Source organism: Callorhinus ursinus, unplaced genomic scaffold, assembly GCF_003265705.2.
Source record: "Callorhinus ursinus isolate GAN/ISIS: 27379988/994484 unplaced genomic scaffold, GSC_fseal_2.0 scaffold23, whole genome shotgun sequence".
NCBI classification, from domain to species: domain Eukaryota; kingdom Metazoa; phylum Chordata; class Mammalia; order Carnivora; family Otariidae; genus Callorhinus; species Callorhinus ursinus.
Genome location: NW_027397085.1, coordinates 18,572,349 through 18,716,527, shown reverse-complemented (window position 1 = coordinate 18,716,527; position 144,179 = coordinate 18,572,349). Strand labels below are relative to the sequence as shown.

General features: G+C 38.5%; 2 protein-coding genes and 2 pseudogenes across 5 annotated transcripts; 2 read left to right on the top strand and 2 right to left on the bottom strand.

Moving 5' to 3' along the window:
• Positions 1-7,562: 7,562 nt before the first annotated feature.
• On the top strand, positions 7,563-7,790 carry LOC112839467 (small ribosomal subunit protein uS14-like; annotated as a pseudogene).
• Positions 7,791-55,210: 47,420 nt separating this feature from the next.
• Positions 55,211-56,921, bottom strand: LOC141374856 (uncharacterized). The gene is made up of 3 exons (XM_073905271.1): positions 56,588-56,921; positions 56,035-56,414; positions 55,211-55,576 (listed from the first exon to the last, which is right to left on the bottom strand). The coding sequence occupies exons 1-3, from the start codon at positions 56,919-56,921 to the stop codon at positions 55,400-55,402; spliced, it is 891 nt and encodes a 296-aa protein (XP_073761372.1). The 3' UTR covers positions 55,211-55,399.
• On the top strand, positions 56,735-125,970 carry GPBP1 (GC-rich promoter binding protein 1). 4 transcript variants are annotated; one of them, XM_025892319.2, is made up of 14 exons: positions 56,872-57,051; positions 58,304-59,266; positions 86,011-86,200; positions 86,664-86,783; positions 99,082-99,205; positions 99,332-99,558; positions 102,010-102,076; positions 103,120-103,179; positions 111,022-111,206; positions 111,799-111,939; positions 113,243-113,410; positions 113,855-114,042; positions 120,693-120,795; positions 125,012-125,970. In XM_025892319.2, exons 4-14 carry the CDS (start codon positions 86,721-86,723, stop codon positions 125,168-125,170), a joined length of 1,485 nt encoding a protein of 494 aa, XP_025748104.1. In that variant the 5' UTR covers positions 56,872-57,051; positions 58,304-59,266; positions 86,011-86,200; positions 86,664-86,720; the 3' UTR covers positions 125,171-125,970. The 4 variants fall into 4 exon arrangements, with proteins under 4 accessions (XP_025748103.1, XP_025748104.1, XP_025748102.1 ...); XM_025892318.2 differs by lacking the exons at positions 56,872-57,051; positions 86,011-86,200 and adding an exon at positions 56,735-56,754; XM_025892317.2 differs by lacking the exon at positions 86,011-86,200 and having other exon boundaries at positions 56,873-57,051.
• An 11,913-nt stretch (positions 125,971-137,883) lies between these two features.
• LOC112839439 (proteolipid protein 2 pseudogene) overlaps positions 137,884-144,179 on the bottom strand; it is a 17,505-nt pseudogene continuing 11,209 nt past the window's right edge.

Genomic DNA, 144,179 nt, shown 5'->3' with positions numbered 1-144,179 from the left:
TTTTTTCAACAATTGCAGAACCAGATTCATCACACCCTCTCACTTAGAGATCTTCAAGTTCTCTTGCAGTTATCTAGTTAGCCGATTCTAGTTAACCAATTGATACATAACCGTTATTTTATATTTACCTTTCTCCATTTCGTAAATCTGATACGCTTTCTCTCCTCCTACTAGACATGGACACAGAAACATTCATATGTTGGAATTTTTTCATTCTCCTTATTCATGTATTTTTTTTTTTACAATAATTGGGATAATGCCCATTACTTTGCAACTTGCATTTTTCACTTAATGTCTCATGGACAGCATTTCCAGGTCAGTATATATATAACTCTAACTAATTTTCTCAATAGCTGCGTAATATTCCATCATATGGACAGACTGTAATTTATTCAACCATTCTGTTGACGGATATAAAAGTCAAGTCCTAATTTTTTGCTACTACAAAAAAATGCTTCAATAAACATTCTTGTTCATATATCCTCTATACTAATACATTTGTTTCTATTTAAAAATCACTAACAGTAGGATTGCTGTGTCAAAGAATGAGGTATTTATATTTGTGTGACACCATGTATACTGAATTGAACTGCTCTTACTCCTCAGTTTATGACACTGTATCATGGATTCCCCTCTAGAGCCTCCAGAAAGAACACAGCCCAGTCAACGCCCTGATTTGTTTATTTATTTATCATTTTTTTTAAAGATTTTTATTTATTGAGAGAGAGAATATGGTAGAGAGAGAGCATGAGAGGGAAGAAGGTCAGAGGGAGAAGCAGACTCCCTGCTGAGCAGGAAGCCCGATGCGAGATTCGATCCCGGGACTCCAGGATCATGACCTGAGCCGAAGGCAGTTGCTTAACCAACTGAGCCACCCAGGCGCCCCTCAACGCCCTGATTTAATCCACGAGACCCATTTCAGATTTGTGACCTTCAGAACTACAAGATAATAGATCTGGTTGTTCTCAGCTGCTAGGTTTGTGGTATTTATTACAGGAGCAATAAGAAACTAACACATTGTTCTTATTAAATTTAGGTATTAATGTTATATATCTCATACTCACCTAATCCCACTACTTAATTTTTTTTCTGAGTCAATTTGATAAGATAGATGTTACTAGATTGTTGTCCAAAGTGTGAAATTCATGTTTCTCCAACAATGCGTGAAACCTTTTCCACTAATTCCCATAAGTAAGGGACACTATTGATTCTTTTATTTTTTATTTTATTTTATTTTTAAAGATTGTATTTATTTGACAGAGAGAGACACAGCGAGAGAGGGAACACAAGCAGGGGGAGTGGGAGAGGGAGAAGCAGGCTTCCCGCGGAGCAGGGAGCCCGATGCGGGGCTCGATCCCAGGACCCTGGGATCATGACCTGAGCCGAAGGCAGACGCTTAACGACTGAGCCACCCAGGCGCCCCTACAAAATGTTTTTATTATTATATGTTTACCTTTTCTGTTGCTGTTTTTGGGTTTCCAGGCTTGGTTAAAGTCCCTCATGCCTTTTGATGGTGCATGTAAACTCCTACAATTTCTTACAAGATTTTATCGTTTACAATTTTGCCTTTAATCCAACCAGAATTTATTTTTTAAAATATTATAAAATATAGAATTCATCCTAGTTTCTTCCTAATTACACCAACAGTATTTATTAAAAAATTCAGCCTTTCCTCAGTGAATTGAATTATCACCTTTCCCATATATTAAATTTTCATTTATACTGTATCTATTTCTAAATTTTTAAATTTTGTTCCTTCCCTGGTACAATTTGTATCTAATTTTATATTAGCTTTATAGTATATTCCAATATTGAGCAGGTGAGTTTTCCCACACGGTTGTTCTCTCTCTCTTCTAATGCTTTTCATGGCTATTTCCTTATATTTATTCTTCCATACAAATTTTATGATCCAATTAAAATAAAAAATTGTATTGAATTAAATTTACAAAATAATTTTAGGAAATTTGACATTTAACGATACATTATCTATTGAGGAAATCTTTTCATTTGTTTCATTATGTCTTATATTTTTAAAAATTGCCTTGCCAAATTTGATTTACGAGCATTTTATTTAAAATTTCTGAACCTATAAAATGAAATTACTCTATTGGTTTGCTTTTTTTTTAAGATTTTAATTATTTATTTGACAGAGAGAGAGAGAGCAAAAGCAGGGGGGTGGCAGGCAGAGGCAGAGGGAGAAGCAGGCTCCCCGCAGAGCAGGGGGAGCCCGATGTGGGGCTAGATCCCAGGACTCTGGGATCATGACCTGAGCTGAAGGCAGTCGCTTAACCAACTGAGCCACCCAGGCGCCCTATTGGTTTGCTTTTTTGTATTTGTATAACTATGCTGGATTTGTAAAACCATTGTGAAGAGTTTCATGTTTTTATGTATTTTGGAATAGTTTGGTAAGCATAGGGATTATCTGTGATTTGAAGGTTAGAGAGAATTTAGTTGTAACATTGTCCAGACTTGTTGCTTTTTTCATTATTTGAAAACAATTTTATTATGAAAAATATCAAATATATACAAAAGTAGAGAAAATAGTATACTGAATCCCATGTACCTACCACCTAGCTTTGACAATTATCACAAGAATTTTCCATTCTTGTTTCATCCATATTTCCACTTTTATTTTGCTGGAATATTTTGAAGCAAATCTCAGGGGAGGAGGTGGCCATGTGGTTAAGGCGATGGATTGCTAAAGCAAATCTCAGATTTCTTATCAGGTCATCTGTAAGTAGCTCACTCTGTTTCTCTAACAGATAAGGTCCATTTTTTTTTTTTTTAAACAGCCACCTCATCATACCTAAAAAAAAATTTCCTGATTGTTTAAAAAATATCCTTTTGTGGGGCGCCTGAGTGGCTCAGTTGGTTAAGCGACTGCCTTCGGCTCAGGTCATGATCCTGGAGTCCCGGGATCGAGTCCCGCATTGGGCTCCCTGCTCAGCGGGGAGTCTGCTTCTCCCTCTGACCCTCCCCCCTCTCATGTGCTCTCTCTCTCTCTCTCTCTCATTCTCTCTCTCAAATAAATAAATAAAATCTTTAAAAAATATATCCTTTTGGGGCACCTGGGTGGCTCAGTTAGTTAAGCATATGCCTTCGACTCAGGTCATGATCCCAGGATCCTGGGATCGAGCCCCACGTCAGGCTCCCTGTTCAGCAGGGAGTCTGCTTCTTCCTCTCTCTCTGCCACTCCCTCTGTTCATTCTCTCTCTCTCTTTCTCTCCCTCCTCCCCGTGAGAGCATGTGCACGTGCATGCGTGCACTCTCAAATAAATAAATAAAATCTTAAAAGATATCCTTTTACTTTTGGTTTGTTTGAATCAGAATCCAAAAGACATTTAGTGCATTGCATTTTTGTTGTTCTGTCTCCTGATTCTCTCTTAATTTAGAAAAGTTCTCTCTTATCTCCTCCCACTCTGCCCTCCCTGTGCCATTTATTTGTTGAAAAATCAGGTTGGGGCGCCTGGGTGGCTCAGTTGGTTAAGCGACTGCCTTCGGCTCAGGTCATGATCCTGGAGTCCCTGGATCGAGTCCCGCATCGGCTCCCCGCTCAGCGGGGAGTCTGCTTCTCCCTCTGATCCTCCCCCCTCTCCTGTGCTCTCTCTCTCTCATTCTCTCTGTCTCAAATAAATAAATAAAATCTTTAAAAAAAAAAAAAAGAAAGAAAAATCAGGTTGTTTGTCTTACAGTATATTCCAGATCTGGATTTGGTTAATTGTTTCCTTGTAGTGTTACTTAACTTGTTCCTCTTTTTTTTTCCTTTTTTTTTTTTTTGTAGACTGAAAGTTAAAAATCTTGATTATGTTTAAGTTAAATTATTTTGGGGGCGCCTGAGTGGCTCAGTCGGTTAAGCGTCTGACTCTTGGTTGTCCACGCAGGTTGTGATCTGGTGGTCTTGAGATAGAGCCCCTTGTTGGGCTCCACACTCAGGAGGGAGTCTGCTTGAGATTCTCTCTCCCTCTCCCTCTGCCCCTCCTGCTCATGTTCTCTCTCGCTCAAAATAAATAAATAAATCCTTAAAAAAATAAGTTAAATTACTTTTTTGTTGAGGATTCTTCATAAATGGTGTGGTATACTTCATACCGTACCACGTCATGATTGCCCTTAAGGTCTGATTGTCCCATTTATAATGATACTGAGATTGATGGTTGAATTCAGGTATTACCAGGCTAATAATCCATTCATTATAAAGTTCACCATCAGACTTTCACCTAATAATTTTAGCAGCCATTAATAAACTTTCCTTACATCATTGTTTCATTAGGATTTAATAAAATGGGTGATTTTTTTTTCTACCATTCTTTCTGCCTGTTAGCTGAAATTCCTCAACGAAGAAGAATCTTGCCTTATCAGCTATGTAGTTACACTGACATACAGCTCATATAGAAAGGGCAGGCTGCTGTCCTTTTATAAATAGTAGATTTAACTTCCCCAATGAGTTTTAAAAAACTTTTAGTCATTTGTATTTTGTTAGAAAAAATTTCTTCCCTCTAGATTTTCACCTGTTTACCATAGAATGCACAAAGCATTCTTGTACAATTCTTTTGACATCTATCATATCTCCTTTTCCTTTTTTTAATTTTTTATTTATTTTTATATTTTTTAAAGATTTTATTTTTATTTATTTGACAGAGACAGAGAATGCAAGAGAGGGAACACAAGCAGGGGGAGTGGGAGAGGGAGAAGCAGGCTTCCTGCGGAGCAGGGAGCCCGACACGGGGCTCGATCCCAGGACCCCGGGATCACGACCTGGGCCGAAGGCAGACGCTGAATGACTGAGCCACCCAGGCGCCCCATTCTTTTTTAAATTTTTTAAAGATTTTATTTATTTATTTGACAGAGAGAGAGAGGGGGAGAGAGAGTACAAGCAGGGGGAGCAGGAGAGAGAGAAGCAGGCTCCCCGCTGAGCAGGAAGCCCAAGGCAGAGGCTCAATCCAGGACCCTGAGATCATGACCTGAGCCGAAGTGAGACACTTAACCAACTGAGCACCCAGGTGCCCCTCATATCTCCTTTTTCAAACCTAAAACGGCGTGTGTGTGTGTGTGTGTGTGTGTGTACCTATGTCTGTGTATTACCTACAGTGTTTGTATATTATTTATATTTACAAACAACCAGTTTTAGGTTTTATTTATCCTTCTGACTTTCTCTTCTATGAGTCACTTCCTAAGTGAGTCCAAGTACTCACACCTGTTTCACATTTAGAGAGGGTCTGGGGTTGGGGGGTAGTTTCTTCAGTAATATATAATTCCAAATTACCTTATTGTTCTATTTCTCCAGTTAACACAAATTTAATCTCTGGTGCTTCATTTTACTACAAAGAAGCAAGTTAGAATTCATCAGGAAAAAATTCCTCCATTTTTTACTTCTTTTGTCAACCTACAAATTCATTTGCATTCTTGCCTTTTTATTTTATTTTATTTTTACCATATTCCCTCTCACCACAGTGAGAGAAGGTGATTACTCAACTTAGTACTGCATCTACCTCTCCCACATTCCTAGAGATTCCAATTCATCAATTAATGTTTCTCAAGTGTCTTGAAATTCTATCAACTGATTTTCTTCCCTAGTCTGAAAACGGGCTTAAGTGTCTCCCATCTCAGTTAAACGGACATATATTCCCTTTCAGTTACCTCTATGTCTGTTCTTTCCATTACAGCCAACCCCCTGAAATAGAAGCTACGGTCTCTACCCTCATTATTTCTCCAAATCTTCTCTTGCTGAAGTCAGCAGTGGCCTCTTGCTAAAAACCAAGGTGCTCACCACAGCATCTGATGCTCCTGACCTCCTTGGAATGCTTTCTTTTCTTAACTGTCTTGGATTTTCCCTCACCCTCGTCTCCTGATTCCTCTACTTCTCTGGCTATTCCTTCTTATTCTCCTCTGCAGGCTCCTTTTCTTTCTGAAACAGAGAAGACCTTCAAACATTAAACTTCCCACTGTTTTTCACTCTATTTTCCCTCTTAACCTGGAAGAAAATAGCATAAATTAATCTTTACAGAGTGATGTCTTCTGGAGCTGAACTCTCATCCAAAACATTCTTTTAGAATCTTCTCTGTCCCCATTGGATTTGCCTAGATGTCCTATTTGCCTTTGCCAAAAGGCAAAGTGTCTAAACTGAAACTCGTAATTTTTCCTCAGAACTTGTTTTTCCTCCCATACTTCCCTTTTGATGTATAGTACTGCTACATATCCAGTTATCCAAGCCAAAATCTGGCATGGTAGTGTGAGACAGTAAGATTACAAAACAGAAAAGGCACTGAATTTTTCAAGTAAAAAGATGCTTTATCATATGCTTAAGGATAATCTCATAAAAGGCAATTTTATATATATATAGGCTATATACATATAGGCTCTATGCAGGGCTTGAACTCCCGACCCCAAGATTAAGAGTCACATGCTTTACCGAGTGAGCCAACCAGGTGCCCAATAAAAGGCAATTATAAGAAATATAACCAGGGGTGCCTGGCTGGCTCAGTTGGTAGAACATGCAGCTCTTGATATCAGGATTGTGAGTTCAAACCCCACGTTGGGTGTAGAGATCACTTAAAAAAAATACAACTAGACCTCAAAGGAATCTCTCTCCTCAAACTCTCTATTTCCCAAGCTCATCTGAATCACTTTTCTTGACTTTTATCTATTTCTTCCCTCTGTGACTAGATGTTTCTGCTAATCTATGGCTCACTAAGACCACTATAACTCTGACCCAATCTGACTTTCAAGGCCAAGCCCACAATAGCATTTCTCTGAGGTCTCTGAATATCACAGTACATACCCAGGGAGAATCAGATTGCCCCAACTTAGCTGAGTCAAGTGGTGCAAACATGTCTGCTCGTGTCCTCTGTCTTAGCTAGATCTATAGATGGAAAGATTCTCTTTGAAGGAGTTGTGGGAAAGTTAGACTGTATACTGAGTGTCAATTCTTGACTTTTTACTCTTTACAAATCCTCATACCTAAAAAAGAGTGATTGGGTTGCCTGGCTGGCTCAGTGGGAAGAGCATGCGGCTCTTGATTTCGGGGATTTAAGTTCAAGCCCCACGTTGGGTGTTGCAATTACTTAAGTAAATAAACTTTAAAATTAATTAATTAATTAATTAATTAACAAACAAATAAGAGTGATCAGTTTCTATCAGTTCGACCTAATATTTCACAAATCGAACCACTTCTCTTCATTTCCCTCTCTCACTTCTGTAGTTAAATCACTGTTTTCTGGATCCTCCCAATGCATCCCTACCTTCACTTTTTCTTTCTTCTCATCCAACTTCTACACTGCAGCCAAAGTGACCTTTTTATTTTTTTAATTTTTAAAATTAAAAAAATTTTTTTAAAGATTTTATTTATTTATCTGACAGAGAGAGAGAGAGAGCACAAGCAGGAGGAGTGGCAGGAAGAGGCAGAGGGAGAAACAGACTCCCTGTTGAGCAGGGAGCCCGTCGCGGGGCTCGATCCCGGGACCCTGAGATCATGACCTCAGCCGAAGGCAGACGCTCAACCAGTTGAGCCACCCAGGTGCTCCAGAGTGACCTTTTTAAAGTACCAGTTCACCTTTTGCCTCGTTGCATCCGAGAGAGCAAGATGGGTCACCAGCAGCTGTAGTGGAGCCATCCGAGGAAATTTGGCCAGGGTTCTCGTTCTTGCCACATCTGCTCAAACCGGCACGGTCTGATCCGGAAATACGGCCTCAATATGTGCCGCCAGTGTTTCCGTCAGTACGCGAAGGATATAGGCTTCATCAAGTTGGATTAAGTGAACTTCCTTGAATTGGTCATCCAAGATAACCTACGTTAACTGCAGTTAACCAGAATACCTACTTTAATGTCAACTCACTGTACATAAAATAAAAAATACTCCAATTAAAGTACCAGTTTAATAATGTCACTTCTTTACTCAAATCTTTTCATAGGATATGTCAAGACTGACACCTGACTCGAAGATATCTATATGTCAGTTCAAACTTCTTAATATGATTGTATTAGTTTCACAGGCTGCTGTAAAAAATTACCACAAATTTGGTGGCTTAAAACAACAGAGACTTATTTTTTCACAGTTCTGGAGGCTAGAAGCCCCAAATCAAGATGTTAGCAGAACTATGCTCCCTCTGAAATCTCTAGGGAAGAATCCTGCCTTACTTTTTTCTAGAATCTGGTGACTCCTGGCTATCTGTGGCATTCCTTGGCTTGAACTGCATCTCTCCCAACTCTGCCTCCATCTTCACATGGCGTTTTTTCTGTGTGTCTCTTTGACTCCTTACAACAACAACAGTCACAGGATTTAGGGCCCACCCTCTATCCAGGATTACTTCATCCTGAGATCCTTAACATCTGCAGAGACCCTGCCTTCTGAGGTTTCAGGTAGACATGAATTCCAGGGGACTATGACTTAATCCATTACAATTGCCTACAGGCCTTTTATGATATGGTATCTCCTCACCTCTCCAGCCTCATCTCTGACCACTCTCCACCTCTCATTGTAATCTCCAGTTCATACTAAGCCCCTTGCAATTCTGGACCACAGGTTGCTCATCCTCACTTCTGCAAAAGCATCTTTGCATTTCCTGCCCACCTGTTTAGAATGTCCGCGAAGCCTCCCTTTGCCTGACTTACTATTTCTCAGATTCAGTTGCTCTAGGAAGTTTTCCTGAATCTCAGCCCTCATTTCCATATGCTCACCTCACCCCAGATGCCCACTGCACCTTTGGTCTACCTCGATCAGAGCATGTGCCCCACTATTTCATAATTTTAATTGCTACGCCATCTCTTCTCTACATTTCTATCCCCATTTCTTTGCCAGCCAAATAATCAATAAGGGACCAATCATTTCTTGTTTTGTTTTTATTTGCTTTTGTATTCTCAGAACCTAACACAGCGCCTAATAGGCACTCGACAAATGGTTATAGAATGAATGAATGAATGAATGACTGTCTTTGACAAGCTGTTCACATATGGTAAGAATTTCCAGGTGTTAAAATTGATATGCAGTAGCATCTGTGGTGGCTTCTTTATTCATGTTTGTCCTTTAAAGAGAATATTAACTTCATCTGGGGAAATTCAGAGAAGTACTCCATAAATATTAAATATTACATTAGGCAGTAGTAAATTACCCCATTTGGTTTTGGTGTTGCATGTGATAAAAACCCACTTTGATCTGACTGTAGCCCTATTCATTTTGATTATCTGTAGATCAAACAATGTAAGATACCCAATTACAGCCACAAATGTGAATGATGGGATTACCATATGAATGGGTTTGAATTCCATATTAATATTAACTTTAAAGAAAATTATGTAGTTTACCTTCTAAAGAGAAGAAAAGCTTCTACTGAAGTTGGAAACTGTGTATACTTACAAGTGAAAGAACCAGAAAAATAGCCTTAAAGAAAAAGTTAGAGTAGATAGTATTGATTATCTTCAGGCAACTCACCACTCCCATTATGAATAGAATTTAATTTATACAATCACCTTGAATAAAACGAGGACAGGCAAATATTATTAGGAAGATCACATTCCTTTTAGCTAATCGTTTCCGGAATAAAAGGCTCCCAGGATTCTCCAGTGTTTTCCTTTTTGGTTGACATAACATCAAGGATTATATAACTATGTAGCAGAACCTCACACTTGTCAGAAAGGTTAAAATCAACAACACAGGAAACAACAGGTGTTGGCTAGGCTGCAGAGAAAAAGGAACCCTCCTGCACTGTTGGTGGGAATGCAAATTGGTGCAGCCACTCTGGAAAACAGTATGGAGGTTCCTCAAAAAGTTAAAAATACAGCTACCCTACGACCCAGCAATTGCACTACTGGGTACTTACCCAAAGAATACAAAAACACAAATTCAAAGAGATACATGTACTCATATGTTTATAGCAGCATTATTTACAATAGCCGAGATATGGAAGCAGCCCAAGTGTCCATTGATAGATGAATGGATAAAGAAGATGTGGTGTATATATACAATGGAATATTATTCAGCTATAAAAAAAAGACTGAAATCTTGTCATTTGCAATGACATGGATGGAGCTAGAGAGTATAATGGTAAGCGAAATAAGTTAGAGAAAGACAAATACCATATGATTTCACTCATATGTGGAGTTTAAGAAATAAAACAAGTGAGCAAAAAGAAAAAAGGGAGAGAGATAAATCAAGAAACAGACTCAATTATAGAGAATGAACTGATAGTTACCAGTGGGGAGGTGGTTGGGGGTGTGTGTGAAATAGGTGATGGAGATTAAGGAGTGGTGATGTATGGAATTGTTGAGTCACTATATTGTGCACCTGAAACTAATATAATACTGTATGTCAACTAACTAGAATCAAAATAAATACTTAAAAAAAAAAAGTATGTAGCAGGCTAGCTGGGTTGCCTGAAAGAAAACAGCCTACAAGCTAATCATGGCTGAGGAACATCAACAAGTAGGACATCAGTGGTAGGGACAGTTCCCGGAGGCCCTTGGCTCCCGAGGTACAGTGTGGCCCAGTCATGGGGAAGCACTTGTAGCTTGTGTTTAAGGGAGTTATAAGGACCAGCCAAAGTCCACCTGGGGAGACCAGTGGTGGTGTGGCAAGGTTCTCTGGACTAACACAAACCCAAGTTTTCAACGGGCATCAAGAACAGAATAACTCGGGGCGCCTGGGTGGCTCAGTCAGTTAAGCGGCTGCCTTCAGGTCAGGTCATGATCCCAGGGTCCTGGGATCGAGCCCCACATCGGGCTCCTTGCTCAGTGGGGAGCCTGCTTCTCCCTCTCCCTCTGCCATTCCCCCTGCTTGTGTTTGCTCTCTGACTCTCTCTCTCGTTCTCTCTGTGTCAAATAAATAAAAAATCTTAAAAAAAAAAAAAGAACAGGGGTGCCTGGGTGGCTCAGTTGGTTAAGCGACTGCCTTCGGCTCAGGTCATGATCCTGGAGTCCCGGGATCGAGTCCCGCATCGGGCTCCCTGCTCGGCAGGGAGTCTGCTTCTCCCTCTGACCCTCTTCCCTCTCGTGCTCTCTATCTCTCATTCTCTCTCTCTCAAATAAATAAATAAAATCTTTAAAAAAAAAAAAAAGAACAGAATAACTCAAAGATGGAGGGACTGAGTTGTGATGAGTATGATAAAGGGGAGTTTCTGGTGTCTCCCTGGTCTTCAGATTGTACTCTGGGAACTAACTCAGCAAAATGGAAGAGGTTGACTAGTGGAGAAAAAGATTGCGCTTTTTCTTCACTTCTACCCTCCCTCTTCTCCTTCCTCTCATCTCTCTATCCTCTCTCTCCCTCTTCTCTCTCACACTTGCTGTCTGTCCTTCTTTGGATTATTGGAAAGTAGAAATAAAAGCAAGACAAATCCCTGTTATTCATATAATCTTTTCCTGCAGCCTACCTTTCTATGAGCAAAGGCCATAGCTGGAAAGAACCAGACATTCTCTTATAAGCCTCATTTCTGAAAATCTATTCATTGTTTTTTAATTCATTCATTTGTTCATCACTCATCATTCAACAAACATTTACTGAGTCTATAAAGTTCTGGGTATACAATTTATCTTCCAGATCAATGATTTTCAATTTTTTTTTTAAGCCATGCAAGACTTTTTTTTTTTTTTTAATAAAAAAGATCACTGATGCTCAATATGGAAAACACAAAAGCTGCACTGAGTGAATTGGAATGGGGACACAGAACCTGGCCAACAATTCCTACCCTGCCTTGTCTAGCAGCCCCTGAAAGATTCTGTGAAGCGTAGCAAACATACCACTGTTCTATATTGATTGCTTTTGGAGGATGCTAGTGAACTAACGCGTTAAGTTGAAAACTGAAAGAGAGCAAAGAATTAATCATTACTCCTGTATTTCCTATACACTGTACTCAGGATAACCAACTGTTTGATGAGCAAATTTCTCTTTATAGAATTACAGATAGAAAGAAGAAACAATATTGAATTCAAATATCACCATCTTGCAATCCCTAATGAATGAACCGATCTAGCCAGTGATCATCAATGGTTACTAACATCACAAAGAACAGCAACCAGACTTTCTGTGCCACCTAATAGAAGTGGCATCACTCATGAAGTTGTCTTGGGAAAAAAAATCCAGTGTAAATCTTGTTAATCATTAGATCCCATTTACAGAAAATATGAAGGACTTCTGTTCTCTGCTTTTTCTGGAAGCTGACACCCCACATCAATACCTCTGCCCGATTTCAGGTGTTCCAGCACTAGCTCATAGACTTGGGCAGATCAACTGAGGTATTAAGTGAACAATTTGTTTATCTTTGAATTTCCAGACAGAATTCTCTCTCTTCATCTTCAATTCCTCGTTCTCTATTTGATCCTCCTCATCAGCATTTAAATGTGCAATTAGTTCCCACTGAGTTGCAATCGGATGTGTGTCAATCTTCATCTTATTGGACTTCTCAGTTGCGTCTGTTATAGATCCTCTTTGAAGCTATTCTCTTCCACTGCTAGTATGATATTACACTCTCCTGCTGGTTTCCTAGTCTCCCTAATCGGGGCTTCTCCTTCTCTTCTGCCAAATCATCTTTACATGTTAGACATTTTTAAAGGTTAAGTTCTGCTTTCCCTTCCTCCTCATTCTGCTTTCTGTCTTTCTCTTTCTCTCTCTCTCTCTCTCTTTTTCTTCCTCCCATTTCATCATACCCCTACCTTCAATTATTCACACTTCTTCAATGATTTATATGCCGATGACTCCCAAATTTATATTTCCAGCCCAGGCCTCTCTGATTGTTTTAAAACATGTCTGTCAAACTTTGACAATCCTTCCATCAAAAATGGAGTCTAAATCTTCTTTGCTTAAATATGGTCTGGCCTTATGACTCTTGACAAAAACAATGCATGTAACGGAATACGTTTGTTGGCAGTGGCGCTGCACGCCCTCTGAGGCAATTAGAAGAGGTGATCCAGCTTCCTCCTGGTTCTCTCTCTCAGGATGCATACTCTAGAGCCCTGAACCATCATATAAGAATTCTGGTACCCTGAAGGTGCCTGGAGAGATAGCGCACAGATCACCTTGAGATAGAGACAGATGTCCGAGGAGCTTTAGCTATTCCAGACTCGAGAGTCTTCCCAACCCAGTGTCAAGCACGTGAGTGAAGTCTTCCAGATGACATCAATCCCGGCCATCATTTGACTGTGACCTCATGAGAGACCCAAGCCAGAACACTTCAGTCAACTCATTTCAGATTTCTGACCCATAGAAACAGTGAAAAGTAATAAATGACTATTATTGTATAAAGCCACTAAGTTTTGGGGGATTTGGTACATAGAAATAGATATTCAGAATATCCTCTGACTTCTACAAAGACATCTTCGAATTCAGGACACACCACCCCCAAATATGCCACTTTGGCAAATTGACTATTTTGAGCTAAAGGAACTGTAGATGCAGGAAGGGCCCTCTTACCTCCCTTTCCTACCTAAAAATAATCCGTAAAACCGCCCATGAGAAAGGTGCCCTCCTTGAACAGGAAGAAAAGAACATTCTTATCACCAGAAATTGGGAATTGATGCTGAAATAGATCTGTACAAATAAACTTACTAGAATAACCCTTGTCTTCCATTAGTCTCCCACCCCCATATCTCTTAGTCTCTTCTCCGTAATTTACTGCCCCTAGCGCAAAACCCTTTGTCTTCATCATTTCTTCTCAAATGTATTGTTTCTTTATCTAAAAGGTATAAAAACTTTTTGCTCTGATCACTTTTCTGGGTCATTTTCTTGTAAGATTTCCATGTACATGTAAAATTCTAATGAAACTTGTGTGCTTTTCTCCTATTGTTCTGCCTTAAGTCAATTTAATTCTCAGGCCCAGCCAGAGATCCTAAGACAGTAGAGGAGAAATTTTTCTTCCCCTCTGTCTGGCCCTATTGTTGTCCAACTTTTTCCTCTTGTTGAGTAGTTCATTATCTTCATACATAACCCAACTCCCATCTTTTCATATTTGTTATCCGCCTCGTTTTTCCTAGAATTCTTATTTGGTAGTATCCCAGGCATTTGTGCAATATTAAAAAAAAAAAAAATCCTGGGACGCCTGGGTGGCTCAGTCGGTTAAGCATCTGCCTTTGGCTCAGGTCATGACACCAAGGTCTTGGGATCAAGCCCAACATTGGGCTCTCTACTTAGTGGGCTCCTTGCTCCGCAGGGAGCCTGCTTTTCCCTCTGCCTCTGCCTCTCCCCCCTGCTCGTTCTCTCTCTCTCAAATAAATACAATCTTTAAAAAAAAATTCCCTAGGTGTAGCCAAGGCAGACAACCTATGAAAGAGATTGACTCTTACTCACATATGCATAAATTGGAACGCAAATCCAAGTGTTTCATGAAAATAGTTATCTGACTGAAGTAGAAGAACCATTAAGACCATTAAACTTAGACATGAGTTGTTAATGAAAGCAGTTATTTCCTTTCCTAGAAGACATTAAAAGAATTAGATTCACAACAAATTAGGCATCTAAGTAGTAAAGATACAGTCACTTCTAAAGCTAGGATAAAGGTCTAAAAGGTCAATGGTCTGTAGGGAACCTAATTTTAAAGGCTTATAATAGACTTGGATTAGAAATATTTGTGCCCAAAACAATGTTTCTGTATATATACTTTCTGTATATATACTTCTACCCTGCCTATTCCAACCAAGGGATAAATGATACTTTTTTTTCTGGACTTTGATGTCTCTTGGCCTTGATCTGCACTGGGAATGGAAAGAGTGGGATGAACCAAGAGAATCATTATGAAAGTAAAGAAAAGGGAGGAGCAGGAGAAGAGGGTCAGTAGGACTAGTAATGCCCAGGTCTGCCTCAAGAGGGGAGGAAATGAGACAGGATGACAGACAAGTTAAGAGAGGTTGTGCCCTAGATGGGTTCAAATGGAATTTCCTTTGGGGGGCTTCCATCAACATACTTCTGTCTCAGAAGGAAGAACGGTCTGCCTATTCTTGTGAGAAATGTTGGTCATGAATGTTAATAAATGGAAAAATGCCATTGATGTGTAACATCTAGCTATACAGCTTCATATACTCCAAACTATGATGTGTTAAATCAAAGAATAATTCTCTGACAGGAAAATACAATAATTGATGTTTTTTAGAGGGAGAGGGAGAGAAAGAGAGAGACATTCACAGAGAGAGAGAGAGAGAGAGAGGAAGTAATCCTTCATAAATTCCACAAGAAAAAATATTAATGGGGTGCCTGGCTGGCTGTCAGTAGGGCATGAGACTCGATCTCAGGGTTGTAAGTTCAAGCCCCATGTTGGGTGTGGAGATTACTTTAAAAAAAAAATTAATGAAATGAAAGACCAGGTTCAATGTCATCTATACTGCAACATATCAGAACATAAAATAAATCAGTAACTCAGTCCCCAGATATTTTAACACAATGAATAACTCACCAAAGCAATGCATATTTAATAGAAAAGGCCCAAAGTGAAGCACTACAGTAATCTAGAATGAACATGAACAGCTTCTGATACTAGACACATTAAGCGTGAGGTGTTTGGGGAAAACAGCTCTGTTTTTGACAAGTACACATCTGAGATAACATCTGAATAATTAATATGTTTCGCCGGGATAATACATTTCCAGAAGGAATGCGTTACTCTGGATACAAATTTTCAAACAGCAAACAGCACTTCTTATTGTCACCTCCCATTGTGTGTCTTTTCATCATCTATTTAGCCAGCTGTGCTGCTATGTAGGCAAAAGCAAACGTGTAACAGATGCTCGCTCCTAGAACTTAAACCATGCGGTGTTTTCCAAACAAGGCTAGCTACCTTGGTTAGAAATGAAAGGTGTCTGCACTGGAAAACAGATTAGTTTACCTATTAAGAGTAATAGATAATATAATAAAATTCATCACCTCCTAGCTCTGTGATCTTGGGCTAAGTCATTTAAACTTTCCAAGACTCAGTCTCCTCTTCTTCCTGCAATGGCTATGATGATTAAAGATAATCCACTGAACAACAAACATATCAGGCACAGAGTAAATGTTCAATAGATGTTAGCAATTCATTATTTCATTTTTATTGAATTGCATACGTAAGAGCTTTGGAGAGTAAGGAAATGGCTTGAAGTAAGCAAGTTGGTTTGGTGCAGTATTGCAGCTGAGGCTGCTGCTTAGTGACAAAAAAACAAACAAATAAAACAAAACAAAAAAACAACCGTATGAGTGGAGCTCCAAAACTCTCACCTAAGTGAAGTGGAGAAGTTCAACTTTTATCATCTACATATTGAAGTTCTGTGTAAAATTTCAATTAAAAAAATACTACTATTTCTTTTTTTAAATGATTTTATTTATTTATTCTAGAGAGAGAGCAGGAGGAGGAGCAGAGGGAGAGAGACAAGCAGACACTGAGCGCCAAATCCAACGTGGGGCTCGATCCTAGGACCCTGAGATCATGACCTGAGCCCAAACTAAATAAATACAGTAATTACAGGTGCCCCAATACTACTATTTCTTAAATAATTTACAATAATTGATAGTGGGTAGAGCCTCTAATTTCAAATCCATACATTACATGTCTATGATAAAACTCTTACAAAACTGGAGATAATAAAGAACTTACATAATAGGACAAATAGTATCTACAAAAAAAAATCTACAGCAACAATATACTTAATAGTAAAATGTTGACAGACTTCCCTCTAAGATAAAAATGAGAAAGGGTTGTCTGCTTTTCATTCAATATTGTACCAGCCAGTGCAATAAAGCAAGAAAAAGAAATCAAAGGTATAAAGATTGGAAATGAAAAATGTAAGTGTCATTAGCTTCAAGTAATACGATTTTAAATATACATATCCAAAATAGTCTACAGATAACTGTATTTAATGAGTTCATTAAAATTGATGGGTGCAAAGAAAATATATGAAACTCGGTTCTATTTCTTTTTTAAAAATATTTTGTCTATCTATTTAGGAAGAGAGAGTGCAAGCTGGGGAAGGGGATGGCAGGGGAGGGAGAGAATCCCCAGTAGACTCCATGCTGAGCGCAGATCCCATGAGCCTAAGATCATGACCTGAGCTGGAACCAAGAGTCCCACACTCAACCGACTGAGCCACCCAGGCACCCCACTCAATTCTATTTCTATGTCCCAGCAACAAATAGAAAATAAGTTTTTAAAAAGACACAATTTTCAATACTTTCAAAAATATCAAATACATGGTAGTAAATATAGCAAGCAAGATGTTAGTGGGATAAATTTTTAAAATCTGAAATACAGAGATACAACATGTTCTTAGATTGGAAAACTCAACGTTGAAAGGATGTCAATTCTTTCTAAATTGACTTCCAGGTCAGTGTGATCTCATTAAAAATCTCAACAGAAACCAACTGAAGGTTGCTGGAGTGGTGGGGGGGGTGGGAGGGGTGGGGTGGCTGGGTGACAGACATTGGGGAGGGTATGTGCTATGGCGAGTGCTGTGAATTGTGCAAGACTGTTGAATCACAGATCTGTACCTCTGAAACAAATAATGCAATGTATATTAAGAAAAAAAAAAGAAGAAGAAGAAGATAGCAGGAGGGGAAGATTGAAGGGGGGGAAATTGGAGGGGGAGACCAACCATGAGAGACGATGGACTCTGAAAAACAAACTGAGGGTTCTAGAGAGGAGGGGGGTGGGGGGATGGGTTAGCCTGGTGATGGGTATTAAAGAGGGCACGTTCTGCGTGGAGCACTGGGTGTTATGCACAAACAATGAATCATGGAACACTACATCCAAAACTAATGATGTAATGTATGGTGATTAACATAACAATAAAAAATTTTTTAAAGTCTCAACAGAAATTTTGTGAGTTGAGAAGGTGATAGTAAAATTTACATGAAAACACAAACAGCTAAGAATAATAAAAAACCATTGAAGAAGGATATAAAGTAGGAGGACTTGCGGTACTGATATCAAGGATTGTTATAATAACAAAGACTATAAGGTATCAGTGCAAGAATAGAAAATTGCAGAGTCCAAAAAAGACCCATACGCATTTTGGCACTTCCTTTACATTAAAGGTAGCAATGCACAGAAGTGAAGGAAAGACAGTTTTTCCAATGTTGGGTATCCTTATAGGAAAAAACAAAACTTGACCCCCACCTCACACAATACACAAAAATTAATTCCAGATAGATTTGGGCTCTAAATGTAAAAGGCAAAACAGTAAAGTTTCTAGATAGTAACTTAAGAAATTGTCTCTGTAATTCTTACATTATCCCTCCCAGATCCTATATAGGAAACCACCTCTAGGAGAAAAAATGATCAACTCATTTACATTAACATGTAAATTCCAGGGATTGGATGTACCATTTAGGGTTATTTGTTCCAGTTCCTCATCATGATGCATAAAAGGACTAACTGAAAACAGTTTGCATTCCCAGGCCCTTCAACTGGACTATTAGCTGTTAGCATTCCTAGGCCCTTCAACTGGACTATGGAGTAAATTTCCTACTATGGAAGTTAAGTGCCAGACTGCTAGGCTGAGGAGGACATTTCAGTCCCCTGCAATCATATCCCTGAGTTTGGGTCGTGCCTGAATTGTTTCACTTTGAAGGAGATATTTTGCTTGGAGCTTTGGGCCACGTAATAGTGGAGGATCCTAAATCCTCAGAAGTTGTTTTGAGGAGGGAGGGGATATGCCTCCTCACCTAGGGTAGGGTGACCAACTGTCTTGGTTTGCCTGGGACTGGGATGATGGTGTCAGGACAGTCCCACTTGACTCGGGACTGGAATCATCTAAAGGCTCACTTATTTATATGGCTGGTCAGTGATTCTGCCTACCGACTGGGAACTTAGCTGGAATTATCAACTGAAACACCTCTACATGAACTGTCCATATGGCTGCTGGGGAGTCCTCACCACGTGACAGCTGAGTTCCAAGAATCAACACCCCAAGAGAACCAGGCAGAAGTGTGTCACCTTTTATGGTCTAGCCTCAGGTGTCACATAGCATCACCCAGTCACCCAGATTCAAGGAGGAGAACCCTAAATACCACATCTCCGTGGGAAAACTATCAAAGGCACATAATCAGAAGAGTGGGTAGGATGAGGGATATTGTTGTGGCCATTTCTGGAAAATACAATCTGCCACAGTTTTATACAGAGCCCACTGAGATACCCCAAGGACTTGAGCATACAGGTGATGGGTAGGGACTGGTGGGGGGAGCAAAAAGAAAATCATCCTCTCAGGGGCTTCTCATGATCTCAAGCAACTCATGGGTCAAGTTCCATCCTGTGAGTTTTAGGTTTTAAAATGTGGGCTGGATTTCCATAAAATTATGGTAAAGAGTGAGAGCCATGTGGCTGGCAAGGCCATCTGTTCACAGTTCAGGTGTGCTTTATAACTTTGGTGACATTATATGAATGCAGACTGGGGGCTGGCCACTTGATGTGGTAAGAAGGCTATCCGCTTAGGGTTAGAAATTCTGTCTCTTTCCACTGGCATCTCCACTGTTTCATCTTATGACATTGGTCAAGTCACTTTTGTGTCTCAGGTGCCTCATTTTTGAAATAAGAGTGATAGCAATACTTGACCTATTCACTTGACATCTGTAGGAATCGAATAAGATAAGTTTGAGAGGGGCGCCTGGGTGGCTCAGTCAGTTAAGTGTTTGATTTCGGCTCAGGTCATGATCCCAGGGTCCTGGGATGGAGCCCCATGTCCGGCTCCCTGCTCAGCAGAGACTCTGTTTCTCCCTCTGCCTGCCGCTCCCCCTGCTCGTGCTCTCTCTCTCGCTCCCTCTCAAATAAATAAATAAAATCTTGAAAAAAATAGGTAAGTATGCGAAACTGCTGTGGAAGCATAAAGCTTCACAATATTATATAAATGCGTCAAGTTTAACATGTGCCATCTTCAAGAAGGCTAAGTATAGAAGCAAAGACAGGAAAAGCCTTGGATGGGAAGGCAGTGTAGATGACCTCTGAGGCCCTGTCAGAAGACCTTGAACCAACCTAATTACTTATACCTGACTTACTGAATTAAAAACATTTTTGACCAACTGAGGACCAACTAACAATTAAATGACAAAACTGTGTTTAATGCGTTGATACAGTAAATCTGTAGATCAACTGAGGTCCAATTATACTCATTATTTTTGGAAAATAATAGAGAAAAAGCATAGTTCCTATCATTTTTATAGATCCAGAGTTTAACAAACTTTTAAACTTATTCTCATTTTACTTAACCAATGTTCCATTCCACTGAACTTCATGATGCAGAAAATAGACCATATTGTAGAAAAGGCTATTGGGAAACTGAAAATTGAAAGTAATGATCACAAACCACTATGGAAAGTGGTTGTAAAAACCTGAATGAAAAATGAGTAACAGTACAAAGGAAGTTAAATTTCCTAAATTAATAATGAGTCTAGTAAAGAAGTCACAGACTGAAGGGGTGAGAATAACCACCTTGATGGAGAATGAATTTGACTGCATTTCTGTTTCTAAGACAGCAAGTTTATGAACAGCTCACAATGGGATGGAAAGTAATTTGAAATACACAGTAAGTTAATCAATGCTTGTTTTATGGCTGCTGAGCTAGGGAAATTGCTGGCCCAGAAAGAAAAATGCTCGGGGTCTCAGCTTCCAATAGAGGGTCTGAGGCCTTCTCAACTGGCTTTTCTTCTTGGGTTGCTTCAATCCCTCTCAAAGCTTCAAATGATCACTTTTACATGGGTGTGTGCCCTTCTATCACGAACTTCATCCACTCTCCTGAGCCCGGCTCACACCACTAATGGCCTACTAATTATAGGGCAACCTACTGTCCCATTTTATTAGGAATGAGGGCATTTCCAGGATGTAGACTTTCAGTGTTCTAACTGGGCAGGGCCCAAGCACACTGGGACAGGTTACACCTTACTACTGAGTAATTCTCCCTGAACACTCCTGAGGTGACTTACACGCAGCATATCCAGGGGGACCATCTTCCCCCTCAATACAGTTCCTCACAGTGTTCTCTCCAGCGATACCCAGCACCCTGTCTGTGCTGACTACTGTGTCAGAAAACTTGGAGTCATCACAGACCGTTCCTCCTCACCTATCTCCCACACAAAATTAATCAAGTCCTCCGAGTGCCTCTTCTGAAAGCGATGTCTCTTTAGTTGATTTAACTTCCTCGTCATCTTTTACATGGACTAATGCAAAGGCCTCCTGTTATAAAATGAAATGATATTTAAATATTCACCCCCTAACATATGTCCCATTACTTATACTATTTGGACTCTGTATTCAGTTTCTTTATTAAAAAAAAATTATTAGTATACCTTAGTGTCAATGAAAGACTGAGGAACTGCTTCAGAGCAATAGGACATGATAGAATCCTAGATTGGGGGGAGGAGTTGCTATAAAGGATGATATTGGGACAATCAGTGAAAACTGAATATGGAGTATATATTAGATAATAGTATTTTATCATTTTAAATTTCTTGAATTAGATCATCACTCAGTAGTTAGGTATCTGAATGTCTTTGTTCTTAAGATTTATATGCTATAGGGGTGACAAGCCATGATCTTGGCAACTTTCATATTTTCAGCAAACCATTCTTTTAAAAAAAAAAAGATTTTATTTATTTGACAGAGAGAAACACAGCGAGAGGGGGTACACAAGCAGGGGGAGTGGGAGAGGGAGAAGCAGGCTTCCCGCTGAGCAGGGAGCCCAATGCGGGGCTCCATCCAGGACTCCAGGATCATGACCTGAGCCGAAGGCAGACGCTTAATGATTGAGCCACCCAGGAGCCCCCTTTTTTACTTTTTATTTTATCCCCTTCTGATTTTTTAATTTTCTAAGAATGGTTTGCTGAGGGGCGCCTGGGTGGCTCAGTTGTTAAGTGTCTGCCTTCGGCTCAGGTCCCAGGGTACTGGGATCGAGCTCCGCATCGGGCTCTCTGCTCGGTGGAGAGCCTGCTTCTCCCTTCTCCCTCTCCCACTCCCCCTGCCTGTGTTCCCTCTCTCACTGTGCCTCTCTCTGTCAAGTAAATAAAAATAAAAATCTTAAAAAAAAAAAAGTAAAAAAGATATCTTAGGTGTGTGTAAGCACTTGGCAACATTATTGAAACAAAACATTAATCACAGGCTGGCCCACGTCAGGCTCTGAGTTCGGAGGTCCCATTTACAGCAGATGTGATGAAGATATCAGGTCTAATGTGAGGTCAACGTAAGTTGTAAAGGCAAGGCTTTCTGGAAGGCCATTTCTGGTCTCAAGAGGAGGTTAGGGGTTCCTGTGAGCCAAGGTTCTGTGGATAAACAATGGGATTTGCCAAGTAGGTGCTAACCAAAGTAAAGCTTGGAGGGATTCTAATAAAGACAGAGCAACAAATGTTGTCTACCACAACCCATCCTTCCACTTTCTGTTTTTTTTGTTTTTTTTTTTTTGCATCTCTGACATTAAAAAGTGAAGTCTTGAAAGCATAAATCTATAGTATTGGGTCAACTGGCTTATGTCTTAAAGAAACCAGATCAGACCTGACCTTGCTGATAATTCCACCTCTGAGTCATTGAACCAGTGACTAGAGATCAGGTAACAGTCAGGCAGTGAGGCTGGCCCCTGAGAAGAGCACCTGTTTTGTGAATCTGAAGCCTCTAACAGCTTCCTGCTCAGAGAGTCAGCTCCCAGTGTGTGGGTTGGGAATGACAATGTGTTGCCCTTATACTGCGTCTGAGTTTCCAAACCAGGGTGGTATTTCTCCAGAACGCAAATTCTCATCCTAAATGTTCTGCTGCCACACCCAGACCTTGAGCAACCTGGCCCTATACTTCTGTCCCACATCCGATTTCTATGCCTACTATTTCTGCAAACATGGCTTAATTTTCAGCTCTAAATCACCTGTTCAACCCTTAACCCATAATGCCCTCTTATGCCTCCATATCTTTGCTTATATGTTGCTTCTACTCAGATGACCCTTGCCCACTAGGCATGCAAGAAACCTCAACTTGCTTCAAGTTTATAACAAATGTCTGCTCTTTAAAATCTTTAGTGAGGGGTGCCAGGAGGGCTCAGTTGGTTGAACATCCAACTCTTGATTTCTGCTCAGTTCGTGATCTTGGGGTCTTGGGATTGAGCCCCACATCGGGCTCCTCACTCAGCGGAGAGTCTGCTTCTCTCCCTCTCCCTCTGCCCCTGCCCCCACTCTCTCTAAAATAAATAAATAGATCTTTAATGAATAAATAAAATCTTTAGTGAGATCTTTTCTAATTCCTCCCAGCAGAGGTTGGCTTTCTCACATAAGACTTTATACAGACTTCTACTATAATTTTTATTTTTAATTTTGTTTTATTGTTACTTTTTTATTTAGAAAGGGAGGGGAGAGGCCAGCTCACTGGCCATTGTACCAGGTGTCTGTGGTGCTTACTGTTGAGGTTGGTCTGAAACACGTATCTGTCTCCCTGTTTATCCCAGCAGATTGAATAGTTTGGGTGTGGGATGGAGTGCCTTGGTTAGATGAGGCTATAAACAAGGGCAAGAATGCAAACAGAAGTGGAGACAGGAGCGGGGCACCAGGGTAGCTCAGTCAGTTAAGCATCTGACAATTGATTTCAGCTCAGGTAATGATCGCAGGATTGTGGGATCAAGCCCCCATGGTGGGCTCTGCGCTCAGCTCTTTCTCTCTCTCAAATAAAGAAATTAATTAAATCTTTAAAAAAAAAAAGAAGCAATTGTTTTGTTAGGCATGGTAATGGCATTGGAGTTCGTTTTTAAAAAATTGACCTTATATATTAGTGATATATACCAAAGAATTTACAAATTAATTTATATGGTATCTGCGATTTGTTTTAAAACAATCCAGAGAAAAGAAAAAAAGGAGATTAGAATATCTGACAAAATGTTAGCAATCATTCAATCTGGGGTAGTGGGAGGTTTTATTATATTATATTCTTTCTACTCTTATACATTTGAAAATTGTCATAACAAAAAGATTTTTTAATGATAAGTTCTTTAAAAAAATAGATTAATGAAATTTGGAATTAAAGCTGACTAAATTTTTATAACTGAAAGTCACCATTAGGCTGTGAAATCTACCCAAGATAGCCCTGGAGGAGACAAAAGCAAGATTCAACATGACCACCACCACCAACAAAATTCAGTGACTGGAGAATAAAACAAGTTCCTTTTTACAGCCCTCCCTCCCTCCTCTCCTGTCTTCCCTGTCCCCTTCCCAAAAGAGTGGAGGTAGTAAAACAAGTTAAAATACTACTCCTGTCATCCAGTGAAGGAGCAGCCTGGACTGGGGAAGTGGCTGTGGAGATGGGTTAAGAAGGGTTTGGGTTTACTTACAAAGTGGATGTAGGGAAACCTGTAGGGATTGTGCAGTGATCTGGTGGCAGACTGGATGCCAGCTCCCTCAAGCATAGAGATTTGAGGAGAAGGAGCATAAACTGGAACCAAGAGGGAGAGTCATGTGGAGTTGGCCTGCTTGAGAGGCGAAGTGGCCTTCCGTGAGGAACGCAAGCCAGCATGAAGGCAGCTCACAGAGAGGGAGCTGGGGAGCTGACCTACACTTGTTCCTCTGTCCTCTGCAGAGATAACCAGGGCCCAGTGTAAGACAGGCACGTAGCCCTTGATACTGGGCCTTGAGTGGGGCAAAGCAGGGTGGAGAGTGAATTGTGAGGGGCAAACACAAAGTGTCTTGCACAGTCTTCAATTTTTGTGCATGACCTATGCTGGGAGGTTCACCATGATCTGAACACTGCCTACCTGTCTTGCCTCTTCTCTAGCCACACTCCTATAAAATGGAGGTATTAGGAGATAACAGTGTCCAATTCATAACCACTAACCATGTAAGAATCAAATGAGTGAACCTGTGAAGCATTTAATTGGCATAATGCTTGGCAATAGTAAGCCCTCAAAAATATTATGAGAAAGCCTTTCTGGACATAGTTCTCTCTCTCTCAATTTTTTCTTTTTTTCTTTTTTTTAAAGATTTTATTTATTTATTTGAGAGAGAGAGCACTCATGTGAGAGAGAGCACAAGCAGGGGGAGTAGGAGAGGGAGAAGCAGACTCCCCGCTGAACAGGGAGCCCGATGCGCGACTCTATCCCAGGACTCCAGGATCATGACCTGGGCTGAAAGCAGATGGTTAACCGACTGAGCCACCCAAGTGCCCTCGCTGAATGTTTTTTCTTCCCAGGTACTCTAGGAACCATGTCTTTTTTTTTTAAATTATTTTGTTATGTTTTTCTCTGGTTGCCTGAAAGAGTAGGTATTCAATAAACACTTGTTCAGTGACTTAACTCTCTTAGTAATTACTGTTTTGCCACTCTACACATTTTTCTTGCCCCCCCGTTTCTTCTTCTTTTTTTTAAGATTATTTATTTATTTATTTATTTGAGAGAGAGAATGAGGGAGAGAGAGAGAGAGAGAGCATGAGAGGGGGAGGGTCAGAGGGAGAAGCAGACTCCCTGCCGAGCAGGAAGCCCGATGCAGGACTCGATCCCGGGACTCCAGGATCATGACCTGAGCCGAAGGCAGTCGCTTAACCAACTGAGCCACCCAGGCGCCCCCCCCACCCCGGTTTATTCTTTCACTGAATTTATATATATATTTTAATTTTTTTCTGAGTACTCTCTATACCTATTGTGGGGCTTGAACTCACAACCCTGAGATCAAGAGTTGCGTACTCTACCAACTATGTCAGTCAGGGGACCCTCTCTGAATTTATATTACAAAATAAACACAGTTAATGTGAATTTGATCCTTGTGTTGTCTGTATGAACAGCCATAAATTTATAAGGAAAAATTAGTTAATTAATATGAAACCCTTTTCCAGATTGTGTTTCTTTTCTTTTTCTTTTTTTTACTTTAAATTCAATTAATTAACATACAATGTATTATTTGTTTCAGGGGTACAGATCTGTGACTCATCAGTCTTATATAATACCCAGTGCTCATTACAACACATGCTCTCACTATCTGTGCCAGCTGTTTTAACCTGCATCATCTCAACAACCTAATAAGGTTGCTGTAATCCCCATTTTACATATCATCCCCATTTTACGGATGAGTCTATTTGAGGCTCGGCAATCTTCCAACTTGCCCAAAGCAGACCAGAGATTCGGGACTGTTTTACTCTAAAACCCGTGTTCTTTGCCCTGTACCAGTGGCCTCATGCAAGAGGGAACTTTCTGCATGGAATGAAAACTGGCTGATGGAGTGTCACCCTGACATTCACTCCACTGTGAATCCCCAAAAATGGGTCTCTGCTACCAGGAACCAGGTGACCATATGACTCTTATCTGCCAATAGGCTTTTGGGTCATAGAGTCTCTGCCTGAATCAACTTTGTGTCCCCACAGGACACCCCATTTCTTGGGTGCTATTCAATGTCTGTTGACTTAATTAATACAATAAACAATAGGCCATCTTCTGCTCTTGCTGACCCTCCTTCCAATGCACTTTGGTTCCCCGTGGGGTTGGGTGGCTTAGCCTCCAACTCGTAGTCTAGAAGGGCTCTGCCTAACATTCATTAAGCAATTTCATTGCCAGGCTTTGTTCTAGATGCTTCACACATACTAAACCATTTACGCGTCGTGAGAAATCTATGGGATAGAAATTATCCTTATTTCTATTTTAAGTTTCAGGAAACTGAAGTTCAGAAGAGTTTAGTGAACTTGTTCAAGGTGACACAGCTAGAGAGAAAGCCAGGATTTTGAATCCAAGCAGTCTGATCCAGAACCTGTACCCTCATATATTAATAATGAAGAGCTTACACTGTTCCAAGTGACCACCCTGCCCTTTTCTGTTCTTCCCACCTCTCATAGTTTTGTGGCCTTTAGCACCTCCCTGCTCACCGTGAGCCTAAGGGGCACATTGTCTCCGCTGTTACAAGTGGCAGTTAAGGGCACCTGGGTGGCTCAGTTGGTTAGGCGACTGCCTTCGGCTCAGGTCATGATCCTGGAGTCCCGGGATCGAGTCCCGCATCGGGCTCCCTGCTCAGCGGGGAGTCTGCTTCTCCCTCTGACCCTCTTCCCTCTCGTGCTCTCTATCTCTCATTCTCTCTCTCTCAAATAAATAAAATCTTTTTTAAAAAAAAAAAAACAAGTGGCAGTTAAGAGCAAAACAAAGTGACAGCTTCTTTCCAGAATCTTTGCTGCCCACCTGCTTGACATAGATGAGTCTCACTTCCTTATCTTTGTCAGGCACATTTAGAGATGAAGCTGCTGAAAGGGAGTTCAGTTCAGCTTTTTATTTTTTATCTTTTCCCCCACAGAACACATTTGGCCTGAATGCTCCCAGTAACAAACCAAAACCCAAAACTTCATGGCAAAGAGCTGTTGACTAAAGAAGATTGAAGAGACACTGAGGGTTCTAGAGGGGAGGGGGGTGGGGGGATGGGTTAGCCTGGTGATGGGTATTAAAGAGGGCACGTTCTGCGTGGAGCACTGGGTGTTATACGCAAACAATGAATCGTGGAACACTACATCAAAAACTAATGATGTAATGTATGGTGATTAACATAACATAATAAAAAAAAGAAGATTGAAGAGAGAGATACAAAGCAAGCAGCACAAAAGCTAGAACGGTCTGCAAATCTCTGCTGGGCACAATGTTAATTTCATTGAAATAATTGCTAGTACAAGTTACTTAATGTGACCAAAATGGTAATAAACTCAATTTTAAATTCATTATACTAATTTATGTCCCTTTAAAATTTAGTAATTACTGTTTTCTCACTCTACACATTTTTCTTTCCCCCCTTTTAGTCTTTCACTGAATTTATATATATTTTTTTAAAATTTTTTCCAAAGTAATCTCTATACCCATTGTGGGGCTTGAACTCACAACCCTGAGATCAAGAGTTGCGTGCTCTACCAACTATGCCGGCCAGGGGACCCTCTCTGAATTTATATTACAAAATAAACACAGTTAATGTGAATTTGATACTTGTGTTGTCTGTATGAACAGCCATAAATTTATAAGAAAATATTAATTAATATGAAACCCTTTTCTAGATTGTGGTTTTTTTCTTTTCTTTTTTTTTTTTTTACTTTAAATTCAATTAATTAACATATAATGTATTATTTGTTTCAGGGGTACAGGTCTGTGACTCATCAGTCTTATATAATACCCAGTGCTCATTACAACACATACCCTCCCCAGTGTCCATCACCCAGTGACCCCACCCCTCACCCCCCCAGCAACCTTCAGTTTGTTTCCTGAGATTAAGAGTCTCTTATGGTTTGTCTCCCTCTCTGGTTTCGTTTTGTTTCATTTTTTCCAGATTGTGTTTCTTAGAAAAAGACTCTGTGACAGAAGTTAGCGTTCATTAGGGAATGAATGCTCTTAAGACCAACACCTGAGGAGAGGGGGGTGGAAGGCAGGATCAGGAAGTTGAGCTGAGAGGCAGGCCCAACAAAGGACTCAGCTAGCCTTACAAGGTTGTCCTGCAGACAGAGGACCCTTCAGAACTGTCCTGAGTTGAGGAAAGGGAACCGGGCCTTTATAGCCCCACATTTGTTAGTCATTGGCTGCAGGCCAGACCTGAAGAGACAGGTGATCTTAGGCAAGGAATTTTCTTGAAACCCAGGCAACTACCAAAGAGAGGGGACACCTGAGGACTGACTCCTCGAAGCCTCTCCTGGCAGTTGTGGGGACCAAGTCTTCATTCCTGAAAGGGGATGTAGGTGTTGTGTGACAATGTCCACCACAGAAACTGGTTAAATGCAACTCCCTGCTTGGTTTTCAAACTCTAAGAAAGTCACATCACTGAATCTCCTAAGCAAAAACACATTTCACCCGTCAAATGCAGTCAGTTGTCTTTTTTTTCAGCCTTATACTGAGGCCATGGCAGAAGCAAAGATCCTGAAAAGAGGCTCCATCAAGCAGTGGGAAACATATGTACAACTAAGTGTAGTACAAGAACACTCTGGGAAGAGCTACAGCACAGCACAGGCAAGGCCAAGTGCTTCTGAGAACACAAGGGGAAAGGTGGATTCTGACTAGAATTCTCACTACGATTCCAGGAGAGGGAACCAAGTAAGCAAAGCACAAGGGGAATATGAGGGCAAATAAAGGGAATGGATTATACTTCGGCACTTCTGGCTCTATCATTGAAGAACATGGAGAGATTAAGCTCAGTCAGCATGTGGTGGACTGAATTGGTGAAGAGGTTATAAGATAGGACATAGGCCTAATTACGGAAGTTGTAGATGCCTGTAACTGCGTCACAGGCATGAATCTCAGTCCATAGACTCATACCTAAAAGATACGTTGCAACCATTTACTTCTCATGAATGAGTTCAATTATTTCTTCGAGTCCCATCCTGCTGGGCTGATAAAAAATGAACCTCAGTCACTCTTTGAGTTTCCTCCCAGGATATGCCAAAGAGGAGGCTCGAACACAGTCAAAGAAGCAGGGGTGGGGTGGGGTCCTCTGGTCATGGCCAACTCTGCAGGCCCTGGTGGAGTTGGCCCTTGTTCCTGTCCATTTAACTCATTCCAGTCCGGTGGCTCTGGGCAGTCACGTCACACTTAAGACCTGGGACTTGTCGGATGTTTATATTTTGGTCCACAGAGTGGCATTCAGACATGTGAGTGAATTGCAACATGTAACATCAGGAGATTTATCCTACAACATCCAGATTTATTCGTTTTTTAAATTGAGGTCTACATTCTCCTCTGACATCTCTAAGCCAGAACTAAGTAACCTCCCTGGCTCTGAAGGTACTTGAATATGCAATCTCTGCCCTACACGTCCCATGTAGTTATTCCTCTTGGAAGGCTTGCTGCATTTTCTGAATACAATCCAGGAGCACCATGAGGCTCTCCACTGCTCAAAAATATCAGAGCTCTTCTATGGGATTAATTGAGCTTTTGGAGATAAAGACAGGAAGTCTGACAAGCTGCTGTTTCTTACACTGTTGCAGAGGCAAAGAACCGGCTACCTGCTTGAGTGAGGGAAGAACAAGTGGAAATAAAGCATAGAAATTTGAAACTAATATTTCAAAATATCATCAGCTGCATATATTAAAGAGTTTGGATATTTTTCTTTTGGAGATGATGGTTTCTGCTCATGATGGGCACTTTCCCAACTTTTTTGGATGATAAGAATGTTTAGAACTGTTTAGATGACCCCAATTTTGTTGGCAGCATCAAATCCCCATAGTCAGAGACCAGTTTAGTGTTTGCCTCCTGGGCTCCTTCAGGCCTGACCAGGGTGTTGACTTCAGCCACATCAACGTCATGCAGCTTTTTCAAAGAGTGCTTGATCTGAGGATTATTGGCCTTGGCGTCTATAGTAAAAACCAATGTGTTGTTCTCCATCTTCTTTAGGGTCAAGGAGAACTTGATGATGGTACTGTGGTCTAATTTATTCTGTGGTCCTTGGGTTTCCTTTGGAATCACAGTGCATAATACCATGGGAAGGCAGGTAACTATTGGGCCTTTTGGGAGCTGTGGCTGCCTTTCAGCATGGCCTTCTTAACCTTCAAAGCCTTCACTCTTGCTTTGCTATCATGAGGGGCATGGTTCTCCTTTGCCTACGATGTCATCTCTGTATAAAGGTCATACCTCATTTTCATTTCCATTCATGATGACTGACGATCCTTGTTATGGTGATAAGAAATGCCCAGTGAGGGGCCCCTGGGTGGTGCAGTCAGTTAACCATCCAACACTTGGTTTTGGCTCAGGTCACAATCTCAGGGTCTTGAGATCAAGCCCGGCGTCAGGCTCAGCGAGGAGTCTGCTCAAGTTTCTCTCTCCTCTCTTCCTCTTCCCCTCCCCTCCCCGCACTCACTCTCTCTTTCTTTCTCTCTCAAATAAATACATCTTTAAAAAAGAAACAAAAAATGCCTAGTGAGACAGAGACAAGCCACATGGAGAAAGGTGACAGAAAATAGCAGAACTTTGCTGTCTACCACAATCTAGAGCTGAGTCTTCAAGTTAAAAAAACTCCATCTTTTTAAAATATTCATTCATCTAGAGAATCAGCTTCTCATTGTCCAGGAAATCAACAAAAAGCTGAAACCAGCATCCCAAAGGTATTATTTTATGATGAAAAACGTAACTTCCAAATGGAGAAGCCATTACTATTGCCCAATACAGAGTATTCTGTATCCTGAAAAAATAAATACATGGGTAAAACCAGAAGGTAACTGGTTCATGTGGAATTAGGACAGGGGAAATTAGATAGTTTTAGTATCTATCTTCATCAAAATGACTGATACACCTATCTATGTAAGAAAGATACCCATATCTATGAAAGACAGACACACCTGTTGACACTATGGGGATCCTCTCTGTGGCTAGCTAATGTGCTCTCTTTGCTGCTAGATAGAGAGACATGTACCAACTTTAGTCTGTGGGAAAGCAGAATAATGGCCCCCCAGTGATGTCCACATCCTAATCCCTGGAACCTGTAAATATGTTATATTCTGTGGAAAGGGGGAATTAAAGATAACAGATGGAATTTGGTTGCTAATCAACTGACCTTAAAATACAGAGATTATCCTGGATTATCTCAGTGGGCCCCATGTTATTGTAATATACCACATTTTGTTTATCCATTCACCTGACGATGGACACTTGGCGGTAACCACCCTTTGGCTATTGTAAATAATGCTGCCATGAATATGTGTGTACAAATATCTTTCAAGTTCCTGCTTTCAATTCTTTTGGGTATATACCCAAAGTATAAGTAGAATCACATGGTAATTCTCTTTTTAATTTTTTGATGAACTACCACATTGTTTTCCATAGTGGCCATACTTTACATTCCCACAACAATGTACAAAAATTCCAATTTCTCTGCATCTTCACCAACACTTGTTTTCTGTTTTTCAGATAGAAGCCATCCTAAGGGGTGTGAAGTGATATTTCAATGTGGTTTTGGTTTGCATTTTCCTAACAATTAGTGATGCTAAGCATCTTTTCATGTGCTTGTTGGCCATTTATAGATCTTTGGAGAAATGTCTGTTCAAGTCCTTTACCCATTTTTAAATTTTTTTTGTTTTTTGTTATTGTTGAGCTGCAGAAGTTTTTTTTTTTTAATATATATATATTCTGGATATTAGTCTCTTACAGGATCTATGATTTGCAAATATTTTATCCCATCGCATAGGTTCCTGGGGGTTTTTGGTTTTTTGTTTGTTTGTTTTTAAGTTCAGCTTGATAGACATATTTATATCCTCTGCCTGGTCCCTATGGGCATTTGAATTTCTGACCCCAGCTGATACTTTCTTAGATGCAGCATTTAATATACCTCCCTGAAGTGAACACAAGCCTCCTTGACTAGATTTTAGATATTTTCCACATTCTTCAGTTAGTATTTGAAGACAATTTCTTTTGTTGTATCATTTGTACAAGCGGTTGAACTCATCTGTTAAATTTTGCATCTACCTGATTTCATTTCTCATTAACTTTAATTTGGGAAGGACCTTGCTGAGATCCCTATGCATATGTGATTTTAGCTTCATTGATCTTATTCTATCAGTCCTTTTTACAGATGAACCTTGAACAACATGGATTTGAACTGCACCAGTCTACTTACACAGGGATTTTTTTTCCATAAATACGGTACTGTAAATATATTTTCTCCTCTTTGTGATTTTCACAGTAACGTTTTCTTTTCTCTAGCTTAATACATATAACATATAACCAACTATGTTATCAGTAAGGCTTCTGGTCAGCAATAGGTTATTAATTGTTAAGTTTTGGGGAAGTCAAAGTTATACATGGATTTTTAACTGCATAGGGTGGAGAGAAGGGTATTGGTGCCTTTAACCTCTTCATTGTTCATGGTCAACTGGATTTTGTTCTAGTTTTTAACCACAGTACTTTCATTTTAATCTTTGTCTCCTAAAAGGAAAAGAGAGAGAGAGAGAATTTTGAAATTTGCAATTTCAGTAGTACCTGAAAACTACTTGGTTAAATGTATTACTTTTCCACATTTTAAATTTATAAGCAGTTACTTCTTCTGGAAGCAAAGTTAACTGCACAGTGGGAAACAGAGGCCATGAACTGTGAGATGTTCTTGATGCTATCATTTCTCCTTTGAAGACATGTTTCTATGATATCTGTTCATGGAAGGCACAAATACAACTCATATAGCACCTAGCCAAAAAGATACAGATTTTAAGAACAGCGGGGAGGGGGGCGGCAAAAACAATTAAAAAAAAAAAACAGTAAACAATGGGCATTAAGGAGGGCACAGGATGTTACAAGCACTGGGTATTACATAAGACTGATGAATCACTGACCCCTCCCTCTGAAACTAATAATACACTATATGTTAACTAACTTAATTTTAATAAAAAAAAGAAAAAAGTAAACAAAGCAACAAAATTAAAAGAATATTGTTTCTGGGTCTCATGAGAGATGAAAGAGTTGGTTCTTTTAATTGTCATAACAAAAGCATACAAACCTCTTCAGTTGCCAAAATCAGTCTACAGAACTAAATTCTTTATCTAGGACCTCAAGCAGACCTATTTTTTTTCCTTTAGAAAAGACCCTAAGGAACACTCTGGATGCCATCACATCACCTGTATGCCAGGTTGGATTAAAACAAAGGTCTTGGAGACCCCAAAGATCTCACTCAGGTCTCCAGTATATGTGTTTTTATCATTTATTTATTTATTACCTTTCATATTAGACCTCAGTTCTGGAAAATTTAGTTCATCATACCTTAATATTGAGACCAGCTATATAATGTTGATTACTGGTTTATTTTAGTTTCTTTTAACTGCTATCCCTAAACAGACAAATAAACAAACCACCTCTATCCCTAATCCCATTTTCCTTTCCCCCACTCTAATGTGTTTGGTACATGTTACAAAACATGCTTATGTTCTTATAAAATATGTAGTTTTGTATTGCATGTCTATGTGTTTTAATTTACATAAATGATTTATGTATTCTGCTCTATTCCTTTCTTTCCTCCACAGCATTATGTTTTTTATGATCTACCCATATTGCTGTGTATGTGTGTGTGTGTGTGTGTGTGTGTGTGTGTGTGTGTGTGTGTATAAAATTGCTTGTACCTGCACAGCATTCTATACCCACCACATTTTATGTATCCGTCCCTAGTGTGCCTCTGGCTCACAATTACTGAAAACACTGCAATGAATCTCATTGTATAACTCTCCTTCAGATCTATGCAGGAATTTCTCTGGTATACTCAGGCCTTGAGATAAGTGAGTCTGAGGCACACACTAACTCATTTTCACTGAATTCTGCCAGATTGCTTTCCAGAATACCTGTGTCAATTTATACTACTTCCCCATATTCTTACCAAACTGATGTCTATCATCCTTTCTAAATTTTGCCAATCTGATGGGTGTAAAATTGTGTATCATTTTACTTTAATTTTTTATTTATCTACTTACTGGTGAGGTTGAGTACCTCTTCAACATTTGTTAGCCCTGGGCGCCTGGGAGGCTCAGTTGGTTAAGCGACTGCCTTCGGCTCAGGTCATGATCCTGGAGTCCCTGGATCGAGTCCCTGAATCGAGTCCCGCATTGGGCTCCCTGCTCGGCAGGGAGTCTGCTTCTCCCTCTGACCCTCCCCCCTCTCATGTGCTCTCTCTCTCAAATAAATAAATAAAATCTTAAAAAAAAAAAAAAGATTTGTTAGCCCTCTGGTGTTCCCTTACTTCAAATTTCCTATTCATATCTTTTATTTAGTTTTCTATTCAGTTTCCAATTTTATTCCTAGTGATTTGCAGGAGCCCTTTGTATATTCTAGTTTAAATGTCCTGTAAATTTGAGTCATTGCTAATATCTTCTCCTAGTCAGTCATCTGTCTCCTAAAGTTTGTACTTTATTGAACAGGAATACTTTATTAAATTTCATGCAGTCGCAATAATCATTTTTCATCTCATGTTTGTAGTTTTGGGTCTTGCTTACCAAGCTTTCCATCTGGTTCATAAAGATAGTTTGTTTTTTCTATTACCTTAGTAAGCTGTAAAATTCATTTTGAATCCCCTTTGCATATGGTATCAATGCAGTATCCAATTTGACTTTTCCCTGTATAGTGAGCCAGTTTTCTCATGCTACCTAAGAAATAATCCTCTCTACATTGTTTTGTGGTGCTGACTTTATCAAAAATCAAGTTGCCACATATTTCTAAGTTCTCTATTCTGTTCCATTGGTCTATTTGTCTTCCTACGTGAGCTCTATACTATTGTTACTATTATGACTTTGGATAAACATGACTGATCTTACATTTGTGTTGTACTTGGTCAATTTTTTTTTTATTTTAAAGCTTTTTATTTATTTATTTTGACAGAGAGAGAGAGAGCACAAGTAGGGAAAGTGGAAAAGGGAGAGGGAGAAGTAGGCTCCCCTCTGAACAGGAAGCCCAATGTTGGGCTCAATCCCAGGACGCTGGGATCATGACCTGAGCCAAAGGGAGACATTTAACTGACTGAGCCACCCAGGTGCCCCCTACTTGGTCAATTTTTAAATAGATTTTCAGTGAAGTTATAATACCATTACATTTTCTTTTCCCTTGTTGCAATTGGTACAATTCGTCTTATTGGAAGGAGCACAGAGTGATTAGTGTGACTCCCTTAACAGTGATAGAAAGCAATAACTCGTATTTAATCACATTTGTTTCCAAGAATGGAAAAATTATTAATTACACCATGAGTATCAGAGCATCTTTAAGTCCATATCTGCCGCTTAGCTAGGATGTTTATTTAAATCCTTTTCACATGGATTTTTCACATTTGTGGGTTTTTTCCTTACCCCTTCTTGAGGCCCCATACATATTCTTTATGAATATGGGTGAGCTTTATCAGGTCCCCTAGAAATTGCATGGAGTTAGTCGATTATCTTACTAGCCCCATTTGGGGGTAGGGGGACTTGTTTCCACACTCCCACTGACTTGATTTATTTTGGATACAATTCTTAGTATGCCCAATTCCCTACAAGCTGAATTCCTCTAGGTTTCGGGTTGCCAGACTGAAACTGGCCATGTTACTGCAGATACTTGTCCTCCAAATGTTAATCTTGTCCCTAGGCTGTGTGACTTCTTTACCATTTTGTCTTATTCCAGGTACCTTCCTGCTAAATCTCCCTCACTCTTCCTGCCTTGTGCAAAGAAGAGGTAGCAAATGAAATTTACAACCAGCATGTCTTTAGAAGGAAAATGGAGCATGGTAAATAAAGGGTTTTTTTTGTCCTGCTGAACATTTGGTTGGGTTTGGATATGCAAAAGTGGGTCTGGACCTTAGCTTGGAAGTAGACACTAACAAGAACTGCTGTGCTCTGCATAAAGAACAGGAATTTCCATTGGGGGCTAGAGTCCAGGAAGGAGAGGGTGCTAATGACCTAAGAGACCCAGGAGAGAACAAGAGAAACAAGCCAGCTAGTGTATTGTTGAGCCCCTATATAGGTGGGAACTGAGTAGAACAATTCCTGGGAAAAGGTCTTTTAAGACGTGTCCAGTTTTCGGGGTGCCTGGCTGGCTCAGTTGGAATATGCGACTCTTGATCTCATTGTTGTGAGTTCAAGCCTCACCCTGGGCGTAGAACTTACTTAAAGTAGTTAATTAATTAGTTAATTAAGTAGTTAAAAAAATAAAATTGAGCTTCGTGGAAGCATTAGTGTAGCCATTAAAAAAAAGAAGTGCCTAGGTTTCAAGTAGAATGCCTTTACATTGTTGAGCTGTAAATATTCATAACCCAGTTGTCTTCCCAAATTTTCACTAAATTCTGACAAAAACAAAAGTGTTTCATGTTAACAGATATACTCATCGGTGTGTGTTGAGGGGAAAGGAGGGGGAGCGGTGGTGTTATGAGTATGTATCAATTGAGAAAGGGAATGGAAATGACAAACTGATTCACATGGTGACAAATGGGACAACCTGGGTAAGAAACAGTGAGACAATCCATTAACTGACCGTGTTCAGTGGAAGCAGGAATTCAGAGCCAGAAGTCATAACAATAGCAAGGAGAAAGAGGAGGAAGCAAAAGAGAAGGAGAAAGAAGAATGAAGACAGAGACATGAGTACCCCTTGTAAAATGTGCCAGGATTTGTTCTAAATGCTTAGCTTTAGACAGGTGATGGTGACCATGAGAACATAACACCCAACAACGGCCTCTCTCTCCCAGAGATGCACAAAAATCTTAGGGAGGGCTTTGGACTTCCCACAGTAACCAGTGAACATTCAGGCCAATCCTCTCTAGATCTCATAACACAGGAGACTTCAGGTAACATCTGGAGAGCTTTTAAGCATTAGCCCTTATTCCCAGAAATACTCCAAAGGAAGCTTAAGACCTGGTGCAATGGTATATCACAACTTCCTTCTAGCTTCGAGCCCTGTAAGGGCCCCCAACCTCATTATTAGAACAAATTTTGTTGTAATTTCTGGTGTATCATAATGATCACGAATATTTTAAAAGGAAAAATTTTTTGAAAAATATTTTGAAAAACAGAAAAAGCTTGCCAGCCAACCTGTTCCTTTCATGGATTTCGATCTTTCATTGTCTCTTGCCCCTGATGTTGACGCAGGTCAGCAACTTTCTGCTTTTCCTTAATCTCACTCTAGAGTACCTAAGCTGGTTCCTAGCCTCTTCTATTAACTTCTGTTCCTAGTCTAGTCAAGTTTGAGCTCAGCAGGCCCCAAACTGGTCCTATATCTCTCTGGGAATTTCCACAATTTCATAATCACCCTTGAAGGTCTCAGCTGGTTCTCTCTGTAGTAGTTAAGGCAGCTCTTGGCTGCCCTCTTCTGGATCAGGTCCCTACGCCACTCACTGCTGTTGACCAGCAACCCAAGTCCCAGCTTGCCCTCTGAGCTGGGATATAGGTGGGGTAACCACAGGGGTACATCTGCAACTCTCTTCTGCTTCCATAGAATCTTAGCAATGTTATTTTACCTACATATATTTTTTTTCATTTCTTAAATGTTGTAGCTCTTTTACCAACAAGGAAGATTTTGTGGGGAAAAAAAGAAATGCTGAGACCTCTCAGGTAGTAAAACATTAAGTGAATTCAATAAAAATAGATAACATTATCTGGCACTATCTGTTAAACCATCTCTTCCAAAAATGTCACATACAGGTTGAACATCATAGCCATTTATAAATATCTCAAAATTTAAACAAAAATCATCACTTACACTATTCTGGGACAGCTAATTTTTAAAGAGTAAACTGAAATATGCAGAGTAAAAGAATACGCTTAATGCTCCTAAAGTTCCCACTTTCCAATTTGCCCCACGAATTATCTAAGAACACTCCCTTGGCACACACATGCATACACACACACACACTCACACCTTTTCTTTGAAATCTTATTAGGAATTGAATTGCTTAAGACCTTCAGACTTTCCATTCTTTCTATATTCTAGCTATGAACATAGTTTGTCCTTAATTAAGAGCCCTCCTCCCAATTATATGGAAATGATTATGAGGCTGGGAAGCAAGGGGGCAAAACAAAAAAGAAAAAAGGAAAAAAAAGAAAAGAAAAAAGAAAGAAAAGAATTATCATACACTACTGGTGGGAGTGTAACTACTTTGGCAAATTGTGGCAATTTCTATTCAAGTAAAATATGACACACCATTTCCACTCTTAAGTATTTACTCAAAAGAAATGAAAACAGGGGCGCCTGGGTGGCTCAGTTGTTAAGCATCTGCCTTCAGCTCAGGTCATGATCCCAGGGTCCTGGGATCCAGCCCCGCATCGAGCCCCACATCGAGCCCCACATCGAGCCCCACATCGAGCCCCAGCATCGGGCTCCCGGCTCCGCAGGAAGCCGCCTTCTCCCTCCCCCACTGCATGTGTTCCCTCTCTTGCTGTGTCATTCTCTGTCAAATAAATAAATAAAATCTTCAAAAAAAAATGAAAACAAATGTCCACATAAAAACTTGTATAAGAGTGTTCACAGCAGCTTAATTTATAATAGCTCCAAACTAGAAACAACTCAAACGTCCATTAACACTTGAATGAATAAACAAATTCTGATGTATTCGCATAATGGAATACAAACAACAAGGAAAAAAAAAAAGAACAGCTGCAACAGCATGGATAACTCTCAGAAATACTATGCAGAGTAGACATAGAAGAATACACATTGAGTCCATTTTTATGAGGTTCTAGAAAAGACAAATAGGCAAAACTATTCTAGGGTAGCACAAATCAGAATAGTGGCAACCTCCTTTCTGTGGTGAAGGAAATAGTCCAAATCATGCCTAGGTAGTGGTTGCATGGGTGTGGACATAGGTAAAAAGTCATTGAGCTACCCATTCAACATTTGGGCATTCTTAAATGTCAATTACATCTCAATTTAAACTAAAGAGCATAGATAAAGAAAAGGGAATCAGAACATCAAACAGTGACAGGGCTAGGAAAGAGAGCTGTCAGTTAGAGAATGTCTACCTGCAACCCATAATGTTATTAAATATCCCATCCAATTTAAAAATAGAATAATTGTTAAAATTTATGTTAATTGCAAATGACATCCCAAATACTGCAGTAGTTTTCCAGGCTCTGCCTTTGCTTGTGACCTGGTAAACATCCTGAGAGGGCTGAATGTTTGCCCTCGAACCAAGGCAGACTTCAGGGATACACAACTTATGAAGTAACACAGGGTTCCATGTTCAGAAGGGCTCTGCACTTGGCTTAGGGCTCTGCTGTCATTGTCTTAAAACTCTAGAAAATTCTATCTTTGAACTTCTGTTTGGCAAGTGAGCCTCAGTGGGACAAGGAAGCCAGCTCAGAAACAGAGGAGATCCAAGCATTATGTGTGTCTGCTGTTCATTGCTGTCCATTTGCACGTACCACTTGTGATGCCCATGGGCACGGAATTTCTTCCATACACAAGGTGTGGGAGTTCCCTGCGACTCAAACCAATTACTAGACAGCACAGTACATCTACGACTGAGTAAGGAGGGAGGTCCTGACAGTTCCCAGGACCACGTTACTTCTTACGCCAAAACTTGTTTCCAAAACAGAAACAAAAGCAATGGTGTTCTAAGAAGCATGTACCATCAAGAAACCTTAAAAATTAGTGATGTAATGTATGGTGATTAACATAATAAAAAATTTAAAAAAAAAAGAAAAGAAACCTTACCATATCCTTTCTTACCTTTGTTAATCCCTTGTATGAGCCATGTGAACTTGATGACATAAAAGGAAAGGGAAATATAGGACAACTTGTTTTTCTTTCTCTTTTAGTCACTCCTTACTCATCAGAAAGCTGAAGGTAAAATGTGTTGGTACAATATACATAGACATGTCAAGAAGTGAAAAAGTTAGGCAGCCATCACCTCAATCTTGTTCAAAGCTGTTTCTAATCATCCCAGAAGAAACCCTCTACCCAGGGTCATTTGGATCCCTTATTTACATTTATGCTCTAATTTGTCTTTGGAAAAGAATAAAAGAATAAAAGAATCTGAGTTTAAATTATAGCATTATAAAAAGAAAGTAAAATAAAAACAGGTGAGTTTTTAAATGAAAAAATAAATAAAATGATGCCTCTTTAAAATCCTTGTTTGCCCAGGACGCCTGAGTGGCTCAGTCGGTTAAGCCTGTCTTTGGCTCAGGTCATGCTCCCAGGGTCCTGGGTCGTGGGGCTCTCTGCTCAACAGGAAGCCTGCTTCTTCCTCTCCTTCTGCCTGAAGCTCTGCCTACTTGTGCCCTCTCTCTGTCAAATAAATAAAATCTTAAAACAAAACAAAACAAAACCACACTGGCAGACTCTACTTCCTGTCCCTTTTGGATGCTGGCCCTTGAAACCCATTCATTATGCTCCAAGAAAGTTGAAGTAGCTTGTGAAAAACGCCTACATAGAAAGGAATTGTGTTGCCCTGGTTTCATCCTTGGCTGAGTTCTCAGTTAACAATCAGCAACTAACCAGCGATGAGGATGAGCTATATGGTAAGTGGATCTTCCAGCCTCCAGCTGAGCTAGCTGCTTCACTTGACACTACATGGAGCAGAGATGGGCATCCCTGCTGAACCCCATTCAAATTGCAGATCTGTGAGCTAAATAAATTATTGTTGTTGTTTAAAACCAGGTTTTGGCATTTTTTTTATGAGGCAACAGATAATAGATACACTTCTTGGGTTCTCCTGAGAGAAAGGTGGACTTGATTTAGGACTTGGAGTTCTAGCATTTTTACCTATGGGAGGTCAACAAAGGATAGAGGTTAAGCACATAGACCCTGGAGTTAGATTATCTTGGTTAATATTCCCAGTTCCACCGCCTACCAGTTGTGTAAACTGTAGGCAAGCCACTTATTCTTGTTATTCCTCAGTTTCCTTGTCCATAAAACTGAACAATAATATAATGATATCCCTATGACATTGTCATCAAGGTTAAATGAATACTTAGAAGAATATTTGACACATAGTAGGCTTCTATACCATCATTTCCAGAGCAGGAGCATCTTCATCTTTTTAAATTATCCCTCACCTGTGATTTTGCTCTCTCTAGAGCAGCCGGACTTGAGAAAATCCTCTTACTTTTTACATGCTTAGTAACGACCTCTCTTTTAGGATTCCACTATCAGTCTGCCTCTTTACATTCTAAAGATAATGTTTTACTTTATTTATAATCAGAAAAAGTGAAAAAAAAATCAGTAGCACAAAGAAATGAAGCTCATGCTGAAAAGCCACAGATTGGATTTGAAGCTGTCCGGTAGGCATATCATCTCATGCATCCCATTCTGGAACATATACTAATTTTGTATTACTCTGTTATTTATAAACGTTATAGATGAGCTCTAAGTCATGGGGATGCAAGTATCATGTTTTTGTCAGCACTTGTCTGTACTTTTAACATCTCTCAAAGTTAAAAAAAGAAAAAAAAACAGATGTTTATTGTTCAAAATCTGGAAAATACAAAATAGCAAAACAATCACCCATAATTTAACAATCTGGAAGTAATTACTCTGAAAATGTCAGTATCCATTTCTTAGTGAAGGGAAAATGAACCAATCTTCCAGAGATTTTATAAAGGTTAAGGAGGTGGCATCTGAAAGCAGAGGAAGCATTGCTCTTGAGAACAAGTGTTATCAGGTCCTTCAAAATAAGCTGAGGGGCATAACAGGGTACTTGACACAAAGGCAGAAAGGTAACATTTTAAGACAATCAACATTACAACACAATGGTTATAATTTAAGCAACACTTTTAATTTCATATGAACATGTTTCAGAACTTTGCTATTCTAATTAGCAGAACCATTCACTTATAAAATACCCACTCTCGTAAAACAATTTTACTTGTCCTTTGGGTCTGCAGGTAGCAGAATGCTTTTTGTAAATTTATTTCTTCACCCAGCTTATAAGTCATAACATTATGTCTACAGGAATTTCTGCCGGTTTGTTTATTTCCACTGACCCAAGTGGACCTCTTGGGTGATTAAAATTATCCTTCTGGCTCTTTCTACATAGAGCCAATAGCATGAGATTTCATCTGAAGGAAGGGGGTCTCAAACGGTGGTTTGAGGCTGCTGGAAGTTATGCCCCTGAGGCAGGAACCCCACAAAGGCAGGCTATCCCTTCCAGCTCCGCCCCATGTTTGCTCACAGCAACTGTCCTAATACAGGACAGAGTCAATTTGTGGTTTTCTGGCTTTAAAATATGACACCATTTTCCCTTTCCCCAAACTGCATCCCCTAGAGGCTAGACTCAGCTGGATTGGGGTTCCCCTGCTCAACAGTAAAAATTCTTTCAGTCAGCACTCCATCTTGGGTCTCTGTTATTTTTCCTCCTTAATGAGGCGCCAGGATGCAGGCTGATACAGAAAGCTGTTTTGGCAAGTCAGAGAAGCATCTGAGTTTTTCAGGACAGTGATGCATTGGTTAGAAGGTCTGAAGAAAGGAGCAAGGCACCAGTGCTTAGGGAAATGGGAGAAACTGGTCCCAGGCAAGTACACTAATCCATGAGAACTGAAATTGGATGCTTGTAAACTTGCAATAGGGCCAATCAGCATGGTTCTACAGGTGAGTCCCTGAGTATAGAGACATAATCCTCTGAAAACAAAATCCATATAAAGGAATGGTAGAGAACACTCATTTATAGTGATGAGTGAGTAAGTGACTTGGGGAGTATTAGAGCATCCAAAATTCAATCAAGATTTCTCTTTAGTTTATGCCCACCCAGGGACACACACACACACACACACACACACACACACACACACACACACACATTTCCTTTTATTAAGTAATCAGATCTAGTGATTTCCTCAATTCCTTAGCATTTCTAAAAGAAAAATACTGTAAAGAGATTTCTGTTTAGTCCACGAATTCCCCTTCAGTGAGGAAAGACAGGAGGGTGGAATAGGGAAGAACTGAGAAGGCCTGAGGGAGAAGTGCGGATGACGTTCTTCAGGGAACTGCTCAGTTCCTGAACACTGAATGGAAGGCTTGTCCCCTGAGGGTGACCTGGGAATCTGTGTTTGTTACAAAGACAGCACTTAGTAAACCCAAATTTTGTCAACTTTTCTTTTTTTAAGATTTTATTTACTTATTTGAGAGAGAGAGAGAGAGAGGATGAGGGGGAAAGTACAGAGGGAAAAGGAGAAGCAGGCTCCCCGCTGAGTAGGGAGCCCGATGCGGGTCTCTATCCCAGGACCCTGAGACCCAGCCCTGACCTGAGCCAAAGGCAGACGCTTAACCGACTGAGCTACCCAGGTGCCTCGGTCTAATTTCCTTTTCAAAGATTGACACTAGCCCTTTCCTATGCAACTATAATGTACACTGAATACAACTGAGTAAACTGAAAGAAAATTGTACTTCCTTTCACGGAAACTCTTTACCAAGAAACATTCAGAACTTTAAGAAATAATACCACTAATGACATGTCAGCTAAAATTATTTAAGTCAATATAATACACTTGGTTTAGATTGCATCTGGAGCTTTTGCAGCCAATGCTTCCACATGTGGGACTGTTAATAGATAAACTTGAGGCACAGTAAAATTTTAAGATTGTTATCTGACCTAAAATTGATTGGAACTGGGCAGCCTCCAATCAAGCAGAGAGAAGGCACTCCAAGGAGCTGTAGAAAATGAAAACTTGTACAGGCAGAATGTAGCAGGAACAAGGAAGTCATACTAGACAATAAAGGGGGTTGGTTATTGCAAGGTTACATGCCCTTAGGTGATGGCAGGGGTGTATCAGGCAGATTACCTAACTAGTGCTGATCAGGCAACTCCCAATTGACTGGTTTAAGATTCCATTTCTGGGAGGGTCAAATGTAATCAAGTTAAGTCTCTGGTGAGGTGGGACTTAGGATTTCATCTGGGGCCTATTTCTTGGTTTTTGTTGTTGTTGCTGTTGTTTTTGTTTTCTTGTACAAACGCATGAGTACAACATATGAATATCCCATTATGCATTCCAGTGAAACCCTGAACTAAGCATTTATACATTGAAGTGTGTTTTATTCTTACTTCCAGTTTATTACAGTAAAGGGGGCAACACAGAGTATTTGTGATTAACAAAAGAAGGATATAGGTATGTGGAGCTGAGATCCAGGGGCCTAGTGTAAGAGCTTTTCATTTTGGAATCAACAGACCCCTTTCAGGATATGATGGACACCAGGAAACCTCCCATCCATGCATAAGCATAAACATTTGCATAAGCACCCTGTGCTTTAGGGTGCTTTAGCACTCTTGCACCCTGGGCAAACAGAGTCACTCTTAGGGGAATATTTGGAAGGTGAAGTAATAGAGGAGGGTGTGTTTAATAGTTTAATAAATAAACTAGACTTGGTAGGGTACAAACAGAAAGCAACTTTATCCCTGCTCAGGTTTCTGGATTTAAACCCTCTCTCTAGAATGGTTCTTGTCTTTCCCAGGACAAAATCTCAGGCATATTCCATACTGGTTTTCACCATCACTTTCAGATCATCTCTATTCCAGGCTCTCACCAATTTATGTTTTTCCTTCCCTCAAACTTTAATCTTTTCAGGTTTTAAACCTTTGGTTGCGGTAGGAGTGTGAGCAGTGTTTTTCCTACTCTTTCCGTGCCCTGGATTTCATTGCCTCCTCCTGTTGCACTGAGATAGGCGATGGGGAGAGGAACCAAGGAGGAGGAGCAGACAGCTCCCACATAGTTGTAATCTGGTACTGGTGCCCTCTAGATTGGACATATTCCAAATGCTGATTCTCTCCCACGGAGTGCTTTTCCAGACACTTAGTAAACCCTTCCCACTTTGAGAATTTCTAACCTTAAAAACTGTATTTGTGGACTCCTGCTGGCTCCTCTAGCTGGCCACCTGTGAGCCTTCCTTAGCTCCTGGTTTTGACAAAGAGTCTCTCCTTGACCGAACTCTGGCCAGGCTCCTCTGAGCCTCTGAGCCTGGAGAAAGTAGGCTTCAACCTTGGTCTATAAAGACTTGAACAAACACTGACAGTTGTTAACATTCCAAAGCTACATCCTTAGGATGATGATAGGTCTCCCCTCCCCTCCGCCCCCCTGCTTAAAACACCTGCCTGAGGAAACTCGATGCCACCGGAAGCATTTGCCCCTGTGGAAAGGTAGAACTCTAACTTTGATAAGGGCCAGTTAAGGAACTCAGATGTGTTTCACACAGACAAGCTTTTTGTGAGTTTTCATTTCCCTGATTCTGCGGAGCCCCTGGCTCGCCCCATCTCTACTCCTTTATCCTCCCTTTAAAATGCCCAGTCCCTTCTGTACAAACTGAGGTTGAGTTCAGTTCACACTGGACTCTTCTCCCTATTGCGATAGTATATTACTGATTAAAATTTGTCCTTACCACCTGAAGCAGAGTCTGGCTTTGTCTGGCTTTGATAGTTTCCAGTAACCCACCTCTCTGCTGGAGTCACCACATCTTTCAAGTGGTCTCATGGGGTAAGACCAGCCTCCTTCACTGAGTCCATATCTGGCTCATGGATAACTTATGCATCCTCTACCCCACCAAACTTTGGATGCAGCCCTTTCCCAACAGAGTCTCCTTGCTTAGCTCTGTTGTCAGAAAAGCCAGGTCATCACAGTCTTGAGACTTTTCAGGCCTGAGTCAGGGGTCCTATGTCTTCCGATCTTCCCTCTTCATTGCCTTAAGGATAGACTAAGCACCCTCCTCCCTTTGCCCATTGCCCAGGGTGTTCGGGGAGCCTGGAGAAGATCATTACAATAATAAAGTCGGTGTTTGATACTCATTTCCTTTCCTTCCTAGAATCAAATTTTGACTCTTACAAATATAGATGGACTCATAGGTATCTTACTCTTTGTTGCATCCTCAGCATTCACCTGGTGCCTAGGTCAGACTAGACTTTGTATCTAATTGTTTAATGGATGACCAACTATGCCATTGGAGAGTATACTCCATGTAAGTTAAAGGAAAGAACAACAAAGAAAATACTGAGTAAGGTTATTTTTCTGTTTTAGTTTTCTTTCTTAACCAGTTTTACATTGCAATTCTACTTTTCTCTCACTCTTTGAGTCACCAGCTTTTTTCCCTGAAAAGTGATTTCCTTCCTTCAATGCCTATCCACTTTGCACTTCTAGAAGTTTGGGTAAACTCATCCTTTGCAGTAGGGAAAAAAAAAAAGGCTCACTCTAAGGAGACTTCCCAGAGTCTTTCTCAGATTCCCTTTTCATTCTGCTGAAGTGAAAAGAGCGTCTGCCCTGGATGATAGAGGAAAACTGGATAGGATAACTTGTTTCCTTTTCAATTTATTTTCCACAAAAGGGATCCTGCTTTAAAGGAAAACTTATTTATAGATATAATAAGTGGATTTGATTCTTTTTTGGGCTAGTCATAGTGTTGATACAAAAGGAGAGAAAAACACCAGAATTGTTACATTTAACCCCATTCGTTGTTTCAGATGGCCAGTTTCTTTAGCAGGAACAGAAAGTCTTTCGCAAATGACTTTGAATATCATGCCTGAAAGAAAACATTGCATAGTATCAGTCACCTTACAGGACAAAGACTCTGAATTCATAGGTACTCCTTAGACTGACATGGACAGAAACCCAATACAAACTAGTAAAGCAAAAAAGGAAATTTACTTGCTTACATTACTGCGAAGTCCAGAGACAATCACTGCTTTGGGGAGGACTAGATCCAAGGATTAAAAGGATGTTGTTAAAGCTCTGATTATGTTTGTCTCTGAGAACTACCTGGTATGCAGGATGGACATTCCAGATTTTTCTTACTGGAAATTTCAGATTTACACCCTCTCAGTTTTAGTCAACCCAATAGAAAGAGAATGGCTTCCTGACAGCATCTGTAGAAAACTCTCAGAGGTTTTGTTGTGATTAGTTTGAGTCAGGTGCCCTAAATCAATACTATGGCCATGGAGATATTATTCTAATTAGGCAGGTCTAGGACACATGTCCACACCTGGAACTGAGTTCAGGGGTGAGGGGATGTCAATCCCACTCATACTACACGAAATGGGTTCCCTCAAAAAACTGGCATTCTGTTATCAGAAGAAGAAGAAAAGAATTGCTTGCCAGACATTTCCCTTGCTGATATATGTGGGTGTATATAAGTATATATAAATGTATATATATTAGTTTTGTTTTTTTTACCAAAGGTCTCCTCTTTAAACTCCCTCCAAGTGTGAGGATTTAAAAGATGGCAATTTCTTACACTTCTCTGTTATCCATTCCAATATTTAATACATTTTTTCCTTTCAGAAATCATCTCATTTCTAATGAAAATCATTCATGTTTTAACTTATAAGCACATTTACTTTTGTCATAATCTTGATAGAGAAGTTAAACAGCAGTGACAAACTTTGCTTTAATAACTTTATAGCTTGGAAAAAGAGAAAATTAGGAAGAAAAAGAAAAGAAAATCAAGAAGGCAAAGCACAAATAAAATAGATGCAAAGTAACTCCAAGAGTAAAGAAACATGGTTCTAAGATAATCAGTAGCTTTAGTTATCATTGGAGAGAGTGCTGGAGATGACTGAGGTTAACACTGGGAATACAGCTCATTATGGAAATTTTGCCAAGTTTTATTTCTTGCCCAATTGAGTTTGTGGTTTGAGATTTGTACCCACCACATATCCCAAACTGAACTCGTGATGTCCATCTTCCACCTAACCTATTTCTCTGCCTTGGTCTCCTAACTCCGGGAATGCCACCAGCATCAACCCAAGTGACTAAATTAGAAACCACATTTCATCATTGACTTTTTTCTTGCCTTATCTTCACAAACATTAAACATAACAATCTCTGTATCCACTCTTGAATCTGTTCACATCTTTCCCTGCCCATTCACTTACTCATGCATTCCTCATGAAATCTAGAGTCCAGGGGGTGAGGCATATAACCAACGAATACCCACGTGAATAACTGTTTAATTTATAACTATGTTCAGTGCTATAAGGGAGTACAGAGGGAGCAGGGTGTCAGAGAAGGCTGCCTAAGGAAGTGACATTCAGGCTGAAACTTCAAAGCTTATAAGAACTGGTGGCAGAAAGTGGGAGACCACATGTGTTGCAGCCAGAAAGACCAGTTTGTATGACGACCCTTCACACGATTGCATGTGTTAGAAGAAAAATGGACGGGGATGACGATGTGTAGGAGAAACTGAAATCTTTCATTTGGATTACTGCAATAGCCTCTGAGCTTCTTTCTCTTCCTGGAGTTTCATTTTCCTAATGTTGTTTTCAGAGGATCATAAGCAGGCTCTTTGTAAAGTGTGAATCCAATCATGACTCTCTTCCTTAAAATACATTAGTTTCTCCTTACCCAGAGGGGATATGTTCCAACAACCCAGTGGATGCTTGAAACCACGGATAGTACCAAACCCTATATATATTATGTTTTTTTCCTATACATCCATACCCACGATAAAGTTTAATTTTCTTTATGATTAACTTATAAATTAGTTACACTAGGAAATTAACAACAACTCGTAATAAAACGGAGCAATTATAACAATATAGTTAGTCCTTGAACAACGTGGGGATTAGGGTTGCTGAATGTGCAGTCAAAAATCCGCATATAACTTTTTGACTCCTCCCAAATTTAACTGTTGACCAGAACGTTACCTACCGAGAACATAAACAGCCAATTAACATATATTTTGTATATGTGTTACATAACATATTCCTACAATAAAGTAAGCTAGAGAAGAGAAAATGTTAAGAAAATCATAAGGAAGAGAAAATACATTTACAGTGCTGTATTTACCAAAAACACCCCACGTACAAGTGGACCTGCACAGGTCAAATCCATGTTGTTCAAGGGTCAACTGTATACTATAATAAAAGTTACATGAAACTGGTTTCTCTCTCAAAATACCCTATTGTACTGTGAGATGATAAAATGCCTCTGTGATGAGATGAAGTGAGCTGAATGACGAAGGCATTGTGATGTGAGGCTACTACTGACCTTCGGATGGTACAGAGGATTGTCTACTTCCAGATCCTGGTACTTCCGGATCCTGGTTTACTGTGGGTAACTGCAACCTTGGAGAGGCGCCTGGGTGGCACAGTCAGTTAAGCAACCGACTCTTGATTTTGGCTCAGGTCATGCTCTCATTGTTCTTGAGATCAAGCCCCATGTTGGGATTAACTAGGAGTCAGCTTGGGATTCTATCTTCTCCTCTGCCCCTTCCCCTGCTTGATCTCTCTCTCAAAACGAATAAATAAATCTTAAAAAAAAAAAAGAAAAAAGAGGGGCGACTGGGTGGCTCAGTCATTAAGCGTCTGCCTTCGGCTCAGGTAATGGTCCCAGGGTCCTGGGATCGAGCCCCACATCCGGCTCTCTGCTCGGAGGGAAGCTTGCTTCTCCCTCTGACCCTCCACCTGCTTGTGTCCCTTTCTCACTGTGTCTCTCTCTGTCAAATAAATAAATAAAATCTTGAAAAAAGAAAGAAAGAAAGCTTGGAAAGCGGAATTGCATATAAAGGGGGACAAACTAAAAGTCAATTACACCTCCAGGGTTCATTGTATTCCATTTCTACAGATGATAAAGGATACAACATATTGAAATAGACAACAAATCTTTTTAAAATATTGTAAAATGTGTTTTTCACCTTATCTACAACAATTTACATGCTTATAGTCCGGCTGTAGGTTTAAAATTATAAAACCTGTGTAAGGAGAGCCTGTGGTTTGGAAGTCACATATAGGGAGAGAACATTTAAACATTTTTGCCAATAATTTGGGAACTTTAAAATGTGTTTCACATGTGTTCATGCTAATGGATTTCCTCCATACTTCCTAGTACAGAGGGAGGAGTATAGAAGTGGACGTGCCAATTAGGGAAACTGGGCCATCCATAACTGAAGCCTGGAGGAGTATTTGTCAACCTATGTATCTGTTTTGTTTAAAGAAGTAAGTGGTCAATTTTCCAGTGTTAGTCCTAAATGAAATCTATTTTTTAAAAAGATTTATTTATTTGGGAGAGAAAGAGCGTAAGCCTGTGAGCATGAGAGGGGGTGGGGGGGGGGAGGGGGGGGCAGAGGGAGAGGAGAGAGAAAATCTCAGACTCCCCGCTTAGTGGGGAGCCCGACATGGGGCTGGATCTCGGGAGATCATGACCTGAGATGAAACGAAGAGTCCTACGCCCAACACCCATGTGCCCAAATCCTAAATGAAATTTGAAAACTGATCAAAAGGAGAAAATTTTGATAAATTTAAATTTATAATCATAGACTAAACTGAGGAAACCTTAATATAATCAGGCACCTTTTCTACTGGAAAGGAGGTTAGAAAAGAAGCTCAAAAATAGTAATCATCCTTATTATGTTCAAGTAAAGAGATAATAGGACTAGTATAAAATGTTTTAAATTAAGAAATCAAATCTTATGTTAATCTTTAAAATGGAACACAGGCAAAATGAAGACTTTTTTAAAATATGGGGAATTTTAGAACATACAAAATAATAAATGGATGTAAAACTGTAATATACACTATGACACAAAGCTATAACATGCAAAGAACAAATGCTTGATAGAAATACATTAATATTTAAGGTTCCTTATTTCTGGGCGGTGGATTATAGGCAATTTTAATTTATTTATACTCTTCTGTGTCTGCCAAGCTTTCTAGAATATATACTATTTTTATACTTAAAAAACTGAAATGAATGAACACCAAATTTATTGATCCAATTTATCATTACATGTCATCATAATTAAGGATGAGATCATTTCAAAATTAAAATTATAGTCTATCATTTTTCATTTGTTACATAACAATTAAAAAACTTTATTTCTTGTAGAGCAGATTGTTTCTGAAACATTCCTCTTAAAAATGTTTTTATTTTTGGGCGCCTGGGCGGCTCAGTTGTTAAACGTCTGCCTTCGGCTCAGGTCATGATCCCAGGGTCCTGGGATCGAGCCCCGCATGGGGCTCCCTGCTCTGCGGGAAGTCTGCTTCTCTCTCTCCCCCTGCTTGTGTTCCCTCTCTCGCTGTGTCTCTCTCTGTCAAGTAAATAAATAAAATCTTAAAAAAAATGTTTTTATTTTCATTAACCAGTCTTTCCTTCATCCAGCTAGTATTTATGGAGTATTTACTTTGTGCCCAACCTTGTGCCAGGTGCTAGGGAAACAGCAGAGAACAAAATGGGCATGGGCTCTTGCTTTATGGAACCCACTGAGGAGAGAGACCCATTAAATGGATCAGCACAAAACTGTGAAACTTCCTACGAAGAGGAACATGAAAGTATTTTTTTTCTTAATACCAAAGAGAGCACCTTTGTGAGTTTCTGATTTTTTCCAATTTAGGTAGTTGAGCCTCAACTCAGACTCTGTGAACCACCAGAGTGCGATAGCAGGACCACAAGTGGTAGTCAACACAGAACAAGAGAGGACCTCTGCACCTAGGCAGTGACCTAAAACAGGTAAGGCTGTGCTGGTGCATGGGAACAGGAGCTGAGTGGATTATGGATGTTTCAGTCATCCATCCTGCCACTTTTGTTTACTGAGGACCTTCTATGGGTTGAGCATTGTTTCAGGGAAAGGTGATGAATGGAAGTGTCCCTGACAAGGGTCACACCAGCTAGAAAGGGGGACATACAGGAGAACGAATACTGATCCAAGTGAGTGTAAATCCATCTGAGAGTCCAGAGAAGGAAGTTCTGAGCTTTTTACCTGATTGTGTTTTACCTGAGTGTTATTTGAACAGGGTCTCCAGGGACAAGAAATAAGAGTTGGCAAAGCAGAGTGGAGAGGAGAAAGGCAATCGAGTTAAAGGGAATAATATTTGCATAAAATGTTTAAGAACGAGGGAAATTCTGAGAACAGCAGTTAGTATGGGGCTAAAACAAAGACTAAACGTGGGGAAGTGATGCATTTAACAAAAATTGGAGAATTTACATTGTGGCTGAAACTTTGCTAGTTGCTATGAATAAGAAAAAGGCTTGGTTGCTGCTTTCAAGGATATTTGAGTTCAGTGGTAGAAATAGGAAATAAAATCAAAAATTACAATCTAGTATAGTAAGTGTAGGAGAAATGATAAGGAAGGTCCTGGACGCCTCTTCAGGATCAAGGTAGAAGTAGAAATGGGTAGATGATTAATCAAAGTGGTAAGCATAGGATTGTACAATGGGAACACAGAAAAGGGACACTGGATATAGTTCTGAAGGATTCAAGGTTTCCAATACAAATTATTTTATTATCTTCCTCAAGTGTTGCAGATTTTTGGGTAATTAAGTTTTAAACATTAACTTATTATAAAATAGTATATTCAGATAGTATAGCAGTGAATAAAACAAAAAATCCTGATTTAAAGAGCATTAAAGAGTTACTCTTTAAGCAACATAATGATGATGAACCCAAATACATATATATACATACATATATATGGGTTCATCATATATATGTGTGTGTGTGTATATATATATATATATATATATATACACATACACACACACACTGTTGTGCTACACTTTCCTTTCTCAATATATTTTTTTAAGTAGGCTCCATGCCCAGTGTGGAGCCCAGTGTGGAGCTTGAACTCATGACCCTGAGATCAAGACCTGAGCTGAGATCAAGAGTTGGACACTTAAGCAACTGAGCCACCCAGGCGCTCCACTATGCTTTTATCTCTTAACAAAATATTTTGAACATTTTTCTACATCAGTATGTATCAGTCTACTGTATTCTTTTTTTAAGAGCTGTATGATATTGTTATATAAAAAACCTTAGTTTTTTAACCAGTACTCCATTGATAGATATTTAGGTTTTCTAGTTTTCTTTTTTTTTAAAAGATTTTATTTATTTATTTGATAGAGAGAGACACAGCGAGAGCAGGAACACAAGCAGGGGAAGTGGGAGAGGAAGAAGCAGGCTCCCCGCGGAGCAGAGAGCCAGATGTGGGGCTCAATCCCAGGACCCTGGGATCATGACCTGAGTGGAAGGCAGACACTTAACGACTGAGCCACCCAGGCACCCCTCTAGTTTTCTCTATTACAATTATGTTGGAAATGAATACCTTTGTTTATACATCATGTATACTTGGGCTAACATTACTTTGGAGCAAATTACTTAATCTCTTTGTGGCTGATATCTACAAAATCATTGAGAGAATTATCAAACTAAATTACTTAATTAAAATTTCTTGCATAGAGATTGGTTAAAGAAATGTTCTCTTAAACTACTATAATGTTATGTTCATTAAATTAAAATAATTATGTGATAAATCTTTTCTGTAGTTTTCACTACGTGAATAGAATAAAATAATAGAAAACCTGCTGGTTGGAGATAGGTTCTTATATTTAATTGTTCAGTTTGCTTTTTATTTTTTATTCTTTTAAGATTTTACTTATTTATTTGTCAGAGGGAGAAAGAGCAAGCGAGCAAGCACAAGCTGGGGGAGCAGCACAAGCAGGGGGAGTGGCCCTATGCGGGGCTCTATCCCAGGATCCTGGGATCATGACCTGAACCGAAGGCAGACGCTTAACCAACTGAGCCACCCAGCCATCCCCTGTTCAGTTTACTTTTTAAAAAATGATTAGGAATGTAACAAAGTCGGGTGTCTGGGTGGCTCAGTTGGTTAAGCGTCTGCCTTTGGCTCAGGTCATGATCTCAGGGTCCTGGGACTGAGCCCCACATCGGGCTCCCTGCTCAGCGGCGAGTCTTCTGCTCTCTCTCCTCTACCCCTACTCATGCTCTCTCAAATAAATAAAATCTTTAAAGAAAATGAAAAGTAACATAGTTTCTTATGAAGTATAAAGAATAAAATAAAGATCGTCTATTATTCTGCCACCTAGAAATTAGCATGGTTTAACATTTTTGTAACTATTCAGTTAGGTTTTTGTCCTTTGATTCATACTTCATTTAACCAAAAATAGAACATTAGGTATTTTTATAACCTTTTATTTTTCTTATTGGCATGCTGTGAAACTTATTTCATATGACTATTTTTTTCTAATCTTATTTATTTGTCAGAGAGAGAGAGAGAGAGCACAAGCAGGGGTAGCAGCAGGCAGGGGGAGAAGCAGGCTCCCTGAGGAGCAAGGAGCCCAATGAGGGACTCCATCCCAGGCCCCTGGGACCATGACCAGAACAGAAGGCAGACACTCAACCAACTGAGCCACCCAGGCTTCCAAACCATTTTCTTTTTACAAAGAAGTACATCATGATATTTGTTTATTTATTCATAAGTAATCTCTACTTCCAACATGGGGCTTGAACTCATTCTGAGCTCGAGTCACATGCTCTACCGAGTGGTTCAGGTGGCCCTACATCATCATTTTTAACGGCTTTGTATTTTATACATGGATGTGCTGTACCATAATTTATTTACTCAGTCTCTTCATTTATAGGAATTTAGGTTGTTGCCATTTTTTTTGTAGTTATAAGCAATGTATTAATGAATGTCTTTAAAATTGTTGGACACATTTTCCACTATTTTATTAAAATTAATTCTAAGATGTAGAATAGCTGCGCAAAGGTTATCTTAAAGAACTTTTTTTTTTTATGAAAGCCAAACTATCTTCCAGAAACGCTGCACAGATTTTGATTCTTGATATGGTTATGCAAATACCATTCCTTCTACCCTCATCTAGGTTCTTTTAACATCTTTGCCAGTCTAATACGTGTAAAGTAGTAGCTCATCGTTAGTTTTATTTTCATTTTTTAAAAAATTTCTATTGAGGTATAACATCTTTTCATATAATTTCTGACATACACATGACTAGCTTGTTTTTGTCCTTTGACTTTCTAAGAGATAGTATGGTTATCTTTTCCTTCATGATTTGTAAGAGCTCTTGATATATTTATTATGTAAATCGAACATTTTTAGATATTAAGAGCAGTAACTGAGTATGTATAATTAAATATTAAGCAGTTTGTGTGAATGTTAAATTGTTTTTCCACTTTATTTTTTTAACTTTATGTCTTGTGCCATTGGAAAGGCAATTTGTGTCTGTGCTCAAATTACCTATTTCTGGTTTGTTTCTTGAATGCACATCATACTTAGAAATAGAGGAGAAGCAGGTCCTGTCCCAATACATAAATTATTTATACTAAAGCACTGTGGTGTGGTGGAAAGAACGTGGATTAAGACCCTAGCACGTTGAAGATGGACAGCCAAGTTGGTGGCGCTCAGCTTCCATGTCCTGCCACCTTAAGTACATTACTTAACCTGAACCAGTTTCCTCATCTGCAAAACGCGACAAATAACACCCACTTCGTAAGTTGGTATAAAGACAACATGCCTAGCACAGACAACGCATCCAGCTTGTGTTAATGCTCTTTTCTTTGCTCTCGGCGAGGTATTAATTGCCAGAAGTGTCTCTCTCCTCGATGCAAACTGAAAAGGTTGGGAGGTGTAATTTTTGTTGAGTTTACGTTCAAACATTCTATCAGGGAGCTTTTAAAAACAGTCCATTAAACTACAAACCCCATAATGCATATTAAATGACCATAAAGTTTCTGTGTATGAAGCTTTGTGGCTTGGGGGAGTGCGGAGAGCCACGGGCTTTTTATTTACTGGATTTTCTCTCGTTGAGACACCTCCCCCATTTTTCCCTAAGCACATGTAGTTACTTTTCTTCCTCTTAGAAAGCTAACTTCACAGGTTTCAAAGTGAGCTTTCAGTTACAAAGCGAGAAAGTATCTCAAATAGAAAACTGTGAATATCATGAAATTCATTAAAAAAAAAACACACAAAACTGTGGGGTGTGTGGGCCATAATAATAATTCTCACCTCCCGTAGACTTAGCAGAAAGAAAAATGATTGGCCCGATTACATCTAGTAGCCATTTTTACCCTTTGAGAATCTGAGTTTAGTTGCCACCGAGTTAGTCTCCTCTCTTCAGCGACCCGCCTCCCATACGAATTATTTACGGCCGACACACTCGTATTTGCATACGATGGTGGATCCACTGCTGCTGGGCGCCCAATTAGCCCTGCGCCTGCACGGCCAGCGCTCCGCCCGCGCAGGGCCATGTACTGGCGAGCATGTGATCTCCCTTTCGCCCAGGCCCGAGCGCGGTACCCGGCAAGTAAAGCGCGCAGCGGCCGCTCCGAGCGTCCAGCCAGGGAAGACGCCGCGGCGCGCGCCACTCTAACTCGCGCGGCTGCCTCCCGGCTCAGCCTTCCCCTCGCACGCTTCCTGAGGCCCCACCGTCCCAGGCTCCCGGGCGGCCCTGGGCGGGGGAGGGGCGGGGGGAGGGGCTCCTCAGGGAGCGGCGGGGAATTCCCCCTTCCACCGAACGTTCCCGATTGTTCACCGTCCTCACGTCAGCAGCAGGGGGTAATCCCCGACTCCAGCTGCTCCTGACGTCACTGCGCGGAGCCACCGCCCCCCACGCGCCTTTACCTCCGGGGCTTCCTCGACGCTCCGCCCCCAGACGTAGCCACGCCCCATTTCCTCTCCCCCGCCCCAGCCGCCCGACGTAGGGGGCGGAGCTTTTTCGGCCAGGGCGTGAGCGGTTGCTTGGGCCAGAAGGTTCTCTGGTGGAGGCGCTCCTCCTGCTGCCCCGCCCAGTAAGTTCGTTCGCACCGCTTCTTCCACACCCTTTATCCCTCCTCCTTCTCCTCGCCCCGCCTTTCCCCTCCCTTCTCCTCAACCCCTCTAGTTCCTTCCCCGCCTCGCCACCTTCCACGATCTCGCGAGACTTGACCCAGAACATTGCGGATCGGGTCGGCGCCATTTTGGGACCGAGACTGGTTGTGGGGGAGGGAAAAGCGGCAAAAGGGGATTATTCAAAGTACCGAAAACCTCCTCCCGGGATCGAGCGCAGCGGCACCCCCAGGCCAGGGGCACCTCTGGTGTAGCAGAAGGTAACACCGTCCTCTGTGCTCCGAGCTGGAGTCTGGGGGAGGAAGGAGGGTGCCCCTGTCGGCGTTGGGGTTTGAGGGGTCGGGAGCGGCGTTGGCGGCGCGAGGTGTGAGGCTGCCCTCGGACGCGGTGGGGGGGGGGTGGCGGAGAGCAAGGAGAGAGACGGAAGGAAGGCGGCGAGAGGCCCCTTCAGATATTTACTCGGCCCGGGTGGAGTGGGGGTGGCGGTTGTGGGGAGGGGGTGGATGGCTTAGGCTTGGTGGCTGGGGGATGTTTGGCGGAGGCTGAGAACGGATCCGACGCCCTCCGTGCTGGGTCTTCCTTCCTCCGGCCTCTCACACATGCCCGCCTCCTTTGGCACTACTGCTCCTCTCAGAGGGCTGACGGAGTCGAGGCCGAGTTGTGGCCTTCGGTTGTTTCTTTAGTAGCGCGCCCGCTCTTTTCCTCCTCTCCCGGGTCCGTGGTCGTAGCTGTGTATTGAGTGGAATGCTACCATGTCCCTCGGAGTCCTGTGGGGCTTGAAGGGAACCTATTTTGGTTTTGGAGAGAACCACTCTTAATGGGATTTACGAGAACGGTTTGGTACCTTCCACCCCCTCAGTGTTGGGAGAAACCTGTTTTCTTAATTCAAGGAAATGGGGACCGACACCTTTATCCCACAGCTGCTCTCAGTAGCCGGGGAAGTCTCACCCTCAGGCGAATTTAAGGAACGTTCTTGCCCCATTTCTCACCTCCCTACTTTCTACCCTTAGTGGGGAAAATGTCTCTTTTAGACATTCTAATTTGGAGAGAGCGTTTTTCTCTTTATATCCTTTTTTTTTTTTGGTGAGTTGTATTTACTAATGCTCCATGGCACCACACCTGCCTGTTCCTTTTCTTTGGGCCCAGTGAATTGAAAATAGAAAATCTTTTATAAGGCTGTGGGCCAGTTTCATAGTTTTAATTTTTACTCGAAAAGTATAGGAGTTTTATATAATTCCCCCGTATTATATCCGCACCCCCTTCCCAGTTGAAATCATTCCTTGTCCTCCGTAACATCATCTCCCACCTTTCCCTCTTTTATTCTAAAGTCTTTTTCATCCAGTAGACTGTTTTGGGGCGCTTGCTTGGGCTGAGCCTTTTTTCAGACCCCAGTAGAATTACGTAGAAGTGAATTTCTCTCCAGAAGTTGACTCTTCAAGATTGGGGTTAATTTTTAGCTCAAAATTAAAATTCAGTGTGTAATTTAAGTTGTTTTTTTTATGACTTTTACAGGTGATTGAATTACTCATATATGAAGATCATCTTCTAGGTTTTGTGTAAAAGGCCCCGGATATTTGAAGTGGCCATTTTGGGATTACAATGTTTTTGGATAATTTTGCCCCAGAAGTTTATTAGAAGTGGCAAGAATCATCTCTGAAGTGAATTTATAGTAGTGAACAATTCTACAAGCTACTAAAAGGACCCAGGCATTTCTTCAGTATTTTGGTTCAAACGGATTATATAACTGGTTAAATTATTTCAGCTGGTGGTATTTTTTTTGCCTCTCCCCCCCCCACCCCTCCCCTGTAGTTGTTCTTAAGCCAAAACTGTAAGATATGTGTTGATTTGTGTACTGAGTAGTTTCGGCAGTTTCAAATTACTGTTTAAATATTGCTGAAGTTTCTTGGCAGTTTATTTTTACCTTTATTAAAAGTTTTAGGAATTTTTGACCTCAGCCCTTTTCATGTCACAATGGGACAGCTTTTCTAAATGAAGACATTGAAAGAATACAGAGTTTTTTCCCTTTTATCTTTTATTTACGTGGAAATTTAAGATGTTGCAGTTTTCCAGCAGCATGGTAGTATTGAGATAGCTATGTGTCTCTCTGTATGCTGATGTTTAGGAATGCTCTTCAGATGTGAAATTTTCTTTTTGTTTTTGCTCTTTGGCTCATAAATTGGATATTTCATCTGGAGTGGATAAGTACAACAGTAACAAGTACATGGAATAATAAAGAAGACTTTAAAATCTTAAATCCAAGGAACTTGGCTAATTCTGGAGATAGCCATATGAAAACTTTAAAACAGAAGTATGGGTAGCTGACTTGAAGTAACTCTATGTCAAATAGTCATAGGTTAAGTATCTTCAAAGAACTTGGATATTATTTCAGAGGATACAAAATAAAAAAACAAACTGGAAAACATAAAGATTACAGAGAAAAACCCAACACCTTCCTGTGCAGTCCTGTTGGAATTTGTAAGTATTGTATGGTGAGCAAATCATATGTTCGTTTGTAAACTGTAGTAAGAGTCAAGTTTATTCTATGTTGGAAGCTTTTCAGTTTCTTGGAATAATACTGCTTGGCTTCAAGTTCCTGGACAGTCTGAAGATTACCTACCATTAAGTAAAATGAATGCAGAAAGAGTTAACATTTAAGAATATTTCAGAACACACAATCCATATTTTTACATTTTTGTGTTTATGAAGTAAAGAAAATCCCTTTGGTGAGTATTCACCCTAATTTTTATGGATTCATAGATTGGTAAAAAGGTAGGAAAAAACAAATATTTCATGTGTCTTGCTAGCCAATTACTTTCTTTAGGCTGTTTTCTAAAGGGATTTCAGTGTTGTAATTTAGGTAGTTTAAATTATAACATGTGACTTGGTTTTTAAACCTGATTTTCATCATAATTCATAATTCTTTTAAATAGCTTGATATATTTTCTTTTTGGAAGGTTATGCTGACTTAAGTTTATAAACAAAGCTTTTTTTAAAAGTTGGAAGTAGGGGCGCCTGGGTGGCTCAGTTGGTTAGGCGACTGCCTTCGGCTCAGGTCATGATCCTGGAGTCCCGGGATCGAGTCCCGCATCGGGCTCCCTGCTCAGCGGGGAGTCTGCTTCTCCCTCTGACCCTCTTCCCTCTTGTGCTCTCTATCTCTCATTCTCTCTCTCTCTCTCAAATAAATAAATAAAATCTTTAAAAAAAAAAAATAAAAGTTGGAAGTATTGCTGTAATAGATCCTTTGACAAAGGAGAATTATGTTTTAATAATACTTCAGTTTTTCAGTATTGAATAGTACTGTTTTTAGTTACCCTTAGTTATTAGGCTTTTTCAGTGATTCCTAGGCGAAGGAATGTTATTAAAAAACCTACTAAAATTTATTTTTTAGACACTTAGTGAATATATTAGTGTAGCTAAAATGAGAGTTTATTTCGTTTAAATACCTTTCTTAGATAAAAGAATGTAATTTTGAACATTTTGCCAAGTTGGCTTTATAACTTGCCAGTTGCTCCCTTTATTCCAAAACAGAACTTTTTTTTTCCTATGCTCTTGTTTGAATCCTTTTATCTCACTTAGAGCAGAAGAGGTGGTAGAGTCCAGAACAACATAGGTATCCAAATAAAGCATTTATTTTCTGATCTAAAATTGAGATTAGAATTAGGTAATTCCCTCTGTTAAAATAGACTGAGTTATTTTTGTTTTGTCTGTCAGAGCTGTGTAGTACTTCTAATTGAGCTTTCACCTTGATTTATATTAAAAAAAAAAATGGCGAGACCATTCACCTTTTCCCTTCAGAAGGGACTGCTGTTAGATGCATTTCTCAAGTTACTGGTCCAGGAATATGCCTCTTAAATGTGATTAAAAAGTTGAAGTGGAAATGAATGATCTTTTTTCATAGAAAAGAACATTATTTATGATTATTTTCCTTTAAATTATTCCTACTGATGTTATCCAAAGCCATGTTACCAGGATAAAGATAATTCCAGAGACAGGGTTTTTAAGAATTAACTTTAATCTTTGAATAGTCTCACATCCGTGAAGTTTGCTTACAGCAATTGTTCATGGACAGATTTACTTACTTGAACGTTTTGATAAATATTTTATTATGTTCTTGGCTTTAAAATAGCAGTAGTAATTGGACAATTGCTGGGCTGCTTCTCCCCCTCCCCCACCTTTTCCCCTCCTGTCTACCCTACTCCATTTTTTAAATCTCCTGTGCCTAGACTGTAGGTCTAAAAATAATAATCATAGTAATTAACATTTATAGATGATGATTGTGTCACGTATTTTGCTGTGAACTTTGCATAGTATTCTTTAGCTCTTACAATAATTCTATGAAGAAAGTGCTATTATAGTTACAGTTGTACAGGTGAGAAAATTAAGATTTTAGGAAATTGAGTCTGGGAGAAAGTAACTTGGTTAGGAACAGGGGGTTAGATAGAAGTTTTGACCAAATCTCCAACTCTTACTGGAGGGCTCAGTACTCTTCATCACTATGCTATACTGCTTTCTTGTGAATTGTACTTCATTAACTCCTATTTGAGCATTATCCCTGATATTTTTGTTTTTTCTTGTATATACTGCTTTTTGGTTAATATTGATTACTAGTGGAACTTGGAGTTAAGCTAAAAGGTAGAAGAGACGGTACTGTTAGTGTTGCTGTTTGTAACTATCTGGTAAAACTTTAGTTAGCTAAAAATTAAAATGTACTTTCAGGTTATATTTCTATCTTACACACCCACATTCTCTTCGCACATGGGTGAAGCTAAATGCATGTTAGCTTTGTTTTACCTTTTCTCTGGTTTTGAACTGAGATTAGTCCATAGACTTTTATTATGTTAATCATCATACATTACATCATTAGTTTTTGATGTATTCCATAGATTTTTTTTTGTTTAAAGTTCCTAACACTTGAGAATGGAGGAAAGAAGGAATAGTAAGGAAATATCAGAAATGGGAAAAGAAGCAAGAAAAAAATAGAGTTACAGAGGGAATAAGGATGGGAACCTCTAGTATGAGAGTAAAGTTAGCAAGTGAGGATAGACCCTAAACCCAGGCCAGATTATTTGTCTTGGACATAACTACCTTTTTTCTGTTTAATTTTTGATAAAAATTTTAAAATAACAATTTAGATCCAGGTAAGGGTAGTAATTAGAAAAAGGGAAATGGCTGGGAGTTAGGAGATTTTTGGTCTAGTGTTTGGAAAATCTAGAAAGGGGCCTGTGTGACCTTGTGTATTTACCAAAGCTCTTTGGCCTTGGCTTTTCCAGAAAACTGATGGAAATAATTTATATGAAGGCTTTTTGTTAATTGTGAAGTGTAATATATGTAATGTTTTTTTCTAATTTCCAGTATTTTGAGATTCTGATAAATACATGTCAAATCAGTATTTGTTACTCTGAAGTTGTTTCTTCTTTTGTATCTGTTAGTGGCATTACTGGAAACCCATTCATTACCCTGCCCCTCCCCATTTCCAGTTTCATTTATTATCCTAGCTTGGTCCTTGATCAAGAAAGTAATGAACTAAATCTCTTTGCCTTTTAACTCCATTCTCTTTTTCCCCGTAGTCTCTTCTGTGGCCAGAAGGATAGCTCTTGGTTTCGTTAGTTCAGCAGCCCTCACTTAGGGTGGTGGATTTGGCATATTTAGGGAGAGCAGGTTGGAAAGAGGTGTATTCCCTGTCCCTTTCTCCCCTTTTTGAAATGTTTTATATGTCAGGGTTTCCTAATGTCAATATTTTTTGGCTACATAGGTGGGTGTGGGAGACAGTGGTTTAAAAATTCTCTAAAATCGATCATTTTGGGAGCACTTATGTATTTTTCTGGGGAGCAGGTCCATTACTTTGAACAGGAGACTCAAGAAAAACAAAATATTAGAATTACTGATAAACCTTTTGTGGTTGGATGTTTTTCAGTTTTACCTGCTTTGCTTTTCCCCTTTTTTGTTAGCTGCCACACCCAGCAGAATAGTTAGAGGCTTTTGCTCTATATCCTTTCAAGTAATTGCTAGGTCTTTTTATACAAGGTATCCCACTCATTTTCTTGTTCTTGAGTCATCTTTCTGTTCACAGCTTGGTGAGTGTGATGTTTTGGTGTTTCATTTTCTGCCCTTTAATTCAGTTTATATTTTTTTGAAACCTTTTTTAAAAGTTTTTTCTGTACTTATTTTTAGCAAGAAAAAGTTTTAAAATTGTTAAATATGTTGTGTTTCCTTTGAAACTCAGAACTTGGACATACACTTTTAAGAATTTCTTAAACTGAGGGGCTCCTGGATGGCTCAGTCAGTGTGTCTGACTCTTAATTGCTCCTCAGGTCTTTTTTTTTTTTTTTTTTTTTTTTTTTTAAGAGCGAGTGAGAAGAGGGGAGAGGGAAGGGCAGAGGGAGAGAGACTTTAAAGTAGGCTCCACACTGGGCTCCATCTCACAACCCTCCTGAGATAATAACCTGAGGCAAAATGAGTCTGATGCTTAACTGAATGAGGCACTCAGGAACCCCTCAGCTTAGGTCTTGATCTCAGGGTGGTGAGTTCAAGCCCTATGTTGGGCTTCATGCTGGGCATGGAGCAAAAAGAAAAAAAAACCTCTTAAACTGGAAAAAAAAATTCTTAAACTGAAAAATTGTCTTTGCCTCTACGTTTGCATACTAGTTAAAGAAATTAGTTTGCTTTTCAATGAGTATAAATAAAGTGAGTTTAAAAAAAATAATAATTGTCTCACATGATACCTGTGGGTGGGAAGTTTGGCAGCCGTTACCTGAGTGGTTCTGGCTCCCTCTAGGTCTTTAATATAAAGTCTCAGATACAGTTACCAGGGCTACAGATACTTGAAGGCTTGACAGGGGCTGGAGGATCTTTTTCCAAGATGGTGGACTCATTGGCCTGGCAGCAGTTGATGCTGGCTGTTGTCTGGAGGACTCAGTTCCTAACCACCCGTGGATCTCCTTTCAACTCCTTGGGGTTTTTTAGTTTGTTTTGGTTTTTTTTAGTAATCTACACTAAACTTGGGACTCGAACTCACAACCCCAAGGAAAAGCGTTGCATCCACTAGGTCAGCCAGGTGCCCCTCCTTTAGTTTCTTTAAAATGTGGCAGCTGTAGCTCCTGGAGCAAGTGATCTCAGAGATAGGTAGAAGCCAGGGTATCTTTTATGACCTATTCCAGGAGTCATTTCTGCCACATTCTTTTTGTTCCAAGCAAGTCATTAAATCTAGCCTGAAACCAAGGAGTGTAGTTAGGTTTCATCTTTTCTCTAAAGAATTTGTGGACATATTCACAAAAACCACAGTAGGAGGTAATCTTTCCCAACCAGTAGTTGTCAGCATAGTTGGAATTAGCCAGTCTTCACTCCACAATTAGTAGGTTGGGCTGTTACAACTTTAGAGAAGAAAGTATATTCTAAATTTATATAGATTCAGGAGATTTAAATCTTTCTACATTTATAGCTATAGTCTGAGCTTTGGAGGTAAGGTTTTTTTCCCCCCCTTTTCATACTAATCTTGAAATCACTGTAATGAGGGAAATTTTTTTTTATCATGGCAAAAAAAAAGCACCATTTTTGAGTGTATATTTAAGTGGCATTGAGTACATTCACATTGTTGTGCGTTCATCACCACCTGCCATCTCCAGAACTTTTTTCATCATTCCAAACTGAAACTCTGTGTACCTGTTAAACATTAACTTTGCATTTCCCCCCTCCCTAGCCCTGGCCATCACCATTCTACTTTAGTATTTCTATGAATTAGACTGTTGTAGGCACTTACTGTAAGTGGAATTGTGCAGTATTTGTTGTTTTGTAACTGGTTCATTTCACCTTGCATAATGTCCTGGAAGTTCATCCATGTTATAGCATGTGGTAGACTCAATTTCCTTCCTTTTTAAGACAAAAGAATAATCCATTGTGTGTATGTATCACATTTTGATTATCCATTTATCTGTAAATTGACATTTTGGTTATTTCTACCTTTCTGAGATGATGAATAATGCTGCTGTGAACATGGGTGTACAAATATTTATTTGAATCCCTGCCTTTTTTTTTTTTTTAATTCCTGCTTTTAATTCTTTTGGGTATATACCAGAAGTGGACTTGCTGGTTCATATGGTAATTCTATTTTTAATTCCTTGAGGAACCACCATACTGTTAGCTATCAAGGCTGCACTATTTTTTATTCCTACCAGCAGTGCACATGGGTTCCACTTTCTTCATATTCTTTCTAACGTTGTTTTCGATGTTTTTGATAATAGCCATCCTAGTGGTTGTGAAGTGGTATCTCATTGTGGTTTTGATTTGCATTTCTCTAATGATTACTGAGGTCTTCTTATTTGCTTATTGGCCATTTTATCTTTTTGAAGAAAAGTATATTCAAGTCCTCCGCCCATTTTTAAATTTGAGTTGTAGGAGTTCTTGATATATTTTGGAAATCAGTACCTGTCACGATGACTAGATTTTGATAACTACTATTTATCAATGCTTACCACATTGCAGGCTGTATTAAGCCTTTTAAGTGAATTAACTTCTTTAATCCTCATGATTCTTGTGGGTGGTAATGCCTTATTGTTCTTATTTCACAAATGAGAAGATGAAAGCACAGAGATTTAAGTCACGAATCAGTGACTTAATCACTGATCGCACAATCAGTAAGTGATACTTCTGAACCTACGCATTCTGTATATCCAGAGTCTAGACTTCACCTATGATGGCTCATAGTTAAAGTTTTTAAGGTGAGAATATGAGGATTAGATTAGATTAGAAATTGCTTTTCCTAGTGGCCATGTGAAGTAAATGCTATTTCCATTTAATGATTTAAGAAACTTTGAGATTGATTTACCTAAGGTCATCAGTAAGTGACAGTAGGGATTTGAATTTTGCTTATCTGTATTCTGTTATAGTTAATTTTCTTAGTGTTCTAAGTAGATCTTATTCTGGAGTAGTGCTGTCCAATAGAACTTTGTGAAATGGGGGAAGCATTCTGTGCGCCGTTCAGTGTGGTAATTGCTAGGCATATGTCCTTATTTGAAGTGTGGCTAGTGCAGATGAGGAACTGAATTTTAAGTGAAATGTTAATGTAAATTTAAACAAAAGCATGTAGCTCCTAGCTGCCGTATTGGACAGCACAGTTCTAGAGACAGTGGTACAGGATCCAATCAGATCCATAGAACTTTCATAACAAGTACTTTTTAAAGTCCCCTTTATTAACCTGAAATAAAATTTTATGCACATAAGATCATATTAATATGCTCCTAAAGTGAAAAAGATAAGATGGTTATAGTAATGAATTTTAATATGTAGCACGGATGTGACAGTTCTAGAAGACTGATTTTTCCAAAACATTCTCACAAATTTCCAAAACACTCTATTTGGCCTTCTTAAAAGAGACAAGTGACTAGTGTTCTTAAGTACTCTTGTCCTTTTAGGAAGAAAAGTCCCTCAGGTGGATTAATAATATATTGATTAGAGTAAGTTTCATTTATCTTTCTAATATTTACTGCCATTTCAGTTGAATGGGCAGTTAGCCAACATTAAAGCTGTCATACAGTGCAGTGACGGTATTTGGTATTTGTAGAAATGACCAAAAGGAAAGTAATTCTCAGTTTTCCTCTACTACAAATTGAAGGTAAAAATCAGTGTTCAGTTTGGATTGGTGGACTTGGTCCTGAAGGTAGAGGGAAAATTGTGGGATTACTTTATAATTCCTCAGAGTAGAGAATATAAATTTAGGGTCAAAGTAATACAGGGAAAAACTATTAACTGTATGTTTTTATAATAACAACATTTTGGGAGTTGGTTTTTATGAAAGAATGTGTCCCTATTCAGTTTTTTTTAATGGAATGTGAACCCATTTTTAAACTAGGTGTATTGAGGTATAATTTACATATATAAATTCACTCTTTGTACAGTTGGAAGATTTTTTTTTTTTTTACAAATCAGTTGTGTAATCCCACCACCTGAGAATGTAGAACATTTACATCACCCAGAAAGTTACGTTATTGTCTTTTACAGACCGTTGTCTTCCCTCACCCTATTCTCTGGAAACCACCAGTCTGTTTTTCTTGTCTTTTGTATTGTGTATTGTTTTCCACAATTTCATAAAGAGGGAACCAAACACTGTCCACTTTTGTTTCTGATTTCTTTCATGCATGTTATTGCATGTATTGCAACCCAATATTTTTTATGGCTAAGTGGTATTCTTTTGTTTGGATACACAACAAATGTTTATCCGTTCTCTGGTTACTAGACATTTGGGTTGTTTCCAGTGCTTGGCTATTCTGAATAGAGGTTGTATGAACATTTGCATGCTGCATTTGGTGAGGAGAAGGGTTTTCATTTCTCTTGGGAAAATTACCCAGCAATGGGATTGCAGGGTCATACAAGTTTTGTGTATTTGACTCTGCTAAAAACTTGCCAGTGTGTTACAGAATGCTGAACCGTTTGCATTTGCACCAGAAATGTAGGTTACGTAGTTCTGCATTCTTGCCAGTATTTGATGTCAGTCTCAATTTTATCTGTGGAGTGGGTGTATAGTTTGAGATTGCACTGTGGTTTTAATTTGTATTTCCCTAATAATGTTTTTTTAAGATTTTATTTAAGAGAGAGAGAGAGTGCACACACTAGCACGGGGAAGGTCAGAGGGAGAGGGAGCATCCGACTTGCCGCTGAGCAGGGAGCCCTGTGGGACTGGATCCCAGGACCCTAGGATCATGCCCTGAACAGAAGGCAGCCGCTTAACTGACTGAACTACCCAGGCACCCCGCCATCATTTTCTTAATAGTATGTTTTGAAGAACAGGTATTCTAAATTTTGAAGTAAGATTGGTTTGTGTTTTTTTTTGTGTCCTAAGAAATCTTTCCCTAACCCAAGGTCACAGGATTTTCTCCTTTCCAATGGAAATTTTGTAGTTTAGCTTATACTGTGGGTCTTTGATGCATTTTGAATGTTTTTTTTTTGGCGTGTGGTGTGAGCAAAGGTTTGAGGTGTTATTTTTCTTTCTATTTTTTTAAATACTGTAGACGACGTCCAGTTGTCCCTGTATCATTTGTTGAGAAGGCTTTGTTACCGCTTGAATCACTTTGAAATACCTCTGTTGAAAATCAGTTGCCTGTATGTATGGAACTCTTGGTGTACTTACTATTGCTATATATGTTAAGTCCATAGTTGATAAATGTGGATGCTAGCATTTGAATTTTTCTGCTTTATTTTAAAATCCTGATGAAGTCTTTTTAAAAATCTTTTATAGGAAGTGTGGACTAAAATTGTTTTTATGGGCCTGTGAAATAAGACCTGTTGCAAAATAATGCCATCTTGAATTGATGGAGCAATCTTTGTGTGGCTTCAAGTGTTAGGTATAATCTAATTTATACTTGAACATACTTTGAAATAAATGATAATATTTCTATGTTGGAAATGAGAAAGGAGGATGCAAACTGTCAACTCAACTGACTTTAAAACATTGATTCGCCAGAGGTTCTGGGATTTCTTGAGTGTTAGTCTGCTAGAGAAGATGTTCATTGCCTCAGTAGATGTTTTAGTGCCTACTATATGCCTGCTGTTTCATTTGTGCTGAGCATTTAGTAGCAGATGAGGCAAAAATGTAAGATTCCTGAACTCTACTTGGTCTGCTCTTTTCTGTGAATGCAGAGTAAATAGAGTCCTTAAATTTGAATTGTGGTTTCATCCCTTCTAGTAAATAATGGCCTTTTGATGATGGCCAGGGCAGCCTTTATAAGACTCCTATTTCCTGCCCTAATAAAACTGGTTCTTTTCCTGCTTCACAAGGTTATCATTAGACTCAAGTGAAATAATGAGTGCTGAATGCTTTGAAATTGTAAAATGATACAGACTTTATTTAGCGTATTGTTATGGCTGCATCACGTTGATAGTAGTGGTTGAGGGCCATTATGATCAGGAAGAAGACTGGATTGGGAGCATAGGTAAATGTAAATTGAAGGCACAGAACTAAACAGAAACCAGTTGCATTTATTATTTTTTAAAAGGTTTTTTTATTTGAGAGCGAGAGCAAGAGAGAGAATGAAGGGGGGCGGGAAGGGCAGAGGGAGAAGCAGACTCCCCTGCTGAGCAGGGAGCCTGTGGGCCTCAGTCCCAGGACCCTGGGATCATGACCTGAGCCGAAGGCAGATGGTTAACCAACTGAGCCACCCAGGCACCCCAAACTAGGTATATTTAGATTGCATTTTATAACATGTTTAAAATTGATGAAAGCACAATGCATTACATTCTTCTGAGGTAATATTTGTGTAACCTGGGAAATGGTACCATAGTTTATGGTATGCAAATGATCTCAAATTTAAATCTGCAGTCCAGAGCGCTTCCCATATTCTGTTGCATTTTAACAGCCTTCTTGGTCTCTCCACTTAGTTTACAAATTTAATATATCCCAAACTTCACTCATTTTGAGTCTTTCTTAGCTCCATACTTTCTCAGACATTCTTTCCTAGTTCAGTGTAAATGGATACAGTCCATCTGTTCAAGCTAAAAAACTTGGAAATCACCTTTGATTTCTACTTTTCCTCCCGTCTAATCATTTAGCAAATCTTTTTGAAATAAGTCCCTTTTTATTCCACTGCCATTGGACTTGTCTAAGCCACCATCTTCTCTAACCTGAACTATTGCTGTAGCCTTATAACTTCGTTCCTCTGCCATTCTTGCACCCCTGTAGTTTGTTGTTCATAGCCCACTGGATTTAAGAATAACATGCAGACGCTAGCCTGTAAGAATTGTTTGTTCCCTCCATTTCTGTGCAACCTTCCTTAATGTCTTCCTAGACCATTTGTCTTCAAAGGCCCTCTTTGTCTTCCTTCAACACTAGCCATTTTCCTTCCTGTCTTAGGGCCTTTATGCTTGTTCATTCTTCTGTTTTCCCTTTGTTAGCTCAGTTTTTGGTTTATGTGTTAGATTCTAGGTGACTTTGTAACCATTCTGTGTAAAGTGGGTAACCTCCCTTCCTATGCCCTTTGGTTTCTCTTATCTGTTAATCCTATTTATTTTTTTCATTGCACAGTCTCTAATTATCTGGCTTACTTTACTCATATTTGTCACCTACTCTTCTGAGGGCAGGGGACCTTGTCTCATTTGTTATATCCTTAGTGCACTTACTTGCAGAGTAAAAGAATTAACATCTTAGATAATTTAGGTTAACTTACTTTTTCCCCAGAATTGAGTATGTGCAGTTGGTATTTTTATTATAGAACTGCAGTTTAACTGTTCGGGGACTAGGAGAAATTTGTTAGGGGATTATTAATAGCCTAGTTGATTTGTTGTCCGATTATTTAGAAGCAGTTTTTTTCTGCCTAGATTTAGTTAATATGAGCTTCTAGTGTGCTTGCTAGATTAAGAGACTGGCTTTGGATTTGCTGTTAGCGTCCTGAAAGGACTGACTGATAAGGGCTTATTCATTATGACCTTGCCTTTAAAAATGTTCCCTAGGGGTACCTGGCTGGCTCAATAGGGAGTGTTGACTGTTGATCTCAGTTAGGGTTGTGAGATTGAGCCCCATGTTGGATGTGGAGATTACTTAAAAATAAAATCTTAATATAAAAATGCTACCTAGTTTGAACTGTTGAGTTGGAGGGATTAAAACCTAGTGAAATTGTCCTCTCAAGTTTAAAAAGATATAAAACACACTTTAGGTTTCAAGGAAGTAACTTTGAAACAAGTGAGCGAACAGAATTTTTGGCTCATTTTCAGAAATTAGAAAGGCCATGAGAATTTGTATTAACTAATTTTTTTTTTTGAGGAGGAGACATAATCTTTACTCCTCAAAGATACAAAAGGAGGTTTGTGTCCACAGTGTTTCAGTTATTTTTGATACCACAAATTTTCTGTGTGATCCCAATTTGGTTCTTTTAAGAAGAGCATGTTAAAAATTTCTTACAAGGCTCCTTACTTACTAAAGCTCTACAAGGATGCTAAACTTGAAGCTGTTACAGTGAGTGATAAAATAATTGTTTCATGGAATATTAGCTAGGTTGAAAACAACTTGAAAAATGCATTCTCCTGATAGTCACGATGTCTTTAAGGACTTTCCGTATGCAAACTTAGTTGCCTTTATTTTTCCAAGTCAAGCAGTAGTTTTCAGATTTTTCACATGAATTACTCTTTGGTCTCTTCCATTAAAATGAGTCCTTATAGGGACATTGTGGAAATGGGAAAATGGGAGTGAAAATGTTCTCAACTTGTCCTTTAAATCAGGACCTTCAAGGACAGTTTGATGAGAGGACATAGTCTGTTGGGGCCAAAGTTGGCTTAGGTTGGTAGAGAGCAAGTTAGGACTGCAGTGGTAGTTCACACTGTCCCTTTTCTATGTGTTTGGGAGATTAAGGTTTGTATTTTATATAAGGTTTGTTATCGCTATAGGTCAAGGCAGTGCCTGACATGTGAAACTAAAACTTAACGCTCAAATTTAGAGAATTACCTAAATAGCTGTTCTTAAGACTAAAATTTTGTATAAGGTAAGATTTCTACCTAACGTATTCTGTTATTTACAGTATGTACCTACCACTGATGAGTACTCTGACAGTGGGAACTTTAAAATGTGTTTCACATAAAAAAAAAATGTGTTTCACATCTATATAAAAACCTGTTTTTTTTATTTTAAGATTTTTAAAAATTGGAGAGAGAGAGGTGTACGAGTGGGGGTGGGGTGGGGAGGAGGCGGAGGGAGAGGGAGAAGCAGACTCCCCCACTGAGCTGGGAGCCTGATGCAGGGCTCCATCCTAGGACCCTGAGATCATGACCTGAGCCGAAGTCAAAACACTTAACCAACTGAACCACCCAGATGCCCTTGTATAAAAACCTGTTGTTGTTTTGTTTTTTGAAGAAAAGGTTATGTCAAAGCCCTAAAGAAATTGCCTAGTTAATTGTGTGTGTGTGTATCTGTATGTTTATATATTCAGTATATATTTTAGGCTATTGTTTTCATAATGAAAAAGTTAAGGTACTTGAATTTCCAATTCTTTCATTTCATATCAAGGATCCTGTCTCTGAACTGTTTGTGAAATGACTAGTTCAAAGTGTTAGGCTCATTTTTAAATTCATTTGTTGAAGCTTGTTTGCTGCTCTTTGGATGCTGCCTTTTAGGCTTACTTGACTTCAGAAAAAGATGGGTAATGTTAAAGTTAGAGGATTTAAGAAATGGTAAAGTCAAGTCAGAGTAAAGAGAATTTAAAATTACTTTGAATACATGTACCTAGTGCAAATTACAAAAAGTACAAGGGTTTTTAGAAAATAGTCACCCCCTCATGCCTGTTTCCCAGCTGTAGTTCTTATCTGAAGAAACCACTCTTAGTTATGTATTTTTCTGGAGAGACCTTATGTGTATATAAGCACATTATATTCTTTTTAATATAAGTGGTAACTTGAGGTCCACCTTGCTCTACAGCTTTTTTACTTAAGGAAATATTTTGGAAGGTTATTCCATATTTATATATGTAAAGCTACCCTATTTTTATATTGGTGGCTTAATGTCTACTTAACTAGATCTCTTTTGCTGTGTGCATTGTTTCTTTTCTTTTTTTTTTACTGTTAGGAACAATGCTAGCATCCTTGTAAATGTGGGGTACATTTGTACATTTTTTTTTAAGAGATTTTGTTTGCTTATTTGTCAGAGGCTAGCACACACAGGGGGGAGTGGCAGGCAGAGGGAGAAGCAGGCTCCCCGCTGAGCAAGGAGTCTGATGTGGGACTCGATTCTAGGACCCTGGGATCATGACCTGAGCCGAAGGCAGGTGCTTAACGGGATCATGACCTGAGCTGAAGGCATCCCTGGGGTACATTCTTCTAAGTGGAATCTCTGAGTGTAATTTTGAGAGCTATGCTAAATTGCTCTCCATAGAGGTATACCAACTTAACAGTTCTAGCAGTAATGTGGTATCAGACTTTTTTGGGCATTTTGCCTTTTTCTTTTGAATTAGAATGAAAATATTTCATAAGACCCTTTTCTGTCAGCTCTTTATATTTTTCCTTCATCTTTTAAGTTCTTTTTTCTCTTGATTTGTAGGAACATTTGATGTAAGAAGGGAAGTCAACTCTTTGTATGTGCTATTTGTGACAAGTATTTCCCCCATGTTGTTTTCTTTGATCTTGGTTGTGAATTTTGTCATGTAGAATGCTTTTTGTGTTTATGCTTATAATTGAATATGTAAATACTTTTTTATCATTTCTGTTTTGTGTGTCATACTTAGAAAGACCTTCCTAAGATCTTACAAAGATCTTTATAAAGATTATAAAAATTTTTCCCACAGTTTCTCTTTCTCACAGTTAACTTTTGTCAGTAATTTTCCATCCCTTTCGGTCCTCAAATTCAGGATTTCTACTGTTCTTTGTAAATCTAATGTGGAGTTTCAGCACAACGTAACCAATTATGGAATTAATTTGATATTATCATAATTTAGTCTGCTGCATTTCACATTTTGGTAGTTTGAGGATAAGCCTTACCATTAATTGCACTTTTTTTTTTTAAACCTGTAATTGCCACTTCTGGTATCAGGAAAAATGAGCTAATCTTGCTGCCTTCTTCACTTACTTCTTCCCTCTGTTCCTTCATAATAGTATGCATTCCTGTGGAGGAGAATATGGAGGAGAATATTGTTTAAAGTGCTGGTTTAGAGTAGCTGCTCCATAAATGTTTATTGATGAATTATGTCATTCGGCAAACAAATATATCAGAAATGGTTCTTTATGGGAAGGAGAATTTTCATAAGTTTATAAAGTAAAATGAAACTTGAAGATAAGTTACCTTGGTTACTTTCTGAAATGTATTTGGGGTGAAATATATTTGGGGTGGTGGTGGGGTTTGGAGGTGGGAGCAGGGCAGAGCAGGAGAACGAGTTAACTTTCAGTAATTTGTGTGGGATCACTTGAGAGATACTGCTAGTGAACAAAAGAGCATGGCTTTTGAGGCAGAAGGATCTAGGGTTCTTACTGTCCAGGTCTTGTCATTACTGGCTGTGTAGGTTAGGGGTAAATTACTTAATCTCTTGTGAATCTGCCCCTTTTTCAGAGAACATGTTTAAGCTGATCCCGGTATATCTTTTGTTCTTTTTTTTAAAAGTGTATCTGTTTACCTCATTTGAACCCTTATAACTTTGGTATTTTTCTCATGGTAAATACTTCAGATAATTTGCTTATACTTCAACTTTTCTGATAATGGATTTGAGGGTGCACTTTTTTTTTTAAACAATTATTTGTTAACTCTGTTAGAATGTTCTAGGGGGACTACCCTCTTGAGCCTTTAAGTATCTTCCGCTGTTTAGCACTTTGACCACATTGGCTATTGAGTAAATGAGTTTATTTGAATTCAGTTTTATTCCAGTTGAGTCCAGCTTGTTTGCAGTATAATTCTTAATTAAAATGTACCGTTACCAACCCTTATGAGAAAAAGGGTCTCATAGCTGAATTAGACAAAATTTCAGGGTGACTTAACCTACTTCAGTTTTATGAGGAAAGAAAAGCTCAATGCGTAAAAATTTGTTTATAGAGTAGGGTTTATATTTTTTAGTAGTGAAAATTAAGTCTTTTGAAGTTCATTTTAAGTTTCACAGCTCTTGAGTTACCTTGTATATTTTACCTTTAGTAGTCTAGAAACTTGAGAATTAGAAGCATCCTGTTTCCAGTAATGCTTTTTTTCTCCTTAAAATTCTTTTTGGAGCAGCAATTTTTGTATGTAACAATTTAACAGTCACAGTTCTCTAACATTTTTTTTTTTCTGGTGAGCAAAGCATGGACAGGTTTTGAACAAATTTAATAGGTAAACTGAGGGGGCGCCTGGGTGACTCAGTCGATTAAGCATCCCACTCTTGATTTTGGTTCAGGTCATGATCTTAGGGCCCTGGGATCAAGCCCCTCTTCAGGCTCCGCAGGGAGCCTTGCACTTAAATAATTAAATATTTTAACAAAAGGGTAAACTGAGGAGGAAAGGGTCTAAGAAAATTCCAGGTTAAAGGAAACATTAAGATGAAACTTTTTAAAGGATGGATTTGTAATATTCTAGATTTCTTGTTCTTATGAAATTTATTAATGTTCTGTTATCTATCTAATCTATATCTATCTAATCTATAATTTTAAGTATATTGATAACAAGCTACTGGACATTGTTTCATGGTCCGATGTAAAAAATAGTCAAGCTATAGAATATTTTCCTTTAGAGGCCATGTTCCTTAGGTAGGGGTTTTATTCTTTTTTTTTTTAAGATTTTATTTATTTGACAGAGACAGTGAGAGCAGGAACCCAAGCAGGGGGAGTGGGAGAGGGAGAAGCAGGCTTCCTGTTGAGCAGGGAGCCGGATGTGGGACTCGATCCCAGGACCCTGGGATCATGACCTGAGCCGAAGGCAGACGCTTAACGACTGAACCACCCAGGCGCCCAGGGGTTTTATTCTTGATGTTTATTGCAGTATTTACCATCCTTTCCTGATGATCATCACTTTAAATCTGGTTTAAAAAAGGAATTGTAGGTCCTACTTAAGACCTGTGGAATCAGAATCTAGAGGGGAGGGGCCTCTTTTACTTTTTATTAGGAAAGTGTAAATCACCTAGTTGTTAATAGGTGTCTCCTAAATATTAATAGAGTTTCATTATGGTATTACAGCAATGAAAACAAAATTCAGTGGAACAAAATGTCATAGTTTTTAAAAGTTAAAATGTGACTCACAGAAGATTTAGGATTAGCATGTGTCACAGACTTACCATTTTTTAAAAATGATTTTCCTTTTATATCCTGATGCGTGAAGATTATGGGCCAGTTATTGTGGTATAATGTCTCTCTAGTTGGCATTTCTCACGTTCAGACAGTGCTTCTTTGGGTTATGCATTTTTGACTAGAATATTACAGAAGTAAAGCAGTTCTGTCTTCGGTCATTGCATTCTGTTTTGGCACACGATTTCAGTTTGTTCTATAACTGATGATGTTCACTTTGATCTGTTCATTAAAGATTTCCCAGGCTATTTACCTGGCTATTTTACTGCAAAATTGTAATAAGTGGTTTTGTTTTTATTTTGGGGGGGTAGGAGGTACTTAAAATTGTGTAAATAACCTTTTTTAATTTTTCAGTGTATGCATTTATATCTGGATTGATGGTGTTTTATTCAAGGGGTTGTAGTACAGCACTCTTATTGAAATCAAAGTCACATGAAGTTAACCATTTTAAAGCCTACAATTCAGTGGTATTTAGTACATTCACACTGGTGTAAAACCACCTTTATTAAATTCCAGAATATTTTTGTCCCCCAAAAAGAAAAATCTGTATCCATTTAGCAGTATTCCTCATTCCTCCCTCCCTGCAATCCTTGGCAACTGGTGGTTGCTTTTCATCTCTTTGGATTTACTCATGGATATTTCATATAACTGGAATTGTGCAATATGTGACCTTTGGTCTGCCTTCTTTCACTTAGCATGTTTTTGAGGTTAATTCTTTACCATTCCTTTATAATGAATATATGTGTACATACACCACATTTTTGTTTTGTTCATTGATGTATTGATGGACATTTGGGATACTTCCTCCTCTTGGCTGCTGTGAATAGATCTGGTATTGAACACTGGTGTGCAAATACTTGAATACCCATTTTCACTTCTGGGTATATCCATATCCATATATATATATAAATATATATATTTATAGTATTGCTGGGTCATATGGTATATATTTAACTTTTTAAGGAGTTACTGAACTTTTCTGCAGTGTTTGCACCAATTTACCTTGCCAGTAACAATATACAAGGGTACCAGTTACTCCCATATTTTCATCAATACTTGATACTATTTTTTTTCTTTAATGGGGGGATGTCTTTCAAGTCCTTTGCCCATTTTAAAATTGGGATGTTTTGTCTTTGTTGTTGAGTTGAAAGAGTTCTTTATGTATTCTTTTTTTTAAAAATTTTATTATGTTAATCACCATACATTACATCATTAGTTTTTTTTTTTTAAAGATTTTATTTGAGAGAGAGAAAGCACGAGCAGGGGAATGGGCAGGGGGAGAAGCAGGCTCCCCGCTGAGCAGGGAGCCTGATGTGGGACTAGATCCCAGGACGCTGGGATCATGACTTGATCTGAAGGCAGACACTTAACCGACTGAGCCAACCAGGCGCCCAACATCATTAGTTTTTGATGTAGTGTTCCATGATTCATTGTTTGCGTATAACACCCAGTGCTCCATTCAGTACGTGCCCTCTTTAATACCCATCACCAGGCTAACCCATCCCCCACCCCCCTCCCCTCTAGAACCCTCAGTTTGTTTCTCAGAGAGTCCATAGTCTCTCATGGTTCGTCTCCCCCTCCAATTTCCCCCACTTCATTTTTCCCTTCTTACTGTCTCTTTTTTTAAAACTATAATGTATTATTTGTTTCAGAGGTACAGGTCTGTGATTCATCAGTCTTACACAGTTCACAGTGCTCTAGACCCTTAGCAGGATATGATTTGCAAATACTTTATCACATTCTTTTCATTCATTCATCTTTTCACTTTCTAGATAATACCCTTTGCCACGGAAGTTTCATATTTTTATGAATGCCTTTTTTTCTATTGTTGTTTGTCTTTTTGGTGTCATATATAAAAATCTATCGCCAAATCCAAGATCATGAAGCTTTACCTCCATGTTTTCTTCGGATAGCTTTGTAGTTTTAGTTTTTATAGTTAGGTCTTTCATCCATTTTGAGTTTATTTTTGTATATTGTGTGAATAGGAGTCCATCGAATATCCATCTTTCTTGGCACCATCTGTTGAAAAGACCATTCTATCCCCCATTAAATGGTCTTAGTGCTTTGGTAAAAAATTAACTGGCCGCCATACATGTATGACTTTTATTTCTGGACTCTCAGTTCCATCCCATTGGTTTATGTATCTGTCCTTACGCCATTGCGGTTTTATTTTTGTAGCTTTGTAATAAGTTTTGAAACACAGGAATGTGAGTCTTGTAACTCTATTCTTCTCAATTTTATTTTGGATGTTGGAGATCCCTTGCAGTTGCAAATGATTTTGAGAATGGCTTCTCTGTGCAAAAAAGAATGTTGGAACTTTAATAGGTAGTATATGTATGTTATATACTTCCACTATGTGTATGTTGGTATTCTTGATGGTGTCCCACAGGTCTTTTTGTAGCTGGGGAGCAGAGGTGCAAGAGCACCTGTCTCGGGGGGTCCCAAACAGACTAGGTTCGCCCACTCGCTGCTGACAGAATCCAAAGGCAGAGATAAGAGTAGTGGTGAAACAAGAAAGGAATTTATTTCAGTGAGGCCAACACCAGGAAGACAGTGGACTAGTATCTCAAAGATTGTCTCCAAAATGCTGAAAATACTTCCAGGTTTATATAAGGAAAATGTGTGGCAAAGGTGAGTTGGGTTCATGCAGGTAGGCAGTGAAGGTCAAATCGATCACTGTCTGGGAGTCATTCACTGACAGAGGTGTCTTGCTGGCTGACGATAATCCTTATTGCTTGAGAGGGTAGCTTCTCATCCCTTCTGGGTATGCTTTGCCCTCAGGGTCTTTCGACTGAGCCAAAAAATAAGCTTAAAAGAAGAATCTAACTAGAAAGTTGGAGGTCAAAATTGAGGTTTGACTCTCTGTGGTTTTCTTTTTTTTCCTTCCTGTTCCAGACTGATAATTTTAATTGACCTATCTTACACTTAATCTGGTTCTTCCTTCTGTTGGCTCAGGTCTTCCTTTGCAGTTGTCTAGTGAAATTTTCATTTCAGTTATTGTACTTTTTGGTCCAAGAATATGTTTGGTTCCTTTCTGTAATTCTTAACCTCTTTACGGATATTCTGTTTTTTTGAGACCTTGCTCTCTGTTTCCTTTAGCTTTTTGTATTTAGGACAGTTGATGTCTGTGTTTCATCAGAGAGACTGTTTTGTAATTTTCATTCCCTCCTCCCCCCCCCGTTAGTAGGCCATACTTTCATATTTCTTTGAATGCTTTGTAATTTTTTGTAGAAAATAGAGCATTTTTAATATTGTAATTTGGAGACTATGGGAACCGAATGTGTTTCCCCCCCAGTCCTCAGGGTTATTTACTGTGGGTTTGTAGTTGGGTGTTTGTTTAGTGACTTTTTGAGACTATTTTTATAAAGTCTGTGTTCTTTGTTTTGGGTAGTCTCTGAAGTCGCTGTCCCTTAGCTTGTGGTCCCTTAGCTTAGTGTTTCTTGTTTTTGGTTTTTCAGATGTTTTAGTAAAATTTAAAAAATTAATGCAAAAATCCATGATAAAGAAAATACAAAAGTTTATCATCAGGATCAGTATGTTATCTTGTCCAAAGATGACAGATCTTTTCACACATGGGTCAAACAAGGAACCAGCTCTTAGTGCTCACAGCACTGTTGAGACAGGTTGCAGCCTTTTAATAAGACTTACTAAAGGTTCATTACTAAAGTAATTTCAGTGCAATACAGTAGCAGTTTTTTTTCTGTTGTCCGTGGATAATGCTGCTCTGAGAGCTCTTCAAACAAGAGCCACTTTTACCTTTGCCGTGTTCAGCTAGTTTGCAGATGCCTGTCTGGAGCCAAGAAGGAATAGAAATAAAGGAAAGTTAAAAAGTAACTCCCAATTTTTGCCCATTAGGTCTGTGTCAGGGCATTTCTTCAATGATTAGCCACAGTGTTTATAACTATCTTAGTCTTCATTTCCTGTTTTGACTCTAAAGAATAATCTGAGGTGAAAGTAGAGGGTCTTCTCAGGTTTTTTTTTTTTTTTTTTTTTTAAGCATGTGTCTCGCCCTGGGTATTTGTGTGGTTTTCTAAGCCTCCTGTTACAAGGGAGTTCTTTGTAATGTCATAATTTCCCAAAGAAAATTGTCTCTCACCCTTTCTTTCCATGCCTTAGGTGTGCTGTTGTTCACTCAGTTATAAACCTTTGTCCCAAGGAAGAGGAGGTTCATGCACCTTACTATTTGGAAGGAAATGCTAAATAGCAGCTTTTCTTTCCATGTTACGTAAAACAAAGGCAAATGCCTCTTGTCATTTCTTAGGTAGCCCCAGACAGGTTTATACAAACATAATGCTGTGAGAATAAGTTCTACAGGGCTCCAGAACTAGAGACCTGGGTCCCACACTGCCTTTTTGGGACCTCCACTGTGCCCCGGAGAGATGGGGGTCAAGGGCAAGTAAAAATGCTACAAAGCTTTCCTACCATTTCTGTTTTCTGTTTCTGTTTTCTAGATTTAGTGTGCTTGATTGCTGTAAGCCTTTGTTTCAGAGTTCTGACAGAGCTGATTCTGACAGATTTTGCTTTGAGTTTTGTTTTGAGTTTTGCTTTGAGATTTTGTGAAGGGGTGGGTAGGCTCTTGGAGTTCCCTCTTTCACCATTTTGTGTTAATGGCCTAAACATGTGTTTTCTCGTTTCTAATGCTCATATTGTCCTGATTTGGCCAGTGGGAACCCATTCAAGCTGGTTTCTATGTCCTTTTGATATTTCATAATCATTATTTGGATATTTCCTTTGTGCTAAGATAAAATATTCTAGGCTTATTTTTGTCATCTTTCTCCAGCCCTGGGAATCAGCTATTTCTCAAAGCCCTGCTTTTGTTTAGTGGAAATCTGTTTTTAGAAGCCAAGATCCTAAGGGCGCCTGGTTGGCTCAGTCAGTTAAGCGTCTGCCTTTGGTTCAGGTCATGATCCCGGGGTCCTGGGGTGGAGCCCCTTGTCGGGCTCCCTGCTCAGCGGGGAGCCTGCTTCTCTCTCCCCCTCTGCCTGCCGCTCCCCCTGCTTGTGTGTGTGCGCACTCTCTTAAAAAAAAAAAAGACTCTGTTAAGTATGCTCATTTATTATAGAGTCACTGTGCTCACACCCTCTCAGTGCAGAGTTGGGAGAGGTACATATACATAAACAAATGTTACTTTGGTATATGTGAATGTAAATATTTTAATGTTATATATGATTGTGAATTAATCATTAATCGTACTGATAGAATATAACACTGCAAAATTCACTCTAGTTTTCACCCTTTCTGCGTTACTACTGCGTTCTTTGACAGTATGAAACTTAGCTTTCCTTATTCTCAGTACTTACTCATTTTGCCTGTGTATAATTGATCTTCTGTTGTAGCCGCTGCCACCACCCACATGTGGACACCCACCTCTGCCGGCCTAGCATCTTGAAGCTTCTCACTAACTGCCCCCCCCCCCATGCCTTCTCCACTCTTTTGGGTTCCCTGGCTGTCCCTGCATGGACCCTTCCTCACCCTGCTTTGACACTGACATTCTGTGCTGGGCCACTCCCAGGTGTTGATACTCTTTCATCCCTACTCTGACTTTTCACAGTCTGGAACCCTCTTGTGTTTCCTCATATAAATGGCTTTAGTCCTGAATCAGGAAGAGGAAGACCCACTTTTTAAATGAAGTTTATTAATATATTAAACTAAGCTTATATGAAAGGAGCATTTCACAGGCTTATTTTCAAGAGAACTAAAGTTGAATAGTCATTTTCTGGTTCTTATTAATGAAGGATTATGAGCAGTTTGGCTAAATGAAAAACCACCTTTTTAAAAGGGTTGTATGTAGGTAATCTGGTAAGAAAGGGTAGATGTCTTTTTAGAACTTTAATAGTTTCCAAGTTGAAGGTAAGTCGTAGTCACCTAAATTTTAGTGAAGAGAAGAATCAGTTTGATATTACCTTGCCAAAGTCATCCAGCCTAGTAACTGGTTGAGTTGATTTGAATCCAGGACCACTGGACTCTGAAGCCTGTTCTTTCATAAAAATCTGCCTTAATTAGTTAAAATGCCTTACCTATTTGTTGATGTTGCATTTTTTTAAAAGATTTTATTTATTTGAGAGAGAGAATGAGAGCACGAGAGGGAAGAGGGTCAGAGGGAGAAGCAGACTCCCCGCTGAGCAGGGAGCCCTATGTGGGACTCCATCCCAGGACTCCAGGATCATGACCCGAGCGGAAGGCAGTCGCTTAACCAACTGAGCCACCCAGGCGCCCCATGTTTTTGACGGGCTTTGTGATTTTTAAAGTTTTTGGTATCTGAAATGTAAACCATTATAAAGATAGTGTTTGGTGTTCATTCTGATGAAATCAGTTTTGAGTTTTTCATTGAAAACATTTGGCACAAACTTGGTGCGTTCAGAAGTTAAAAACATTGTAAGAAATAGGAAATACCTTACTATTTGTGTACTTTTTGCCAGAGTGCATTTTTCAATCTGAAGAACTCTATTTTGGATTTTTAGTTATTCAGTGGTTTTTAAGTCAGGCACATGCACTTAAAAATGTACAATATTTCATAAGGATTTTTTCAGAATCAGTTTTTCCTGTAGAAATTTTCTTACAGTTGATGTTTTTAGACTTCAGGTATTTGTTCATTAACTGGTTGTAAATAGGTTGAGATTAGAAGTTAGGATTTTCATGCCATCAGCATTTAAAAATCTTTATTGTTTATGTCCATATGGGACCATCGGACAGTATAATGGAATCTGGTGGAAGATTCCTAATAACCTGGAATTACCGTTAATAGGACTGCTAATTTGCATCCCCCCAGTCTCCTGTAAATACCACTTGATACATACAAACATTTTTGATTAGTGTATTTCTGATATTCTTGTTTGTATTAGTCTGTGTTAAAAAACAATTCATCAGAGTAAATTTAAAGATCAAATTGATTTTATTCAACATTTCATGAATGGGGGCAGCATCCTATCTGTCAAATAGAAAGGAGCTCTAAGGAGCTGTACAAAATGGCGACTTTTAAAGGCAGAAAGGGCCAGGGACAAGGAAAAAGTGGATTACCTCATCTTTCATTAGGAAATGGTGGAAGGGGTCTGTCAGGTGATTACCTCACTACTGCTGACCAGGAAATTCCAGACTCACCAGTTAAGATTTCATTTCTGGGAGGGTATTATTATTTTTATTTTATTTATTTTTTTGAAAGATTTTATTTATTCATTTGACAGAGATAGACACAGTGAGAGAGGGAACACAAGCAGGGGAAGTGGGAGTGGGAGAGGGAGAAGCAGGCCTCCCGCAGAGGAGCCCGATGCGAGGCTTGATCCCAGGACCCTGGGATCATGACCTGAGCCGAAAGCAGACGCTTAACTGAGCCACCCAGGCGCCCCGAGGGTATTTTTTTAAAAAATATTTTATCTATTTATCTGAGAGAGAGAGACAGTGCATGGTAGGGGGGCGGGGGGTTGGTGCAGAGAGAGAGGAGGAGAAGCAGCAGACTGGACAGGGGGCTGGATCGGAGGACCCTGGGATCATGACCTGAGCCTAGGCAGATGCTTAACCGTTATGAGCCACCCATGTGCCCCTTTTTCTGGGAGGGTCTTAAAGTGTAATCAGGTTAGGTATAAAGTCTTTCGGTTTGTTAATGCAGGGCTTAGGAGAGGTCAGTTTTGGGCCTTTTATTTCTTTTAACATTTGCTAGGGAAGCCATAACAAAATACTGCAAACTGAGTGGGTTAAATAAATTGATTTTGTCATAGTTTTGGAAGCTCAGCTTCCAAGATCAAGTTGTCAGCATGGTTGGTTTCCTCTGAGACCTCTCTCCTTGGCTTGCAGATGGCCACCCTCTTGCTGCCTCTTCACATGGTCGCTTTCTGTGCAGCCTTGGTGTCTCAATGTGTCCCAATTTCCTCCCCTTACAAGGACAAAGGATTGGACTGGGGCCCACCCTAACAACCTCATTTAAGTTAATCTCATTAAGCCTTTATCTCCAGTTAATGGTTCTATTCAGACGTGGGGGGGCTTGCAACTTGGACATATGTGGGAGGGGCACAATTCAACTCCTAATATTACACAGGGAAAGGAAGATAGAATTAATTTGGATGGCACTAAGTGTAGTTAAAAGAAATTGATAGGGTGGCACTTTTGAAAGTTTAATTTGGCTTTATACAGGTAAGGGGGTAAAATTTCTTCTACTAGGTTCCCTGGCTTGGGGCCTTGTAAATTAGACTGACAAAAGAAAGATTAACAAGAGAAAACAAACAAGTTTAATTTAGAGTGTGCTCCTACCTCCCGAGTAACTCGGGGGTGGTTAGAATTTGCCAACTCTTTACCTAATTCCATGGAGAGCGGGGGAAGGGCACTTATGGAAAAACAGATAACTTTTTGGAAAGATAGGTAAATGGGCCCTTAGGAGAATTGATGGGAGAAATGATAAGTTTGTGGCAATGTCTGGGTGTGGTGCTGATTTTGTGTGTGTGTCTGTAGGGAAGAGTTGCTCCAGGGGAGGGGACTGATAAATTCTTTTTGGAGGCTCTGCTTTTAGAAAGATAAGGAGTTGCAAGAATTAAAATGCCTTCAGCTCAAAACTATTCTTATGTTAAAGTAGCATATTTTGGGGTGCCCTATCATGATTCCTTCTCACTTGTGTAAATGCCTTAATATTAGCTGATAGTGTTCTTTACCTTTTTTCAGAACGTGAAAACTTTTGCCATTAACTATTCATACTTTATTTTTTAAAACTAAATTTAAATTAAAAATTCTAAAGACATTGCAAAAATGAATAGGTAATATTATTGGTTTGTCTCCTAGGGATTGTTTTTAGTATATAAGTTATCACTTGACGATTGTTTAAAATGATTAGCTTTATTTATTTCAGATTCTCTGCAATTTTTTTTTTGTACACACTATAAAAGCAGTTTTTCATTCCCATTTAGTTGAAACTAATTTTAGGACTTTTCAACAAAAGCTTACTGGAAAGTAACATCCTATTATATACATCACAAAGCAGCTTAGTATGAGGCTTCATGTAAGAATAGGTAATGAAAATCCTTTACTCATCCAGAAACACTTTAGTTTCCATTTTGATTTCTGAAGACTTCAAAATGTAGTATACGATGGTAATAGAATTAGAGCTTAGAGTGCCTGAATTTTTCTGTAGTTTATTTTGAGTAGGTACACTCTTACATTTGTTTCATAAATGTATTACTGGCATTGATTGTCTCAGGTTACTCAGATTGTATCAGGGTTTTTCCACCTTCAGCTCATGGCTCATATAAGCTTATACCATTTAAACATTTTCATTACCCTGGTGAGTTACCATTTGTATCCATTTCTTGTGTCTGGCCACTCTTAACCTTTTTTTTTTTTTTCTTTAAAAAGATTTTATTTATTATCAGAGAGAGAGAGAGAGAGCACAGGTAGAGGGAGAAGCAGACTCCTCGCCGAGCAAGGAGCCCCATGCGGGACTTAATCCCAGGACTCTGGGATCATGACCTGAGCTGAAGGCGGCCACTTCATGGACCGAGCCACCCAGACGTCCCTACTCTTAACCTTTTGTTACAGTTTGGGATAGTAAAAATAGAATATTTTATAATATTTGAGAATTTTTCTTAAAGTATTTTAGCAAGTTGGTAGTCTGTCATAGAAACATAGAAACAATATTTGAAAGAATTTGGAAAAGGGAAGATTAACAGTGGTATTGATTTTGTTTTTTAAAATTTCATTTTCGAGATTCTGCAGTTGTAAATATAAAACATTTGTTTTTTTTTTTTTAAAGATTTTATTTATTTATTTGAGAGGGAGAGAGAATGAGAGATAGAAAGCACGAGAGGGAAGAGGGTCAGAGGGAGAAGCAGACTCCCTGCTGAGCAGGGAGCCCGATGTGGGACTCGATCCCGGGACTCCAGGATCATGACCTGAGCCGAAGGCAGTCGCTAAACCAACTGAGCCACCCAGGCGCCCTATAAAACATTTGTTATGAGTAAACTCAGACATTGTGGTGCACAGAAAGTTTGATTTCTTCATTGTGTGATAGTCTTAAGTTTTGTATTGAAATGAGTACAGTTGCCCAATTGGCTTCTGCCTTATTTGAAAAAAAAAAAAAAGAAAAACTGAATTTGGTGTTTAGATTGGGCTGGCAACTTGAAATTTTTATTGATGCAGTTGATAGAGGCTCCCAAAAAGTTAAATCAGAATGCAGAAAAGCACTAGTGTCTAAAATATTTGGTACTCATTGTGATGATTGTAACTAAAAAACAACAAACCTGTTCATTGTGAAAATTTTCAAACATATATATAATTAGAGAAAAGAGTATTTACACACCTCCTTGTACTATTATTTATAAACATATGTGCAACCTATTTTCAGTTAGCCCCATTTAGCATTATCTGGTTTTTAAAACAGATTCCAGATACGTCAGTGTAATTGTAAAGACTTCAGTCTTTTATTTACCACCATCATACTATCATTGTCACATCTAAAATGAGTAATAATTTCTTAATGTTATTTAGTGTTCTGTTCATGTTTAAATTTTTGATTGTTTCCTAATTTTCATTTTTTAAAGGTTGGTTTGAGTGAGGATCTGTGTAAGGCCCACATGTGTTTGATCTGCATGTTGAAAGCCATGTATTTGTTGGGGGGGAAAAAACGATCATTTCACCTGTCGAGTATCCTGTGATCTGGATTTGCTGGATTACTTCCCTCAGATTTCCTTTAATTTGTTTCTCTGTGTTGAACTTCGTGAAAGTTAGTAGGTCAGATTTCAGATTCCATCTGGGTTAGGGGTGAAAATATATTATAGATGGTATAATGTGCATCCTAGTTTGTCACATCTAGAGGCACTTGATGTCTGTGATTAGACCATTGTAATTTAAAAAAAAAAAGGTTTCCTGGGATTATTTATAGCAAAATTGGCCAATATTAAGTATTCAATTTGATTTTTGACAGATTTGTACATTTGTATAACCACAGTCAAGATAAAACCCCCATTACCTCAAGAATAACCTTCCCTTTGCAGTCATACCCCTCCCCCACAGGCCCTCTCCCCCCATCCACTCCAGTGATCTAGTTTCTGTTATATTTTTGCCTATTTTAGAATTTCATCATAATTGGAATCTTAGAGTAGTAAAATCATTGTCGCTTAGAGGAGATAGAGCATAAGAAGATAATTTTGGCAAGGAGCTCCAGGTCTAATTTCCTTCCATTTTTATATGACAGGGACTTGCCATGAGGTGTTGAAGCCTTGTTTCACTGAGTTGGAGAGACTGGACCTAAATGGCGCAGCATGACTTTGCTCCAGCCTGGCTTAATTTTCCTACTCCACCATCATCAACAAAGGTACTCTGCATTTCCTTCTGTCTTTGTGTCTGCTTCTCATTTCTTCTTGTACGCAAATGTAGTTGGAACGTGAAGCCTTAATTTTGTGGAGAAAATTTTCTTGTATTACTATCTATTTCATAGGGAATCTGTTAGTTTTTATTATTTAAAAAGTCAGTTTTCCATCACCATACTGTACCATTTACTTCAGTTGTCTTTTGTACTAACCAGGGGTCCACACATTTTAACTCAAACCCATTAGATACATTGTATCTTATTACCTTTATCTGTACTATTCCTTAGATAATAACTTGCTTTACTTACTGTAGGTAATACATTAAAAGAAAAATCTGAGGCTTTTGAGGTCTTTGCTTATACCCAGAAGATTTCTTTTTCAGACAAATAAGACTTTGAATGGCACATCACTAAAATTTCAGGAGCGATGAAAACTTTGCAACATTGTTACGTATCAGGCCTCCGTAATCTAAGAAATGTTCATTTTACTTAAAAATCAGAACAAGAGTTTGTATAAGACTTGCTAGGCATTGCAGTTTTGTCTTCCACTTAAAAGACTTGGTAAGAGAGACCTTGGAATTGGTTAGAATCAATCTAACTGGCTTAATAGCTGTCTTTGACTTTGTTTTTTCCATAGTGCAAAGGAATCAAGGGAGAGTCTTGATCATCTGTTTGCCTATTAATCATGCTCTACCATGCTAAGGCGTTCATCTAGGAACTTTTGGGGTACAGACAGTTCTTAAAAAAAAAAAACAAGTTTATTAAAAGCAACTCTTGTGGGAACAGTTTTTATAATTTGGAAAGTTCTTCCCCAGTAAGGACTTGTCAGATCATAATAGATTGGCCCAAATTTTGGCCCGTAATTTTGTACAGATGGATTCTCTGGAAGGTTAATTGACTTGCCTATTTTTCATATTTTTCAAATACTGTGAGCCTAGACTAGAATCCAGGATGCATTTCCTATTCTGTACTCATTACATAGGTCTCATTTTGGAATGCTGTCAAATGATTAAATATTTCATTTCATAGCCTGTGCAGTGGGATTTGAAATTGTTAGGAAATGGAGACTTATATTGATTAAGCTGCTGAGATCACGTCTTAGAGATTCTCTGATTGTCCCCTTTCCTCTTAGGTGTAGGTCTGTGTAGTTTACTCCCCTCCCCACTTCCTTGTAAACCCAGCTTCTCTAATGTAGCCCTCTAGCAGGCTTATTTTTTTTCAGGCCTGCCTAAGAGCTTGACTACATAGTTTCCTGCCACCCACCTTTACTTCTTTTTTCTATTGTTTACTTTATCTGAAATAAGTATAAGACTTGTTTTCATTTTCAAGGGAATTGATAAAATTGATAAAAAATTAGCACCTGGAAAGTTAGTTACAAAACAATAAAATTGAGAATAATTTTTGTCTTCATTCAGATGTAAATCAGATTGATTAAGATTGACTGTTGGTTAACTGTTGCTTTAGGTGGTGAAATCCTTACTGCTTTCCAGTTTGCAGAACCTGACCCTTAGTTTGGATATAGGTCTTCATGAATGATGATTTTGAGAATTGGGATTGTCACCTCTAAATCTCACTTATTCTAACCTATTCTAGATTACCTACAGAAAATGGTATTTATTTGAACTCTTAACTAGCAGTACTTGAAATTATTTCTTTAGACGTTACCCAGTGTGGTTTTGACAAATGCAGACCTTTTAGTAATGACTTCTTACACCTTCCATCTTATCCTTTCATGTCTCCAAATCACTATTCATGGGTTCTCGTTTATAATTAACCTCTTATTTCTGCCAGAGCCCTTTTAATCTTACACTGAATAAATGGAACAGACTAATTTACTGTGGGGTTCTCTATTTCAGTGTAATGGAAGTCTTTATTTATTGTTCAAAGGCATGAGGACTTGAAATAAAAAGATATTTTTAGAAGTGGACTTTAGTAGTTTTCTGAGGTGTGTAGAATTTTAGCCCCATCATGTGGTGAAATTTTAAACTGCATGTGGTTGAGTTATATGTGGCATAGGGCATTGACGTTTGAGCTGTTGATTGGGACCCAATAAAAAGTAAATTTTACGTAATGTTTTGTATACACATAGGTATAACTAAAATAATAGTCATACATCTGTGGTGCACTAATGTTTTCTCTTGTGGTTTTCTGTTTTCTTTATTAGAAAATGTAAATTTCTACTGATACTACCATCCTTTAATAGTTTCTGAGTTAAATTTTGGGTAATATTTTTATTATTCAAGCAATACTGAACTGAAATGGTTGTAGATGCTGGAAAAGTTTAGATATCTCTTTGTTTTAGATGCTGCTTCTGGTCATCTTACCGTAGGAAGGGTGATAAATCAATCCCTGTAATCAGGTTGGGGTATCCTTTCATAGTATTGTTAGAAGGAGGAAGATTCCTGGGGCACCTGCCTGGCTTATTTGGAAAAGCGTGTAACTCTTGGTCTCGGGGTGGTGAACTTAAGCCCCATGTTGGTTGTGTGGAGCCTACTAAAAAAGGTGGGGGAGAAGGTGGTTGATGGCGGGGATGTGATACTGAAAGAGCAGATATGTGGTACAAAATAGAAAATACAGGAATTTTTATTCTTTTTAAGTACAAAATAATACAGACCTGTTTGATGACATTCCACTACAGTAAATTCATATTCAATATTTTGTAATTACTTCTATGGCTAGAGTGTTATTAGCGCATTATGGATTCTTTTACTGCAGCATCTAAAAAATAGTCATTAATATTTTACCAAAATTTATTTGAATAATGCGTAAACTCTTGGCTTGCGTTGAAAATGTGTATTTAAAGTTCAGGCTAAGAGAAGATCAGAAAATTCAGTCAGACTGGTAGTGGAGTTCATTGAAACTTCTTATTTACTATGTAGAGTTTTTGTTAACTAGTGACTCATACTTCGGGCGTCCAAGAAAAAATTGCTAAATTATTTTTTAAAGGAATGCAGAAAAAGGTTTTAAGTATGTAAAGGGATAAAGACGGTAAAAGGATAGAGAGGGTCTCTTTCTTGCTCATGGTAGTATCTTTTTTTTTTTTGAGTACGTACCAATGATTGTATAAAATAGTTCATGTGAATACCAACGAAAAAACATGAGGTAAATTCTGTTTTCTTTCTACCATATACAAAGGAGTACCAATGATTGTATAAAACAGTTCATGTGAATACCAACCAAAAACGTAAGAGGTAAATTCTCTGTTTTCTTTCTCCCATATACAAAGGAGGGAACTGAGGTTGAGAGAGGTAAGTAATGTGCCCCAAAGTGCTGGAGCTAGGTTATGAATCCATGTTTGCCTGACTTTAATGTTTATCAAGTTAATAAATTTCTTTTCTCGACTGTTAGGTAGTAGATTGATTTTCAAAAGTGAATATTAGGATGCTTTTATGCATACACCAGAATGTATTTTTATCCTGGTTTGGATAAAAAAAATTTTTTTCACTTTAGAGATGGCATCTCCAATATCTATCATCACTGCTTACGGATCTAACTTTTCAGTGTCTATGAAATCTTTGAGTGGATCTATATATATTATTTACTTAGTTTACCAATTAATGGACTAAGCTGCAGGATTGTCTAGGCATCTCTTGAATACATTTGTAGGGTAAATTCTTAGTAGAATCAGTGGATCAGAGGGTTTGTACATTTTGGTAGGTAATGTCTAATAGCTCTCAAAAAGGTTGTATTGGGGTGCCTGGGTGGTTTAGTCGGTTAAGTGTCCTACTCTGGATTTCAGTTCAGGTCGTGATCTCAGGGTCCTGAGTTCAAGCTTTGTGTTGGGCTACATGCTGGGTGTGGAGCCTACTTAAAAAAAAAAAAAGGTTATACTTATTTATAATCCCATCAGAATTTTATGAGGGGTCTAGTGTTCTCAGTTTTGGCAACACTGGATGTTTTCACATTTTTTAATCTGCAATTAGATGAAAAATGGTACTTCATTATTTTGCATTTTAAAATTATGGTTGAGTATATTTTGGTGTTATGGTTTCTTAACTGCTTGTTCATGTAATGTGTTTCTTAGTGATTTTGTAATAGCTCTTTTCACATTGAGGAATTTTTTTTTTTTTTTAAGATTTTTATTTATTTGACAGAGAGAGACAGCGAGAGAGGGAACAGAAGCAGGGGGAATGGGAGAGGGAGAAGCAGGCTTCCTGCTGAGCAGGGAGCCCGATGAGGGACTTGATACCAGGACCCTGGAATGATGACCGGAGCCGAAGGCAGATGCTTAACGACTGAGCCACCCAGGCGCCCTTAAATTGGGGAATTTGTTTGCCATTGCAGATATATTTGCTTTGGTAATTTGTAATTTGCTTATTTGTTTTGGTAATTTTTTTTTAAGTTTGTAATTTTTATTCCAGTATAGTTAACATACAGTGTTATATTAGTTTTAGGTGTACAATATAGTGATTCAGCAATTCTTTACATGTTTTGATAATTCTTTAAAAAACCTCATTGAAGGTTTTAATGAAACGTACAAGAGAATGATAGATAATAATTAAATGAGTACTTATTAAATATCAAGATAGTCGTATCTTAACATTCTTCTATATTAGGTTTTATTGCTTCTGGAAGTGAAGCATTATGTATGCAGTTGAAGTTCACTGTCCTATTTCTTCACAGTCCTTTCTCTTCATTTTTCCCCAGAGGTGTTCTCAGCATATGTTCCTATAACTACATATGTGAATGTCAAGTGGTATTGTTATGTATGTTTAAAAATTTTTATCAGTGATTTTCATGTGTATGTCTGCATCTTACTTTTACATTCATTGTATCTTTGAGATCTTCTCCCCCCATGTTGATATCCACAAATGTAGTGTAAGTATCTTAAAACTCTGTGTGGTATCCTATTTTGTTTATCTATACTACATTTTATTTGTTCGTTAAAGTTTAGATTGTTTATAACATAACTTTTGGCTACTCTAGAGAAATACTGCATTGAATGTTTTTATGGTATCTCCTTGTACACATGGGTAAGAAATTTTAGGCCACTGCTCCTCACACTTGAATGGATAAGAAAATAACCTGGGGGACTCCTGGGGGGGCTCAGTCGGTTAAGCGTCTCCTTCAGCTCAGGTCCTGATCCCAGGGTCTTGGGATCGAGTCCTGCATCAGGCTCCCTGCTCCAGGGTGGGGAGCTTGCTTCTCCCCTCTGCCTTTCTCTCTTTCTCTCTCTGTCTCTGTCTCTCATGAATAAATAGATAAAATCTTAAAAAGAAATAACCTGGGGATTTTGTTAAAAGGCAGATTCTCATTTCAGTAGGTCTTCGACAGGGCCCGAGTTATAACAGTCTTCAAAGTGATGTTGATCCTGCTTGTTTGTGGACCACAGTTTGAATAGAAGGCTTCAGTGTAGATTTAGGAAAAAATTGCTGGGACTTGGTTAGATATTGCCAAATTCCTCTTCTACATGGTGTACTGAGCATAACTATTCTCTTTACTTTAAATGCTTGTCAGACTTTGTTAGATTATTACAGTTAACTTTTTTGCCATTGTCATAAACTGCATTTTCACTCTTTCTTGGACGTGGAGTTACATTTATTAAGTAAACTGTATGTCCTACATGGGGCTTAAGCTCCACCAGGTGCCCCTAAATGATATTTTTTAAAAAAGCTTTATTATTGGGGTGTGTGGCTGGCTCAGTTGGTAGAGCATGGAACTCTAAATCTTGGGATTGTGAGTTCAGGCCCACCTTGGGCATAGAGTTTACTTAAAAAAAGAATAAAAAGCTTTATTATTAAGTCTTTGCTACAGATCTGTTACATCTTGTGTTAGTGTTGTATCTAGCAGCTTTAGTTCTTACTCTGTTAAATTTTGGTTTTTTAAATATGGGCAATCATACATTCACTAATAATAAGTTTCCTATCTACCTTTTTAGCCTTATTACCTGTATTTCTTATTATTATGTTATTGTGTATGTGTCAATCTGTGAAGGGTCTGGGTTTTATCCTGCTAGCAAGCTAACATAGGTGCTGGCAGGAGACATGAGACTCCTGGATCAAGGGCCAAGAACTTATTAGTAGCATGACAAGCAGAATAAGCATGATGTTGGCACTGGTTCTTCATGCCCACTAAAACCTTTGTAGTTGACATGGATGGGTCCAGGTGGATGCTACCCTTGGTGCTGAGTGGGGGAGTCTGCCGCATTTATAATCTTGCTTTTTGTCCCAGAGAAGGATGCTACCTGTCATCCCTCAAATGATGCTCACTGCAGACATAAACTTGAGAAATGGGCCATACAAAGAGCAGTGAAGGCCTTGCATTCTTGCATTCTTGGCATACAAAAAGAATGAAAGGAAGTGCTCAGGGCCCCTGATGGGTTTCCTGTCCCAACAATCAACCCATCAGCCCTACATGTTCTTGGCCAAACTTGAATTTTCATATGATTATACCACTCTGTCAGCCACTTTGATTATTCTAAGCAAGGCTAAAACCAAATCCATTTAATTGTTTTATACAGCATTTTTAATTAAGGCTTCTGTTAACATTCTGAACAGCAGGGTAAGGCCAGGATCTAGCTGGTTGTGAGCAAATCCTAGAGAGAACAGGTAGGTGATTGCCCCCCCCCCCCCCCCAGCCAGCCAGTATGTGGTCTGAGGCTTCTCTGTTATCCATTGAAATCCACTCAGGAGAGTTTAAACTGACCTGATTTTTGGTGTCCTTAACCTACAATTATAAGGACAGTAGATGGGCCAAAAAACAACTCTCATCCTTCATTGAAGCTAGCCTGTGGCTTATTTTCCCTCACATAAAGACATTCCACCTGAAGGGGCACAGATCACTTTAGTTAGGGATTTGTTGTTAAACATGATTTGGATTACTATTAAATTAGTTTGGTTAAGAATCATGGACATTGTTACCATTACTTGGAGCATCATTTGCCATATATGGCATAACCTGAGACCAGTCAGGTGTTCGGAGAATCATGAATTTTTATCAGTTGGGTTTTTTGGGTTGTTGTTTGTTTCTGCTTTTTTAAGATTTTTATTTATTTATTTGACAGAGAGTACAAGCAGGGGGAGTGGCAGGCAGAGGCAGAGGGAGAGGGAGACACAGGCTCTCCACTGAGCAGGGAGCCTGATGCGGGCTTGATCCCAGGTCCCTGGGATCATGACCTGAGCCGAAGGCAGACGCTTCACCGACTGAGCCACCCAAGCACCCCCAGGTTGTGCTGGTTTAAGTGTTTTCACACATTCACATTCAGAACGGCTCTTGACATCAAGCACAGGAGAATAGTTAGGGACTGTTTATGGTCACATGAGTGTTTCTGATTTCAAAGTATATGAGGATGACACATCTAGCAGTGATCAATGTTTTCTCCAGCTTCTGTATGATTCAGGCAGTGGTGCTGGTTCTAGGAGATAGAGCAATAATTGTTTTTCCTTCCTGCACCTTCTGGAGTCAAAGATGTTCCCTCTACAGATGCTAGGGGTTTTTTCTTTCTATACCCATGAAATTGGTGTGTCTTATTTGGATAGCTGACGTCACTTAAAAATTTCCTACTCGCACCCAGATTTTTTATCTGGAAGAGTTGGATGTAAGTGGGTTAAGGACATTTTTACATAATTGCAGAGACCCATTATGCTCACCCTAGTCCACATTGGACACTGTACGGAGTACTTGGTGAGAAGTATACTGAAGGAAATGGTCACTGTTTTCAGATGTAGGACCATGTCGCACCAAAAAGAGAATCCAGGTGGCCAAACCAGATTGTTTGAATTCATTAGGTTTCTTTTTGACCAGACATTACCTTGAGAGGTAGCTTGGCCTGCGGTTTCTCTTAGGGGAAAGAAGCATCATGTGAAGAGATAAAAATAGGTCTGTATATTGAGGCGCCTGGGTGGCTCAGTTGTTGAGCGACTGCCTTTGGCTCAGGTCATGATCCCAGAGTCCTGGGATCGAGCCCCGCAGGCTACCTGCTTAGCGGGAAGCCTGCTTCTCCCTCTCCCACTCCCCCTGCTTCTGCTCCCTCTCTCACTGTGTCTCTCTCTCTCAAATAAATTAAAAATCTTTAAAAAAAAGAAATAGGTCTGTATAATTTCATAACTCTTACTTTTTTTTTTTTTTATCCTAATTACTACCTAGGAAGTGGCTAGGAAGAGATGATCTCTTTTTGGGCGTGCTGCATTCATTGACCAAAGTGTCTCATTAAAGTGTGTGAAGAGTTGAGGAATGTAGAGTTGCAGATTGTTCTGAGTTGAATTTTGAGGAAACCATTTCTGTTTTTTGATAGACTGGATGCCTGTGGATAGTAGGGTGTGTATAATGTCTTGAGTATACTACTTAAATATTGACCCATTGCAGGTTGACCTTCATGACAAAAGATGCACTAATACTGGAATATTGATGGTCCAAAAAACGACATGGATTAATTTCAAGGGTCACAATCGAGTGACCAGAGTTAGCCAGTCAGATTGCAACAGTAACACTGTAACCTGAAAAAATTTCAAGAGTGATGAAACACTCTTGATAACTCCAAGAAATGATCACAGGTTTGATGTGTAATGTGTAATGTGGCCTCCTTCACAGTGGGACAAATGGACCAACTTTTGGCAGGCTCACAGGTTAGCATGCAGAGGGGGCTTCTGCATCAGAAAGAAAAAGTGGTTTATTTTGTGACCAGTCTACGGTAGTGGACAGTTAGATGTCTGGTGTGATGATGGATCTAGATAGTGTGCTACAGACTTAAGCAGTATTCTGATTTTAGTTGTTCTTTATGCCAGCATATCTTCTGGTAAGCATCTGAGTGATTCAGATTGTCTCAGCAGCAGTAGCAGCTTCACAGTTTATAACCCCAAAGAATTACCTTTAATATGCTAGTCTCTAGTTTTTCAGGTGATCTACCAGATGACTAGGGCATTGGCAGCAGTCCAAGAGGCAGAAAAACATAAAATGTCTAGTCCTTAATACTGAAGTCCAATGTTGTAGTTTTTATTTTAGCCCATTGTGCCAAATAATACTTAGCCACTTGGTCTTCCAGAGTTGTTGGGGCGGATGGCTGCTGCCACCCAGTGGACACTGTCCTCTTTTAACGGAGTTGAATCAGCAGTGAACCAGACCTAGGCATTTAGGGGACTATGATTTGAGAGCCTTATTGAACCAGGATCTTGTTATGGTCTCAGGGAGGGGAATAAGGTTTACCCCAGAGGGTAGTTGCCACTTCTTCGTGCAAAACAAATGTCCCAGTGGCCAGGTCAGCTGCATGCTCAAATACTTTGCATTTGATCAGGAGCCTTAATGGGCCCCCTTTTCTGGTTCACTTTCATTTAAGAGCTCAGCAGTAGGGCAAGAGCCATATACCCTTTAAAAAGGGGGTGTACATGGCAGGCACATGGCACTGCTATACTGGGAAATAGCCTCTGAGTATTCCACTGCCCATCAAGTTTTCCAACTATATCTCTCTTTTTTTTCTTTCTTTCCTTCTGGGATCATATAGTGTTTTTTGCTAGACTACCTGGAAGGGGACAGGAATCATCTGTCATCCTGTGGTATTCCCTGAATGGAAAAATCTTGAGCATTTTCAGTAACAATTAGTACCAAGTTCAAACATAACAACAATAGTACATTGAATTGCTCTAAAAGCCTCACCTGCAAGATCACTTTAATTTTTCTTTCCTACTGCTGAATTTTCCTCAGACTTCAGAGTCAGTCAAATTGGGTCTTTGGGGCACCTTTTCTCACTACAGTGGCACAGACTAAGAAGTTTTGTACATGCACTTCAGGGTTACAATCCAGGCTTTTGGGAGATTACATGATTTCTTCATCTGTGAATGTGGGAAAGTACACGGTAGAGGAGAAGATAACCCTTTTGGGGATTGCATGCGTGGCTTGTAGGCTTACTGTTTCTCTTCTGATTTCCTCAATCCAGGGTTGATGTTGCTTCTTCTCCTGTGTACCTTCTGGCTTCAGCAGACTCACAGGATGGGGCCTTTCCTGCCCCCATGCACCACACTGACCTGTCCTTTCCCACATTCCTCAGTATTTTCAGCCATCCCTATGCTTAGTACTGTCTCACTCCTCTTGGGAGTGGGTAGATGGTGACTTGAGCATGTGTGTCTAGCAGAGCTATAAAAGTTTGTCCCTTTCCTTAAATACTAGTATACTTGACATTCTCATAAAGGCTGCTGAGGTTGATGTTAGTAGGGAAGGGAGGGATCAGGGAGTACAGAGGGTACAGAACACTTCCCCTCCAGGAAGCTAGGTTCTGCATTTATTTTGTTTCCAAGTAGACCGTAGCCTTAACAGATTTTCTTCTAATGACTTTTTAATCTTCCCAAAACTCTGTATCCTCATTGCTGACCTCTGTTTCATCTTTGGAGTTGTCTTGGTTCAGCAGCCACAGCAGTGTTTGCCTTTCAGGTGGGACTCCATTGTCATATTAAAAAATCCCCTCCTTCTGCTTGGTAGAGTTACCAAACCTAAAGCACTGTTTGGACACCTGGTTTCAATTCTACTCTTTGCCAGTTGACCGCTGAACATTGAGGGACCCTTAACTTTCACCTGTCACTTGGATGACAGCTGTTGCTGCCAGAATCGTGAGAGTCTTCGCTTAGGCCCTAATGTGGCCTAGAGACCCTTGTATTTATTTTTTCTACAAAATTTAAGCTCTGTTAGTGTACATCCTCACCACCCAAACTGTTAGCGGTCTGTGAATGGTTTGCGTTTTTACCCTGCTTGGGGGCCTACCATGGTGACCTGTTACTACTGTTGCATGGATGCTGGCTGAAGATACGAGGAAATCAAGGGGACTTTATCTTTCATGGCACAATAAGCAAAATGAGGATGAGGCTGCTCCGGGGAGCAGCACCAGTAAGTCCCACAGTGACAATGTGGAGGGGCCCAGTGGATGACATGGGTATGTGCAGTGGGTTTACATTGCAACTGAGAGACTCTGCTCATTGTCCTGGAGGTGGTTGTAAGATAAATCCAGCCCAGAGAAGTGGTCAGGGCATTTTAAGAAAAGGTTTGAAGTTTTGATTATGATCTTATCAGATTAATGGGTTAATACTGGGAAAGAACAGCGACGTTTATAAACAGTTGTGACATTCATGATTTTTATAGATTCCTAATTTTTATTTTTATTATTATTTTTAAAAGATTTTATTTGTCAGAGCACAAGCAGTGGGAGCGGCAGGCCAGAGGGAGAAGCAGGCTTCCCGCCAAGCAGGGACCCCAACATGGGACTCGATCCCAGGACCCTGGGATAATGACCTGAGCCGAAGGCAGACGCTTAACCGACTGAGCCACCCAGGCGTCCCTATAGATTCCTAATTTTTAAAATAGTTTTTGGGTTTTTTTTTTTTTTTTTTTAAAGATTTTATTTAGGGGCACTTGGGTGGCTCAGTTGGTTAAGCGTCTGCCTTCGGCTCAGGCCATGATCCCGGGGTTCTGGGATCAAGCTCTGCGTGGTTGGGCTCCCTGCTCATCAGGGAGCCTGCTTCTCCCTTTCCCTCTGCCTGCTCTTCCCCCAGCTGGTGTGTGTGTGCACACACACACACACACACACACACACACACATTCTCTCTCTCTCTCTCTCTCTCTCTCACAAATAAATACATAAAATCTTAAAGATTTTATTTATTGAGAGAGAGTGAGTGAGCACAAGCAGGGGGCCTGGGGAGAGGCAGAGGGAGAAGCAGACACCCTGCTGAGCAGGGAGCTTGATCCCAGGACCCTGAGATCATGACCTGAGCTGGAGGCAGACACTTAACCGACCAAGCCACCCAGGCGCCCCTAAAAATAATTCTTGTACATTTTTTTTTTTTAAGATTTTATTCATAAGTAATCCCTCCACCCAACGTGGGGCTTGAACTCAAAACACTGAGATCAAGAGTTGCATGCTCCACTGACTGAGCCAGCTAGGTGCCTCTATATATTATTTGGAGAATTTTTAAAAAACATTTGTTTTGGGGAAGAGTTTGGAAATAAATCTGAGGAACTTAGAATTTTAACTTCATTTGCCATAACTTTTCTGATACTAAAGAAAACCTTGAGCTATTTTAAATCAAGTAATGTATGATACGGAGTTTTACATTTTGGTATGTAAGAGAAGTACACTATGTTTTGCCTTGTTTTTCTTATGGTGGCATTTTACTTTTAAAGTTTTTGGGTAAGCAGATGTCGTTAACCTCTTTCAGAATGATTTCTTTTAGACAAAATAGACCCAACAGCGGAATCTGTAATAAGTTACCAGTATCAAATACACTGAAAGTAACTACAGAATGTTCTTAACCATTTAGAATCTTGGAAATAAATTAAGCCAGGTTTTATATGTATGTTTACCTGTGGGCTTATTTTGTTTCAGTCGTCAATAAATTTTGAGAAGCATTCTGAAAACTTTTCATGGACAGAAAATCGTTTTGATGTGAATCGTCGACGACACAACTCCTCAGATGGCTTTGATTCTGGTATTGGACGTCCTAATGGAGGTAAAATTTGCTAAGAAATAAAAGCTTAAGGATAATTTTCTTCATGCTTTTAAGAATGTAGACAGTGATTAATATTTAGGCATAACCATTTTTGAGTTTATAATACTTTACCATTATCAAATAAAGGTAATTTTGGAAGGAAAGAAAAAAATGGATGGCGGATGCATGGAAGAAATGGTACTGAAAACATAAATCATCGAGGGGGATACCATGGTGGTGGAAGTTCCCGTTCTCGTAGCAATATTTTCCATTCTGGAAAAAGCCAAGGACTACATGAAAACAGCATACCTGACAATGAAACGGGGAGGAAAGAAGACAAGAGAGAACGCAAACAGTTTGAGGCTGAGGATTTTGTAAGTTTCTTGTAGTTTAAATACAAACGAGATTTCCGCAAGTGTCATTTTAATGTCAAGGCTTTCTCATGAGGTTTTAATCAGTACGGTTCATTTTCTGTAGAAATCACACCAGACAGGTTCAATTATTTTTTTATTTTTAAATTTTTATTTTTTATAATTTATTTATTTTAGAGAGTGGGCGCATGCATGTGTGTGAGTGGGAGCAGGGGGAGGGAGAGGGGGAGAGAATCTCAAGAGGATTCCCTGCCGACTATGGAGCCCGACGCGGGGCTCAGTCTCATGACCCTGGGATAAAGTACCTGAGCTGAAATCAAGAGTCAGATACTCAACTGACTGAGCCCCCTAGCCTACCCCTCCACCAGGTTCAGTTATTTTTAATCCTTCCTTTTGTGAGGCTCTTTGTTTATATAATTCTCCCTTTCCAATTCCCCTCCCTCCTCCTACTTACTCCTGTGTCTTATGATCTTTTATTTATTTGAGAGAGATAATGACCAAGATAGCAAGAGAGATCACAAGCAGGGAGGAGAGGGAGAAGCAGGCTCCCGAGCCTGAAGTAGGGCTTGATCCCAGGACCCTGGCAACGTGACTTGAGCCGAAGGCAGACGCTTAACCGACTGAGCCACCCAGGCACCCATGATATAATCTTTTAAAAACTTTCATCTCTAAAAAGCTTTTAAGCTTTTGGAAAGAATATTTTACCAGTATGTCTTGTTTAGACTGTCTCTTTTAAATAACATTTGATTATTCATATATTACTCTTAAGCTAATTCCAGGATAATTCTCCTTCTCTTTCAAGTACTTTATTCAAAAGTTTCTTAGTGGTCAGGGAAAGCAAACTAATTGTTAGCCTGGGTTAGATATAATTAGAAATGTTAACCTCCCTCTTGGGGCGCCTGGGTGGCTCAGTCGGTTGAGTTGTCTCTCTTCAGCTCAGATCATGGTCCCAGGGTCCTGGGATCGAGCCCCACATTGGGCTCCCTGCTCAGCGGGAAGGCTGCTTCTTCCTCTCCCACTCCCCCTGCTTGTGTTCCCTCTCTCGCTGTGTCTCTCTCTGTTACATAAATAAATCAAATCTTTAAAAAGGAAAAAAAAGTACGAACTAATCAGAAAGAATTTTCTTAATTTTTCCTTATTCTTAAATCTCACTGTGTGGCTATCTAAACACTGTGCTTCTCCAGTTGCATAAAAAATTGATCTAGTGTACCATCTTATTTAGTATTTTTTGTGATTCATCCTTGGTAATTTTTTTTTCTGTATACGCTCATTTTTCATTCCGTATCTTCTTGAGTGGCTATATGAGTCTAGCTGTTGATACGTGGAACAAGATAGCAAGGTGCTTACTCTCACTTAATTTCTATTCTATTAGATGCATTCATGACATGAAAAAGTAGTATTTTGCAGAGAATTTAGACAAGTGACTGGGTGGCTACTTTGGGAGGTCAGGAGAGATTTCTCTAGGGAAGTGACATTTAACCTGTGACCTACTTGGTAAGGAGTAATCTTTGTTAAAACTGGAAGGAAGAGGGGAAGAATTAGTGTGAAGGGCTAACTAAGGTTGGGAGCGCTGAGCAGGGAGCCCGGTGTGGGACTCTTATCTCAGGACCCTGGGATCATGACCCAAGCTGAAGGCAGACGCTTAACCAACTGAGCCACCCAGGCACCCTGAGGATAATAATATTTAAAGATTATTTCTTTGTTTTCCCTCGGGAAGTGAGAATAGATAGTAACCATTTGGATGGTTAGCAGAATAAGCTGAAAGTAAGGTTTATGAATAATTAGTCTTTTTTTTTTTAAGATTTTATTTGACAGAGAGTGAGAGAGGGAACACAAGCAGAGGGAGTGGGAGAGGGAGAAGCAGGCTTCCCGCTGTGCCGGGAGCCTGATACAAGGACTCGATCCCAAGACCCTGGGATCATGACCTGAGCTGAAGGCAGACACTTAACTGACTGAGCCACCCAGGCACCCCAGTATGCTTTTTTTTTTTTTTTTTAATTTATGTGAGAGAGCGTGCCCAAGTATGCGCCTGGTGGGGGGTGGTAGGGGTAGGTAGAGGGGGAGAGAATCTCAAGCAGACTGCCCACTGAGTGCCAAGGCCCACGTGGGGCTCTATCCCCGGACCCATGAGATCATGACCTAACCCGAAACTGAGTCGGATGCTCAACCAACTGAGCTGCCTGGGTGTGCCCCTTCATTATGGTTTTGAGATTACTTTTAAAAGGTTTACTTATTTTTTTTTTCTTAAGATTTTATTTATTTATTTGACAGAGCGTGCTCATGGGCAGGGAGCCTGACATAGGGTTGGATCCCAGGATCCTCAGATCATGACCTGAGAGCCCAAGGCAGATGTTTAACCAACTGAGCCACCCAGGCGCCCCTAAAAGGTTTATTTTTAAAATCTGTGGGCAGTGTGAACATTTGTTTTATTCTTTTTATTCCAATTTCTTTCAGCCGTCTTTAAATCCTGAGTATGAGAGAGAACCAAATCAGAATAAATCTTTAGCTGCAGGTGTATGGGGTAAGTAATTTTTAATCTATCTTTGAGGGGTATAAAATGTTCATAGGTTTCACTTCTTTGTGTTTTTAAAAATAAATAGGCTAGAATTAAACTTACTCTTAAATATGTTTTTGAGTGCTCAGCTGCATAAAAAGGTAGCACTTTTAAAAACAGGATATTGGGGATAGAAAGAGTTTGATTGGAAAGACTTGATTTGCACGTATTAGTACCATTAAGTATAGTCATGAATTCAGTTTTTTTTTAAGGGTTGTAAGTTAATGTAATGAATCAATGTCATTTCAAGAGCAGCCTGATAATCTAAGGAAACAAAAATCTTAGTTTAAATTAATTTTTAGTTTTTCACAGTTGAAAACTTACTTAACTGGAAAGATAAGTACTTCTAATCATCCTGTGACATAAAATTAATCTTTTTACTTACAAAAATGGTTATACATAGAGAGTATTAAATAATTGTATAAATTTGCCTGTGGAACTAATCTATGTTTGAAATTATTTGCCTTTTTGATTGTCAAAACTTAATGACATTTTTTGGGTAATGACTCCCTTTTCATTAAAACTGCTGAGTTTAATTTGATAGCATCTTACAGCAGATTAAACTGCACTCATAGTACAAATCAGACAGCTTTTTAAAGATTCAAGTGAAGTTTAAAATAATGGAAAAATTTTAATATGAAGATTTGATATCTGAAAAATTATTTGATGCCAAATTCAAAGCTGATGAATCCACTTTGGAACTTCTACACATGTTCATTTGTATTTTCCTATTGAAAATTATCAACTTACCAAAACAAAAGGATTGTGGCTTGTGACAGCATACTAGTCCTAATGACAAAGGCATTATTTTAAACTTTGCCACTTCCTCTGCTGTTCTTGTATTTATGGGGTGATACTCTGGGGAATTACCTTGTTTTCTTTTAATCTCCCGATTTATTTAAGGGCTTTTTGAGGGTGGGGGTGGGGGTGGTCAGACACTTTTGTTAGAACCATGTGAATGGCATTGTTTTTTCTGTATTGCAAATTAGTATTTCTACCACTCTCCCCAGGCCTACACGCCCAGACACACACATACCCAACCAAAAAAATCTCCCAAGCTCCTCTCTTAGGTATGTTTCCTTATTATTCAGTTTTTCTGGGAACAGCTGATTGCTTAAGAATATAGAACCACCTGGAAGGTGTTAAACAGAATCTCTAAGAAATTAGGAATAATTTGGATTTGATTAGAATGAAAGTAAATTAAAAATCAATGTCAGTGAGCATTTGTCATATAAAACTACCTATAGATACTATTGGTACTGATCCTTGCTTAATTTAATAATTTTAGAAATGATTTAAAGGCAAATACATCTTTGAAAATATTGAGAATAAAATGTATTAATATAAAGATTTTGGTTCTGCTGTTTCAGGGTTGGTCTAAGGATTTTGAGCACTAGTTGAAAAGATGTTTAAAAGGAAGATGTACTCTTTACTGTGCCTTAGGTAAACTAAGAAGTGTGTCTGCATTAGAAAAAAAAATGGTTAATTGTGGCTTGATTAACTGTTAAATTCCCAGTACTTCCCATAGGAATACAATGAAGTTTTCATTGTATTACACTTCACTATTCCTTTCTCACTTCCCCCCTGGGTTCCCAAATACTGTTTTCCCCATTGCAACATTTAAAATAGCAATGTTCCTGAGGAAGACATGAGAGAATTTTAGGAAAGACTTCAGTAGAACTTTTCTAGTGCTACTTCCTTCCAGGTAAGTAAAAATTTAATAACAGAAATGTAATAAATATTAAAAAAACAAACCAGTTTGTCCCTGAAACTGTCCTTTTGTAGATCAGAAATTGCAAGAGTCTAAGCAATAATATATCAGCAAAAAAAAAAAATACCTGAGGGAAAGTAGTTAACCTGCTTAAAATACAGTTACATAAGTTTAATTTTACTTAGAACTTAATTAGCTTTTTCGGAAACACCTTCATGTAGCTTTTATCTGTGACTTCTTTATTATTTTGATCTTAATTAGGATCACCGTTGTTGAGTGCCTAAGATTAATGCTTACTAAATTTATCTCTACGTCCTTAATAATTTAAAACTAAAAGAAAAAGGTACTTGAGTGTGCCTGTGACAATTTAAAAATATTAAAGTTGTGTGACTGATTTATTTGGGAGGTGAGAAAGAGAAAAAATGATGTGTATGTGTTTGTATGCTATTTGAGACATAATTAGTGACTGTTGATTTGTGTGTTTTCAGAAGTCCTACTGGCTATTTTTGTGTTGATGATTATGTCAGCAATATATTACTGGCAGAAGCTAACATTTAGTACTTAAGATACTAAATAATGAAAAATTTCATTCACTAGTAATTAACTTAAGCAGTCTTCAGTTCAGCTTTTATTTTTGTGTCTATTCCTTGATAACTTGATCTTTCCTGATTTTTGCTCATATTTGATAATGAAGAATTTTCATTTGTTTAGCTTTCTAAAAGCACATTAGTGACTATTTCTTAAAGATGGGTTATTTTCTAGAGAATTCCAATATAGTAGCCAAAAGCATACAGATTGAGTGACATGTTATATTGAGTTAGATTATGATGAAAACCAGTAATAAGTTGTTTTTTTTTAAATGAACTTTCTATACAGAATTAAGAGAAAGGAATAATACTTCTTGAATGTCTTTGTAAAAGCATTCTTTTGATAGTTTATATGTGGAAATGGCTCCACTTTAATATTTTTTATGAAAATAGTTGTTAAACTTACAACGAGAAGAAAAATGTGTTCCAAGATATGTTCAAGGTTGAAAAGGGAAAATTAATAAGATTTTATTAGATAATTTGACAAGTTGAATTTCAGTGGGTCGGAGTTAGAAGTATTATTTATTCGTCATGTAAGTTGTTATTCTTTGAGAAGTGTGAGTAATGTAGGGGATCTTGTTAAAGAAAAACACCATACCCCTACTGTTGGCATAAATTATAAGTTAGTGAATCTCATTTGTTTGAGGCTCACATTACTATAAATCTAAACAGATTTGTACATAAAATTTATTTTTAAAAATTTTTTTTTAAGATTTTATTTGAGAGAGAGAGAATGAGAGAGAGAGAGCACGAGAGGGAAGAGGGTCAGAGGGAGAAGCAGACTCCCTGCTGAGCAAGGAGCCCGATGTGGGACTCGATCCCAGGACTCCAGGATCATGACCTGAGCCGAAGGCAGTCACTTAACCAACTGAGCCACCTAGGCGCCCTGTACATAAAATTTAAAAAAACTGAAAACCAAAAAGATTAAAACAGCATCAAATTTTTTTTTTTAAGATTTTATTTATTTGAGAGAGAGAGAGAGAGCACATGAGAGGGGGGAGGGTCAGAGGGAGAAGCAGACTCCCTGCTGAGCAGGGAGCCCGATGTGGGACTCGATCTCAGGACTCCAGGATCATGACCTGAGCCGAAGGCGGTCGCTTAACCAGCTGAACCACCCAGGCGCCCCTAAAACAGCATCAATTTATATAAATCAGAAACTTTTAATTTTCTGCATTAAAATTAGTGTTCACAATAGGGAATTGTCTTAATTGCTGTGGTACAGATTGAGTTTGATATTTGTGTATTACTGTCTTATGTGACTAAATTCCCTCTTCAAGTTAGTGTGAAAATTTAATTCACATGTATTTCACCCTTCATTTGGCTATATGCTTTTGTTCACACATTCACATGGCCTCTTTTCTTAGATAAAGATAATAAGGAACCTAAATCAGTAACTTGGCATCAGAAAACAGTGGACTTTGACCTCACTTGGTAGTATGCACTTAACAGGCTTCTCATTCTGAACATTTAGTTATAGGCCTATTAGTAGTATTTTTAGTTGGGGATGGTAAACATTTTGAAGTATATGGCCTAGCAATACTTTAATTTCCGTTTTCTCCACTAGTATAGTATAGTGGTTAAGGGTATTTGCTTTGGAAACCGATAGACCTGGGTCCAGACATTAGGTCTTTTACTTACGTAATGGTTATTTAGACTTTGGGCAGATGACTTAATCTGAGTGAATTTTCTGTGAGATGAGGATCGTAAATTTTTTTTTTAAGCTTTTATTTATTTATTTGTCAGCGAGCACAAGCAGGGGGAGTGGTAGGCAGAGCAGGCAGAGAGAGAAGCAGACATCCCGCTGAGCAAGGAGCCCGATGTGGGACTGGATCCCAGGACCCCAGGATCATGACCTGAGCCATAGGCAGATGCTTAACTGAGTGAGCCACCCAGGTGTCCTGAGGATGATCACAATTTTAATGAGAAAAGCATGGTTAATATTAAATTGTATAAAATATTTAACTATAAAATCAATCTGTTGTATAAAATCCTTGATCACGTTATAGGTGTGTAATGAATGTTAGCTAAGTTATATTCAAACCTAGTAAGCAGTGCATATTCTAGTAGACTTATTAAAAAGCAAAAGGAATTTTTTTTTTTAAAGATTTTATTTATTTATTTGAGAGAGAGAATGAGAGATAGAAAGCACGAGAAGGAAGAGGGTCAGAGGGAGAAGCAGACTCCCTGCTGAGCAGGGAGCCCGATGCGGGACTCGATCCCGGGACTCCAGGATCATGACCTGAGCCGAAGGCAGTCGCTTAACCAACTGAGCCACCCAGGCGCCCGCAAAAGGAATTTCTAAGTGAGAGATCAGAATAAAATAATAAGGGACTGAATCTGAAAATATATTCACGATACCTACATGAAGAGTAGTGGAAGAAGGGATGAAAAATTGAGATGTCCGCTCTTAACTATACATGTTACCAAATTACTTTGTGCTACAGATGGCACTATTTTAATTATAACTTTTTCTCCAAAGAATTGAGCTCATCCTCCTCCCACCATTGACTTTGTGTTTAAGGAAAAAGACTATTCATAAATCTTGGGAGATCATAAATAACAAGATAATAAAGGGATATTTAAAGTCAGTTTCTGTTAGATTACAGTTTGTGAGGATAGTGGAAAATGATGGTATGAAAATCTTAAACCAATATTTGCCTTCAGGTGTTTTCTTTTTTTTAAGATTTTATTTGAGAAAGAGGGGAGGAGAGAGAGAGAGATCCTGAGCAGGGTAAGGGACAGAGGGAGAAGCAGACTTTCTGCTCAGCAGGGAGTCTGCTATGGGATTCGATCCCAGGACTCCAGGATTATGACCTGAACCGGAGGCAGATGGTTAACCAACTGAGCCACCCAGGCACTCTGCCTCCAGATGTTTTAAACTTACATTTAAAAGAATACCTGCTTATGAGATAATAAGGTCATGTAATTTACAGAAGGAAGCACTTACTTTCTAGTTTTATTTAAGTGTTAAAGTCTTTCGCCAGTACGTAAATTTTCTCTTTTAAATAATAAGCAGTTTGGGTTTTTTCATATAGTTTACTAGTTGACAAAGTAAATGGCGAAAGTAGAGAAGGAGACATTGGATACTGTTTGAATCCAACAGCTTCAGTACTTGGAAGATTTAGGTCAGGAGAATTTGGAGAGAGAATCTGAACAAATTCTCTTACAAATGAACACGTTTGTAAGAACAGTTGACCTTTGGACAATGCAGGAGTTGGGGGCCTTAATGTCCCTTCAGTCGAAAATCCATGTATAACTTTTGACCCCCCCCAAAAAAAAACTTCTAATAGTTATTGTTGTTTGGAAGCCTTACTGTTAGCACAGGCGATTAACACATATTTTGTATATTACATGTATTATATATTCTTAAATAGAGAAAAGAAAACAGTAAGAAAACCATAAGGAATAGAAAATTGTACTTTTATTTATCGGGAAAAAAACCTGCATATAGGTGGACTTGTGCAGTTCAAACCTTGTTATTCAAGGGTCAACCGTAATATAAAGTGAATGTAAATATAAAAGACTCAAATTAAGTTTGGCAATTAGCACCCTTTACATTTATGTAATGATTGCTGTTAAGAACACATTCTCGTTTTTATTTTTATTTATTTTGAGAGAGGGAGCGTTCAAGTGGGGAGAGGGAGACAATCTAAGCCGACTCCTGAGCTCAGAGCCTGAGGAGGGGCTCTGTCCCGGGAGCCTGAGATCATGACTTGAACTGAAATCAAGAGTTGGATGCTTAACTGACTGAGCCACCCAGGCACCCCCACTTTCTTATTTTTAAATGGTCAGGCTCATTTTATTCAGGACAGTTGCACAGGACATAAGTTAGTCTGTCACAATTTTTCTCATTTTCCATAATGTTAAATCAGCCTAAAATTTGATACAATATTGAAATATAATTGGAAGCGTATTGGGGATAGTATTTGACTTTTTTGGACATTTTTTTTAGTATTTTTTTTAAAAAACTTTTCACAGTAACTCTGTGACAGGAACTTTTGTTTTTCACTTTATAGATGAGAGAGTTCATAAGATTGGAGCAAGATTCTATAAATTTGGTACACAGTACATGTTCTTAACCTGTACTCTAATATTTGAATATGAATGCCTGATCAATGCATTAGCACCATGTCTGCTGCTTTTCCCTCTCAAACCCTATCATCTTCCTTTAGGTACCTTTATCATCTTTTACTTTGCTGCTTAGTCTTCTATGATTTATTTCTTATGCTTCACCTTTCTTCTTCTTTTTTTTTTTTTAAGTACACTTCACACCTAACGTGGGGCTTGAACTCATGACTCTGAGATCAAGAGTTGCATGCTCTACTGACTGAGCCAGTCAGGCGTCCCTTCACGTTCTTTTTTTATAGAGTGTTCTATCTTTGCACTGAAGGCCTTTTTGAGGAAGAAGCCAGAATATTTCTTGCTCTAGATGTCTAAGAATCCAAATTTAGGAAAATGAATTTTGTAGTCAGGAACTATGTTGAGGCTTAAAGATAATATACCTGTTTTGCTTATCTATTCTCTTTCTCTTTGACTTTTAATTTTGATTGTTTATGCACAAAATATTTTTTTTTTCCTCGAACCTTCAGCCTTCCATGTGGGATCATTTTCCTTCTGCCTGCGGTACATTGTTTAGGATTTCCTTTAGTAGGGATCTTTTCTTAGTGGTTGGTCTTTGAACAAAAGTTTCACTTCTTCCCTCTGCCATGTATGGTTTTTTTCAAGTCCTGTTTATAATCCAAGATTTTGTAAGGTTGATTAGTCTCATCCTCAGCTGTTAGGTTCCTTTGTGGATACGCTAAAGTTTTTTTCTTTCTTTCTTTCTCTAGAAGTGTGGGGTTGATACCATCTCTTGCAGATGACCCTTTTCCTGTTGTATTTGTTTTCTTCCCTCATTATAGTAATTTTAACATAAGGACCTACTATAAGGTAAAGAAGATAAATGTGTGCTTAATGGGCCATATTGAACTGGAAGTGCTTATCAGTCATGTTTGAATTTCTTTAATTGTGGTGTACTGATAGAAATGTCCTCTGCTTCAATACTTGAATTTCTCTGAGACCTTGCAAACTTAATACCGTTTGCATTTCCCAGCACATTCATTCCAGATTCCTGACTTTCATTTAGAATTTGGATACCAGGCTGTTAAGAATTTCTCTTAAATTTGAATTTTAAGAATTGCTAATTTATCTTTTTTTTTTTTACAATTTTATTCACGCTGTCATCATCTGTTTACCAGAAGTAATAATTGCAAAACTTAAATTGTTTAGTGCTATTTCTAGCATTCTGCTTTCACCTGTGTTTGAGATCTTTATCCTTATTTTTGTTTTGTTGACTTAATTTGTATGTTCTTTAGAAAAGCTGTATATTGCTTATTTAATTTCTGTGTTGTGTGCCTGAAGATTTCTTTCTTAGCCTTTATTTCTTAGGTCTTTTAAGGCCTCCAAGAAGTTGGAATGTTTGCCTTAGTAGGTGAGCCATATGTTTAACCTGTGCAAAGATTGCTGTTTGCTCTAGGTCCTTGTTCTTTTGTACTTCACCATTAAAATAAATGAAGCATCGTACCAGCTGTATATTTTGAGGAGTTTGAAGCCTCCGATAAACTTTGAGAGTACCTTCATGTCCCTCCAAATCCTTGTGTAGTTTAGTTTTTGAGATGATTTAGTAGAAAGTTTGGTTTAGTTTTTTGAGGTTGGGCATCCTCACAAACATGTAGGCAACTCATTATGCTAATTTTGATTTAGATTTTCTAAGCTTTCTCCCCTTAAGTTCATTTCTTTTACTCTAAGCTCTCCAACTGAAACTGATACGTTGAGAATTTTTGTAAGGGAGGAAACACTTCACCACAGTAATTGTGAACATGCTCACGTGTAACACCTACACTAACTAAACTCTAGGGGTATACATAAACTAAACTGTGGGCAGTTTTTCATATTTTAACAACTGCAGTTTTCTTGAGAAAAACGCTTTGAGTTAGCAGCTATTCAAAGTACTATCTTGAGAAGGATTGAATTCATTGCCCCGTAACTTTTGCATAATGCCTTCATTGTAGTTAGATGGCCAATAAATATTTGAATGACTTGGTATTGTGAAAATAGAATTCTATTTTCTGTTAGTCATAACTTTAGTAGAAATTTAGAAATAGAGGGACTGTAGTTTCTTGTTTATTGGTAATAACTATATAAGTGAGATAAGAATGAGAAGGAATTAGGGAAAATGTCTTTTTAAAATGGAAAAGGCAAAAATATAATGTACTTTTATCTTCCAAGTCTTAGGCACGACTAGGGTGAAATTTGCATTTCAAAAATAAAAATATGTTAGAGTGTAGATTAACCTTGATTTGGTCATAGTTAATATTCTAGGCCACTGTTGAGCTGAAATCATCTGTATTACTTGACATTGCTCAGTTCTTGCTATATTCTGTTTGATTATGTTGTAGCTTTTATTTCTGAAGCAGGAATATAGCTCATACTTATTTAGCTTAATTATTTTACCCAGGAAGCAGCTATTATTTTTAAATATAATCAAGGTTTGGAATATGCTGTATTTTGGGTGATTTAATTTTATGCTAAAATTTAAGCTGTGTGTAACTCTTGCTTGTGCTTTATTTATGCAGAATATCCTCCGAATCCTAAATCTAGAGCTCCAAGGATGCTGGTCATTAAGAAAGGTAATACAAAAGACTTACAGCTATCTGGATTCCCAGTGGTAGGAAATCTTCAATCACAACCAGTTAAGAACGGGACTGGTCCAAGTGTTTATAAAGGCTTAGTCCCTAAACCTGCTGCTCCACCTACAAAAGTAAGTTCTAAATTGTTAAAATGCAAGTTTTAAGTTGGTACTAATTTGAGTTACTTAGGAAAAGAATGTTAAAAATTTTACACCAAAGTGAGAGCGTTGTTGGTGGGGCACTGACTTTTAAGTGGGAAGAGTTGGCTCATTGTGTGTCATTAATTTTAGTTACCTTTTAAATGGTGTGTTTGTCCATGTATATGTTTTCTTGTTTCACTAGTAGTAAATGGAATCTAAAATTTCGTTTTGCCAGATGTATCTATGATATATATGCTTAATAATATATAGTGTTGTTTCCTTGGTGTTCAGTTTTATGTTTTTGGAGCTCCTGCTTGTGTTTTTTGATAAAGCAAAGCTAACTTTAGGTTGATAAAACTTTGAAAAAATAGCATTGCAGCCAGATGTTTTTATCTGAATGCCAGCCTTTGATTTTATTTGTAGGAAAAGATAAAAGAGAAATATGTAGGAATGATTAAGATGTAATACAAAAATAATTGCTTTATGAGTTGCATGTAGCCATTTTTATTTTATAGGGTTCACTTTGTTATTCTCCGTATAATCTGTTTTTGAAACACATTAATGTTTGTATGTTTTTCTTTAGCCTACACAATGGAAAAGCCAAACTAAAGAAAATAAAGTTGGGACTTCTTTCCCTCATGAGTCTACATATGGTGTTGGCAACTTCAATGCTTTTAAATCAACTGCCAAGAATTTTAGTCCATCAACAACTTCAGTGAAAGAGGTATGTCATCTGGAATTATTCCTGAGGAATGCAGCATATTTTAATCATGATAATTTAATTAACAGGCTGAAGGCATAGATTCATTAAATGAATATATTAAAATGAGGTATTTCCGTTCTTTCGGAAGACTTGCTTGAGATACTTTGATCTTTGCTAATCATTTTTGCACTTTTAAGTAGGAATAATTTAAATATTTTTAAACAAAATTCCCAAGTATCCTAAAATGTAGAGAAAATAATACAATGAAATGCCCACTTAATCAGCCACAAGTACAAATTTTTAAAAGAATTATGACAATTGCAATTTTGACATTTGTGATAGTTATGCTATGCTGTAAGATTGAACCTTGACTAAAAATGAGGATTTATATCATATAATCTTTTGGGGATTATAGACATTTTATCAGTGTTAACACTCAAGGGGCCAGAGAGGGGAGGAGGAAGAGAAAGATGAATATTGTCATTTTATGGACTTTGAATGCCTGGTAGCTTAAGTATCTCTGTCATTTGACCAAGTTTCTGAAGCTTCTAGACCAGGGAGTTCCCTGATTACTTCAGGGTCAAAAGACATTTGTTTCTATGTTGCTACACTTGAAATTGCCCTGTGTACTGTACTGGAACATCATAGCCCCTCATTTACTGTTTTTTAGTAAACCAGTAAATTTAGAAATTTAGAACTGGGATCAGAGGACCAGCATTCTCAGCTGGTAATAGTGGCTTAGATTCCTTATGGTCTGTAGACATTATTGCCAACAGTTTGGCATTATGGTAGTTTTCCTTGGCTAAAAATCCTGTGACACAGAGTTTTTAACATTCTGTTTTCTGTTGTATTCCACTGTCAAAGCACCAAAAACAAAGGGGCTCTAGTACATTTCCCTCCCCATCTCCCTCCTGCTCTGCCACAAACATTTTCCTTGGTGAAATCCTACCTGATAAACTCCCTGTGTATCTGTTTGTAAATAATTATAAAAAGATTTTATTGGAGTTGTTTAAATTAGAGCCTTAGAACTCTGTCGTATATGTATTACAGGCATATTTAAATAGGTTTACGATCTGTTTTATGAAATTATATTTAAGCTCTCAATTTAGAACAGTAGTTGTTAGTAGTGTCAGACCTTAATTGTTTTATGGAATAAGAAAAAGAATTTTACTCATTCAGTGGGATAAATAAAACAAGGAGAGAGGAAAATAAGACTTCAAAATCAATTTTGTATTGTGAATAGGGTGAAATAGGAAGTTGTGGTAGTTAACTTTATATTGATTCTGTCTACGTATTTATTAATATTTCTGAATTTTTTTCTTAGTGTAATCGCTCAAATTCCTCTTCACCTGTTGACAAACTTAATCAGCAGCCTCGTCTAACCAAACTGACACGTATGCGCACTGATAAGAAGAGTGAATTTTTGAAAGCATTGAAAAGGGACAGAGTAGAAGAGGAACATGAAGATGAAAGTCATGCTGGCTCAGAGAAGGTAACTCTTGGTTTGACATTAACATATCATTGAAATATTTGGGCAGATACCATTTAAGACCTTTGAATAAACTTTAATCAAAATAGTCATCTCTGTTAAAAAAAAAAAAAAGTCATCTCCCTGAAAGCAAGACTAGTTTACTCTTTGTATAAATTTTTATCATTCTGTTGTTCTATGCAAAATGATGTTTTCTTCTCTGTTGTCCCGTCTTGCCTACTTTCATCCTTTTGATGGCGTTTGTTGAATAAATGTGAAGACATAGAGTCAGAAGGCCGTGGGTATCCTTCACAGCTTAATTTTATACCTTCTGAGAAGGTCTCCTGAATTTAATGATTATAATACTTAGTTACTATGTGGAAATCTAACCAGAATCTATTTAAAGTTTTCAACAGCTATATTCTCTAACTCATTCTTTTTTTTTTTTTTTAACTCCCTAAAAATCAGGATGAGGATTCATTTAATTTGCATAACAGCAATAGTACTCACCAAGAAAGGGATATAAACCGAAACTTTGATGAAAATGAAATTCCACAGGAGAATGGCAATGCCTCAGTAATTTCTCAGCAGATCATTCGGTCTTCAACCTTCCCACAAACCGATGTTCTTTCCAGTTCACTTGAGGCAGAACACAGGTTAGTATTTATTTTTACATTTTTTTCTCTGCATGTTTTACATCCAGGATTTTAATATTAGTATAGAAATGTGATTTAACAGTTTTATTGAGCTGTTTACCACAAATTTCCCCTATTTTAAGTGTTCAGTTAATGATTTTTGGTATATTGAGAGCTGTGCAACTGTCTTCACATTCTGATTTTACATTTCTATCTCCCTTAAAAGAAACCTTGTGCTCATTTGCATTTATTTCTCCATTTTCCTCTATGTCTTAGGTAACTACTAATCTGTTTTCTTTATAGACTTGCCTTTGCTGGATATTTTATATACATAGAATCATATATTGGTGTTTTATGTCTGGCTTCTTTCACTTAGCATAATGCTTTCAAGATTCATGTTGTAGAGTGTGTCACACCTTGTGTATCGTTATTAACAGTACACTGTATGGCTCTTTCACATTTTGTTCATCAGTTTTGATGGGTATTGAGTTTGTATTTGGTGAGTATTCTGGATAATGCTACTGTAGGAACATTCATGTCTAACTTTTTGTATGGACATGTTTTTCGTTCTTTTGGTGGGTGGATATCAGGAGTGGAATTGCTAGGACATATAAGCTTAACAGTTTGAGACTGCCAAACTATTTTCCAAAATGACAGTACCATTTTACATTCTCATCAACAATATATGAAGCTTCCAGTTTCTGCATATTTTCACCAACACCTTTTACCATCTGTCTTTGATTTAGCCATTCTAATGGATATAAAGTATCTTTTTGTGGTTTTTAATAATGCATTTCACTTAAAAATCAGTGTTGACCGTGTTGAGTATCTTTTCAAGTACTTGTTAGCCATTTGTATGTCTTCTGTGGAGAAATACCTGTTGAAATTCGTTGCCCATTATTAAATTGTATTATTTGTCTTACTGAATTGTATAAGAGTTCTGTATATATTTTTTAATATAAGTCCATAATCATAATTTGCAGATATTTTTTCCCATTCTGAGTTGTTTTTTCATTTTTTCAGTGGTGCCCTTTGAAATATAAAAACTTTAAATTTGGTGAAGTCATTTTATCAGTTTTTTTCCCCTTTATTCCTTTTTGCACGTTTTGTTCATGGTGTGAGGTATAGGGGTCCAAATTAATCCTCTTCCATGTGGATATACAATTGTCTCAATATGTGATTTTTTTTTTTTTTGCAAACTTTGAAGAGCGCTTTGTGCTTCCATTATTACAGTCTTTAAACAGTTTTTAAATAGGGAACTCTTAAGTTTAAGAATTGAAGAGTATTGAAGTCTAGAGTGACCTTTTATGTTTTCTTCTAGGATTGTAGAGGTAAGAGCAGGTATTTTGTAGAAATAACCCTTCATGTGATCTTAAAATAAACCACAGGGTTCAGCATTAGTAAATGAAGGACTTAAGGACTTCTGTTTAATTCCTTTTGATTTTGTTGTTGTTGTTTTAATTAAGCAGACTTTTATTGAAGCTTAAATTGTGGTACAGAGATACACTTAAGCTGATTTAACTCAAACACCATGAAGGGAGAAATTACGGCACCAAAACTTACGCTCTCTACCATATATACTAGTATTAATTTTCTTTTTTTCTATTGAAGATCTTATTTATTTGAGAGGGGGAGAGAGAGTATGAGCTGGAAGAGGGGCAGAGGGAGAGAGAGAAGCAGACTCCCCTTTAAGCAGGGAGCCCTATGTGGGGGCTTAATCCCAGGATCCTAAGATCCTGACCTGAGCTGAAGGTGGATGCTTAACCGACTGAGCCACCTAGATGCCCTTATAGTTTTCATTTTTATAGGCTTTATTCCATACATATTTATGCAGTTTTTCAGTGTAACTGCTGAAGCAATAAAATATACAGTTATATTATCATACATTACCCTGTAATTGCTTTGTGTAAACTGAATTGTTTTTCCATTAAAAATTTTTACCTCCTGAGATGCCTGGGTCCTCGAGTCCTATTTAGCATCCACCTTCGCCTCGGGTCATGATCCCAGGGCCCTGGGATCGAGTCCCATGTCGGCTCCTTGCTCAGGGGGGAGCCTGCTTCTCCCTCTGCCTGCCGCTCCCCCTGTTTGTGTTCTCTCTCTCTGATAAATAAATAAAATCTTAAAAAAAATTTTTTTTAAACATCCTTTAGGACCAGGCTCAGTGTGGAGTGATACTTCTTAACAGCCTGGGTGGTTGACTTGACTTTCTGTTTAGTTTCATGCCATTTCTCTTAGAACTTCATTTAATTCTAAGACAGTGGGGACATAGGCTTATACCCACTGGGGAATAACTTTTAAAAATTTATATTAAAGACCCCTTTAAGTCTTTGTCTTTCTGACCCAATTCATACATTATTCTTTATCTCCATGATGGTTTTTGTCGCTCTTTACCAGATCATGTCTTGCTCTTTTTAGATGTGGCTATAACTATTGTATATGAGAATATAGGCATTTGTTTTAATTTTGTAATCCTCCTATACCAACTTGGACTTCCTTTTACCTAAAATAATTTATTGGGTGGATGATAAATGTGAATGCCCATTTGATGAGAGTTAATTTAACTAAATTAATTTTAAGCTAACTTAACTAGGTAATATCTTTAAATTTACTTGTTTGGGCAAACTGTATTTTGTTACTATGCATTTAGTATGAATGGATCAGTAACCACACTTTATTCCCACCCAAAGGGTAGGATTCCCTTTACCTCATGATACAGTTTATGACTTGTGACTCTGATCATAGGCCAAGTAATGGTTGCAGTGTCATACGTGCAGAAACTCCTATTTGAAAAGATAGGTGTATGTAGACATTTCAGTATTTTTTCCCATTCTAGTAGAAATATTGTATACCTCCTTTGAAGCTACTATTCTGTAGTATGGATATAATTCATGAAACTATTTACCTACTGATCAGGGATCTCCTTCCCTGTGTTTCTTTTTTACAAGTAGTGCTCATGTGAGGCATCTGGGTACCTCAGTTAGTTCAGTGTCTGACTCTTGATTTTGGCTCAGGTCATGATCTCAGGGTCGTGAGATCAAGCCACTTGTCGCATTCTGTGGTCAGCATGGAGTTTGCTCAAGATTCTTTCTCTCCCCCTGCCCCTCCCCCTGCTTTCACTCTTTTTCTCTTTCAAAGTAAATAAATAAAATCTTAAAAGTGCCCATGTGAATATCCTTGTATTTATATCCTTAAACATTTGTGTAAGTGTGTATAAAACAGACTACTGGGAATGAAGTTGATTGGTCAAATCGCACACATAATTAATCAGATTCTGCCCCGTTAGTACCCAAAGATGTTTTTCCAGTTCCCATTCTCACCAGTAGTCATTTAAATATTTCTAGTCAGGCAGTTGATAGAAGAGAACAAGTCTTGTGCAGAGAAAGTGTACAAAGCATATGTTCTAATGATAGTAAAAGATGAATTCTTTTTTAGGGAGATACAGCATAGGCAATAAAAGAATAAAGATAATTATTTACTTGTAGAAACTGTTAAGGCTGTAGTAAAAGTTGAAACTTAATAGTAGAGTCAAAACTTCAGTACCTTTTTTTTAATTTGCCTTCAATATTTTGTGGCAAAAGAAGGTTGAGCCACAGTTACTTAGAAAATATTCTTATAACCCCAGTACCTACAATGAATGATTTAATGTTATTATTTCTTCATCTGCAGACATAGTGTAGAAAGCATTTTGGTGGTTTCTTCTTTGGTTCTTGAAGATGCAGGGAAGAGAGACTTGACTTTCCATACCTTGACAGAGTTTGGTCCTCTGCTGACGAGTAACATGAGAAAATTGAGAGAATAGGATTTAGGAACTAAGCCAAATAGAGCAAGAAGAGGAGATCCAGAATTGGAATAAACTCTAGGATGGTTGGTGGGGAACCCATGCTGCATAAAGAGATTATCAGTGATGACTACCTTAATGAATATTTCATTATATATGTCTGTTTTGTTCTGTATATTATTTTGTGGAAATGTTGCATTTGCTAAAAAGGATCCCAAGTCAATAAAAAGAGGAAGTAAATGTGTTACTACTTGGGAACCATTTTAATTTAAATTTCTTAGCTTGAGTTTTCTTTCTGCTTTGTATAGTGTATGTTTCTAGGTGTTCTACAGATACATATTAATACTTTTTTTTTTTTGAGGTAACAAAGTTAATGTCTTCTTTTAGATTTTAGGTTTTATTTCTCTGAAAATGGAGTGATATTTCTTTTCCCTGGCTTCAGATTTCTTGTAAACTTTGTGATTCTTAAGTTACGTGCATATTAAGTACTTGCATAGGTTGAATTTAACAAATCAGGTGTCAGTGATACAGTTCTCAAGGATGACAGTTCTTAGTTCACATGTGTAAACAAATTTAAAATGAAAAATAATGAAACATATAAAATATTAAAAACATATATTCTTAGTTTTGTTGTCAAGTTTCAGTGTATTACCATGATAGGATAGCCTGAACGTTAAGCAGGTGGGGCGGGGGGGTAGTTGTTGAAAGCATCAAATGAGTGCCAGAGAAATTCAAGGGAGTTCGGGATAGATCTCATGGCTTGAGTACCAGTCAGAAGGAGTAATTCAGAGCTAAATTAAATCTTTAAAGGTGAGACATTAATAGGACAAGAAGGGGGTGTGAAAGGGATATTTAGGGTTGAATACATACCTAGTTTGTTTTAGGGGCAGTGAGTGAGGTGTCTTGAGGGAGTATGTAGTCCTTAATAGAATTAGAGATGACATTGAAGAGGCAGGGCCTTCGAGATCTATTAAAGCTTCTTCATTTGAAGAAATAGCTCAGGGAAGTGAAGGAATTTGCCTTTGGCTTATATACCTGTGTGTGATAGAGTAGGAAGTCCTCTGCTTCTAAACTTATGCTTTTTCTAATGTAAGAAATTTGAATTTGTGGTCATGGTGTTAAAGTTAATGAGTTCTTTAGGAAGTGGGAAGCAATTGGAAACACTTAGAGGGTATTGTGAAAGTGTAAGGTGTATGGGTGACTTGGTAATAGTTTGAGAGAATGAGGAGAAACGCTAATGAAAAAAACAAAGATACAGATCACTGTCACAGTGATATTACTAACTGTGGGGCAAAGTACTTGTTTTGAAAGCTATTCCAGAAATAGTTAACTGTTACACCTACTGGAAGGAAAGGGAAAGGTATGAGATTGGACATTTAGAAATGCTTGTCGTCTTTACAGTTTGAAATAATTTGTTTCATTTGCATTATTGTTTAGTTAACATTCAGTTTTTAATAGTGAAACAAGAAAGGATCTAGCAAAAATAAGATTGTTTTATCAGTCTAGGTCTCTAGACTCTGAACTAGGTGGCATTGGGAATGGAAATGCCATTCCATAAGAAGCTGTCTAGGTTAAAAGAGTGAAGACAGTGTGTTGGAAAAGAAGTGTTAAATGATTAAAAGGAATGAGAGAAATAGTAATTGACAACGATTTGTGACATTTTGATCTAAAGGGTTTGTTGCAATATAAACTAACTCAGAAGGAGAAAACAGAATTCTCTTTGCTTCTTTTCCATCAAGTAGGCAAGTTATTTTACTTACATCATCTTGATTCTTTATATGTAAAATATGGGTGTTGTGTTAAATTTTATTCAGATTCTCTGAGCACTGATACTCTGTGAGATTATTTGAAAAGGTACAAGACCTTTGTGGCAGGCTCAAGTTGAAAGATGAGTAGGTATAAATAAAATAACAAATACTTAAGAGAGATAATTATTAAAAAACCAATACAGACAGACCAGTATAATATATGTGGCTGTATAAGAAACAAACTTTGAAATAGTTGTCAAATGTATCAGCTATGACTGATTTTCATATTTGCCTGACTGGAGAAAAGTCATTGGTTCCCTGCTGATTTTTTTTTTTTTTAAGCTCTCTTTGCCTAGGATGGAAGGAAAACAGAATAACCATATTTATTTTACTTACTTAGATCCTAGTTAAGAGCTTTTAAAAAAGTGGTCTTTCTCTTACTGTAGAACACAATGCTCCTTTCACATTGAAATATGTGTTGAGGTTGATGACTGGCATACACGTAGGAGATGATATCAACAGGTAAATACACTATAAAATGCAAGGTAGCGGGTAAGATAGCTCAGCCTTTTCAAAGTAAACCTAGTGAGTAGCTAAGAATATGATAGATTGTGATGATATTAAAGAACACCAGGAGGACTATTGCTTTTACTTTTAGTTTAAGTTTTTAACAATTTTTTTTTCCCCAGTTCCTGAGCTAGAGACCCTTTTGCAAATTTCCAGCCTGGAGAACCTCTGACAACAAAGTTAAAGCAATTGCACGGTTCATTCTTAATCTTATCTAACTAACTTTTCATTTTCAGAAAGATTGAAAGCATTAGAGTAAACAATTTTTTTTTTTAAGATTTTATTTATTTATTTGACAGAGACACAGTGAGGGAGGGAACACAAGCAGGGGAATGGGAGAGGGAGAAGCAGGCTTCCTGCCGAGCAGGGAGCACATGTGGGGACCCTGGGACCATGACCTGAGCCGATGGCAGACGCTTAACGACTGAGCCACCCAGGCGCCCCAACAAGTTCTTTTGTCTCGAGGACTTTGTATAATGGATCTGGATGGTGTTTTCTTGCACACGATGTAAATGGTATTATCCTACTTGGGTGAAGCTCTGAATTTACCTATTTCCTATTACCTACCTTCTTTTCAGATTGTTAAAGGAGATGGGCTGGCAAGAAGACAGTGAGAATGATGAAACATGTGCTCCCTTAACTGAGGATGAAATGAGAGAATTCCAAGTTATTAGTGAACAGGTGAGAAGACCTGGATCATACAGGTTCACCTTAAATTGCCTTCCCTTAATCAGAACAACATATTACGCTAAGCATTTTTTAAGGGAAGGGAGGTTTTTATACCTTTCTCTTTAGGAATTTATTAGACATCACAGTATATGTCAGAATTGCCTTTGTTTTAAACTAGTCTGCAGTGCTTAGGAATTAGTATAAATAATATGTCTATGATTTATCATGTTCCAGACTTTTTTTTTTTTAAAGATTTTATTTGACAGAGACACAGCGAGAGAGGGAACACAAGCAGGGGGAGTGGGAGAGGAAGAAGCAGGCTCCCCACTGAGCAGGGAGCCCGATGCGGGGCTCGATCCCAGGACCCTGGGATCATGACCTGAGCCGAAGGCAGACGCTTAACGACTGAGCCACCCAGGCGCCCTGACTTTTTTTTTTTTTTTTAAATAGTATGGGGATAAGTAAAAAACATCAGTAGCTTCCCAAATAGCTTCACCTTTTATCCTTTTCCTTGCATAAGAATATTTCAAGTTCTGAAACATCTTGTTTTTTGTCTCCACAGTTTCTTTTTTGAAAGAGTATTAGGAAATGTTTGATAGAATTAGAATTGATGGATCATACGGTTATCTGTGTTAAACTTTTTGAGGAACCACCATACCATTTTTCCACAGTAGCTGCACCATTTTACATTCTCACCAGTGGTGCTCAAGAATTAATTAATTTTTCGATAGTAGCTATTCTAATGGTTCCCAAGTGGTTATCTCATTGTCGTTTTAATTTGCACTTCAGTGTTGGTTAGTGATATTGAGCATGGCCATTTGTGTATCCTCTTTGGAGAAACGTTGTATTCAAGTACTTCGCCCATTTTTAATCAGGTGGTTGTACTTCTTTATGTATTGTGGATTTTAACTCCTACATGATTTACAAATACTTTCTCACATTCCATAGAGAGCCTTTTTACTCTTTTGATTATATTCTTTGATACATGAAAGTTTCAAATTTTTGATGAGGTCGTGTTTACCTATTTTTTCCCTTAGGTCCCCCTACTATTACTGTCATATTCCAGAAATGTTGCCAAACTGAATGTCATGAAGCTTTCCCCTGTGTTTTCTTCTCGGTGTTCCATAGTTTTGGTTCTTACGTTTAAGTCTTTGATCCATTTGAGTTTTTGTTTGTGTTGTAAGGACCTGCCTTCATTCCTTTGGATATAATCTGTCAAAACTTTGTCAAAAATCATTTGAGTATGCAGTTGCTCCTTGAAGAACACAGATCTCAACTGCATGAGTCTACTTAGATACAGATTTTTTTACAGTACTGTGCCTGTCTTTTCTCTTATGATTGTAGTATTGTACCTGTATTTTCTCATGATTGTCTTAACATTTTCATTTTTTACCTGTATTGTAAGAATACTGTATATAATATATATAACATACAAAATATATTATTAATTGCCTTTCTGTTATCTGTAAGGCTTCCTAGTCAACAGTAGACTGTTAGTAGTTAAGTTTTGGGGAAGTCAAAAGAAATGCATGGATTTTCGACTCCATGGGGTGGAGGAGGCGGGTTGGTGCCTCTAACCCTTGTATTGTTCAGGGATCACCTGTATATGCAAGGGTTTATTTCTGGGCTTTCTATTCCACTGGTCTTTTCTGTTTGATTTTTTGCCAGTACCACATTGTCTTGATGACTTCAACTCTGAAATGTTTAGAGACCAGGAAGCATGAAACTTCCAACTTAGTTGTTTTTAAAAGCTATTTTGGCTATTTGGAATCCTTTGAGATTCCATATGAATTTTAGGATGGGTTTTTCTACTTATGCAGAAAATAACCTTTGGGATTTTGATAGGGATTGCATTTCATCTGTAGATTGCTTTGGATGTAATATTCACATCCTAATAATAAGGCTTTTAATCCAGGAGTATGGACTGTCTTTACATATATTGGTGTTTTTTAAATTTTTTCAGCAGTGACTTATAGTTGCATTGTAGAAATTTTTGGCCCCTTTTGGTTGTTTATTCCTTATTTATTTCTAAGTGTTTATTCTTTTTAATACTATGGCAAATAGAATTTTCTTATTTCCTTTTTGGATTATTCATTGTTACAGAAGCATAACTGACGTGTGTGTGGATCTTCATTGTGCAGCTTTGCTATATTCTCAGTTCTTGTGTGGAATCTTTAGGGTGTTCTACATATAAGGTCATGTTATCTGTGAACAGATAATTTTACTTCTTTTCCAATATCATATTTCTTCTTCCCACTTTAAATTTTTTATTCAGAAGTTCTTAGTGAACCATGTTATTTTTCGTATAACATGGTTGTGAAGCTAATGTTTTAAGGGATTTTTTGGTCTTTTTTTTAATACTGTGTATTTTACATAAAAACGTTGACTTTAAGTGCAGAGTGGGATGAGTTTTGACAGATGACAGATGTATAACCATCATCCCCCTTGGTATTCAATTCTACTCCCAGCTGCAGTCCCTGGCAGACATTGACTTGTGTTCTGTCACCATAATTTGCCTCTGGAATGTTTCAGTAATTGAACCAAGTACTGTATAGTTTTAGATTTGGCTGTTTTTATGCTTTTGAAACGGACCCGTGTTTGGTGAGTAGTAGTCCTTTGTATGGATTTACCAGTTTGTTAACCTATGAGCTGATAATTGTATCATTATAAACAGGAGTAAAGGAGGAGCTGGTTTTTTAGGAGGCTTTTAAAAAGAACATGCTAAGTTAGATGTTTGTGGGAACAGTGCAGACATTTAGAGAAAATAGAAAAAAGATTTGGGTTTTTTCTTTTTTTAAAAGATTTTCTCTCCCTTTTTTAAAAATCAAAGTTCTCCAGCTGATTTCAGGCTGTGGAAAGATGAGGCAGCACTGATGATAAGTATTTGAAAAGCAAGGATAGAACTTTGGGGGATGGTAAAGGTGTACCTTTAAGAAAGGGTCAAGGTGTATTTGTAATCATCACAGTGGCTGAGAACACCAGGGGATACATACATGGGCTTTGGTTCTTCTCCGTAAAGGTGGTATGAAGTCATTTGTTCAAAGTGAAGGGGAGGTAGCTTAAATTGTATAATTTAGGTAGAAAGGAAATCTGCTATGGAAAATAGAGAATTAAATAGGGCAAAAGGACAATTGAGGGCTAAGACTCTAGACTTGTTATTTCTTGTTTGTCAAAGTCTATAACAAAATTAGCTGTGATGTAAGCATCTCTTTTCATTTGGATCCTAACCTAATGCTCAAGATTTAATGATTAAAAAAAAAAAAACACCCTCTAGAATGTGAAACTTCTAGACAGGCCCAAATAATAATATAGAGGTGGATTTGGTCTTAGAAGGTTGTATTTAGAGATTTTGGTGTAAATTACCAGAGACTGATTTTTCATGAAAGAAATTTAGAAGACCAGAGTTATTAGAGAGTATAGTGTTACCATTATTAATGTAACTTAATTTTGTTTCTTTAAATTGTTTCTAATTTGGATTAACCACCCCCCTCCCCACCACCCCCAATTTGTGATCTTTGGGCCCAGTTCTTACTTATTACCACCTAACACGTTTAGTTCTGATTTCTCATTTTCGAAAATGGAAGACTATTTTTTTTTCTTCAGTATTAGAATCTCTCTGGTTAAGCAAAGGGCTGTATTTGATTTTGTTATTTTGTGCACCTCATTTGAATACTTACCTACTGGAATAGTTTGTATTCTACTTATTCTGTAAAGTGTGAATAAAGCAGTTTGTGGGGTGTGTTAATAAAGTCCAGTTTGGTCAGAATAATAAAAATAACAGCTAAAGCATAATGGCTGCTGATTTTATTCTGGTTACATTTGAAGGTATTTAGTACAACTTTCACTTAAGAAAATGAAAATTTGGAAAAGGGTTATTTGGTACCTTAACAAGTGATAGGGTTATGTCCACACCTACTCAGTCTGGATTGACAATCTGTGCTCTTTCCACTATGCTAATAATAAACACTAATTTTACTTACTTACTTTTTGGTTTGGTAGATGTTAATTGTGGTTCTCTAAAAGGTAAGGATTTAGTCCTCGGAAATACTTCGTTAGAACAGTTGGATCAATTAACTGTATTTAACTAGTTTTCCAGAAATGATACAGGGTAGAATACAATTTTATTAATGTATTGATGGTAACATTGAATTATTACAGTATTCTTAATTTATAAGTAACCCTTGGAGGGTAGATTATGTATTTAATATATTTATTTTTGATATTTTAGTTACAGAAGAATGGTCTGAGGAAAAATGGTATTTTGAAAAATGGCCTCATCTGTGACTTCAAGTTTGGACCCTGGAAAAACAGCACTTTCAAACCCACTATTGAGAATGATGACACAGAGACAAGTAGCAGTGACACATCAGATGATGACGATGTGTGAAGGATTTCCTAACAGCTTTAGAAATTTTAGTGTGATACATCTCTCATACAGTTTGGGGTGAATTGTAAAAATGAAGAACTATAATTTATGTAGTAAAATACCCCATTAGAAGATGATTTTTTTTGAGGGACTTCACTATGAAGAAAACCAAGAATGTTGTGTTGGGCTGTGTTGAACATTATTTCTTTGTAAATGAATGTTGTAGAAATGAGGACTTTGGTTGATCCAACATTGACTTTCTTCATCACTGCAGCATTTCTCTGACTAGCAATGTGACGATGTAACAAATGAGATTTTCTCATTTAATAATAAAAAATTGTGTAATGTTTTGCAAAGCTTCTGTCTTAAAATGTCGAACAGGTCTTAAGAAAAAAGGCAGCTTACACTGTTTTGCTTGCAGAGTCCTCTATCTTTTTCGTACAATGGAAATCTTCAAGTCCACTTTGTGCTCCCCGCCCCCAAAGGACAATGTAGCATGTTGGCTAAAACTGGAGCAGAGTGCACTAAAACATTAATTTCCTGAACTCAAGTGTTGTACTAGTCACCTTTTAAAACATAAATTGCTCTTTAGCCATTTGTAGTTCGGTAAACGTTACAGGAAAGACTTGACACACTTTCTTCCAAATTTTAAGAGGTGATTTTCAAGAACTTTATTTGGATATGTTGTCAGACCAGGACTTTCAGAGTTGATGGAAGAGTCTTGTGGGAAAACTTATTTTGATAAATTATTACACATGCAGAAAAACTGATCACACTGACTGGATCTGTCCACACATGGAAAATAAACTGGATTTTCAGAATATTGTTGTTCTCTCTAGTACTGTTCGAGGTTTTGGTTTCTAAACACAATATGCTTTATTAACTTACTAAAACAAAGTTATACTGATTACTTTCTTTACAAAAAGAAAGTTATGAAAAAAATCCTTTTTATTATCAAATGCTTAACAAGTTTATTAAATGAATGTTGTTAAATAGTCACTTTATTTTTCACTTGCATATTTTAGAATCATTACTGTTCATTGCTGACTGGAAGAGTAATTTGGCTCTGTATGTTTGTATTTCGATTTTTCTGGTTTTGTTTACCTGCATTTGCTTATAGCTTTCCTCATTCCATTTGCATCCATGTTTAAATGATATGCTGATTTTGTAAAGGGTGTAATCTCAGAGCAAGAATGTAGGTTTTCCGTTAGATTAAGCTAATCATCAGAGTTTTTTCTTGTTTTAAATTGTATTTTCTCAGAAGGCTGCAGTGTTTTTGCTGTTTCTACCTCAAGATCCTGCCCAAACTCCCCAGCTTTCAAGAGAAGCCAGATTTTTTTGTTCACACTGAGACTGGTGGTGATGGGGAAATTAAAAGCACAGTTTCATCCCCACAAAACTAAGAGGATGAGTTAGAGTGGTAACAAAGTATTAAATAGGTCTTAAAGTTACCTTTTAAAATAGATTCTTACTCTATAATATACCACAATGCAGTCCAGTCACCTAGCGTTAAATGTACTATTACATCTACAAGTATGCTTTGACAAAGCTTTGTCAGTATCACATAATGAATGTTTGGGGGACTCTTAGATTGCACTGTTTGTTTAACAGATTAATGAAATCTATCAGATGGGAAATGTATTTGCTAACCATAAGCTAGAAGGGACCTGAGAAATGTGGTTTACATTAAAAATCTACCTTAACTGTTTCCACTGAATAGCTTTCAGAAGAGATTTCTTAAGAAAAATTTTCTGGCATCTTCTGCTTTATATTCAGATAATTTTTTTTTTTTTGGCCTTAATTCTCATCAGCAGTTAAGTAATGTTTATTGTGCATTCATGGCATTGATAATCGAATGTGTTTAGTAAGCATGGTAAGGTGCAGTGGTGTGGTTATTCTTATTAAATGATAGCAACAAGTTTGGTTACTGAGTGGGTGGATCCATACAAAGTATTTCAATAGAAATAAAGCTTAGTGTAATTTTAACTTGCTCTCTGAATAATGGGTAGCTGGTAAAGAGTTTGGACCATATTGTTTGAAAGGGAGCTCATAAGTACAGAAACTAGTTAAATTGCACATGTAGTGTGGAATTGTTGAACTCAGAATAGGCCATGAAGGTCTGAAGAAAGACAAAAGGATCTGAAAAAAAAAGTACTTTGGGCTGCTTCGTACTCAGTTTCTCGGCAGCAGATTATTTTTTACAATTGACTTTATTAAAGTATAAATTGATGTAAACGACACACTTGAATATAATTTGATAAGCTTTGACTTGTGAAACCATCACTGCAATCAAGGGAGTGAACAATACCTGTCACCCCCAGAAGTTCTTTGGTGTCCCCTCCTTTGTAATCCTTCCCTCATTACTACCTCCCTTCTCTCAGCACTCCCCCCCCCCCTTTTTGGTATGAAATGTAATTAATGAGCAAAATTCTTATGGTAATGGGTTTAAAATAGTATTTCAAAAATTGTATCTTATTTGCTTTATATTAAGGATTAGAATTATTTATATTTCCATAAATCTATTTCTATTAAAGTTGAAATAAATGTAGAAGTGTTAACCTAAAAATAAATCAGATTGAATCAATCAGATTTATATTAACTATTAAAAATTAGTGTCTTGAAGGGCCTGGTTCCTATAAACAAATACTTTAAATTCCTTTTGCTAATGTTTATTATGTACTGTTAGAATATGGTTATATGAACATACTTTAAACTTAGGAATATGTCATAAACGACTTGTTTTTGACTCAGAAAAAACTGTCGTTAACTTGACATCACATTCTACTTGGATACTCCATAATCTCCTACTCATAACTTTATAAAAGATGTTTTATTAAGTGCTTTTATTTGAATCTAAGTACCTGGATTTGGAAAAGGCACACCCTTTCGAAGTTTTTCTTTCAAGTGGGATTTTAATTTTTATTTTTCAGTTACATGATAAACTTAGGGATACATTGCTAGGGCTTTTAAGTAATAGGATATCACTAATTGAGAGCTAGATATTATGACTGTCTTTTGAACAGTTATGTTTCTGGAGGTTATAATGGCCACCTGGCCATGGTAGGGTTGGGGGGGCAGAAATAGAAAAATCCCCCAGAGCCTTCCAAAGTACTGCAGAGAAGCCTCGGTTATACTGTTTTGCTACTTAATGTTATTTCCTTGCTAAGGGCTGCATGCTAGAACTTAAAAAGGTTTGGTGCTCCAACAAAAGATTATATAGAATATGGACACTTTGGGACACGTGGACCTGAAAAGTTTGTAGTTAAGAGTTTGGAAATGTGTAATTCAGTAATTACCTACTTTAAAAGGTTTTGTAATTGAGTTTTTCTTGTTAAGAGACATAAATTGTGCAGTTAATCCTGTAAGTTCACTCCACCTACCCTTAATGTATTTGTTTTGTAGAAACTTAATCTGGGACAATGATTGAGGTTTATAGTATGTTAAATCACAAGGTCTTCTGGAAGAACACTCCTGCTTCATGTTCAGTGCAACAGTGTCCTAACTCTTGGTGTGCGTAAGAACCCATAGAGTAGTGGTTCCCAAACTTGTCTGCACATTGGTGTCACCGGAAAGCTTCAAAAAATCCAAAAAAAAAAAAAAATGATTTGAGAACTGGCTTTGCCTCTTATGAGCTGTGACCTTAATCCGGATACTTAACACTGCTAGATGTTCATATCCCAAAGAGTTTGAGGATGAAAATCATTAAGAGCACCTGGCGTAAATCTTGGGCACACAGTAGCAGCTGCTGCATAAATTTTAGCTGTTTTTTCACTGCTTAACACCATGTTACTCAAGAAAGCTTCAAGGAGCATGTAGTGCTGTTTTTATTTTTATTTTTTTTTTAAGTATTTATTTGAGAGAGCGCATGAGAGGGAGGAGGGTGAGAGGGAGAAGCAGACTCTGCTGAGCAGGGAGCCCGATGTGGGACTCGATCCCGGGACTCCAGGATCATGACCTGAGCCGAAGGCAGTCGCTTAACCAACTGAGCCACCCAGGTGCCCCTGTAGTGCTGTTTCTAAAATTACATGTTAGATTAAACAGGTGGATCCTATTCCAAGTGGTTGTGTATGATGAGAAGCATCTGGTTGAGTTCTCCCATGAATTAAGACTAAGCTGTTTGCTTCATTTTTTTGGTGTTATGTTGAGCTATGAACTAAGCTTGATAATTTGATTTAATCTTTAGAGGTTTGTTTTCTGAAATGTAATCATTGCACTTTAATGGTAAATCATGTCCTTGTGAACCAATTACAAAGATGTCCTTCAGTGCTTTCAAATCTTTAGAGTTGCCTCCAACAGTTCCATCATTTCATGCTATTCAACAGTTCTAAGCTGGAGTTTGACTCCATTGCTTTCAATGTTTTTTTCATTTTTCTGGGATGCTAAAGATGACCAGATAATGGGCTGGTGAATTGTGATGAGAGGGAAATAACCTTTCTTTGGCTTCTTACCCTTAAATGGGCACTATCATGAGAACAAGCTCAGTGAGTCTAGAGGACATTGATTTGAGGCTTATAGGTGTCAGCTTTAGCATAAGAAGTTTATGATCCTGTAATGGCATTTTTATTTAGATATGAGTGCTTTTTTCAGTAGGGAATATACTTTGCTGTCATAGCCTTAATTCCATTTTAATATGGCTTTCTTTAACGACTGAGAGAAGGGCAAACTAGCAATTGATTAACTCAGTGAAATTTCCCTTCAGTTAGTCTGAATACTGTTAACAAGTAGATGTTGCTTTACAAGGAGTTCATTTGGTTAGGTGAAATTTTTAATTTTAATTAGAACATGGTTAACATACAGTGTTACATTAGTTTAAGGTGTACAATATAGTGATTCAACAATTCTGCACATTACTCAGTGCTCCTCACAACAATGCACTCCTTAATCCCCAGAGGTGAAAAATTTATTTGGAGTTTTTTCCCCTTAAATCTGGATGTAATGTCCTGACATTGTTAAGCAATTTTTACTATTTTGGTGAAATGAGTTGTAGAGTTAGTCATTTTGCAGAATAGATAAAACCTATGTGTTGAGAAGTAAGGAGAATAGAGACCATGTCTCATGCCCAAATAGAGGCATAGAAGTTTCATGGCACCTGTTAAGATGTGTGGCGTTTCATTTTGGGAGGTTTTTTCTGAGTTGGGTGTTGGCAAGGGTAAAGGGTAGATACTAAATATTTTAGTAAAGGGTATCTGTAAATCTGTAAAGGGTAGATAAATATTTTAGACCATATAATCTCATGCAACCACTCTGTAGCATGAAACCTGCTATAGACAATACATAAATGGATGGATTATGTCTTCTGCAATAAACTGGCCAGCTCGGGGCGGTAGTTTGCTGATGATTCTAAATATTATGGACCGATTCTTTCTTTGTAAACTTTTTAAAGTGAAAGAGCTGTGGTATTTAATCTTTACACCATTACCAGGATGATCTTTCAGTCTTAGAAATTGCCTAGCTTTTAAAAGATTAATTTTGCCCCTTTTGGTAAACATGGTTGTAGTATTGTGTCCACACAGGATCATATATATTGCATCCTGAATCACACTGGAAAGTGCACATTTATCGGCGCAATACAATAGTATTTTAGGGAGAAAATGGGAAAACCTTAGTAAATCATGGGGACGCTTTTGAAACGGCAGCCCTGGTTTCCCTTTCTCCTCCAAAAGTAATTTCTTTCCTGACTTGTTACTCTGCCAGCGTTCTCTACTTTGCATTTTTATAAAGTTAGAAGTTTTGACTTTTTCTCATTTGGCTTGTGCCAACAAGAATAGGGGCCATTTATTCTAAAGAAAGAGACTGTGGTCAAAAGTAGAGCTTTTCTCTGAAGTGATGGAGAGGTATTTGGAAAGAGTATGTCATCTCTGCTCTGAACATGAATTCAGTGAGAACCAAAAGCATCTCTTAATAGGACATAAAATGGAACAAAAGCTTTGAAATAAGTGCGGGTCCAAGGTTTGGTATTGCAAGTTGCTATTCCAAGGCATCAGGTTCCCGTCCGAGTTTTGGTCCTTGCATTTGAAGTCCGGCGGGTGACAGTGAGACAATACCCAGATGATAGCTCAGGTGACCGAAAGTGACAAGTGGTGAAGTTAAGTCTCTCAGTAGTGCGTGCATCAGGCTAACAACTAGGCACAGAGAAGAGGCCAGTGCTGAAATTCTGGAGTGGAGGTGAGGGAAAGGTCGCATGTCTGAATAGGGGAAAGAGGTAGAATCAGTGTATTGAATCTGAACCCAGGAGCTAGATCTCAGAAACCCCTTCCTCAGCTAGTGAGGCTGCAAGGTGATAATGCAGTTAAGCCATGCCAGAGGTGCCACATAGGCTGCAAATCCGCAGAATAAGGAACAAGTTGCTGCAGTTTAAGGACTGAACGTGACCATAACTAATGAGGGCTAAACAGGTGCTAACTGGATCTGAAGTTCAAATCGCCTGCTTTAGCCAACCTGGGTAAGAAGGCATCTGACTGAAGATGGAGAGTAAGTGTACATATACACTAGTTGACATTTTAAATATGATCAATGACTAATAGTGAATATTTCTTGAATCTGCAAATTCTCAAGTTAAATCATAAATTGACTAAAATGAGGGCCTGCTAGGCCAGGCTCTCTGCTGAAAGTACAAAGAATAAAGATAACCCCTGTGCTGAAATTGATCACAGCCTGGTAGGAAAAATATTGCAAATGAGTTTTCAAGTATGTGTAGTGTATAGGGTTAGCATAGGGCAGGGTCAGAGGGTTCAGGGAAGGCTTTCCAGAGGATATCATAGCTTGGTTTTAATGAATAACAATTTACTAAGGCACAGAGGGCAGAAGGAAATTTTAGGCGAAGGAATTGGCCTGTGCAAGGGCATGCTACAGCCAAAGAGGTTCAGGAAAGCTTACGGAGTTCAGTATAAGTATAGGAGCAGGAGATGGAGGTGAGGCTGCAGGGACCAGATCACCAGGTCAACCATGTTGACCAAACTTTGATTTTACTCTGCAAGCAGTGGGGAACTATCAAAGACATTAAAATTGGACCACCAGACTCAGTGTTCCTTCTGTTTAGCTTTAAAAATCCATTAACATAATTGCTTAAAACTGCAGGGACATGGGGGCATCTGGCTGGCTCAGTTGGAGGAGCATGCAACTCTTGATCTTGGGATCATGAGTTCGAGCTCCACACTGGGTATAGAGATTACTAAAAAAAGAAAAAAAAACCCAACAAAACAAAAAACAAAACCAAAAAACCCCTGCAGGGACAGGTGGAAGGGTTAACTTAATGCCTCATTCCAGGTGTGACTTTAGGTGAAGAATTGTCTGTGTAGAGGCGTGTGTGTTAGCAATGAAAGAGGCAAACGATTCCTGGCATGTTGGGGGAAAGTTGAACAAGGATCTGGCCTGCATTAGAGATTCCCCAAGGCAGTCCATCAGTAATACCTTCTATAATGACTTAGGAAAAATGAGGTTCTAAGATACTTCTTAGAAGATACTTATTCTCTCTTAATAAGTAAGCCTTTTCTCTCTTCTTTGTCCAAAGTAAATTGAAAGTTTACTAAAAAACAATAATTGAATAATTTTGGGGAATTACCATAAATATAATGTAGTGTTAGTGAATGAGGAAACCCTAAAAAAAAAAGGTGTGGCCCTGCCTCAAGAAACATGATTGTTTAACCCATATATGTGTATCCATACAACTAAGTCTAGGGAAGCTGAGTCTTGGATTCTTTGTATAGATAGGCACATTTCAGAATACCTGAAAAACATTTATTTTTCAAAAACTTCTCTTTGAATAGGTACTTCTAAAATACACTGAATTTACATTTAAAATGTATTCAAATTCTTCATGGTTTATGAACTTTTCTATGGTTTATCTCACAATTGAGAGGAAGAAGGAATTCTACAACTTGTCAAACAGTGACCTCTAAGGCTAAGAAGAGCTACTGTCAAAGATAATTAAACATATGTCTTGACTTTGGAGAACTTAACCAAAAGTATTCTAAAAATGCTTTAAGCAATGGCAGCATCACCAAAATCATTCACACATTGAGCGCCTGCCTTCTCAGTGCCTAGCACTGTCCCGTATGTTTGTGAGTGCAGAGCCTACCAATGTCACTGCTCTGAAGGGAACATTAGTTTTTTGGATGGTCCAGTTTAAATGTGTCTGTCTGCTAAAAAATAAAAATCACATTTATTTATTTTCTAAGATGTGACTTTAGTGAAAAAATTTGAGAGTAATATTGGTTGTTTGCCTTGAGTTCTAGCTGTTGATTTGGTTAGACAAGAGTTCTACTGAAATTGCAGTTGCTAACAAATTTTCAAGCTGTTCTTTTTGACTTGGAGGTAATTATGAAGAGAGGTTAGATTCTTCTGGAATGTCTCTCATTGCTGGCTGGGTGGCTGCTCAGGGGTATTTGTCTTGCTGTACCTGATTAGCATAGGCATTCTTGGGTCTCAGAAGGTCCACTGATCAATTGCTTTGACTCCAGGATTCTGGGCCAGCTTTCTGGCCAGGCTGTTCTGAGCAAGAGATTTTTTTTTTTTTTTTTTTTTTTTGCAAGAGGTAAGTAGAGAGCAGGTAAGAAAGCTGTCTTCAAGTATTTAAAGTACTAGGAAAAGAGATTAATTGGGTAGTTTTTGTGTGATGTTGGTTGAATTACCTAACTTGTATGTGCTTCAATTTCCTTAAGTGTAAAATGGGATAGTATTTGGAGCGATCTCAAAAAAAATACATGTAAAGCCTTTATGGGAGTTTGGCACACAGTCCACTCAGCAATATTAGCTTTTGTTATTTTTATTTTTTTTCTGTGTATCTCAATGGAAAGAACTCTAGCAAGATAATTTTCTAAATGTGTATTTCATGGATAAACATGTGTTTACCAAGAAGTTTTAAACATGTTCTTATAGAACCTTAGACCATTTGCTGGAGTGAAGTGGAAAGCATGAGTACTCCCATTTGTGCAAGCTGAAACTCAAGAAGGTTAGTAATCTGCCCAAAGTCTTCCTGTGAGTATGTGAATGCACTGGTACTTGAATGAGGTCTTCTAACTTCCTAAGTCAATGTGCTTTATACTCTATCAGGCTACCTTAATAAAGAAACTAGGGCCAATCCAAGGATGTTGGAGGATGCAGAGTCCAGTCACTGAATGAAAAATCTTTTACTAGAGTTCTTACAAAATTGTTTGTAAGTGGGAGTGAGCAGTAGCAGTATTCAAACAAGAGCTTGGTGACCAGTTTTCATAGATACTCTGAAGGACTTCTTGCATTTGGGAAAATCTTGCCCTAGATGACTGTAATGGTCCTTTTTGACTTAGATTGTGTGGTCTTAAATTTGTACTTTTAAAATTTTCATTATTTTTCGTTGTGACTCATCTCAAAGTCATAAGTAATGTAAGCTGCTCTTAGATGTTTTGTGTAATTTATTTGCCTTATACTTTCTGATGGCAAAATGTGAGTAACATGACCTGGTATATTTAGCCTTAGATATGTGCATCACAGACATTGCATATCTATTAAAAAGACATGTACTCAAGGGTTGAAATCTAGTAGAATCAGTAACTTTTACTGTTTTAGCAGAACATTCTTTTTTTCCCCAAGATTTTATTTATTTATTTGACAGAGAGAGAGAGAGCACAAGTAGGCAGAGAGGCAGGCAGAGGGAGAGGGAGAAGCAGGCTCCCCACTGAGCAGGGAGCCCAACGTGGGGCTCGATCCCAGGACCCTGGGATCATGACTTGAGCCGAAGGCAGCCACTTAACCAACTGAGCCACCCAGGCACCACTTTAGTGGAACATTCTTTTTTTTTTTTTTTTTTTAAAGATTTTATTTATTTATTTGAGAGAAAGAATGAGAGAGAGAGAGCACATGAGAGGGGAGAGGGTCAGAGGGAGAAGCAGACTCCCTGCCGAGCAGGGAGCCCGATGCGGGACTCGATCCCGGGACTCCAGGATCATGACCTGAGCCGAAGGCAGTGGCTTAACCAACTGAGCCACCCAGGCGCCCTTAGTGGAACATTCTTAAGTGAATCTTATACCCCCCCCCTTACTGTTACGTACCTGGGAGTTAAAAAATAGAATAATTACTAATACTGTTTGGTGTCACCACCTTGGTTCATAGTGAAGTACCAGCAGTTTAACCACTTCTTTTGTACCATCAGTGCAAATGTTCAACAAATTGTTGAACTCTGTGATTCAAAAAGTTATTCAGTACTTTGCTTCAGCATCACTTGTGTTTGTTGGCAAGTATTCACATAAAAGAAGATATTCTTTGATAATTAATTGGTGCTAGTTACCAGATGAATATAAGCAAAACAGTAAGTTCAGCACATCTATAGATTCATCCATTTGTAAGGCAAGTACAGTTTTTTTTTTTCTAAAGATTTTATTTATGAGAGAGAGAGCAGGAGCAGGGGGAGGGTCAGAGGGAGAAGCAGACTCCCCACTGAGCAGGGAGCTTGATGCAGGGCTCCATCCCAGGATCCTGGGATCATGGGATCATGACCTGAGCCGAAGGCAGATGCTTAACCAACTGAGCCACCCAGGCGCCCCAGGCAAGTACAGTTTGGAAGATGAGCTATTAACTCAGTCTTCATGTTACAATTAAATTTTTAACTTGAGGGGAGTCTTTAACTTGAGCAGGCTCAGCAGGGAGCCTGCTTCTTCCTCTCCCTCTGCCTGCCTCTGTCAAATGAGTAAATAAAATCTTAAAATTTTTTTTTTAACTTGATGAATTACTATATCATTGGAAAATGGCACTCCTGTGACTTCTATACTGAATTTTCAGGTATTCGGCAATGTCCATTGTACCAGGGCTTTAAGTTAGCCTCTCAGCCAGTCAGTGGTATTCTCCAGGCAGTGCAATACGAAAGATCTGTATGATGCTTCAGTGGCTTCTATATTTCTGGTTTGGGAAAGCCGGGTACAAACAAATTTTGGCTTTTAAAGAGCTCATGACTTCTATGTTTAAAATATGTGTATGAGTTTCATAGGGCTGCCTAACAAAATACCACAAACTATGCTTTAAACAACAGAAATTTTGTTATCTCACAGTTCTGGAGCCTACTAGGAGTGTGAAATCAATGGGATGGCAGGGCCATGCCCTCTCTGAAGTCTCTAGGGGAGGATCCTTCCTTCATTTTTCCTATATTTGGGTGGTTTCTAACAATCCTTAGCATCCCTTGGTTTGTGGCAACAAAACTCTAATTCCTGCCTCAATCTTCACATGGCTCCTTTCCCTGTGTGTGTCTGTATGTCTTTGCTTTCTCTTCTGAGGATACTAGTCATTGGGTTAGGACCAAATCTGGTATGACCCATTTTAGCTGATTGCGTTTGCAAAGACTCTGTTTCCATAAAGTGACATCCTCAGGTTCAGGATGATCATAAATTCTTTTTTTTTTTTTTTAAAGATTTTTATTTATTTGACAGAGAGACACAGCGAGAAAGGGAACACAAGCAGGGGGAGCGGGAGAGGGAGAAGCAGGTTTCCCAGTGAGCAGGGAGCCCAATGCGGGGCTCAATCCCAGGACCGTGGGATCATGACCTGAGCTGAAGGCAGATGCTTAACAACTGAGCCACCCAGGCACCCCTGGTCATGAATTCTTGGGCACACAATTCAACCCAGTACAGTATTCCATTCCTTTTTCTTTAAACTCTTTCTTTAAACTTGGGTCTCAAACTGATGCTGCCATTTAAGTAACACCATAAAACTATTTGAAAGTGTTCTGCTGCATAAGGCACAATAAGTTAAAAATATCCTTAAAGCCAAGGTGAGGATGTTTTCATCATACTTTCAACATCTTTATGTGTAGATGGTGCAGCTGTGGACTGTGAAAACCAGTCTTTTAATCTCCCTATATTAAGCCAATTATCCTTAAACATAAGAAAAATACATAGTTAATTTTAGGATGAAATATTAAGTTACAAAATGATATTTTAGATATAAAAAGTCTAGGAAAAGTCTTCAAGAATTTAAAAATATTGTGAAATAAGGGGCGCCTGGGTGGCTCAGTTGGTTAGGTGACTGCCTTCGGCTCGGGTCATGATCCTGGAGTCCCTGGATCGAGTCCTGCGTCGGACTCCCTGCTCAGCGGGGAGTCTGCTTCTCCCTCTGACCCTCCCCCCTCTCATGCTCCCATTCTCTCTCTCAAATAAATAAATAAAATCTTTAAAAAAATATTGTGAAATAAGATATCAGAGTATATTTAGTAGTGTTGTTTCCACAGAGGTGTAAGAAAACCTTGTGGGCTCCAAAATCGTGATTTACTGCATACTGAGCAGAGACCATAGCAAGTATAACTGAAGATAGCCAGAAAGAGCCCAGTAAGAGTACAGAGAACAGAGTTAATCTCTGAAAATGCACAAACATAGTCTAAAGCAGCTACCTTAGAATTTTTTTTTTGACCAAAGGACTAATTTGTTCATTATCATATATGTTCTAACAATCTATTTATTTATCCCTCCACAGAACCACAACCTGGGGCCTAGAATCTGAAATCTGAGGCTCCCTCCTCCGTAATTTTGTGGCTTAACTGGGTGCATAGTCCAGGCAGAACAGGTGTCTCCTTTTGGATACTGAAGAAGGAAGGTGGGGAAGGGGACATAGGCACACCCATACATAAAGATGGCCACAGCAGGAGGCAGATCGGAAGACAGAGTCTCACAATAAAGGCACTTTTACTTCAATAAGGGGCTGGGAGTTGACTGGGAGTGTTGTAGGGGCGGGAAGGAGTTTTTTGCAGGCTACAGAGAGAAATGAAGGGAGCTCACCTACACTGGGCCATCTGCGGCATCAGTGGGGGCTGCTGTATACCTTTACTGCCTCTAGGGGAAGGTGATGTATGGGCATCATAGCCAAAGAGGCACGCAGCAATGAAGCCCAGTACCCCTGCGATTTTGGAGTGGCTTCCTCTCTCAGCAAGGACAACAGGGGAAGTGATCAGATGAGGATGGCCACTATGAGGGTTCAGAAGAAATCACTCCAAGGCCAGTTGATGAGCTGTATCTTGGTATGCAGGTCACACATGTAGATGGCAAAAAAGATAGCAGCAAGGATCATCTCAACCACTGGCAGGGAGGAAGATCCTGGTGTGGAGGTACTGGAGCAGATCAGAATCACCAGCCAAGATGTAATCTTAGCAAACAGGAGAATTCCCTTTCGGGTGCACGAAAAGTTGGTGCAGGAGGAGGGGGTAGCTGGGGGGTAGCTGTGGGAGCCGAGAGGCACTCAGAAGGCACCATGGGGTGAGCCGGGGTCCCTAGGGATGCAGAGAATCTTCTCGCTTGCACATGGGTTCAGGGATGCTGCAGATCCTAAGTTCGAATCACCTCGCTACCTTAGAAATTTCTTAAAAAACAAGATCTACAAATACATTTCATTTGTCAGCAGAGCAATAACATTATCACGTCATGAAATCTCTGGAAAACACTACAGATGCATGAGAAAATGAAAGCGACAAAAGCAAAAACATGTTGGTATTATAATGAAAATAGTGTGAACTGAACAAACCCTGAAAGAGTCTCAGAGACTCTCAGGAATCTGGGCCCTAGTTAGAGAAGCAATGTCAAGGATAGACTGAATACGCTTATACCAAATGACAATAATTATGGGCCCAGCACGCCAAATGACAGTAATTAATGTGAAACATGACATTCTCCTCTGCAGCCAGCTCTAAGGCCACTCCCACTCATTCACCAAGGCTACTGATCATATTTGATTTGTATTTGGGTCCTTATTACATCTCTTCTTAAAAAATGAACAATGCTCAATGAATGTTCATTGAAAAATTTTGAGGAACTTTTTATTTCAGCAAACAACATGGTGAAAATATTTTTAAGTCTTTGGTGCCCTCAGGTGGTACAATATTGCAAAGCAATTTAGAAAAATAACTGCATGTATTATTATTATTAGCAGTGGTAGTAGTATTTTTTAATCTTGAGCCCAGTTTGAGTTTAGGTTGCTACTTCTATGTATTAATAAGTCTTTTCTTGCATTCCAAATTATCTTGCATAAGTCAAATAATTATTTGGATATATTCCATCCACAGCTCCCATTTCATGTTGATACAGTTTGAAATGTCAATATTCATTACTGAATAGTTTCTCACTAGCTATCCAGCTGACAAATCTACCATACCCCATCACTTTTTACTCTCCTGTGGCCAAGAAAAATTGAGTGGTTCACATTGTTGCAGTTAGTTGTTTCATGAGGGGTGAGTTGTATATTTATTTATTTATTTATTTATGTATTTAAATGTTATTGTTATGTTAATCACCACACATTACATCATTAGTTTTTGATGTAGTGTTCCATGATTCATTGTTTGTGTATAACACCCAGTGCTCCATGCAGAACATGGCCTCTTTAATACCCATCACCAGGCTAACCCATCCTCCCAACCCCCTCCCCTCTAGAACCCTCAGTTTGTTTTTCAGAGTCCATCGTCTCTCATGGTTTGTCTCCCCCTCCGATTTCCCCCCCTTCCTTCTTCCCCTCCTATCTTCTTTTTTTTTATTTAACATATATTGTATTATTTGTTTCGGAGGTACAGATCTGTGATTCAACAGTCTTGCACAATTCACAGCGCTCACCATAGCACATACCCTCCCCAATGTCTATCACCCAGCCACCCCATCCCTCCCACCCCCCACCACTCCAGCCCCCCCCCCCCCTTTTGGTTTGTTAGGAATTCCTCATATCAGTGAGGTCATATGATACATGTCTTTCTCTGACTGATTTATTTCGCTCAGCATAATACCCTCCAGTTCCATCCACTTCGTTGCAGATGGCAAGATCTCATTCCTTTTGATGGCTGCATAATATTCCATAGTGTGTGTGTGTTTGTGTGTGTGTGTGTGTGTGTGTGTGTGTGTATACCACCTCTTCTTTATCCATTCATCTGTCGATGGACATCTTAGCTCTTTCCACAGTTTAGCTATTGTGGACATTGCTGCTATAAACATTGGGGTGCATGTACCCCTTTGGATCCCTACATTTGTATTGTTGAGGTAAATAGTAGTGCAATTGCTGGATCGTATGGTAGCTCTATTTTCAACTGTTTGAGGAACCTCCATACTGTTTTCCAGAGTGGCTGCACCAGTTTGCTTTCCCACCAACAGTGTAAGAGGGCTCCCCTTTCTCCGCATCCCCGCCAACATCTGTCGTTTCCTGACTTGTTAATTTTAGCCATTCTGAGTGGTGTGAGGTGATATTGATATCTCATTGAGGTTTTGATTTGGATTTCCCTAATGCTGAGCGATGTTGAACACTTTTTCATGCGTCTGTTGGCCATTTGGATGTCCTCTTTGGAAAAATGTCTGCTCATGTCTTCTGCCCATTTCTTGATTGGATCATTTGTTCTTTGGGTGTTGAGTTAAAGAAGTTCTTTATAGATTTTGGATACTAGCCCTTTATCTGATATGTCATTTGCAAATATCTTCTCCCATTCTGTCGGTTGTCTTTTGGTTTTGTGGACTGTTTCTTTTGCTGTGCAAAAGCTTTTTATCTTGATGAAGTCCCAAAAGTTCATTTTTGCCCTTGCTTCCCTTGCCTTTGGTGATGTTTCTAGGAAGAAATTGCTGCGGCTGAGGTCGAAGAGGTTGCTGCCTGTGTTCTCCTTTAGGATTTTGATGGACTCCTGTCTCACATTTAGGTCTTTCAACCATTTGGAGTCTATTTTTGTGTGTGGTGTAAAGAAATGGTCCAGTTTCATTCTTCTGCATGTAGCTATCCAATTTTCCCAACACCATTTGTTGAAGAGACTTTTTTCCATTGGACATTCTTTCCTGCTTTGTTGAAGATTAGTTGACCAAAGAGTTGAGGGTCCATTTCTGGGGTCTCTATTCAGTCCCATTGATCTATGTGTCTGTTTTTGTGCCAGTACCATACTGTCTTGATGATGACAGTTTTGTAATAGAGCTTGAAGTCTGGCATTGTGATGTGGCCAGCTTTGCTTTTCTTTTTCAACATTCCTCTGGCTATTTGGGGTCTCCTCTGGTTCCATACAAATTTTAGGATTATTTGTTCCATTTCTTAGAAAAAAGCAGATGGTATTTTGATGGGGATTGCATTGAATGTGTAGACTGCCCTAGGTAGCATTGACATCTTCACAATATTTGTTCTTGCAATCCATGAGCATGGAACATTTTTCCATTTCTTTGTGTCTTCCTCAATTTCTTTCATGAATATTTTATAGTTTTCTGAGTACAGATCCTTTGCCTCTTTGGTTAGATTTATTCCTAGGTATCTTATGGTTTGGGGTGCAATTGTAAATGGAATCGACTCCTTAATTTCTCTCTCTTCTGTCTTATTGTTGGTGTATAGGAATGCCACTGATTTCTGTGCATTGATTTTATATCCTGCCAATTTACTGAATTCCTGTATGAATTCTAGCAGATTTGGGGTGGAGTCTTTTAGGTTTTCCACATAAAGTATCATATCATCTGCAAAGAGTGAGAGTTTCACTTCTTCTTTGCCAATTTGGATGCCTTTTATTTCTTTTTGTTGTCTGATTGCTATGGCTAGGACTTCTAACCCTGTGTTGAATAGCAGTGGTGATAGTGGACATTCCTGCCTCATTCCTGACCTTAGGGCGAAAGCTCTCAGTTTTTCTCCATTGAGAATGATATTCGCTGTGGGTTTTTCATAGATGGCTTTTATGATATTGAGGTATGTATCCTCTATCCCTATTCTCTGAAGAGTTTTGATCAAGAAAGGATGCTGTACTTTGTCAAATGCTTTTTCTGCATCTATTGAGAGGATCATATGATTCTTGTTCTTTCTTTTGTTAATGTATTGTAACACGTTGATTGATTTGCGGATGTTGAACCAACCTTGCAACCCAAGGATAAATCCCACTTGGTCGTGGTGAATAATCCTTTGAATGTACTCTGGGATCCTATTGCCTAGTATTTTGGTGACAATTTTTGCATCCATGTTCATCCAGGATATTGGTCTGTAATTCTCCTTTTTGATGGGGTCTTTGGTTTTGGGATCAAGGTAATGGTGTCCTCATAAAACGAGTTTGGAAATTTTCCTTCCATTTCTACTTTTTGGAACAGTTTCAGAAGAATAGGTACTAATTCTTCTTTAAATGTTGGTAGACTTCCCCTGGGAAGCCATCCGGCCCTGGGCTTTTTTTTGTTGGGAGATTTTTGATGACTGTTTCAATTTCTTTAGTAGTTATAGGTCTGTTCAGGTTTTCTATTTCTTCCTTGTTCAGTTTTGGTAGTTGATACATCTCTAGGAATGCATCCATTTCTTCCACGTTATCTAATTTGCTGGCATACAGTTGCTTATAATATGTTCTTATAATTGTTTGTATCTCTTTGGTGTTGGTTGTGATCTCTCCTCTTTCATTCATGATTTTGTTGATTTGGGTCATTTCTCTTTTCTTTTTGATAAGTCTGGCCAGGGGTTTATCAATCTTGTTAATTCTTTCAAAGAAACAGCTCCTAGTTTCGTTGATCTGTTCTACTGTTCTTTTGGTTTCCGTTTCATTGATTTCTGCTCTGATCTTTATTATTTCTCTTCTCCTGCTGGGTTTAGGCTTTATTTGCTCTTCTTTCTCCAGTTCCATTAGGTGTAGGGTTAAGTTGTGTATCTCTTGTTTCTTGAGAAAGGCTTGTGTTGCTATATACTTTCCTCTTAGGACCGCCTTTGCTGTATCCCAAAGACTTTGAACAGTTGTGTTTTCATTTTCATTTGTTTCCATGAATTTTTTAAATTCTTTAATTTCCTGGTTGACCTATTCATTCTTTAGTAGGATGCTCTTTAGCCTCCATGTATTTGAGTTCTTTCTGACTCTCCTTTTGTGATTGAGTTATAGTTTCAAAGCATTGTGGTCTGAAAATATGCAGGGAATGTTCCCTATCTTTTGGTACCGGTTGAGACCTGATTTGTGACCTAGGATATGATCTATTCTGGAGAATGTTCCATGGGCACTAGAGAAGAATGTGTATTCTGTTGCTTTGGGATGGAATGTTCTGAATATTTCTGTGAAGCCCATTTGGTCCAGTGTGTCATTTAAAGTCTTTATTTCCTTGTTGATCATTTGCTTAGATGATCTGTCCATTTCAGTGAGGGGGGTTGTTAAAGTTCCCCACTATTATTGTGTTGTTGTTGATGTGTTTCTTTGCTTTTGTTATTAATTGGCTTATATAATTGGCTTTTCCCATGTTAGGGGCATAGATATTTACAATTTTTAGATCTTCTTGTTGGATATACTCCTTAAGTAGGATATAGTGTCCTTCCTCATCTCTTATTATAGTCTTTGGTTAAAATCTAATTTATCTGATATAAGGATTGCCACCCCAGCTTTCTTTTGGTGTCCATTAGCATGGTAAATGGTTTTCTACCCCCTCACTTTCAATCTGGAAGTGTCTAAAATGAGTCTTTTACAGACAACATATCGATGGGTCTTGTTTTTTTACCCAGTCTGATAGCCTGTGTCTTTTGATTGGGGCATTTAGCCCATTTACATTCAGGATAACTATTGAAAAATATGAATTTAATGCCATTGTATTGCCTGTAAGATTACTCTTACTGTATATTGTCTGTGTTCCTTTCTGGTCTATGTTGCTTTTATGCTCTCTCATTGCTTAGAGGACCCCTTTCAATATTTCTCATAGGGCTGGTTTCGTGTTTGCAAAGTCCTTTAGTTTTTGTTTGTCCTGGAAGCTTTTTATCTCTCCTTTTATTTTCAGTGACAGCCTAGCTGGATATAGTATTCTTGGCTGCATATTTTTCTCGTTTAGTGCTCTGAATATATCATGCCAGTCCTTTCTGGCTTGCCAGGTCTCTGTGGAGAGGTCTGTTGCCAGTCTAATGTGTCTACCATTATAGGTTACATATCTCTTTTCCGAGCTGCTTTCAGGATTTTCTCTTTGTCTCTGAGGCTCGTAAGTTTTACTATTAGATGTTGGGGTGTTGGCCTATTTTTACTGATTTTGAGAGGGATTCTCTGTGCGTCCTGGAATTTGATGCCTGTTTCCTTCCCCAAATTAGGGAATTTCTCTGCTATAGTTTGCTCCAATATACCTTCTGTCCCTCTCTCTCTTTCTTCTTC

Coding starts and splice junctions, on each gene's coding strand:
- LOC141374856 (XM_073905271.1), bottom strand. CDS start 56,921: ATGGCGCCGACCCGATCCGCAATGTTCTGGGTCAAGTCTCGCGAGATC. Junction 56,415..56,587: donor GCGTCGAGGAAGCCCCGGAG/GTAAAGGCGCGT, acceptor TCCCCCGCCCAG/GGCCGCCCGGGAGCCTGGGA. Junction 55,577..56,034: donor TAAACTCAGATTCTCAAAGG/GTAAAAATGGCT, acceptor CAACCTTTTCAG/TTTGCATCGAGGAGAGAGAC.
- GPBP1 (XM_025892318.2), top strand. CDS start 86,721: ATGGCGCAGCATGACTTTGCTCCAGCCTGGCTTAATTTTCCTACTCCA. Junction 102,077..103,119: donor TTTAGCTGCAGGTGTATGGG/GTAAGTAATTTT, acceptor CACTCTCCCCAG/GCCTACACGCCCAGACACAC. Junction 114,043..120,692: donor TCACTTGAGGCAGAACACAG/GTTAGTATTTAT, acceptor CCTTCTTTTCAG/ATTGTTAAAGGAGATGGGCT.